At 47.9% G+C, this 142,034-nt stretch overlaps 4 protein-coding genes, 1 non-coding gene and 2 pseudogenes across 6 annotated transcripts; 5 read left to right on the top strand and 2 right to left on the bottom strand.

Annotated features, from left to right (window-relative positions):
* Positions 1–2,365: 2,365 nt before the first annotated feature.
* Positions 2,366–2,438, top strand: TRNAG-CCC (transfer RNA glycine (anticodon CCC)). The gene has a single exon. It is a non-coding gene; the product is annotated as a tRNA-Gly (tRNA).
* Positions 2,439–9,186: 6,748 nt separating this feature from the next.
* Positions 9,187–11,987, top strand: LOC136118444 (N-terminal kinase-like protein; annotated as a pseudogene).
* A 5,831-nt stretch (positions 11,988–17,818) lies between these two features.
* LOC136119025 (large ribosomal subunit protein uL1 pseudogene) lies at positions 17,819–18,474 on the top strand (annotated as a pseudogene).
* A 55,296-nt stretch (positions 18,475–73,770) lies between these two features.
* Positions 73,771–91,755, bottom strand: TYRO3 (TYRO3 protein tyrosine kinase). 2 transcript variants are annotated; one of them, XM_065870984.1, is made up of 20 exons: positions 91,731–91,755; positions 91,472–91,699; positions 89,550–89,733; positions 89,225–89,325; positions 88,280–88,450; positions 86,769–86,855; positions 85,873–85,988; positions 82,955–83,132; positions 82,103–82,248; positions 81,435–81,579; positions 80,910–81,039; positions 80,728–80,828; positions 80,344–80,439; positions 79,927–80,007; positions 79,423–79,515; positions 78,874–78,995; positions 78,359–78,468; positions 78,013–78,172; positions 77,679–77,815; positions 73,771–75,268 (listed from the first exon to the last, which is right to left on the bottom strand). In XM_065870984.1, the coding sequence occupies exons 2-20, from the start codon at positions 91,614–91,616 to the stop codon at positions 74,878–74,880; spliced, it is 2,694 nt and encodes an 897-aa protein (XP_065727056.1). In that variant the 5' UTR covers positions 91,617–91,699; positions 91,731–91,755; the 3' UTR covers positions 73,771–74,877. The 2 variants fall into 2 exon arrangements, with proteins under 2 accessions (XP_065727056.1, XP_065727055.1); XM_065870983.1 differs by lacking the exon at positions 91,731–91,755 and having other exon boundaries at positions 91,472–91,616.
* A 7,183-nt stretch (positions 91,756–98,938) lies between these two features.
* Positions 98,939–115,336, top strand: RPAP1 (RNA polymerase II associated protein 1). The gene is made up of 25 exons (XM_065871245.1): positions 98,939–98,992; positions 99,997–100,250; positions 100,551–100,699; positions 100,982–101,071; positions 101,528–101,648; positions 102,258–102,479; positions 103,734–103,913; positions 104,932–105,047; positions 105,334–105,432; positions 106,532–106,633; positions 106,851–107,018; positions 107,273–107,455; positions 107,582–107,716; positions 107,813–107,983; positions 108,472–108,629; positions 109,066–109,224; positions 109,377–109,578; positions 110,006–110,115; positions 110,397–110,592; positions 110,788–110,940; positions 111,169–111,311; positions 111,899–112,652; positions 114,344–114,520; positions 114,657–114,716; positions 114,824–115,336. Exons 2-25 carry the CDS (start codon positions 100,070–100,072, stop codon positions 114,971–114,973), a joined length of 4,179 nt encoding a protein of 1,392 aa, XP_065727317.1. The 5' UTR covers positions 98,939–98,992; positions 99,997–100,069; the 3' UTR covers positions 114,974–115,336.
* Positions 115,337–116,635: 1,299 nt separating this feature from the next.
* LTK (leukocyte receptor tyrosine kinase) lies at positions 116,636–125,059 on the top strand. Its single transcript, XM_065871708.1, is given in 27 exon segments — positions 116,636–116,639; positions 116,983–117,243; positions 117,794–117,891; positions 117,894–117,939; positions 118,037–118,135; positions 118,138–118,201; positions 118,805–118,968; positions 119,116–119,210; positions 119,446–119,608; positions 119,611–119,631; positions 119,708–119,863; positions 121,039–121,119; positions 121,417–121,584; positions 122,026–122,103; positions 122,357–122,527; positions 123,032–123,144; positions 123,281–123,375; positions 123,553–123,688; positions 123,741–123,820; positions 123,959–124,051; positions 124,154–124,255; positions 124,354–124,485; positions 124,561–124,628; positions 124,631–124,650; positions 124,752–124,810; positions 124,812–124,913; positions 124,915–125,059. Coding segments are annotated over 27 exon segments (2,814 nt in total).
* A 398-nt stretch (positions 125,060–125,457) lies between these two features.
* Positions 125,458–133,987, bottom strand: ITPKA (inositol-trisphosphate 3-kinase A). The gene is made up of 7 exons (XM_065872176.1): positions 133,494–133,987; positions 127,521–127,617; positions 127,225–127,438; positions 126,880–127,084; positions 126,539–126,640; positions 126,169–126,240; positions 125,458–126,061 (listed from the first exon to the last, which is right to left on the bottom strand). Exons 1-7 carry the CDS (start codon positions 133,980–133,982, stop codon positions 125,858–125,860), a joined length of 1,383 nt encoding a protein of 460 aa, XP_065728248.1. The 5' UTR covers positions 133,983–133,987; the 3' UTR covers positions 125,458–125,857.
* Positions 133,988–142,034: the final 8,047 nt, after the last annotated feature.

Genomic DNA, 142,034 nt, shown 5'->3' with positions numbered 1-142,034 from the left:
TAGTATGCAACATTCCTTATTCCTTTGGCCCACATAGTGTGGTGAGCCTGGTGTCAATGCACACATCTAGAGTTCCCATCTCTTCCATGGAAAATTTCTGGATCTCTCTGAGTGCCGGCAGGGCACTCTTCTTTTTTTTTTTTTTTTTTTTTTTTTGGTGTGCTGGGTGGCATGCAGAATCGAACCGGTGCCCCCTGCAGTAGAAGCAGAGTCTTAACCACTCCAGGGAATTCCCAGGGCACTCTTTTTGAAGCTCACTCCACAGATGCGCTTGTGAATGGCGATGACATATTTTATTCTCTGGACACCACCTCACTGTTGGCAGAATGGTCCTTCTTCTTCTTGCCACCCTTCTTTGCAGGAGTCATTCCGCCAGGTCCAGGTTAGAAAGGAAGAATGCAAGGTATTGCTGCATTTGCTTTTTAAATAACATTATAATATGTTCTTAACACTCAAAATCACCCCTACCACATTTCAGGCACTCTTCTAGATGCTAGAGGATACAGCAGTGAACAAAACAGATAAAAATCAATGTCTCCCTGAAGCTTATATAGGATTCTAGTCTGGGGGGAGGGAGAAGAGAAAAATTAAATAAGTAAAACATATAACATGTTATATGATGACTAAGTGCTATGGAAATAATGCAGGAAAGAGACTAGTAGAGAAGGGTTACAAGTTTTAATAGTGTGGTTAAGGCCTCACTGAAAAGGTGGCATTTACGTAAGACTTAAAAGAGTTGAGGGAATAAGTCATATCTGGGAGAAGAATATTACAGGAAAAGGCCCTCAGATGGGAGCTTTCCCAGGGTGTTTGAGGGATAGAGGGAGAGCAAGAAGATATTAGGACTAAAGAGAAGTGATAGAGAGGAACAATAATAGAAAATATATCAGAAAGGTAATGGGGGAGGAGGAAGAAGATCACTTAATATCCACCATGGGCCCTAAGTATCTCCACACACCTCTACTGAGTATGTCAAAACACAAGGCCTTAACTGTACTGATTCTGAGCCACTTCTGTAGCTACTCACACAAGCAATTAAGTAAGCCAAAGCAAGGCAACCACAACATGACCACTATACCACTGCTCACTCCCAGGGGCTGGGTGAGAAGTTGGAGGTTAGGGGCAGTAGGAGATCACAGCTCAGTTTTGGACAGGTCAAATTTGAAATCCTATTAGATATCCAACTGGAGATATTGTGTAGATAACCAAATATGAGTCCAGATTTCAGAGAAAAGGCCAAAGCTAGAGGTATAAATTTGGAAGTCAACAGTGTACGAGACTAAATGAGCCAAGGAAATAAAAGTTTTTTTGTTGTTTTGGCCACACTGCACAGCTTGCAGGATCTTGGTTCCCCAATCAGGGATTGAACCCGGGCCACGATAGTAAAAGCCCTGAAAGCCCAGAATCCTAACTACTGGGCCACCAGGGAACTCCCACAAAGATTTATTTTTAAAAGGTAATGACCAAGGTGTGAGCCTGGAACATTCTACCACTGAGAGGAAGGGAGATTAGGAGACCATGATATAAAAGAATTAGGAGAATGTGATGTCCTGGAAGCAAATGGAAAAATGGTTTCAAGAACAAGGAGGTAATCAACTGTGGCAAAGTTGCTGACAGATTATGTGAAATGAGGAATGACCAATAGATTTAGCAATGTGGAGACAGACGGTCACAAGGTATAATTCTAGAGGGCTAGTGGGTTCAATATCGTAACTGAATTCAAGAAAAAAATGGAAGGAGGTTAATTGTAGGTATGGAGACAAGAGTTTCACTCTAAATTAATATTTATTTATTGAATGAATGATGAATGAATGCATCCCTAATCCTATCAAGTGTGCAATGAATTCACATACTTTGCCCATGGAAATATAAAACAGTACAATCTCTTTGGAAAGAGACCTAATACACATCCCAACTAGTTTTTAAAATGCATAAGATACACGGATAGATAGATATTGTACCTCTAGAAAGGAATTCACCAAGATGTTTAAGGACTGGTTATCACAGATTGTAAGATTATAGCTAACTTTAATTATCTTCTATATAATATTTCTATATTCTTTAAATGCTCTACAATGAACATGTATAACTTTTATAATCAATAGCTTTTAAATGTTCATAGCCTACATCAGAAGATATATCTAAGTATTGCTTCTAAGGAAATAACCTGAAATTTAGAAAAAGTTTCATGCACCAAAATTTTTATCATGGTTTATTTAAACAGTAATAGCAACATCCAAGTTTCCAACAACAGGGGTTACAAAAAGTTTAAGGTATGTTCTCTCAATGACATATCAAGCAGTCATTTAGAAGGATGTTGGTTAACTGGGGAAATGCTTATATTAAAATTAACTAAATAGGGACTTCCCTGGTGGCCCAGCGGTTAAGGCTCTGTGCTCCCAATGCAGGGGGCCTGGGTTCAATCCCCAGTCAGGGAACTAGATCCCACATGCCACAACTAAAGATCCTGCATGCAGCAGTGAAGATCCTGCATGCTGCAACTAAGACCTGGCTCAGCCAAATTAATAAATATTTTTTTTTTTTAAATTTTAATAAAATTAACTGAATAGGGACTTCCCTGGTGGCGCAGTGGTTAAGAATCGCCTGCCAATGCAGGGGACATGGGTTCGAGCCCTGGTCTGGGAAGATACCACATGCTGCAGAGCAACTAGGCCCGTGAGCCACAACTACTGAGCCTGCACTCTAGAGCCCAAGAGCTGCAACTACTGAAGACCACGCACCTAGACCTCGTGCTCCACAACAAGAGAAGCCACCGCAATGAGAAGCCCGCACACCGCAATGAAGAGTAGCCCCGGCTCGCCACAACTAGAGAAAGCCCGCACGCAGCAACGAAGACCCAACACAGCCTAAATAAAAAAATAAATAAAATAAGATTAACTGAATAAATGTGAATAGGTGGGTAGTGGACTAGTCATATGTGATTCTCTCCCTAACCAACTCTAAAACAACAGTAAAATCATTTTTTAAAAGAAAAAGATGACAATGAAGACTAAAGGAAGAACAGTGGCCGAGAGAGGAGAAAAAAAAAAAAAAAAGACTAAAGGAATTTAAAAAAGGACAAATAACAAAAGATGTCAACAAATTTTTGGAATTTAGAAAAATGTTTAAGTGAATTAGGAGAATAGAGTAAGTGACAAAGTAAATGCCTAGCAAAGGGGTTACAAAAATGAACAAGTCATTTCACTTTTTTGAGTAAATGTTTGAAAGCAATTGTCCACTCACATGTTTTCATTCCACAAATGCTTCCTAAGTGCCTACTAGAGCATACAAAAGTAAAAAAGACAAAGTCCTTTAAGGAGCTTACTTCCTTGTCATCTAGATTTCCATTTTGAAGTGTGTAAGCTAGGCTAACATAGATTCTACCTGTCACTTAAACCAATACTTTCAGGAAGCCAGCAGGAATGATACATTGAACATACAAACTCTTTCTAGCTAATTCCAAAGAGTGATACCAAATGTCACTGCATACTTCCTCAGGAGGCATATAATTACTCAGAGTAACAGACCTCTTTGGCAACGCTTAAGAAAACTCTGTCCTTAGGGGGTTTTTTGTGGGTTCTTTTGCGGTACGCAGGCCTCTCACTGTTGTGGCCTCTCCCGTTGCGGAGCACAGGCTCTGGACGCGCAGGCTCAGCGGCCATGGCTCACGGGCCCAGCTGCTCCGCAGCATGTGGGATCCTCCCGGACCGGGGCACGAACCCGTGTCCCCTGCATCTGCAGGCGGACTCTCAACCACTGCGCCACCAGGGAACCCCTGTCCTTAGATTTTAAAATTACCTCTTAACACAGTATTTAGTGTTTTCCTTGTAGTGTTCACTGCTTTGAGTTTTCACGTATCTAAAGATACCTGTGGTAGATTTCTTTTAGAGAAAAATTAAAACTTCAATATTCTATCTATGCAAAAGCATTACTGACTCTACTCATCTTTTTATTTTTTTGGCCGTGACACACAGCTTGCAGGATCTTAGTTCCTTGACCAGGGATTAAACCCAAGACCTGGCAGGGAAAGCGCCAAGTACTAACCACTGGACCACCAAGGAATTCCCATCTACTCATCTTTTTATCAGGTGAAGAACAATGGAAAATATTTGTTTGGCGTGACCATGAGGTTACAGGATTGCTGAAGTGAGCATAACATTAACATTAAAAAATTCATAGCATAACATTAAAATTCATTTGCAGCAATGAGCTAGAGAAACTGGATAGAGGCCAAAGGTTAAATGCAAGGTGACCATTATTAACAACACCCCTAGTCAAAACTAGAAATCAAAATAGGAATAGTTCCTAGCTGCAGAAAAACCAAGAAACAGAAGTACAATGATGACTTCCACCTTCCTAATGGAGATTATGCAACATGTGGATAATTTATATTGGTGGTCGTATCATAGGAAAAATGTATCTACGTGAACAATCTGAGCCAGTCATCCCCAACTAAGTGGTTTTTCACATTATAACTTAATAGTTAATATCAATCTCCTAATAACAAGACCCTTCCTATCACAATTTGCATCAAAATGTTATAAATTAAGTAAGTGGTAGCTTTGGATTATCAAGAGCCTTTGGTTCAAGCCAAAAGACAAATGAGAGACTTAACTAGATTTAAAAAGTGGTGGTACAAACAATCCAATTCAAAAAATAGAGGAAGGACTTGAAGAGACATTTCTCCAAAGAACATATACAGATTGCCAACAAGCACATGAAAACATTCTCCACGTCACTAGCCATTAGGATAATGCAAACTAAAACCACAATGAGATACCACGTCATGTCCATTAGGATGGGTATAATTAAAAAAAAGAAAAGAATAAGTGTTGGGAAGAAAGTGGAGAAATTAGAACCCCTGGGCATTGCTGGTAGGAATATAAATTGGTGCCCTGTGGAAAACAGGTGAATTCTCAAAAAGTTAAACACAGAATTATCAAATGATTGAGCAATTCCAATTCTAGGTATATACCTAAAAGAATTAAAAGCAGGGGCTCAAATAGAACTTCTACTCCAATGTTCATAACAGTCTTATTCACAACAGCCAAAAGGTGGAAACAACCCAAATGTCCATTGACAAACAGATAAACAAAATGTGGTATATACAAACAATGGAATGCTACTCAGCCCTAAAAAAGGAAATACAAACACATCACAATATGAATAAAACATAAAAACATCATGCTAAGTGAAACAACCCAGACACAAAAGAACAAATATTTTGTATGATTCCAGTTATATGAGGTACCTTGAGAAGTCAAATTCATAAATACAGAAAGCAGAATGGTGATTGCCAGGGACTAGAGGAGGAGGGAATGGGTGCTTAGAGTTTAATGGGTACAAGTTTCAATTTGGGCAGAAAAAGTTCTGGGGCTTCCCTGGTGGCACAGTGGTTAAGAATCCTGCCAACGCAGGAGACACAGGTTCAATCCCTGGTCTGGGAAGATCCCACATGCCATGGAGCAACTAAGCCCATGCGTCACAACTACTGAGCTTGCGCTCTAGAGCCCGTGAGCCACAACAACTGAGCCTGTGTGTCACAACTACTTAAGCCCGCGCACCTGGAACCCGTGCTCCGCAACAAGAGAAGCCACCTCAATGAAAAGCACGCGCACCACAACGAAAAGTAGCCCCCGCTTGCCACAATTAGAGAAGAACCATGCGCAGCAACAAAGACCCAACGCAGCCAAAAATAAATAAATTTTAAAAAGAAAGAAAGAAAAAGTTCTGGGGCTTCCCTGGTGGCGCAGTGGATAAGAATCCACCTGTCAATGCAGGGGACATGGGTTTGAGCCCTGCTCCGGGAAGATCCCACATGCCGCGGAGCAACTAAGCCCATGCGCCACAACTTCTGAAGCCCGGGTGCCACAACTACTGAAGCCCACGTGCGTAGAGCCTGTGCTCCGCAACAAGAGAAGCCACCGCAATGAGAAGCCGGCACACCGCAACAGAGCAGCCCCCGCTCGCTGCAACTTGAGAAAGCCCAAGTGCAGCAACAAAGACCCAATGCAGCCAAAAATAAATAAATAAAATAATTTATTAAAAAAAAAAGTTCTGGAAACAGACTGTAGTGATGCACAACAAAGTAAATGTACTTAATGCCACTGAGCTATACAATTAAAAATGGTTAAATTGGTAAATTTTATGTTATGTATATTTACCACAATAAAAAGTGATGGTAAAAAAAAAATAAAATTCAATAAAAAAAGTGATGGTAACATTTTCAAGGAAGCATCCCAGGTAAAATTTGAGTAGAATTGCTAAGATACAACTTTATTCCCTCCTTTGAAAAGAATCTGGTATAACGATCAGCTGATGCGAAATAACCTTTGTAAAGGATGGATAAATCACAGTGCTACCAGTTCACTCCTTCTTATCTCAAAGAATGATCCTTTCTGTATCTGAAATTCTGTTTTAATACAATGTTTGTACGATGAATGAATCCTTTCCATCCATCCTTGGGCCAATTAATTGCCCTGATTTTCAAAATAATCCACATTGTGGCCCCAAAGAATCCCTTAATCTTTTAGCTCCCATCATTGCCTGCCAAATATCTTGCCCTTCAATCACAATGGTTTACTACTACACCTGAACATAATTTATACTGATCTTCCTCTGTAAACTCTGCTTCTCCCTTTGGAATTCCTATCTCCCCATTTTTAGTAGCAAGATAGCTGAGATCTAGAACTTCAAAGCCAGATTATCTGGGTTCAAATTCCGCCTGCACCACTTGTTAGCCATGTGACTTTGAACAAAGCACTGGGAAAGCAAAACTGACACTGCCTTGCCACCATTATGAATAAATGTCACATCCCATAGATAGGGAGAAAGAAAATACTTTGTATCTTGAGATAAATTTAAAAATAAGGGCTTCCCTGGAGGCACAGTGGTTAAGAATCCGCCTGCCAATGCAGGGGACACAGGTTCGAGGCTTGGTCCGGGAAGATCCCACATGCCACGGAGCAACTGAGCCCGTGCGCCACAACTACTGAGCCCACATGCCACAACTACTGAAGCCCACGTGCCCAGAGCCCGTGCTCCACAACAAGACAAGCCACCGCAATGAGAAGTCCGCGCATCTCAAGGAAGAGTAGCCCCCACTCGCCGCAACTAGAGAAAGCCTGCACACAGCAATGAATACCCAACATAGCCAAACATAAATAAATAAATAAATAAAAATAAATTTTTAAAAAAATGAGTCACTCTCTATAATTCTGATCCCCAAAATAAATGAAATCTTGAGCACTTTCTGTAAGCTTGGACTCCCTAACTAAACTTTTTCCCTAACTTTTAAAATACTGGTATCCAAAAAAATGTTATGCAACAAAAAAACAACCCAATCAAAAAATGGACAGAAGGTAATAGACATTTCTCCAAAGAAGACATACAAATGGCCAGTAAGCACATGAAAAGCTGCTCAACATCATTAATTATTAGAGAAATGCAAATCACAACTACAATGAGGTACCACCTCACACCGGGTCAGAGTGGCCATCACTAAAAAGTCTACAAATAACAAATGCTGGAGAGGGTGTGGAGAAAAGGGAACCCTCCTACACTGTGGGTGGGAGTGTAAGTTGGTACAGCCACTATGGAAAACAGTATGGAGGTTCCTCAGAAAACTAAAAATAGAATTACCATATGATCCAGCAATCCCACTCCTGGGAATACACCCAGACAAAACTATAATTCAAAAAGATAGGGACTTCCCTGGTAGCACAGTGGTTAAGAATCAGCCTGCCAATGCAGGGGACGTGGGTTCAATCCCTGGTCTGGGAAGATCCCACATGCCAAGGAGCAACTAAGCCTGTGTACCACAACTACTGAGCCTGCGCTCTAGAGCCTGTGAGCCACAACTACTGAAGCCCGTGCACCTAGAGTCCGTGCTCTGCAACAAGAGAAGCCACCACAATGAGAAGTCCATGCACCGCAATGAAGAGTAGCTCCCGCTGGCTGCAACTAGAGAAAGCCTGCATACAGCAACAAAGACCCAACACAGCCAAAATTTAAATAAATAAATAAATAAATTTATTTTTAAAAAAGATACATGTAGCCTGATGTTCAAAGCAGTACTGTTCACAATAGCCAAGACATGGAAACAACCTAAATGTCCACTGAATGCATAAAGAAGATGTGGTAAATATATATACATTGGAATACTACTCAGCCATAAAAAAGAACAAAATAATGCCATTTGCAGCAACATGGATGCAACTAGAAATTATCATAGTAAGTGAAGTAAGTCAGAAAGAGAAAGACAAATACTATATGATATTACTTATATGTGGAATCTAAAATATGGCACAAATGAACCTATCTACAAAACAGAAACAGACTCATAGACACAGAGAACAGACTTGTGGTTGCCGAGGTTGGGGGGAGGGGTGGACTGGGAGTTTGGGGTTGGTAGATGCAAACTACTACATTTAGAATAAACAACAAGGTCCTAATGTATAACACAGGGAACTATATTCAATATCCTGTGATAAACCATAATGGAAAAAAATATTAAAAAGTATGTCTCTATGTGTATAACTGAGTCACTTTGCTGTACAGCAGGCATTGGCACAGTGTTGTAAATCAACTATGCTTCAATTAAAAAAAATTTTTTTTAAAGGCACCAAAAAGTGTTATGACCTTTGTGGATATAACAATCATGTTAAAAAACTGCTTTCCACCATGACAAACTAATGTAAACTCAATAACTTTGGTGATCAAGTGTTTTGTCCCAATAAATGCCTGTATTTTTTGATTCAGTGAGCCAGTCAAAATCTGACTCCCACTATTTTGCAAGTAGATCTCTATTCTTTTCTAAAAGCTTTAGTTCCTGAGATTTCCTTTCCTGTTACTTTAATTCCAAAATGTTTCTTATTTTTATTTTTAATACTTATTTCTTTTGTAATACATTTCCTTTAAATGACAACCCAAAATTCTAAAGCCTCCTTTTGACCTCCACCTCCAAAATCTCAATGCCCCTCCCCAGAGGTAACCAATATTTAAATTGGGTGTGTATCCTTCCAGACTTTTCTTTTTTAATGATTTTCATACATATACATGGAATCATTGAAAACATACACTCTAATCTCCAGTTTCTTCATTTCTGTAACTGGAATGGAAACTACACCTGTCTCACAGGGTTGCTGGAAAGACTAAATGGAAAAAAAAAAAATCACATAAAGTGCTATGTGCACTGTGCTTAGCACAAGGTCCAGCTCAGATCACAGCTTCTCCATCAAGTTTACCCAGACTATTCAACTGCTGGTAATTTCATTTTTTCTCCAGTGAAGTTTCCTCAATACTCACTGGACATATCATACAGTGCCTTGGGTCATGGCCCATCCTATAGCTAGTAAACACCTGGGGGGCAGAAATTCAGTCTCAGTATCCTTCAGAACAACTGACACAGGGTTCTATACAAAGTAGGTACTCAATAAATTAAAATACTGAAAATTTCTAAGAAGTAGAAGCCCATGTAAAGTTTCTTCCTGACACACCTAGTAAAATTCAAGTGTTTTCAGACTTTTAACTGTGTAAAAGGAGCTGCCTTAGGTTATCAAGTATATAATGAGGGCTTCCCTGGTGGCGCAGTGGTTGAGAATCTGCCTGCCAATGCAGGGGACACAGGTTCGAGCCCTGGTCTGGGAAGATCCCACATGCCACGGAGCAACTAGGCCCGTGAGCCACAACTACTGAGCCTGCGTATCTGGAGCTTGTGCTCCGTAACAAGAGAGGCTGCGACAGTGAGAGGCCCGCGCACCGCGATGAGGAGTGGCCCCCGCTCGCCGCAACTGGAGAAAGCCCTCGCACAGAAACAAAGTCCCAACGCAGCCAAAAATAACTAAATAAAATAAGTAAATAAATAAAATAAAATTAAAAAGTGCAGAACTGATGCAAGATTGTGACATTTAAAAAAAAAAAAAAGTATATAATGAAAGCCAATTTCTATTAAGTAGAGACCCAAAATCCCACTGATAAAGCATTCTATGTTTGTCTATTTTTTTTCTCCATTTAAAGTTTAAGTGCTTGGGAGGCAGGCAAATCTAGTAACTTTATTAATAAAATATATGTAATAATGCTATTATATAAACTCAACTAGGTTTATATAATGAATATATTCCTTAAAAGTCACATCTAAGTTATTTCACTTTAAATGCACTGGAGAGACCCAAAAAGGAAAAAATTAACAGATATACAAATATAACTACACAATATTGAACAAGAACAAGGACAGCACTTGGAAGTATGTAGAATTAAGTAATATAATGTTCATATTTCCTAAATCAACCCTTTCTGATGAAGACTTTTCTTTCTTTTTCTTTTTCTTTTTTTTTTTGCGGTACACGGGCCTCTCACTGTTGTGGCCTCTCCCGTTGCAGAGCACAGGCTCCGGACGCGCAGGCTCAGCGGCCATGGCTCACGGGCCCAGCTGCTCCGCAGCATGTGGGATCCTCCCGGACCAGGGCACAAACCCATGTCCCCTGCATCGGCAGAAGGACTCTCAACCACTGCGCCACCAGGGAAGCCCGAGACTTTTCTTTTTTTGGCCATGCCACACAGTTTGCAGGATCTCAGTTCCCTCACCAGGGATTCACTGCCAGGCCATGGCAGTGAAAGCGTGGAATCCTAACCACTAGGCCACCAGGGAACTCCCTGATGAAGACTTCTCAAAAAAAAGTGAATGTGAAAAATTTCATAAAAGTATAAAGGTTAAATTGCATTTAATTATACATTTGACAAATCACTTTTACTGTAAAGAACAACAGTCCTGAAATAAGACACCTAGCACATTTGCTGCTCCCTGGTTACAGTACTTATACACGGTGACCCTATAGGAGTAGGCTCTCCATGACCCCCAGGAGCAGATGGTCAAGTCCATGCTGCTCCTGGCCCCAAAGCTAAATGAGGCCAACCTCACCATGGAGCTGATGAAGCTCTTCACGCAGCTGCAGGCCAAGGGCGAACAGGGCCCCATTCGGTGCAATGCCACCATTTGCCTGGGCAAAATCAGCTTCTACTTCAGTACCAGCACCAGAAACAGGGTCCTCACCTCCGCCTTTAGCTGGGCCACTAAGGACCGTTTTGCACCATCCCAGGTCACGGGTGTTTTGGGCTTCACTGCCACCCACAACCTCTACTCGATGAACGATTAAGACCACAAGATCCTGCCTGACCTCTTACAGCCTCACTGTGGATTCTGAGACATCTGTGCAGGATGAAGCCTTCAAGGCCATTCGAAGCTGCCTGTCCAAACTGGAGTCTGTGTCAGAGGGCCCTACACAGCTGGCCAAAGTGGACTTCTCATGCAGCCAGCTGCACAGGCTGGGCCATGACACGGGGTCTCCTTCCTCACCTCTATGCTGATCCATGCACACCCCACAGCTGCTCCAGCCGAGACCAACGTCCCCCAGAGATCCATGCCCGAGGGACTTCCTTCCCCAGCCCTCACCCCTGTCCCTGCCATACCCATGACCTAAGGCCACTGGGAGACACAAGAGGGCAAGGACACAGAAGAGGACAGCAGTGCCGCCAACAGATGGGAGGACGAAGACTGGGGCAGCTTGGAGCAGGAGGCCAAATCTGTGTCGGCCCACCAGGACTTCTGGGGGCCAAGACAGCTGGGCTGGTCAGAGCGGCAACCCCGGCCACAAAGCCCCGAAGTCAGACTGGAGCAGCTGGGAAGCTGAGCGGCTCGTGGGAGCAGGGATGGCAGGAGCCAAATCTCCCAGAGCTGCCCCCTGAGGACACACAGCTGGCCAGCGAGTATAACTGGGATGGACCGGAGCTTAATGACAAAGGCGACCCCTTCGCTGGCCTATCAGCACATCAGAGGAGGCTGGTGCCCAGCCGAGACTGAGAGCCAACAGGCGAAGACCGAGCTAAGCTGGAAGAAGTGAGAGGAGCATCAGCGGGAGATGGAGGCCAACTGCGCTGAGAAAAAGGTGGCCAAGGACCCCATGAAGCTGAGAACTTGGAAGGTGGACTGAACTGCCAGTGTGGGCGTTTCCCAGCCACAGAGAGCAGGCCCCGCAGATGTATGTATTATACAAGCCAAGTGAGCCCGGCCCACCTGGCAAGAACATCTCACATGTACATAATCAGAGCCACAATAAATTCTATTTCAAGGAACGAAGGGAGGGAGGGAGGGAGGAAGGAGTATATGACAAGGTTCCCAACCTCAAGGAACTTTCTAATAGAGATATGAACTGAACACATGGAAAAAACTAAAAAAACACAGATAACATAGATGAAGTATTAAATCAAGTGTAGTAGACTGATGCTATAGGAGTTCAGAGACAAGGAAGACAGCAAAGACTGACTGGAATCAACAGAAAGTCCTGCAGAGCACAGTTCCTCACCCCGGGTTGACTATTAACGAAAGTAAGACTCCTCTGAGCAATCATCAACAAAAATCACCTTACTAGACTATTTTGATAAGTGAAATAGGTATGGTCCTTGTCTCAAAGTGTTTATAATCAAAGAGGATACAGAATAAATACCAATTAAAACATTATAGGGCTTCTCAGCTGGCCGCTGAGCCTGCGCGTCCAGAGCCTGTGCTCCACAACGGGAGAGGCCACAACAGTGAGAGGCCTGCGTACTGCAAAAACAAAACAAACAAACAAAAAATTATAGCTCATCACCAGGGAGCCTCAAGAGTGCTGCTAATAATTTTTTCTTGATTTAGGCACTACATCAAGGGTATGCTCATTTTGTAAAATTCAACAAGTTGAACATTTATGATATCTGCACTTTTCTATATGTATGTTACACTGTAGTTCATTTAAAAAAAAAAAAGGATTATAGCTCCAGTCCTAACCATTTTCGTAGGATGCAGTTATACATCTCCCACTGCCTACTGGACAACACCATCTGGATGTCGTGCCCCCACCTCAGACTCCATCTTGCCTTCAAAAACCAAAATCCCTCCAGATTTTTCTGTTTTGATCAATGGTAGATACTCAAGCTGAAAACCCTGGATTTACAGGACTCCTCCAGCCCAGGTGATTTATTAAGTCCTATTTCAAATCTAGTAAGGGCCAGGTACGTTTCCAGGTACAAGAATATAGCAGTGAAAATGACAAAGTCCCTTCTCTCATGAAATTGACATTCTAAGGGGCAGTGACAAATACATTTTTAAAGTCAGATAATGATTACATACTCTGATGATAGCAACAAAGAATGAAGCAATAAGGGACGGTGCTTTAAAACTGGTGGTCAGGGGCTTCCCTGGTGGCTCAGTGGTTGAGAGTCCACCTGCCGATGCAGGGGACACAGGTTCGTGCCCCGGTCTGGGAAGAGCCCACATGCCACGGAGCGGCTGGGCCCGTGAGCCATGGCCGCTGAGTCTGCGCGTCCGGAGCCTGTGCTCCGCAGCAGGAGAGGCCACAGCAGTGAGAGGCCCGCGTACTACAAAAAAAAAAAACAAAAAAAAAAAAACTGGTGGTCAGGAAAGACCTGAGAGGTGATTTTAACTGAGAAATGAATGAACCAGACTTGGAGAAAAACATTAGGGAAAGAGAAGGTAAGTGCAAAGACATTAGAGTCAAGACAAACAGTCCATTCAAAGCAAAGAAGTGCCAGTGTTGCTACAGCAGAGAATGAGAGGAAAGGTGGCAGGGGATAAGGCTGCAGAGGTAGGCAAAGGTCAGATCATGCAGCATGTTGTAGGCCACTGTAAGGAGTCTGGATTTTAAAAGTTATACTTTAAGTATCTCATCTCTGTGCTTTATTTCCACTATCACTTCTCAACTTCAGCCTTTATCGTCTCATGTAAGGCCTATGTCATTTTAATAATCTCCTAAACATTGTCCCTAATTTTAGTCTCTTCCCACTCCAAAGCATTCTCATCACCATAGCAAAATTAAGTATTTTTTAAAGTAGTGTTATACATTATCAATCTTCTGCTCAAAAACCTTCAAAGGGCAACAAGATAAAAACATCAGCTCCTTAACGTGAAGCTCAAAGCTCCCAGTAATAGGGGCGTAACTCTCTCCCTCTCTAACCTATCATACTCCTAAACAAAACCTCATTCTAGCTAAACTGCTCCCTGAACATATGTGCATGTCCCACCATGTGATCTCAGCTCACAATATTTATCCTTCCACCTCCCCAAACAACCTTCATACCCTTGACTCTTCTCTTTGACTCTTCTATTTGTACCATTTCTTCTGCAAATAAAGTTCTACCTCAGTAGGAGGCAGGAAAGGAGAATACTCCCACTGAGGAAACAACATGAGCACAAAAGCCTGAATACGTATGTGATATTCACACACACAAAAATAGTGTCCTATGATTTAGCACAGAATGCATGAGATATAACAGGAAATAAAGCCATTCAAGGGGATGGTTAAGAACTATGTGACCCTATGCAAATTATTTAACCTCTCTGGGCTTCAGTTTCTTCACCTGTTGAATGAAGGTAATAACAGTGGTCATGCCACAGTACTGTGGCAATTTAGTCATTCACTCAGCAAATGTTTCCTGAGCACTTATTCTGCGCACCAGCAACTGTCCTAAGTGATGCAGAGACAACAGTGAACAAGATAGACAAAATCTCTGCCCTATGGTAAGGGAAATATCAAACAAGCAAAATAAATAAATATATGATTTGACATGTTATCTAGTGATAGGTGCTACAGGAAAAACATAAATAAAGCAGAGAAGGACGATAGGGCAAAAAGCAAAATTCAAGTCAAGACATGAAAGAATTGAGGAAACAGCCATGCAGTGTTCCAGACAGAGGAAATCAGAAATGAAAAGGCATGATTAAGGAAAAGCAAGGAAGCTAAGGAGCTGGAGCAGAGAGTGGGGATAAGTGGTAAAAGATGAGGTCAGAGAACTAAGAGGGAATCAGATCATATAGAACCTTATAGGCCACTGTAAAGATTTTAGCTTTTATTTTGCCAGAAATAGGAAGCCATTGGAGGGTTCTAGCATGACATGACCTGACTTTAACCACATCTCTGATTTAACAGCATCTCTCTGGCTGCTATATTAAGAATATACTATTAGAGAACAAAGTCTAGAGGAAGAGACCACTTAGGAGATTAAATTAGATAATAGTGCTTAACACAATGTCTGGCATATAAATATCCCTTAAAGGAGGCTATTTTTCCCAGAGTAAGAATGATTTCCTATCTTGCTGGACCAAAGATTAGTAAAATAACCAGCTGAATTAAGGCTGAACTTTGGGGGCAAGGCAGTGTATCTCATGTAATTTTAGGCTCATCAAAAATAAAAATGTTGGGCTTCCCTGGTGGCGCAGTGGTTGAGAGCCCGTCTGCCGATGCAGGGGACATGGGTTCGTGCCCTGGTCCGGGAAGATCCCACATGTCGCGGAGCGGCAGGGCCCGTGAGCCATGGCCGCTGAGCCTGCGCGTCCAGAGCCTGTGCCCTGCAACGGGAGAGGCCGCAACAGTGAGAGGCCCGCGTACCGAAAAATAAATAAATAAATAAATAAAAATGTTTAAACAAATAGTAATTAATTTTTATAATGATTCCCTATTTTCCATAAAGATGACACAAGAATGTCTGTTCCTATCCACATCTTTACTAGCATGCCACTCAGAAGGCAGAGTATACTCAAGAAACAGAATTAAGGAGAACTTGAGAAAATAAAGTATGCTTCTACATGAAAATATTTCAATCTGGAAAAATCTGCTTTTTTCAAAGCTACTATTTCAAATGGCACTGTGGTTACCTCTATTGATCTAATTATCTTAAATTCTTACTGGCAATATAAAATGCTGGTTGCAAGAACTAGAACTATTTAAAATAAAAAGGCAGTTACAACACTTTAAAAAGAACTGGAAAGTAACCTGCAGTGCTGAAAAGCTTCCATTTTGAAAATATAAATACAGTTAACAGCTTGGAAAACAGTCTGATTGACACTAACATGCATAATCCTGGGAGGAGGAGAAGAAACGTACATGTGTACTCTGACCTCTCTTTCCAAATTTAGTGAGTGCAACTTGCAACAAAATTCTTATGATTTTCCAACCTCTATATTAGGCTCAGGGCTATGAACTATCCCATCCCAGTCCTTAATCCTAAAGCCCTAGAGCATCACTTCAAGCTATCCCACACTTTGTCTATGAAATCAAGACTCCCCAGTTCCAGGAAAAGTTCCAGGAGGTAGTTATGGGCTGTCAAAACACTGCAAAAGGCATTTCAGTTTGTAAAATATTGATGACGTTGATGATAATAGCAACAAATATTTACTAAGTGCTTACTATATGCCAAGCATTGTTTTCAGCACTTTACATTCTTATCAATTCTCACAGCAAGCCTAAAGTAGACATTATTATCTCCACTGTACTGAGGAGGAAAAGCGATGAGAAAGTGGTGGGAACAAGATGCCTTCACAGAGAGAGGGGGGAAAAAAATGACTGGTTTAAAAAAAGGAACACGAGAGCTTCCCTGGTGGCGCAGTGGTTGAGAGTCCGCCTGCCGAAGCAGGGGACGCAGGTTCGTGCCCTGGCCTGGGAAGATCCCACATGCCGCAGAGCGGCTGGGCCCGTGAGCCATGGCCGCTGAGCCTGCGCGTCCGGAGCCCGTGCTCCGCAAGGGGAGAGGCCACAACAGTGAGAGGCCCGCGTACCGCAAAAAAAAAAAAAAAAAAAAAAAAAAAAGGAACATGAAGTAAATAAATAAAATGTTAAAAGGATCACGAAATTAGAAGAGCAAGGGACTTTTCAAAAGGAACACTAGAAGCTAGAAGCAGGTCCTTCAAAAATTCTAAAAGAAAATGAGTTCCACCATAGAGTCCTCCTATTCTATCTTCTTAGATGGTAAAGGTGGTGGGTATATGATAGGGATCATCAAACTACTAGGTCTGATGCCTACTTTTGTAAATAGTTTTACTGGAACATGGTCACATCCATTCATTTATGTATTGTCTGTGGCTAGCTTTGAGATACAATAGCACAGATGAGTTGTTAAGGCAGAGACCCTCTGGCCCACAAAGCCTAAAATATTTATTATCTGGACCTTTACAGAAAAAATTTGCCAGCACCTGGTCTATGAATATAAGAAACAATGATGGCCATGAAAAATGGAGGGCTGGGATTCCCTGGTGGCACAGTGGTTGAGAGTCCGCCTGCCAATGCGGGGGACGTGGGTTCATGCCCCGGTCCGGGAGGATCCCACGTGCCGCGAAGCAGCTGGGGCCGTGAGCCATGGCCGCTGAGCCTGTGCGTCCAGTGCCTGCGCTCCGCGGCAAGAGAGGCCACAGCAGTGAGAGGCCCGCGTACCGCAAAAAAACAAAAAAAAAAAAAATGGAGAGCTGATGGCAGTTGATAAGCATTTGGAAAATAATGGTAAGACTGCAATGGCTCACTTTCCTGGAAAAAACAGGTTTTCAACACTATTTGAAGACAGAACCAAAGGATGAGTTTCTGATTTTTATCTAAGGTACTTAACTTCCTACCATTTCAGGAATTCTGAAGAAAGCACCTAGAAAATGTATAGTCATCATTAAAGTATTTGGAGATAATTATAAAATATGTAGACTTTCCAGAGGTTTTGCTTCTTTTATTCTCTGGCTGCCCAACTTTTGAATGTTCTACTACTTAGCACTTCCAATGAAGGTGGACAGTGAAAACAAAAATACATGAAAGGCAAGATGGCCAGTTCTGTTATATCAGCAGGTAAATACTTATTGGGAAAGACCTGGAAATAGTTATAATGTATTAGCAAAACTAAAGTTTTAAATACCAACAAACTAAGTTCAGTATAAGCCAACAGTGGGTCACATCTGCAAAAAACTCTAAAATGGAGGTGTGGCTCTTTTCCGCTTATCTCAGCACGAGGCACCATGAGCAGCAAAGTCTCCCGCGACACCCTCTACAAGGCAGTGCAGGAAGTCCTGCATGGGAACCAGTGAAAGTGCCATAAGTTTTTGGAGACGGTGCAGCTTCAGATCAGCCTGAAGAACTATAACCCTCAGAAGGACAAACGCTTCTAGGGCGCCATCAGGCTTAAGTCCACTCCCCGTCCCAAGTTCTCTATATGTGTTCTGGGGTACCAGCAGCACTGTGTGATGAGGCCAAGGCTGTGGATATCCCCCACACGGACACGAAGGCACTAAAGAAACTCAACAAGAATAAGAAACTGGTCAGGAAGCTGCCCAAGAAGTATGATGCTTTTTTGGCTTCAGAGCCTCTGATCAAGCAGATCCCACAAATTCTGGGCCCTGGCCTGAATAAGGCTGGCAAATTCCCTTCCTTGCTGACCCATAATGAGAACATGGTGGCCAAAGTTGATTAAGTGAAGTCCAAGATCAAGTTCCAGATGAAGAAGGTGTTGTGTCTGGCAGTGGCTGTTGGCCACGTGAAGATGACAAGTGATGAGCCTGTGTACAACATCCACTTAGCTGTCAACTTCCTGGTGTCATTGCTCAAGAAAAATTGGCAGAACGTCCGGACTTTGTACATTAAGAGCATCATGGGCAAGCCCCAGCGCCTATACTAAGGCACAGCTTAATAAACCATACTCCTACCACTAAAAAATAAATAAATAAAGTAAAATAGAGATGTGGTATCCAGATCCTGAGAAGAAAATATTCCTCTATATGCTGGACTGGCTTGCCAAAATCTGGACTAGTATATCCTGTCTGGGGCACCACCTTTTAAGAGGACCAGAAAAGGCCAACAAGGGTGTTGAGAATATGCAGAAACTATAATGTATTTTCAAAAGGTTGAAATCATTGGGAATTTCCTTTTTAATTTTTGTTTTTGTTTTAATTTAAACAAGCATTACTATAGCATTAAACATGAAAACCACCAAAAAGAAATCTCCACATTCAATTCATTAAATAATCAACAAAGATTTGTTGAAAAACTACTACAGGCCAGGCACTGTTCTAGGACAGACCAAAATCCCTGACTTCTTAGAGCTTGCATGCTAATGAAGAACACAGAAAATCACTGACCATGACTTTTTATTCCTCTGAATTTCTACACACATGTGTATATATTTTTATAGGCTTTGGGGTTTTTTTCATAATTTAAAGCAGGTCTTTGCAATTTGGGTTCTACTCTTCATTTAACATTATTTTGAAAACATATTTTACAAGTTGCTACATAGTATTTAATACGTGTTTCTCACTTTTAATGCCACAATTTACTTAATATTTCTCTACTCTTCAACACATGTTATGTCCAGCCTTTGCTATAAGTGCAACAAAGGACTAGGGTGGGAGTGATTTCCCTCTCAAGAGGAATTTGGGCAGGGTAGGCAGTGAACTGTTAGGTTTGCAGAAGGATTTTTTTTTTTTTTTTGCGGGCGGGGGGTGGGGGGGGGGCGGGGGGGGCGGGGGGCGGTGCTACACCACACAGCTTGCAGGATCTTAGTTCCCTGACCAGGGACTGAATCCGTGCCCTTGGCAGTGAGAGCATGGAGTCCTAACCACTGGACCACCAGGAAATTCCCTGCAGGAGGACTTTAAAACTGACAGTAGGAGCCCAGAACATTAGAACTAACATGCTTAAATAATAAGGAAACAGGCCATATCCAATCACTCCAGGCAAAATCTCAAGTAGAAAAGAGAATTCTTATTGAGGTGAGAGAGAGTAGAAGTACATGGGCTCTATTCAGGAACCCTGGCTGACTACTGGCAAGGAAGGAATCCTCTGGCACTATGTGATAGTGCACTACCAAGCCCGGAGAAACTTTTCTCAAATTCCTTGTAAGTCTTCTGTAAGAAATTAAAAGCATGAGGCTAACCTTTCGGAAACTTAATAGGAACTTTAGTGGTATCAGGAGAAGCAAACAGGACAATAAGGGCAGTTATAAGGTCAACACTGATAATCCCAAAGGCACCACTGAGGTCAGCTCTTGAGACGATCACACAGGAACACCGGCTGCACATTAAGGCCACCAGGCAGTAAAGGTTTGTGCAGCACAGCCAATTGCAGCAGAACCAAAAACTCAACATCTACAGGACAGTCACGAGCCAGTGAACCAGAATGTGGAAGGATTTGGTGATAATCAGTCTCAAAATCAAAGACGATTTTCATTATCATTGCCTAGAAAATTTAAGATGTAGGGGTAGGAACTTCCCTGCTGGCGCAGTGGTTAAGAATCCGCCTGCCACAGGAATAAAGACGCAGACACAGAGAATGGACTTGAGGACCCAGGGAGGGGGAAGGGTAAGCTGGGACGAAGTGAAAGAGTGGCATGGACATATATACACTACCAAATGTAAAACAGATAGCTAGTGGGAAGCAGCCGCATAGCACATGGAGATCAGCTTTGTGTCCACCTAGAGAGGCAGGATAGGGAGGGTGGGAGGGAGATGCAAGAGGGAGAAGATATGGGGATGTATGTATATGTATAACTGATTCACTTTGTTATACAGCAGAAACTAACACACCATCGTAAAACAATTATACTCCAATAAAGATGTTAAAAAGAAAAAAAAAAAGAATCCACCTGCCAATGCAAGGGACATGGGCTGAATCCCTGGTCCGGGAAGATCCCACATGCCGCAGAGCAAATAAGCCCGTGAGCCGCAATTACTGATGAGCCTGTGTTCTGGAGCCCGCGAGCCACAACTACTGAGCCCAAAGGCCGCCGCTACTGAAGCCCACGCACCCTAGAGCCTGTGCTCTGCAACAAGAGAAGCCACCACAATAAGAAGCACGCGCACCACAACAGAGAATAGCCCCCACTCGCGCAACTAGATAAGGCCCGCGCGCAGCAACGAAGACCCAACACAGCCAAAAATAAATAAATAAATAAATTTATTTTTTAAAAAATGATATGGGGTAGATTATGAAGATAATTTAAAGAATCACTTGAAGGTTGTCATGAAAGCAGATATAGACTATTCCATATATTCTAGAGGGTCCTGGAATGGAAGTTTCTATAGAAGGTTTCACATCAGCATAAGGAATAACCTTCTGACCTCTAAAACTACCCAACAATGAAACAAGTTGCCTCATGAAGTGGTAAAGCTCCCTGTTACCAGATTTATTTAGCAAAAACTGATCAACTTTGTGGCTTCTATAAAGGAGAATCTGAATTTGACTGGGGTTTTTTGTGGTTGTTCTTTACCAAATATCTTTAATTGAATTTTTGTTTTTATCAAAGTTATCCATGAACATAAAGAGTTGAATAAGTACAAAGGCTTATTACAAAAAACAATGGTCCTTGGGCTTCCCTGGTGGTGCAGTGGTTAAGAATCTGCCTGCCAATGCAGGGGACACGGGTTCGAGCCCTGGCCCAGGAAGATCCCACATGCCACGGAACAACAAGGCCCGTGCACCACAACTACTGAGCCTGCACTCTAGAGCCCGGGAGCCACAACTACTGAGGCCATGTGCCACAACTACTGAAGCTCATGCACCTAGAGCCCATGCTCCACAACAAGAGAAGCCACCGCAATGAGACGCCCGCACACCACAACGAAGAATAGCCCCTGCTCGCTGCAACTAGAGAAAGCCTGTGTGCAGCAACGAAGACCAACGCAGCCAAAAATAAAATAAATAAATAATAAAATAAAATAAATAAATTTATTTTTTTAAAAAAATGGTCCTCCACCCCAACAATTTCCCAACTCCAAGGGGCAAAATTTTTCAACTTTTGTGAATGAATCTTCTGCCATATACCTCCAAATCACAATATGCTTTTTCCATTTCTTTTCTCCAGTTTTAGGCACTATTAACTTCCCATTATAGATTAGATTTACCTCTCATTCCACTTCATATTTCCATACATGGGCACACTTCCCATCCCCCAGTCTTTCCAATATAATTATATAATTCTAATTAGATAAATACTCAACGTTCATATAGATCCTATTCAGAGCTGACCACGTAACACACTTATTAGAAAGGGTAGGGCAGGCTAACAAACTGATCTCAAAATATTAGCCTGGTGAGTGAATATTCAGGTCATTAGTTAAGCCAATTCTCTTCCAGAGTCATTCTAGGACTCAGGCTGACAGCAGTTCTGCCATCTTGAGTACAAGGCTTCCAAGGTTGTCCCTGATGTTGGATCCCAGATAGCCAGGAGAGGCGGACAAACAGGAACACATGAAGGACGTCAGGCCCATTTCCAGTCACATTCCACTAGAGAAAATTTAAGTCATGTGGTCTCATCAAACTGCAAAGGAGACTGGGGGATTCTGACTAGCAATGAGCACCAAGGAGAGAGCAGATGTGAATAGACAGCGGTCTTTGCCACATATACCATAATTACTTTTCCTCAAAAAAAATTAGTGAAAAAAAAATTGCAACAGACCTTAGAAACAGTCAAGGAATGAAAAGATATAAGGGTAAATAAATCAGTTAAGTAAATCTAAAGGAAAGTTAATGAACATTCCCCAAGAGAGAAAAATTAAAAGATGATTAATTCATTCAAGAAACACTGTGCTCTATTATGTACCATGCTCTGTGCTAAGTACTAGGGAAACAATAAAAAACATATAGACTAAAAATAAATAAATAAAACAAAACATCGACTAAATGCAATGTAGTATCCTCAAGTGCATCCAGAAACATAATAAGGACATTAATGGAAAAACTAATAAAATCCAAATAAAGTCTGCAGTTTACTTAATAGTACCAATGTTGGTTTCTCAGTTTTGACAAACATACCCTGGTAATGTAAGATGTTAACATTAAAGAAAACTGGGTGAGGAGTAGGGAGAAACTCTATATAATCCTTGCAACTTTTCTATAAATCTAAAATTATTCCCCAAAACAGTTTATTTTAAAAAACTCAGTCATGATGATGAAGGCATTGAACTTCCTCTAAAAACTAAATATAGAATTACCATATTCAATGTGAATTATATCATTTAGAGAAGAGCTAACACCTATCCTTCTTAAACTCTTCCAAAAAATTGCAGAGAGAGGAATACCCGCAAACTCGTTCTACAAGGCCACTATCACCCTGATACCAAAACTAGACAAAGATATCACAAAGAAAGAAAATTAGAGACCAATGTCACTCATGAACATAAACGCAAACATCCTCAACAAAATACTAGCAAACAGAATCCACAACACATTAAAAGGATCATACACCATGATCAAGTGGGATTTATCCCAGGAATGCAAGGATTCTTCAATATACACAAATCAATCAATGTGATACACCATATTAACAAATTAACGAATAAAAACCATATGATCATCTCAACAGATGCAGAAAAACCCTTGACAAAATTCAACACCCATTTATGATAAAAACTTTCCAGAAAATGGGCATAGAGGGAACCTACCTCAACATAATAAAGGTCATATATGACAAACCCACAGAAAACATCATTCTCCATGGTGAAAATCTAAAAGCATTTCCACTAAGATCAGGAACAAGACAAGGATGTCCACTCTCACCACTCTTATTAATCAACATAGTTTTGGAAGTCCTAGCCATGGCAATCAGAGAAGAAAAACAAATAAAAGGAATACAAATTGGAAAAGAAGTAAAACCGTCACTGTTTGCAGATGACATGATACTATACAGAGAAAATTCTAAAGACGGCACCAGAAAACTACTAGAACTAATCAATTAATTTGGTAAGGTTTCAGGATACAAAACTGATGCACAGAAATCTCTTGCATTCCTATACACTAACAACGAAAAGATCAGAAAGAGAAATTAAGGAAACAATCCCATTTACCATTGCAACAAAAAGAATAAAATATCTAGGAATAAACCCACCTAAGGAGGCAAAAGACCTATACTCAGAAAACTATCGAACACTGATGAAAGAAATCAAAGATGACACAAACAGATGGAGAAATATACCATGTTCTTGGATTGGAAGAATCAATATTGTGAAAATGACTGTACTACCCAAAGCAATCTACAGATACAGTGCAATCTCCACCAAATTACCAGTGGCATTCTCCACAGAATTAGAACAAAAAATTTTACAATTTGTATGGAAACACAAAAGACCCTGAATAGCCAAAGCAATCTTGAGAAAGAAAAACAGAGCTGGAGGAATCAGGCTCCCCAACTTCAAACTATACTACAAAGCTACAGTAATCAAGACAGTACGGTACTGGCACCAAAACAGAAATATAGATCAATGGTACAAGATAGAAAGCCCAGAGATAAACCCACGCACACATGGGCACCTAATTTATGACAAAGGAGGCAAGAACATACAATGAAAAAAAGACAGCCTCTTCAATAAGTGGTGCTGGGTGCTTCCCTGGTGGCGCAGTGGTTGAGAGTCCGCTTGCCAATGCAGGGGACGCGGGTTTGTGCCCCGGTCCGGGGGGATCCCACATGCCGCGGAGTGGCTGGACCCATGAGCCATGGCCGCTGGGCCTGCACGTCCGGAGCCTGTGCTCCACAGCAGGAGGGGCCACAACACTGAGAGGCCCGCATACCGCAAAAAAAAAAAAAAAAGTGGTGCTGGGAAAACTGGACAGCTACATGTAAAAGAATGAAATTAGAACACTCCCTAACACCATACATAAAAATAAACTCAAAATGGATTAAAGACCTAAATATAAGACCGGACACTATAAAACTCTTAGAGGAAAACATAGGAAGAACACTCTTTGACATAAATCACAGCAAGAGCTTTTTTGACCCACCTCCTAATGAAAATAAAAACAAAAATAAATAGATGGGACCTAATTAAACTTAAAAGCTCTTGCACAGCAAAGGAAACCATAAACAAGACAAAAAGACAACCCTCAGAATAGGAGAAAATATTTGCAAATGAAGTAACAGACAAAGGATTAATCTCCAAAATATACAAACGGCTCATGGAGCTCAACATCAAAAAAAAACAACCCAATTAAAAAATGAGCAGAAGACCTAAATAGACATTTCACCAAAGAAGACATACACATGACCAACAGGCACATGAAAAGATGCTCAACATCACTTATTATTAGGGAAATGCAAATCAAAACTACAATGAGGTATCACCTCACACCGGTCAGAACGGCCATCATCAAAAAAATATAGAGGGCTTCCCTGGTGGCACAGTGGTTGAGAGTCCGCCTGCCAATGCAGGGGACACGGATTCATGCCCCGGTCCGGGAAGATCCCACATGCCGCGGAGCGGCTGGGCCCGTGAGCCATGGCCGCTGAGCCTGCGCGTCCGGAGCCTGTGCTCCACCACGGGAGAGGCCACAACAGTGAGAGGCCCACGTACCGCAAAAAAAAAAAAATACAAACAGGGCTTCCCTGATGGCATAGTGGTTAAGAATCCACCTGTCAATGCAGGGGACACGTGTTTGGGCCCTAGTCCAGGAAGATCCCACATGCCGTGGAGCAACTCAGCCTGTGTACCACAACTACTGAGCCTGTGCTCTAGAGCCCACAAGCCACGACTACTGATCCCACGTGCCACAACTATTGAAGCCCGCGTGCCTAGAGCCCGTGCTCCGCAACAAGAGAAGCCACTGCGATGAGAAGCCGGCACATCACAGAGAGTAGCCCCCACTCGCCACAACTAGGGAAAGCCCACACGCAGCAACCAAGACCCAATGCAGCCAATAAATAAACTGAAAAAAAATATATATATACACAAACAGTAAATGCTGGAGAGGGTATGGAGAAAAGGGAACCCTCTTGCACTGTTGGCTGGAATGTAAATTGATACAGCCACTGTGGAAAACGGTATGGAGGTTCCTTAAAAACCTAAAAACAGAACTACCATATGACCCAGTAGTCCCACTACTGGTTATATACCCTGAAAAAAACATAATTCAAAAGGACACATGTACCCCAATGTTCACTGCAGCACTGTTTACAATAGCCAGGACATGGAAACAACCTAAATGTCCAATGACAGATGAATGGATAAAGAAGATGTGGTACATATATACAATGGAATATTACTCAGCCATAAAAATGAATGAAATTGGGTCATTTGTAGAGATATGGATGGACCTAGAGTGTGTCACACAGAGTGAAGTAAGCCAGAAAGAAAAAAACATATATCAAATTAATGCATATATGTGGAATCTAGAAAAATGGTACAGATGAACCTATTTGCAGGGCAGGAATAGAGACAAAGAAGTAGAGAACGGACATGTGGACACAGCGTGAGAAGGCAAGTGTGGGACGAATTGGGAGATTAGAATTGACATATATACACTACCATACGTAAAATATATAGCTAGTGGGAATATGCTATAAAGCACAGGAAGCTCAGCTCGTGCTCTGTGACGACCCAGATGGGTGGGATGGGGGTGGAGGGAGGTCCAAGAGGGAAGGGATATAGGTATACATATGGCTGATTCACTTCATTGTATAGCATAAACTAACACAACATTGTAAAGCAATTATACTCCAATTAAAAAAAAAAACAACAGAAAAAAATTAAAAACTTAGTCATAATGATGCAGCCATTGCAATTCCTCAAAAAATTGAATACAAAATTACCATATGATCCAGCAATTCTACTTCTAGATATATACTCAAAAAAAAAAAAAAAAGAAAATAGATATATACTCAAAAGAACTGAAAGCAGAGACTCGAAGAGATGTTTGTACATCCATGTTGATAGCAGCATTATTCACAATAGCCAAAAGCTAGAGACAACCCAAATGTCCATCAACAGATGAATGGATACACAAAAAATGTGGTATATACATATAATGGAATATTATTCAGCCTTAAAAAGAAAGGAAATTCTAAAACATGGTACAACAGAGATGAACCTTGAAGACATTAGGCTAAGTGAAATAAGCCAGTTCCACAAACACAAATGTTTTATATGATTTCACTTATGTGGGGTATCTGCAGTAGTCAAGTTAACAGAGACAGAAACAGAACGGTGTGCCAGGGACTAGGGCAAGAGGAGAATGATAAATTAGCATTTTATAGGTACAGAGTTTCAGCTTGGAGAGATGAAAACTCTGGAGATGGATGGTGGTGATGACTGCACAACAATGTGAAAATACTTAGTGCCAAAGAACTGTACACTTAAAAATGGTTAAAACAGTACATTTTATATTATACGTATTTTACTATAATTTTTTAAAATACAGTCAAATAAATACAGTGATAGAGGTTTGAATAGCACTTTTATCACCAGAAAAAGATGTAAAAAATTCTAACTTCCCTGAGACTATGACATCTAAAATGAGTTCTAAACAAGACAGTCATACTAGGGAAAGAAATGGAGGTGAGGGACAGTGAATAAAGGCAGAGGTACAGAAATCGTGGCAGTCTAGAAAAGGGGTCAGCAAACTACAACCCCATAGGCCATGTCCTGCCATCTTTTTTTATATAGCCCACAAACTAAGAATGCTTTTTACATTCTTTAACGGTTGAAATAAAATTTTATGACATGCAAAAATTACATGAAATTCAAATTTTAGTGTCCATAAAGTTTCCCTGCACACAGCCATGATCATTCATTTACATACTGTCGATAGCTGCCTTCATGTTACCACAGCACAGGTGAGTAGTTGTTGACAAAAACAGTAAGGCCCACAAAGCTTAAAATATTTATTATCTGGCCCTTTACAGAAAAAGTCTACCAACCCCTGGTCTAGAGGCCTGCAAGTAGTACATGTAGTATGGATAGAACAAAGATGTGTACGAGGGAGACACATGGTAAATGAGATAAGCTGTAAGATAAAGGGCTGTATGTACTAGGCTAAAGAATCTGAACTTGCCTCAACTTGATTCCATTTATTATGAGAAGCTACCAAAGAATTTTATTGAGAGTAATCTGATTAGATCCACCTTACGTAAAGACAATTATCTACTCATTTCTAAAGGTAGCTGAACTATTCATTTTATTTATTAAAAAAACAAAACTTGCTAATTAAAAAAAAAAGCCTAGAAGCATACCAATAAGGTTAACAGTGGGAGTTAGCATATTTTTATTTCTTCTTTGTGCTTATCTATGTTTTTCATATCTTCTCAAATGAAAAGAAAACTGCTTTTATAATCCAAATCCCAAAATAAGTGCTTTTAAACTCATATTCATACACACACACAATTTCTTCTCTAGGTTCTATACTCTTCTACCCTCCCCCCACCGCCCAACCCCCACAGCCTCAGGTAGGAGAAAATATGTCTAAGAAAACCTACACACAGCAAAACTATATCTATCACATTTGTAAAGACTAAATGGCATTCCACCTTTTCAAATTACCTATTTGCTTTACAGACGTGAAGGAATAAAATGTTGGAAAGCAATGTATGGCAGGGCACTCTTTTCCTATACAGGGCTTTCAACACATCAAAGAGTCAAATCAGGGATTCCCTGGTGGTCCAGTGGCTAAGATTCCATGTTCCCAATGCAGGGGGCCCAGGTTCCATCCCTGGTCGGGGAACACATGCCGCAATTAAAGATCCCGCGTGCCGCAACTAAGACACAGCAAAGCCCAATAAATAAATAAATTTAAAAAAAAAAGATTTACTAACTTAAAAAAATGTTTTTTAAGAGTCAAATCAATAGTATCTTTTTGAAACTAAAAATATTAAAGGACAAGTGAAAATGCAGAGCTTGCAAGTCAGGTCAAAATGTTGAAAACTGATGCAAGATAAGACTGCATATAGCTCTGAGAATATAATTATGGGCTTAAGAAATGCAAAGTCTTTGATTTATACCACAGTACTTTGCACTTACTGATATACTGCTTGTTAAGATTAAATTCCTTTTTAATGTTATGTTTCAGTTCCTTGACTAAATTGTCAGGGATTCGTGTGCAGGGAACCATGACTTTTACTTCTTTTGTGTGTCCCCCACAACACCTCATACAGTGCCCATATATGGTGGGTGCTCAATACATGCTTACAATTGAATGACAAAATAATTAACCCTACTTGAGTTCACAGACTGAAACCCTCACACCTACAATACACACCATTAAGCCTCTCTCTGTGCAACAATTAAAAGGACATTTCTGGGCTGAGTACTGCTAATTCTACTGGATTTATTACATTAGGTTTCTCCTCTAGCAAAGAGCTCAAAGAACATGTGTAATGTTAAAATAGAATTCCTGACTCCTGAGAAGGTGGGTGGGAAAGTGGGCAAAGTGGAGGAAAAATTTATTATATAATAGCTTGCCTCCAAAGAATAAGCATTATTCAACTCTAGAGATTAAACCATTCCTAAAATGTCTCTGAACTAAGACTCCTGACATCACTTCATTAAACTTTGTACTGGCTAAATTCCATCACAATAAATATCATTAAAACCAACAACTCATAACACCATAAAAAATATCTAAATATCTCAGCTAATGATCCATATGATTGTATATTATAACATCTAGTATTATAAGATCTAGTTTTAGTTATTTACTCTCTTTCGCCAAAACAAAACTTCTAAACTTCTTCAAAGCATTAGATTGGGCATACCAAGCACTGGGGAAATAAATGAATCAAAATCAACCGACTTGGGGCTTCCCTGGTGGCGCAGTGGTTAAGAATCCACGTGCCAATGCAGGGGACATGGGTTCAAGCTCTGGTCTGGGAAGATCCCACATACCATAGAGCAACTAAGCCTGTGCGCCACAACTACTGAGACTGAGCTCTAAAGCCCGCGAGCCACAACTACTGAGCCCACGAGCCACAACTACTGAAGCCCGTGCACCTAGAGCCCATGCTCCACAACAAGAGAAGCCACCTCAGTGAGAAGCCCGCGCACCGCAACGAAGAATAACCCCCGCTCGCCGCAACTAAAGAAAGCCCATGCACAGCAATGAAGACCCAACGCAGCCAAAAATAAATTAATTTTAAAAATAAATGTCTTTCAAAGTTTAAAAAAAAAATCAACCAACTTTATATTCTGCTATAAATTAAAGTACCAACAACAGAGCTGAGGAAGTACTGTGCATGGAAGAGCCAACTTCTATCTGTGGAAATCTGGGGAAATTATATAGCAAATTTAAGCTAGACATTGAAGACTGAGTAGGAGTTTGAGGCAACAAGCAGGAAGAGGGGTAGAAAAGAGGATTCTAGGCAAACAGGGCTATACACATGCAGAACATGTTGGGCATGACAGGAATGATAAAGAGAAAAGAGGATAAAGAGAGAAAGGTAGGGTAGAGTTCAACAATGATAGGTCTGGTATGCTTAACTATGAAATTTGGAGTTTATGCCCCCAGGTTACGTAGAGAAGGTAGAAATCTTCAAGTAGGGCAGACACAAAAACCTGAAGAATCAGTTTATGTAGCAGGAAGAGCCTAAGGTACATTACAACCATCTCAAAGGCTTTATTTAATATAACACCATATAGACACAGTAAATACTATGCTGATGCAGATACAAAAGAAATCTAAGTGTGACTTATTCCTCTGTCCATGCTTTCAGCTTAGTCTCAGGGCTCAGTCACTGGCCCTCTTCTCACCAGACCCAGGTTTTTAAACACCATCTATGTATTGATGACATCCCAAATGTATATTCACAGCCATGACTTTGACTCCGGGCTCTAGACTGAACAATCAACTATCTATTCCTGGATAACCAGTGAGCATCTCAAATTCAACATATCCAACTAAACTGTTCATTTTAAACCCCAAACTAGCTCCTTCCAGTTTTCCATCTCTCTACCTAGCACTAGTTGCTCTAGCTAAAAACCTTGCAATAATCTTTGATCCCTCTTTTTCTTTCACCTCTCACAACTAATCTATCAGCAAATTCTATTGGTTCTACCTTCCACATATACCCTGAATCCAACCCCTTCTCACTGTCCCCATCACTGCCTCCCTGACCCAAAGCCACCATACTTCATCATACCATTCCAATGGCTTCCTGAATGGTCTCCTGCTGCCCCTCTTTCCTCTACAGTAGTCAAAGTAATCTTTTTAAAACATAAATTATATTGTATAATTTTTCTTCCTAAAACTGTCCAATGGATCCCACCACACTTAGAATAAAATACAAAGCCCTTCTGGTCTACAAGGCTCTATACCATCTGAGACCCACCAGCTTCCCAGTGTCATTTCCTGCTACCCTACCCTACCACAGCCACCACCACCAATTAACACTGCAGCAGTCTCCAAACTCTAGCACACTAGCCTTCCTGCACTTCCTTGAAAAATCCCAAACTGATTCTTGACCCAGAATCTTTGCATTAGTATTCCCGCTGCTTGAAATGCTCCACATGTTAGCATGGCTTGCTCCTTATCATTCAGGTCTCTTTATCCTCAAATGTTACCTCAGAAAATCCTTACATCGTGACCTATGTAAAAGAACCACCAAGCCTACTACCACCACTCTCTATCCAATAGTATTATTTTATTCACAGCACTTTGACAATATCTGAAATCATATTATTTATTACTTTATTGTCTATCTACTAGACTATAAATTCCCATTATAAATAAGACATTGTCTTATTCACTGCTCAATCCCTACACCTGGTATGATATACAGTAGGGCTCATTAATTACTTGTTGTTGAATGAATGAATTTACCTAATAGGCCTCATCTATCTTATTTATATTTTCATCCTGTTATGCATAATTCATGGTTACCAGGCTGTTCTTCCTAAAACAGTTTAAAGACTATTAAAACAAGCTATACTGTACTAATGCCTTTAATTCCTTTCTTTAATTAGCCCTTCCAGCAATTTGGCCAGTTATTTTTTCTTTGACTGTAACTTCTATTATCGTCTTTCTATATTATTAGCTTATCAATGTACTGTTTACTATAAATGCTATTGATAAAGATGGACAGACATGCCCAGAGTATTATAACAAATACTTTTTGTTATACCACAAACAAGTAACAGGTTATTTTTAAAAATAGAAATTACAGAAAAGCAAACATTTAAAAACCAAATTCACAGGCAGGTGATCAAGGTCAACATCAAGAGTGACAAGTCATGTTGATAGTATGTACTCTAACCCCAGTCTAATAATGAAAAAAACATCAAATCCCAACTCAGGGACATCTGACCAGTACTCCTCAAAATTATCAAGGTCATCAAAAACAAAAGTCTAAGAAACTATCATAGCCAAGAGGATCCTAAGAGAGCTAAAAGTATTGTGATTGTGTAACGGAAGGTTCTGAGAGGCAAGAGCTTCATATGAACTCTCTGGAGATGCCTTGGAAGATCAAGCAGCCAGCTTTGTTTGCGAAGCTATGGCCATCTGGGTCACACATGCCTTATATTTGTTTTTACTTTTTCCCTACCTCACTTCCTTTTTCCCCTGACACCTTCTTCCCTGTAATATCACCCACCAACAAAGCATTAGTACATCTTTAAAAAAGTATTGTGGTATCCTAGATGGGATTCTGGAATAGAAAAAGGGTATTAGATAAAAACTAAAGAAATCCGATTAAATTATGTACTTTAGTTCATAATCATGTATCTTGCTTCATCAATTACAATGCATATACCATACTAACATAACATGTTAATAATACGGAAAACTAGGTGCTGGGTATTTGGAAACTCTCTATACTGTCTCTGCAATTTTTCTATAAACCTAAAACTGTTCCAAAAAATAACAAGTTTTTTTTTATTAAATTCATCCAAAAATCCTACCATTCAAGTAAAATCACCGTTAGCTTATGTTTGATATATACCATTTTAGATTTCTATGTAAACAGACACATAGAGGTATACTGCTATAAAAATGTGATCACACTGCACATCATTTTATAACCTGCTTTTTACACTTAACAATATATATAATGTGCTTTCCAAGTCATTACTAGAAATCGCTATCATGTCTACTAGCTACAAAGTATGACCCTCTATGAAGGCATCTTATTTATTTAACCAATCCCCCATTATTTAACACTTAAGTTTTTCCAGTTTTTTGCTACTATAAAAAAATACTACAGGGACTTCCCTGGTGGTCCAGTGGTTAAGACTCCACGCTCCCAATGCAGGGGGCATTGATCCATCCCTGGTCAGGGAACTAAGATCCCGTATCACACGGCACAGCCAAAAAAAAAGAAGACAACTCTTAATGAACATTTTTGCAAACTTACCAATTAGTGCCTTAATAAAGAAGAGGAGCAGCTGAGTGAAAGGACATATAGGTTATTAATGCTTTCAATAAATATAGTCAAAATGTTCTCCAGAAAGGATGTTCAAATGTAAATATCCACCAACAGCAGTGTATGAATGTGCCAATTTCCCCACTCCTATGCCAATACTAGATATTAATATTTTAACACATGTATGCTAATCTGCTGGGGGGGTGTTGTTTTGTGTTATTTGCTTATAAGTGGAAAAGAATGTATTTTTATCTTTATTAGTTATTTTTATTTCTCTATGCATGTGATCTACCTATTCAGGTCTTTTGACAATCTATTAGATACTCATGTCATTAACCTTCTGGGTCCAACACATGGCGCAAATTTTTTTTCCCACATTTTGCCTGGCTTTACTTATCATTGGATCCCCTACACCTGAAAAACTGCATGTCACATCGTACACACTCAATAAATATGTCAAATGAATACTAAATGAGTAAATTTGTCTTTTAACTTGATGGTGGTGTTGCCAACTACGGGTTGTTTTACGTAATAATTCTATCCATCTGCCTTTGCAATCATGCTTAGAACAGCTCATCCTATGCCAAGATTAGAAAACTGTTCACCCATTTTTGTTTTGAAAGCATAATTTTGACTTCATATTTTATATTTAATTCACCCAGATTTTAGTTTATTTACATTTTAAGGTAGGATTCCATTTTATTTTTTTCAAATGATTAGCCAATTATTCCAACACAATTTCAAAATTCTTTCTCAACATGAAATGCCACCTGTATAATACTAAATAGTCTTATATATTTCTAGATTTATTATTCTGTCCCACTGCTCCGTCAATTCCAGAGTTACCACTTATTGTATTATCATAGCTTTATTTGTATATTCACTAGTACAAGTCCCCCCCTTTAACTTTCATCTTTCAAAAATTTTTGTACTTTATAAGTTCATTCTTCCAAATAAAATTTAGAATCATTATGTCAAGTTTTCAAAAGGAATACTGGTTGGAATTATGTAAATTATCAGTCATATGACCTTGTACAAGTTACTTAATCTCTCTGTTGCTGTTTCCTTCATTGGTAAAATGGAGATAATAGTAATTAACACAGGTTTGTTACGAGAACTAAATCAATTAAGACATATAAAGTACTACGCTAGAAAGATGTTAACTATTATCATAATTGTTCAAAAGTGACAACTATTATTATGATTGCTCAATAAATGTTTTCCAGATTGTACTCCCACAAAATTCAAAGGCTCTTTAAGATACATCAAAGGGTACTATAAAGCATAAGCAATGATATGAAAAATACATAATTTATGCCTGCTTCATTTCACTAAGGACTTGACCCTTGGTAAAATGAAGAGGTGAAACTGGAAGCTGAGAACTATGAAAAACACCAAAGGCTGGTAGCAGGAAGCCTCAAAAAACTGGCCCGCCAAGTTCATAAGACTTCTTTCTAGTTAGCGTTATGGAGCGTGAGCATGTGCCCTCTAACTCCTTTTATTTCCCCATCTCCACAGTTATGACAATACTACTTATCTCTTGATTTCTTTCCAGGAAAACACATAGGGACTAGACGTCTAAAAGACAGAATACTTTTCAAATGAGATAGTGGGCAGGTACAGAGTATAAATCCTACTGCTAAATATGGACAGACATGCCCAGAATATTATAACAAGTTACCTAAATCAAGTTTCCTGTAATGATGGAGGAAGGGGGATTGTTGTGGGTTTTCTCCTGTGGGGAGACCGCCTTGTCTCATGATTATTAATGACCTGTTCGTTTTTAATTATTTTGCTATCAGCATGACATTGGGATGAGGTACAGGTCATACACCTTTTAAGGGCCTTAAAAAAAAAAAACCTCCTATACAGAGCTAAAATACGAGAAAATAGAGGCCAAGAGTGGCAACATGACTTGCTAACTGCAAAAGTAGCCAAAGGCCTACACCCGAGGTCTCCTCGTTCCCAGAACCCTACTCATTCCACCACACCACACAGCTTCTCACCAACAGTTGCCACGCTTCGAGGTGGGAGGAGTAAAAGCAGCCAGTCCGGCCAAAGCAAAGGCGCTCGAAAACGAAGGAACGGCGCAGCCGAGAGCACATGACTGGCCACGCCTCTCCCCTCCCACCCTCCACCCTCCACCCTCCCCCCTTCCACCCTCCCCCCTTCCCCGCGCCAGCAGCACGCGCTGCCAACCTCGTCATGTGACCTTCACGCGGCCCCAGCGCTCCCCCTGCTAGGCGACTCTTTCCAGCAGCCATTTTGCCGAGAACTTGTCGTCCGTGCTCACAGTGGAGCAGGACGCCACGAAAACCCGCGGCCAGACTTTACAGGCCGCACACGCGCTTCGAAAGAGTACTGGGACCTGCAGGGCAGAGCCGAACCTCACTGAACACGTCGCACCCCGGGGCGCCGGGGAAAGCTGTGGGTGCGCCTCGGAGTGCGATTGGCTGTGGCGTCCACGTGACGCCATCGCCCCCCACCCTCTCCTTCCCCCCCACCCACAAAAACAACCAGACAGACTGTTAACACCTCGCGCCAAGTACGCGCCGCTGGGCGCGTGGGGACAGACGGGGCGCGTGGCAACCAGGGCGCCTGCGCGTACCTGCCAGAGCCGACCGGAGCGAGCCCACGCGCCGCTCCGCTCACGGGTCCGGGAATCCTCGCGCTGCTGGACCACCCGGCTAGTCATTGGCGGCCAGGTTTGGTCATGTGATCGGCTCAGGCCCGCCCCTAACCACTAATCACCTGGCACTGTGCTCGAAGCGGCGCCGAAAGTCGTTCGCACGCGGAAAGGGAGGGTAGTTAAGAGGACCTCCTTTTCAGCCGTTATGGGATTACGTTCCTAAAGGGGAAACGAGGAAGCGGGGGTCTCAAAACTAAGTAAGCTCACACCTACCGCTTTAACTTCGCGTGCCCCTGTAGGAGCCGGGAACCATCGCCCTTGGGCGCTCCCCGATGCACGCCGGGATATTTCTGGCGCCCCTCAGTGTGTTGCAGAGCATGCCGGGAGAGGCACCTCTCCCGATTTCCTGGCTCTCACCTCCCTTGTGTTCCTTTCTTGTCCCGTTGAAAGCCCTGTCCTACGGCTGGGATGGAGGCGGTTCCGGTAATTATGGGAGTGTGACTGGGTGTAACAGGCACTTTTGAGTACCCCTTCCCCCACTCCTTTGATCTGTGTGGTTTTAGGGAAACCGCTTAACTTTTCTTCAAGAAGCATGCATTTAGTAAGTGCCTGCTGAGTGCCTTTTTGAATATTGCAAAAGAAAAAGGGGGGGGTCTTTGCCTACAAGCAAACTATCAGAAGTTCGTGGTGGGGAGGGGAAGAATGCTAATTTAAATACAACGTACTACAAACCCTACTCGCAAGTATAAATAATGCTTTAGAATTTGTTTGGGGATAGAAGACCAGACCTTTCTTGGTAAACATACTGCTATTGTTGGGGAAAGTGGAGGTGAGAAGAGGAGGAGGCTTTTTAAAGGGACAGGATTTGTAGCCCTACTACATTTCTGGTTCAACATAATCTAGCTATGATGTGTTGGAACCAAGAAAAACTACTAACGCTGAGAAAAGGTGGTATTGCATTAGAATGAGTTAATTTTGTAACGTATTCACAAAACCGACCTCCAGAACAAAAACCTGATATTCTACTCCCAATTAAAACTATGTGTTCTGCTCTAACTCCATTCGTCAGCTTTGCTGATTTCAAAACTTTGTTTTTTCTGTTAACAAAGGGATGATTAAACTGGGGGAATTTGACTAGCGCTGGTCAGACTCACAAGAATGCTGATTTATAAGCTAGAAATTAAATGTGTTAATTTATAATGTGGTTATCAAGACAAAATACATCGTTCTGGGCACCCTTTTCTGGTTTCAAGGCACTTGGTAAGCCTAATTACTTATCAGAAAATTATTTTCTGACCATAAAATCAAAAGAAAGGGAATTAGACAATCACGTATAATAAAATCATTAAATTAGAAGACTATGTTAAACTTGTAGTTTATCAAACAGTGCAATATACTTTATTACATTTAATCCTAACAACAACCCTGAGAGAAAAGTACTATACTAATATAACTATCTTCTGAGACAATCTTTAGTGGGAAACCAGAAAACGTGTTTTGATGTTCTCCAGGCAATTGTGATGCACAACTAGGTTGGGGTCTATTGGCTATAGTGGAAAGAGCCTTGGCCTTGAAATAAGACCCATACAGGTGAACCTGCAATTCTCCATTTTCTGTACTTTGACCTTGAACAGGTTTTTTAACATTTTAATCCTCAGTTCCTTTAACTTCAATTTGGGGCCAACAAACCTAGCTTTTGGATTTTCATAATGATTCCAAGATAAAAATACTTAGAACACCTGTCACAGTCCCTGGTGAATAGGAGGCACTATGTAGATGTGAGTACTAGTTAGTGGTAAAGGTTGTATTTTAACCAGCATCCTGTATTCTGTCCAATACAACACATTCTTGAATCCTTTTTTCTCCACTAGTCTGTTCCTCCCCTAGACAGTGCTAGAGGCACACTAACAGATTGTTACACTGCAGATCTTTTTTAGATTCCTTCGTTTCTGTTGCCCATCTCTTGGTACATATTGTTACATTATCTCTCACCTTCATTTCAAGGGGTTTTTTTCATCTTAACATGTCATGTTAAAATGCTGAACTGTAGACATTATTGAAGTAAAATAATGATAATACAGAGATGCTTGGAGGGTGGAGGGGGCATGTGTGCCTGCACTTGAAGAAGGTTAAAAATTGTTTACATTTAAATACCTCAGAGTTGGACTTCCCTGGTGGTGCAGTGGTTAAGAATCCGCCTGCCAATGCAGGGGACGTGGGTTCGATCCCTGTTCCAGGAAGATCCCACATGTCGCAGAGCAACTAAGCCCGTGTGCCACAACTACTGAGCCTGTGCTCTAGAGCCCGCGAGCCACAACTACTGAGCCCACACGCTGCAACTATTGAAGCCTGCGCACCTAGAGCCTCTGCTCCGTAGCAAGAGAACCCACTGCAATGAGAAGCCGGTACCACAACAAAGAGTAGCCCCTGCTCGCCACAACTAGAGAAAGCCCATGCACAGCAATGAAGACCTGTCACAGCCAAAAATAAATAAATAAATTTGAAAAAGAAGAAAAAAAAGATTTGGAAAAAAAAAAACCTCACTCTCCCTTCACTTACGTAACACAATGTTTTAGACTCTCCCTTCCCAGTCTCCTCTCCTGCCCTTATCCATTCCTAGCAAAGGGAGGTTTACCTAGAGCAGAGCTTCCGGTAGACATCTGAAATTCAGTATTTCAAAAGTCAAACTAATTGTCTCTTCACACCACACACCAGCTACTACTGTATTCCCTTAAATAGGCAATGACACCACCATTCCAATAAGCCTCCCAGTGTAGGAAACCTCCCTATCCTCCTTGGTCCTTCCCATCTATTTTCCACTTTTTTAGTCATAAAATTACATTGCTTCAAACACCTTAACATTTTTTTGAGGTCACCCCCTACTTTCCATTTCTTCAACCACTGCATTAGTTTGACCCTTATCTCTAAGAGATCCTACAAATACAAGCATATGAATATTTTATTATAATGATAATAGCCTGTTAAATTTGATTTCAGAATACAAAACTTGTCATCTATATTGTTTTACAATAGACTAGTAAAAGGTTTATAATGCCCTACACAGGGCTTCCCTGGTGGCACGGTGGTTAAGAATCCGCCTGCCAGTGCAGGGGACATGGGTTCGAGCCCTGGTCCGGGAAGATCCCAAATGCTGTAGAGCAACTAAGCCCATGCGCCACAACTACTGAGCCTGTGCTCTAGAGCCCGCAAGCCACAACTACTGAAGCCCGCACTCTAGAGCCCGCCAGCCACAACTACTGAGCCTGCGCTCTAGAGCCCGCCAGCCACAACTACTGAGCCTGTGCTCTAGAGCCTGCCAGCCACAACTACTGAAGCCCGCGCGCCTAGAGCCCGTGCTCCACAACAAGAGAAGCCACCACAATGAGAAGCCCGCACACCACAACGAAGAGTAGCCCCCACTCACCGCAACTAGAGAAAGCCCACGCACAGCAGTGAAGACCCAACACAGCCAAAAAAATAATAAATAATAAAATAAATCTATAATGTCCTACACAGTGAATGCTCTTAGTAAGGATGAGTGAAATATTTTTTAATATATCTATTTTCTAGAAGTTTTGAAGAGATATTTTACTGAGTGCCAAAAAGTATTAGTAGTGATCTTGGAAGTAGTTGTTCACACTTACACGCTATTCTCAAATATTTCTGGTTCTCCCAACTTCCAAGAACATGATATCAATATAATTGCCCTTCCTTGCTCCTATAAAGTTAGGAATGACTACATGACTTTCTTTGGCAATGAAATGTGAGTGGAAGTGACATGTATCACTTCTCAGAAGAAGCTTTAAATGCCAGCATGCAATTCAGCCATTTTCTCTTTCCTTCTGCCACAGCTACTAGCAATGTTCCAACTGGTGGTCACTCTGTCAGCCTTGATCCCATAATAGGGATGACGAGCAGAGACCCCTAACCAACTAGCAGTGAATATGTAGCATGAGCAAAAAATAACTTATGTAGTTTTCAGACACTGAGATTTGGGATCATCAGTTACCACACATAATATAGCCACACTGAATCATACAGAAATGGAGGAAATTACTACAGGTGACCAAATTCCATTTTGTTAAGGAAGACTTCAATTGCCAATGTCCACCATGTGATACAAATTTAGAAACAGAGTAGAAGACTCTAGCAGCATGAGGGGACAACTGCCTGAGGGTGATGTAAAAGAAGAGCCTGAAGAAAGAACACTCATTAGAACCTTGCTTTTCATCTCCCCTCACTATATGATCCATTCTTCATAGACCAGCCAAAGCGATCTTTTAAAAATATTAGTGAGATATTATGATCCTCTGCTTGGAACCAACCAATGTTTCATATTGTACTTAAGGTAAAATCCACATTCTTTACATCGGCCTATGAACCCTAATGGATCTGGCCCTTGCCTACTTATGATTTTGTGGTTTTATGATAATAATGATCTCTTGATCATTATTATCACACCCACTTTATGTCCTTCAAGATGATTGTGCCTTCAGCCTGGGATGAAATCCATGTGGATGGATCCTTCTGAATGGTTCTCATCAGCTCTAATGCCACGCTCTAAAAGAAAGGTCTTAACTGACTACCTTATCTAAAGTAGACTCCCTCCATCTACCAGTCACATGTATTTTATCACCCTGTTTTATTTTCTTTATGGGGCTTTCTCATTACCTTACTTATTTGATTTATTGTTTCCCTCCTGCCTCTACCCAAAAGAATGTAAACTTCATAAGAGTAGAGCCCTCCTCTCTATTCTCAATGTCTGGAACAGTATCTGGCACATAAAAGACAGGGAGAATGTATTTGCAAACTGTATATCTTTTAATATCCAGAATATATAAAGAACTCTTACAACTCAACAACAACAAAACAAAACAAAACAAAAAAAACCTCAATTTAAAAATAGGTAAAGGATTTGAATAAATACTTCTCCAAAAATGTACAGATGACCAATTAGCACATGAAAATATGCTCACCATCACTAATCTTTAGAGAACTGCAAGTTAAAACCACAATGAGAGGGACTTCCCTGGTGGTGCAGTGGTTGAGACTCTGCTCTCCCAATGCAGGGGGCCTGGGTTCAATCCCTGGCTGGGGAACTAGATCCCACATGCATGCCGCAAATAAGGAGCGTGCAAGCTGTAACTAGAAGGAGGCTGCCTGATGCAACTGAGACCCAGTGCAACCAAATAAATTAAATAAATAAATAAATAAAAACCCACAATGAGATACCACTTCACACCTCTTACAACAGCTACTACTTAAAAAAAGAAGAAGAAAATAACAAGTGTTGGCAAGGATGTGGAAAAATTGGAACTTGTGTGTTGTTGGTGGTTTTAAATGGTGCAGCCACTATAGAAATTAGTATGGCAGTTCCTAAAATAACTAAAAATATATTACCCTGTAATCCAGCAATTCAAAAGAATTGAAAGTAGGGTCTTGAAGAGATATTTGTACACCCATGTTCATAGCAGCACTATTTAGAATAGCCAAGAGGTCGAAACAACCCAAGTGCCCATGGACAGATGAATGGATAAGCAAAATGTGATATGTACATACAGTGGAATATTATTCAGCCTTAAAAAATGATGGAAAATCTGACACATGCTACAACAAAGATGAATGTTGAGGATATTATGCTACATGAAAAAAAGCCAGTCACAAAAAGACAGATACTTTATGTTTCCACTTATATGAGGTATCTAGAGTAGTCAAATTCATAGAGACAGAAAGTAGAATGGCGGTTTCCAGGGGTTGGAGGGAAGGGGGGATGAGAAATTGTTTAAAGGGTATAGTGTTACAGTTTTGCAAGATGAAAAGAATTCTGGAGCTTGCACAACAATATGAATGTGCTTAACACTACTGAACTGTAACTTAAAAATGGTTAAGATTGGGACTTCCCTGGTGGTGCAGTGGTTAAGAATCAACCTGGCAATGCAGGGAACACAGGTTCGAGCCCTGGTCCGGGAAGATCTCACGTGCCACGGATCAACTAAGCCCATGCACCACAACTACTGAGCCTGCACTCTAGAACCCACAAGCCACAACTACTGAGCCCACGTGAAGCCCTCACGTCTAGAGCGCATGCTCTGCAACAAGAGAAGCCACCACAATGAGAAGCCCACGCACCACAACGAAGAGTAGCCCCCACTCGCCACAACTAGAGAAAGCCCACACGCAGCAGCCAAGACCCAACGCAGCCAACAATTAAAAAAAAAAAAAGTTAAGATTGTAAATTTTATGTTATATATATATTACTACAATTTTTTAAAAAGACAGCAGATAACTGTTGACTGAATGAAATAATGAATGAATACATAAGTTAAGACTAACATTTCTGATACTTATTTACCATTTCAACTTTATTGGACTTGGCTACTTCTAACAGTTACTAGTATAGAGTATTTTTGTGAGAGAGAGAGAAACAGATAGACAGTTCTCCACACCGCTCTCACATTTATCCTTTCGGAAGCACAGATCTCATCATACAATGTTTCCACTTAAAAACTATTGATAAAGTCCAACTTATCAAACTTTTTTTTATGGTTAACACTATTGTATCTTGTCCAAATGCCCTTGCCCACCCCAATTTATTAAGATTGTCTTCTGTGTTTTGGGAAGAAGTTTTATAGTTTTAGCTTTTACATTTTAGTCTAATCTCTACCTCAAATTAATACCAGCGTATGGGGACTTCCCTAGTGGTCCAGTGGCTAAGACACCACGCTCCCAATGCATGGGGCTGGGATTCAGTCCAGGCTTAGGACTTAGAATAGTCCTAAGGACTTACAATAGTCAAAACAATTTTGAAAAAGATATAGTTGAAGGACTTATGCTTATCAGGGAACTAGATCCCACATGCTGCAACTAAAAGTTCGCATGCCACAACTAAAGAATCCACGTGTGGCAACAAAGATCCCGCACGCAGCAACGAAGATCCTGCATGCCACAACTAAGACCCGGTGCAGCCAAATAAATAAATATATAAAAGTTAAAAAAAAAAAGTGTATGGTGTGAGGTAGGGGTTGAGGTTCACTTTTATCCATAAGGATATTAAATTTATCCAACACTATTGGTTAAAGACTATTTTTTCTCCTTCAAATTACCTTGGCATGTACATTAGTTATCTATCACTGTATAACAAATTACCCCCAAACTTCGCAACTTAGCTGTTTTTGTGGGGGTTTTTTTGGCTGTGCAGCTTTATTTTTTTTTTTAACATCTTTATTGGAGTATAATTGCTTTACAATGATGTGTTAGTTTCTGCTTTATAACAAAATGAATCAGCTACAAACATACATATATCCCCATATCTCCTCCCTCTTGCATCTTCCTCCCATCCTCCCTATCCCACCCCTCTAGGAGGTCACAAAGCACCAAGCTGATCTCCCTGTGCTATGCGGCTGCTTCCCACTAGCTATCTATTTTACATTTGGTAGCGTATATATGTCCATGCCACTTTCTCACTTCATCCCAGCTTCCCCTTCCCCTTCCCCATGTCCTCAAGTCCATTCTCTATGTCTGCATATTTATTCCTGTCCTGCCCCTAGGTTCTTCAGAAACTTTTTTTTTTTAGATTCCATACATATGTGTTAGCATATGGTATTTGTTTTTCTCTTTCTGACTTACTTCACTCTGTATGACAGTCTCTAGGTCCAACCACCCCACTACAAATAACTCAGTTTCATTTCTTTTTATGGCTGGGTAATATTCCATTGTATGTATATGCCACATCTTTTTTATCCATTCATCTGTCAATGGACACTCAGGCTGCTTCCATGTCCTGGCTATTGTAAATAGAGCTGCAATGAATACTCTGGTATATGTCTCTTTCTGAATTATGGTTTTCTCAGGGTATATGCCCAGTAGTGGGATTGCTGGGTCGCATGGTAGTTCTACTTTTAGTTTCTTAAGGAACCTCCATGCTGTTCTCCATAGTGGCTGTATCAGTTTACATTCCCACCAATAGTGCAAGAGGGTTCCCTTTTCTCCACACCCTCTCCAGCATGCTGCAGCTTTAAACTGCAATATTTATTACCTCATAGTTTCTGTGGTTAAGGAACTTGGGCACATTTTATATGGATGCCCTGGAATAAGGTTTCTCATGAATTTGCAGTCATGCTGTTGGCCAGGGCTTCAGTCTCATCCAAAGGCTTGATTTGAGGGGAGGGGAGTCTGCTTCCAAGCTCGCTCATGTGGTTCTTGGCTGACCTTGGTCCCTTGACACATGGGCCTCTCCACAGGGCTGCCTTACAACATGACAACTAGCTCTTTACCAATAGCAAGCCATCCAAGAATGAGTGCCCCCAAGATGTAAGCCATAGTATTTTTTTTTTTTTTGCAGTACACGGGCCTCTCACTGTTGTGGCCTCTCCCGTTGCGGAGCACAGGCTCCGGACGCACAGGCTCAGCGGCCATGTCTCACGGGCCTAGCCTCTCCGCGGCATGTGGGATCTTCCCAGAACGGGGCACGAGCCCGTGTCCCCTGCATTGGCAGGCGGACTCTCAACCACTGCGCCACCAAGGAAGCCCAAGCCATAGTATTTTTTAAGCCTCACCCCAGAAGTAACATACTATCATTTCTGTCAGTCCACATTCGAGAGGAGGAGAATACATAAGGGTGTGAATACCAGGAGAGAGGAATCATTGTGGGACATCTTAGAGGCTGCCTACTACAACATCCTTTTTCAAAAACCAATTTGCTGTATATGTTTGGGTCTATTTCTAGGCTCTGTTCTGTTCAACTGACCTATTTATTTGTCCATATACTAATGCCATGTTGCCTGGATTTCTGTAGCTCTATAGCAAGTCTTGAGGTCAGGTGGTATAAGTCCTTCAACTATATCTTTTTCAAAATTGTTTTGACTATTCTAAGCCCTTTGTATTTTCATATAAATTTTAGAATCAGCTTGTCAGTTTCTATGAAAAACCTGCTGGTATTTTAATTACACTCGTGTATTTTAATTACACTAACTATAAATTAATTTGTGAATAATTAATATCTTAATAATATTGTCTTCCAATCTATTAACATGTAGTAATAATGTGTGTATCTGACAAAGGACAAATATCTGGAATATAAAAAGAACTCCTATAATTCAATAATAATGAGACAGCAACCCCAAAATTTTTAAATGGGCAAAAGACTTGAACTGACACTTAACAAAGAACAGCTACAAATGGCTAATAAGCATATGAAAAGATGCACAATACTTAATTATTAGGGAAATACAAATTAAAACCACAATGAGATAACACTTCATGCCTTCCAGAATATCTAAAATTAAAAACACTGACAATAAAAAATGTTGGCTAGATGTAGGGCAAGTAGGACTCTCATACATTTCTGCTGGAAGTGAAAAATGGTACAATCCTTCAGAAGTAGTTTGACAATTTCTTATAAATTGTAACATATATCTATCTTATGACCCAGAAATTCAAATTTCTAGGCATTTACTCAAGAGAAATGCAAACATATAGCTACAAAAAAAGTGTTGTATAAGAATTTTTATAACAACTTTATTCATAATCATCAATAACTGGAAACAACACAAATGTCCATCAACAGATAAATGGATTAGAAAATTGATTATCATTGGACTATTACTCAACAATAAAAAGGAATGAACCACTGATATATGTAAAAACATAGATGAATCTCAAAACACACGTTGTGCAAAAGAAGCCAGACATATAATTATACACACTATATGATTCCATTTATATGACATTCTAGAACTAACAAAACTAATGTACAACGTGGTAGAATAAAGATGGCCCAAACTCTTTGTCACTATCCACACTGAATGGTGAGATTTATTTCTCCTTTGAATTTGGGCTGGCCTTGTGATTGCTTTGACATATAGAATAGAGCATAAGTGATGCTGTGCCAGTTTAGAGTTTAGTCTTTAAAAGGACTGGCAGCTTACACTTCCTCCTTCTTGGAACCCATGCTGTGAGGAAGCCCAAACAGCCATGTGGAGGAAAAACGAGATCCATAACTGGCAGTCCTAGCTGAGATCCCAGCCAAAAGCCAATCCCAAATTGCCAGCCATGCAAGTGAGTCATCTTGGAAGTGGATTCTCCAGTTTCAGTCAAGCTGTCTCAGCTGGCTGATGCCACAGAGAACAGAGACAAAATGATTCCACTAAACCCTGACCAATTGCAATACCATGATAAAATAAATGATTTTTGTTGTTTTAAGTCACTAGGTTTGGGCGTGGTTATTTATTGAAATAACCAAAACATGTGGTAATAAAAATCATATCAGTAGTTGCCTCAAGGAAGAGAGATCAATTGCAAAGGGCACAAGAGGGATTTCAGGGGTGGTGGAAATGTTCTGTATCTTAAAAAATGGGACCTAATTAAACTTAAATGCTTTTGCACAGCACAGGATACCATCAGCAAAATGAAAAGACAACCTATGGAATGACAGAAAATATTTACAAATGATATGACCAACAAGTGGCAATATCCAAAATATATAAACAGCTCGTACAACTCAATATCAAAAAACCAAACAACACAATCAAAAATGGGCAGAAGAGGGACTTCCCTGGTGGTGCAGTGGTTAAGAATCCGCCTACCAATGCAAGGGACACAGGTTTGATCCCTGGCCTGGGAAGATCCCACATGCCACGGAGCAACTAAGCCACAACTATTGAGCCTGCGCTCTAGAGCCCTCGAGCCACAACTACTGAGCCCATGTGCCACAGCTACTGAAGCCCACATGCCACAACTACTGAAGCCCATGCTGTGCAACAAAGAGAAGCCACTGCAATGAAAAGCCCATGCACCTCAACGAAGAGTAGCCCCTGCTTGCTGCAACTAGAGAAAGCCCATGCGCAGCAACAAAGACCCAATGCAGCCATAAATAAATACATTTATTTAAAAAAAAAAAAAAAGAATCGGCTAGCCAGTGCATGTGGCATGGTTTCAATCCCTGGTCCGGGAAGATCCCACATGCTGGGGAGCAACTAAGCCCATGCGCCACAACTACTGAAGCCCACGTGCCCTAGAGCCCGCAAGCCGCAACTACTGAGCCCACGCACTGCAACTACTGAAGCCCGTGGGCTCTAGGACCCACGTGCCGCAACTACTGAGCCCACGCACCTAGAGCCCGTGCTCCGCAACAAGAGAAGCCACCACGATGAGAAGCCTGCACGCCTCAACAAAGAGTAGACCCCACTTGACACAACTAGAGAAAGCCTGCACACAGCAACAAAGACCCAACACAGCCAAAAATAAAAAATAAAAATAAATAAATAAAACTCTTTGAACCATAGACTTAAAATCTATATATTAGAATGTAAGTAAACTATACGAAATGAAGTTATTTTTTTAAAAAAAAAGAAAGAAAGGGACTTCCCTGGTGGCACAGTGGTTAAGAATCTGCCTGCCAATGCAGGGGATGCAGGTTCGATCCTGGTCCAGGAAGATCCCACATGCCATGGAGCAACTAAGCCTGTGTACCACAACTACTGAGCCTGCATGCTGCAACTACTGAAGCCCGCAAGCCTAGGGCTCGTGCTCCGCAACAAAGAGTAGCTCCCTCTCACCACAACTAGAGAAAGCCTGCGTGCAACAATGAAGACGCAACACAGCCAAAAATAAAAATAAATAAATAACTGTATTAAAAAGAATAAAAACTTCGGGGAATTCCCTGGAGGTCTGCACTTTCACTGCTGAGGGCACGGGTTCAATCCCTGGTCAGAGCACTAAGATCCCATAAGTCTCACGTAGTGCGGCCAAAAAAGAAAAGGGGGAAAAAAAACTTTGAAGACTCTCTATTAACTAGAAAATAAAATTCTCGGCTTCCTGAGAGACTCCTCACAAAGTAGCCTCAGGCTGAATTCCCAGGATATTCCCTTCCCACCCTTTACACTAAAGCTAAACAACATGACTCGCAGTTCCACATGAGCCCAGGCCTCCTGAAGTCCTTCTGTTTTCCTGGCATGTCACTCTTTCTGATTTCAGGCTGCTGAAGTCCCAGTCATCCTGTGACGCCCACCCACCTTTACCCACTACCCACCCCTGTGCTGAGACAGTCTTAGTCACCACCTCCTCTTGCTTGCAGAACACTTTGTGAATAGTCTTATTATAAAACTTATCACATTATATTGTAAATTTTTGTTTACATAAATGCTTCTTTCCTGTACCAGAACCTGACTTCCTTCAGGAAAGAGACAACTTCTGATTCATCTTTGTATCACCATAATCTAAGTGCCAGGCAGGTAACAGATACTCAGAAATGGTGAATGGATTATGGGCCATTAGCCAGGGTCTCCTTTTGCTTCTCTTATTACCTTACTGCTTTTCACCAGCCCTGTATAGGAGAGTTTCCATCCACTGCTTCCTCCACTATCTGCTTTCATCTCCCTCTCTCCTCCTTCTCCTCTCTCTCTCTCCTCTTTGGCAGTCTCTAAAGGCTCACCCAACATCAGGACTGCAACCATTTCCTTCACTACAGATAGCTCCAAATGTTCTTCATTATCAGGAAATGTTTACTGAGCGTTAAGGACAATGTACTAAAGGCTGGACTGCAAGGACTTTCAAAGGAATCCACTGGACTTGAGGATCTGAAGAGCACTGAATGTTGAAGACAAGAGACAGAAAGGAATCAAATATCTTCAAGAAACTGAGCTTGTGTACCCAAGAGAATGAGGAAGCATCATCAAATGGGGAAGTATGAAGGAGCATTTGGTTTGGGGAGAAAAATACGCATTTTGTCTTAGTTGGGTGTCATACTATTACATTCAAGTGAAACTGCTATAAATGGAGATGTAGAATTTTGTGCATTTATAAATGCTTCCCCACAAAAATATATATATATATAATTTTTACATATATAGTATATATATACTATACATGTAAATATATATATGTGTGTATGTGTATATATATATGTGTGTGTAAAAAAATATATATTTTTTGCCCTCATAAGACTTATTGAGGTGACAACATAAATCAAAGAATTCCATAAATAAATATAAAATTGCAATTTATCATAAATGCTGCCAAAGAGGTACACATTCTTATGAAAGCATGTAATAGGAGGAATTGACCAGCTCAAGGATATTGGCACTGATAGCTGAGGAAGAATAGAAGCTGACTAGGGGATGAGGTGGGGGAAAGGTTCTAGGCAAAAGGACCAGCATGTGCAAAAGCCTACAACATAGAGACAGAAAGTAGATTAGTGGTTGCCAGGGGCCAATGGGGTTAAGCGGGGAAAGGGGGTGCCTGCTAATGGGTATAGAGTTTCTTTTTGAGGTGATGAAAATGTTCTGGAATGAGATAGTGGTAATTGTTGCACAGCTTTGTGAATATACTAAAGCCCATTGAATTGTATACTTTAAAAGGATGAATTTTGTGGTATCTGAGTTATACCTCAATTTTTTTTTTTTGGCTGCATTGGGTCTTTGTTGCTGTGTGCAGGGTTTCTCTAGTTGCGGCGAGCGGGGGCTACTCTTCATTGTGGTGCTCTGGCTTCTCATTGTGGTGGCTTCTTTTGTTGCGGAGCTCAGGCTCTAGGCATGCGGGCTTCAGTAGTTGTGGCACACGGGCTCAGTAGTTGTGGCTCGCGGGCTCCAGAGCGCAGGCTCAGTAGTTGTGGCACACAGGCTTAGTCGCTCCGCGGCATGCGGGATCTTCCCCGACCAGGGCTTGAACCCGTGACCCCTGCACTGGTATGTAGATTCTTAGCCACTGTGCCACCAGGGAAGCCCTCTCAATTTTTATTTTTAAATAAATTTGTTTATTTACTTTTGGCTGCTTTGGTTCTTTGTTGCTGCATGTGGCTTTCTGTAGTTGCGGTGAGCGGGGGCCACTCTTCATTGCGCTGTGTGGGCTTCTCATTGTGATGGCTCCTCTTGTTGTGGAGCACAGGCTCCAGGCGCGTGGGCTTCCGTAGTTGTGGCACATGGGCTCAGTAGTTGTGGCTCGCAGACTCTAGAGCGCAGGCTCAGTAGTTGTGGCGCACGGGCTTAGTTGCTCCGCGGCATGTGGGATCTTCCCGGACCAGGGCTCGAACCCATGTCCCCTGCATTGGCAGGCGGACTTGTAATCACTGTGCCACCAGGGGAGTCCCCTCTCAATTTTTAAAATAGAAAAAATTATGATGAGGATTTTAAAAAAGGATGAAGATGAATGCAAGTTAAACAACACTAGTAACAAAAAGCCTATGTCAGACAGGCCATCGCACCTTCAAGAAACTAAAAGAAGGCCAGCCAAAACACAGAATGAGAGCAAGCATGATGCATGAGTGAGGATGAAGAGGTGAGTACAAAGAACGATGCAGGAGCCATACTTAGAGAAATAATGGTACGGTCCGAGACCCAAAGGAGATCAAAGAGTAAGAGCAGAGAGACAGATCAAGAGCTTGCACAGTGAACCTCCCTCCATGCCCATAACCGAGGAGTAGAAAGAAAGACATGGAACCTGTACAGGTGTTGGGCAAAGAAGCCACAGGGAAGGAGAAGCAGCAGTACAACAGACTTGCACTCAGGCCAAGACAAGGGAAGATTCCACAGAGCAGATGACAGTCAGCAATACTGACCATTGCAAAGAGGCTAAAAAGGACAGAAATCAAGAAAAGTCCTTTGAATTTGGAGCTGGATGACCACAGAAACAGCCATGTGAGAGTGGGGGTGGGGGAGAGAGCCAGATGGCAGAGGAATAATGAGAGAGTGAGTCACAAAGACATGGAAGTACACAGTATTTGGCAGTGAAAGGAGGAGGAAAATGGGACAGAAGCTTAAAGAGACGGGGGTCATATGGAGGCCTTTTTCAAAATAGGAGAGACCTGAGTGTGTTTGAGAATGAGAAATGGGAGCCCGGAAAAAGGAATCAATTTAAACTATGAGGGAGAAAAGAATTCATTCAACAAGTTCCCTTGAGGAGATGGGAGAGGACGGAATCAAGACACAGGTGGAGAGCACAGACATAGAAAATAAAACAGGGGCTTCCCTGGTGGCTCAGTGGTTGAGAATCCTCCTGCCAATGCAGGGGACACCGGTTCGAACCCTGGTCTGGGAAGATCCCGCATGCCGTGGAGCAGCTAATCCCATGCACCACAACTACTGAGCCTGCGCTCTAGTGCCCATGAGCCACAACCACTAAAGCCCGTGCACCTAGAGCCCATGCTCTGCAACGAGAGAAGCCACCGCAATGAGAAGCCCTCACACCACAAGGAAGAGTAGCCCCTGCTCACCACAGTTAGAGAAAAGCCCGTGCGCAGCAAGGAAGACCCAACGCAGCCAAAAATTAATTAATTAATTAATTGGGAAAAAAAAAAGAAAAGAAGACAGTCTTTTACTCTGAGGAAGGCAGTGATGGATAGTGACAGAGATTTTTTTTTAGGTGAAGAGGAGTTTGGATAATGGAGTTCATGTCACTGGCCTCTGTGTTCTCAGTAATATTAAGAGCTAATATTTACTAAGCATTCACCATGGTAGTGGCCTAAACAACTCTTATATATTAATTCATTTAATCCTCACAACCACTTCATAAGATAGGTACTGTGGTTATTCCCATTTTGCAGTGAAGGAAGCAGAGTCACTGAGGAGTGAAATAACTTCAGTAAGTTCCCGCAGGTAATACATGATAGAACTTATATTTCTACCTGTGACATAGGAAGGGAGTGAGGTGATTTGCCAAGATTAAAGGAGGAAGTGGTAGAAAAGGAAGGAAAAAGGGAAACTGGGGACTTGAAGTACATTAGGAAAGTTTAAAAGAGTCAAAGTGAAAAGTATGCTACTGAGAATGAGATTCAAGTTGGACTTCTTTGGGGACTTCCCTGGTGGTGCAGTGGTTAAGAATCTGCCTGCCAATGCAGGGGACACGGGTTCCATCCCTGGTCCGGGAAGATCCCACATGCCGCGGAGCAACTAAGCCCGTGCACCACAACTACTGAGCCTGTGCTCTAGCGCCTGAGAACCATGACTACTGAGCCCATGTGCCACAACTACTGAAGCCCGTGCACCTACAGCCTGTGCTCTGCAACAAGAGAAACCACCGCAGTGAGAAGCCCATGCACCACAACAAAGAGTAGTCCCCGCTCACCACAACTAGAGAAAGCCCGTGCACAGCAACGAAGACCCAATGCAGCCAAAAATAAATAAATTAAATAAAATTTAAAAAGAAAAATATTCTTCAAAAAAAAAAAAGACCTCTTCCAGAGCAGCAGTACCATCTCTCCCCCACAGAGACAACCTCTCCACTTGAAGACTCCACAACTGAGATATGATTAATTCTTCACTCAGTTTTAGGTGATTCAGCCCCTCCTTTCAAGTTCCTGGGCTCTGGGTCTGCCCATTGCACAGGATTCTCCTGGTAAAGCCGAAGATGGCAGAGAATTATTCTGACTGTCAGAGACCTGGCCCGAAGCCACCCACACACCTGGGCAGCTTTACTGAACATATAAAGTGCATACTTTATATTAGCATTAAGTTGGCATCTCAGTAGGCCCTGTGATTCAAGGAAGATTTTCTAACTTAAAGTGAGTTAAAAAGGAAGAGAAAATTTCTTGCTGAGATTGTTCCTGTAGCCCTTACCACAGGTAACAAACCTGCTTTTTCAAAACCACATTTGAACTTGATAAAGACTTTTTATATGTTCCATAATTATTTACGTCACCAAGGAAACAGAAGAATTCACAAGAAGCCAAATTGTCTCTATTCTCTTCCTCAAATGTCAGTGGTATGTTGGCAAAGATTCTTAGAGGAGTGAGAACAGAAAAGCAGCAGCACTAAAAAGCCAAAAACCTCCGCGGTATAGAGACATCAGTCAAAAATGTCACAGAAAGGCAAATTGGATTTAGAATAGTTTCCAGGCAAATTTGCATCACTGATATTATTTCCTCCAGCAATATGTGTTAGTATTTTTTCACATTGTGAAGAACACCCAACTTCCTAACTATAATTCTCTTGAAGTATCGACATTCATACAATCCAATATTCCAGCTCCCATGCACAAGTAGAGCTGGACTGATGAGGTTTCATGACTCAAAAGGATAAATACTGGCACAAATGCATATAAGCAAGGCAGCCTGGATATTTAGCTAGACAACCAATTGGGAATCAAACTCAGATACAAAGATGGAGAGATCCATTGTTCCTGAGATGTGAACAAGCAGCAAACACAGCACAAAATGGAACTGGGTTTAAGAATGTGTCATGTGAATCCGCCTACAGACAACTCTGGGAACTGTTCCTGATATGGGAGGAGGCTGTCATCACCTCTCCCTCGGTAGCACCATGTGCCACAGAAGTGATTTTCGTTTTGGAAGTGCATTTTGATGTGCTGTCTCCCTTCCCTCATTTCCCTCCTCCCCACTCTGGGAAACAAACTTGATGCTGACTAACCTCTGCCTTTGTTGTCTGAGGAAGGAAGTGGGGGGAGTTTTACAATCCCCTGTGAAGCCAAGGCTGCCCCTGCCATCACCCAGGCGGGTATGCTCTCTGCTTCCTCCTGGTGGATGTGGAGGGAAGACTGATTCCTTGTAGTGAGAGGTGTAATGAGAGCTAAATTGTGGCAATTGAGAGACCTCCACTGGAGGTCAGTTCAGAAGGAGTGATGGCTATAAGCTCTGACCTGCTTCTTCATTCTTTGTGGACAGACATAAGCGGAGTGATGAATGGCAACATCTAGTCCTTTCCTGGAAGAGAAGGCTACAGGTTTTCTAACTGCACTGTTTAAAGGCTCAGGAAAGATCAGCTGCACCTGTACTACAGCAGACTTGAGTTTAGGCTGTCAAAGCCATTGCATTAATAGCTAACAATTGTTATCCAGCCACAGTCCCTGGGGCTCCTCACACATAAGCAAGTAGTGTCTTATAACAGAAGATTGTCTTCTAATTACCCTTTTGAATCAGAGCTAGATGTTATGCATCCACACGTGCAAGTAAGTCACAGATTGAGGATAATTTGTGATCATGCCACCTGACCTTAAGCTATCTGCAAATCTTTTCGAGAAGATTTTATATAGTCCTGAAGCCCCACCAAGATCCTGCCTCTCCTAGCAGAACAAGAAGATACCCGCAGATTCTAAAAGTCTGTCTTTCCCCCATTCCTTTTGCTCCTTGGACAGGCTAAAACCCCCTCTTGAGTTTTATGTTGTATTTCATACCCTCTTAGTCACTGCTTAGCTACATAGATTCTGATCCTTATGTCTCTACCAGAGATCGGCTCTTATTTTCTCTTAGTCATCTCTCCCGTTCCCCTCTCCTATTGGTTTAGAGTTATCTCACCATAATCACACAGAAGGCCCTCCTTGCTACTCCATTATTTTTTGTAAAAAAAGATTTTTTTGATGTGGACCACTTTTAAAGTCTTTATTAAATTTGTTACAATATTGCTTCGGTTTTATGTTTTGGTTTTTTGGCTGTGAGGCATATGGGATCTTAGCTCCCTGACCAGGATAGAACCTGCAACCGCTACACTGGAAGGTGAAGTCTTAACCACTGGATGGCTAGGGAAGTCCCATCCATTATTTATTCCTATAGCATTTTCAAGTTTATCCCCCTACCAGTGCACGGGCGCGTGCGCGCGCGCACGCACGCACACACGCACACACTCAGTATTTACATGGGGTCCAGGTGTTCTGGGCCCAAGTAGACTTATTCTAAATGGACATGCAGAGCCTGCATCCATAGCTCTTAGGGAACTTGGTCCTAGAATACTGGCATAACTGAATGAAGGGAGAGCAAAACTGTGAGTTGTGAATACTGGAGGTGGATCACTGTCCATAGAGCAGAAAACAAGACCCACTGAAAAGACAGACTTCATGTTGATCCCAGTGATCCAGCAGCTGTTTTCCAAGTTCTCATTAACATTTCCTGTTGGCCTAGGGTATAGGGAAATTCTGAAATCGTACTAATAGCACCCTTTCTAACAGTCATACTGAGGGATGGAAAGCTTGTGTGTTGGGGAAAGCAATTTCATCCTAGGTTACAGCCATCACAATTAACACTTGTGTTGTCATTTGCAATATACAAAGCCCTTTTATAAATGAGAGCTGATCTCCACAGCATTCTAGTGAAAAGGCCAGAGAAAGTGTTCTTATCTCCATTTTATAGATGCAGAAGATTCCGAAGGGTTTAGTGACTCATCCAGGGTCAAGCAGGACAAAAAAGAAAACAAAGCAGAATAAGAGGAGGGAAAACTCAAGAATGAAAGAAAGAGGTAAAGTGAACTGCCTTCAAATATCTTCTGTCATCTCAGCCCCTACGATGTAGGGGACCCGCTGACAGTTTAGGGGCAGGGGAGTGCAGCTCTACTAGTCCCCAAACTGTGAACTCCCAGACGATGCTGCAGAGGAAACCTGGGAAGTTAGCCCACAGCTCTTCCCTGGGATGGGGCCTGTGGAAACACTGGCTTTATCTTTAATTAAAACTGCAAGCTTCCTTCTTTACTTTCTTATGCATATTTAATGAGGCACTAAAAACTGTTAACCAGGAGTTCGGGTTAATATTATCTTGCACAGAGCCCTGCCTTTCTTTTCCCTCCCACCCTCACACTCGCAATTTTTTCTGCTCCTGCTGCTGCTGCTGCTGTTGCTGTTTGCCTTTTTCTCCTTCCTCAGAATCACTCACTTCCTCTCCCTATTTCGCATGAGTCTTTCCCTCCCCACTCCTCCTCCTCACTGTTTCCCTCCTGTGCTCCTGGAGAAACCAAACAGCTCCACTGTAAGGACTCTGTGAAACACAAGGAACAGGCTACAGTTGACTGACCTGGTGAGTGGAAGACATCACAGGAAACCAAGCTGATATCCTAGGGCCAGTCAGCCAGGGCTGGTCTAGAGTTTCCCTGCTGTCCTATTGGCAGCAACTCCAGGGAGTCCAGATGGTCCTAGAAAAATCTCTGGCCCAACGATAAAATGGCAGAATTGATTTTAAGCCCCTAGAAATGTTGAATTGCTGTTTATGGACTCTGGAATCAGGTTGAATCTGGGACCTCTGATAGCTGGAATGTGACCTAAATCTACAGGGAGTCCCATGTGGTCTCACCCAAGGGTCCTGAAACCCTGGGCATAGTCAGGAGCTGCCTCAGATGGTGCTGATGGAAGGAACATCAGGGCGGGCCTGAAGACTGGGAGAGACATAAGCCACTCCTTGCAGTGGGGAAGGGGACAGACCAGAAGCTTCCTGCCGGAAAGACATAAGTTTCAGGAGAAGCTCCTCTACACCCCAGGACCTCAGGGAGGGATAGCATTGGGCTGAACACATCATCCACACATTTGTAATGCTGCATGGCACCAAAATGCTGTCCTGAGTCTAGCACAAGGGACATGAGCACATGCAGACATCCTCTCCTTGTGGAGAAATGTGCTCCTTCTGGTGCTGGGAGCCAGTTATATTCTGCTTTAACTTTTGTTTTAAAATAGTATTATAGGGGCTTCCCTGGTGGTCCAGTGGCTAAGACTCTGCACTCTCAATGCAGGGGGCTGGGATTTGATCCTTGGTCAGGGAACTAGATCCCGCATGCTGCAACTAAAGATCCTGTGTGCCACAACTAAGACCCGACGCCGCCAAATAAATAAATAAATAGCATTATAAAAGGGAACAATGTGTCCTTTATGGAGCCCATTTTCCCCTTCCTCACTGCAATCTGCGTGGACATTTGCAGCTAAGAAAAGGGGTTGCAGCAGTGAACGAGCAGGAGTCATAAGCCAGCCCTGAGTCTCCAGCCTTAGGGTTGGAGCAGAAGAAGTGCCAGAGCAGCTGAGAGAAAGAGAATCTAAAAGACAAACGGGGAGAAGAGTTTTCTTACCCAACTGATACTGAGAGTAGAAGAATCTGGGATCCCTAAAGGCAGATGACATAGGGCATGGGAAAAACGGCAGCCATCCTGACAGCAGGACTTTCTGGAGAAAATAAGCTGCAGACTGGGTTAGAACAATCCAGTAGAGAAATGACTTCTTCATCCACGAAATTAGGAATTTGGCTGGAGAACATGGTGGAGGCAGCACAAACCCAAAATCACAGAGCTGAGAAGAAACCTAAAGATCATCTAGAGGTTTGGGGGTTGTTTGGTTTCTGTTTTTGTTTTTGTTTTTGTTTTAACAGAACTAGGATCTACTGGAGAGGCTGTAGACAGAATATTTCAAGCCAGAGGAGTTACATACAGGGTCCAGGAAAGGAAGGCCTGATCCTGGCAACCCCAGTAGTAGAACCTGGCCTTCAATCAACCTCAAAATCACTTTAGCGCCACCCAGGGAATTTCATGTTAAGATGTAAGAACCTTACAGGGAGATAACATGATCCAAACTAAAGTAGAACCCCAGTAGTAGAACCCAGGAGGTGACACAGAAAAAACAGAAGGGAAGAAACTCAGTCTTTCTGGGACTTCTGCATGCTCTGGGAAAGTTCTATCCATGGAAAAAGGTCAACAGCTTGAACATAGTCAAAGGATAAGAGTTAGAACAAGCTCTAAGTGGGAATGAGATCTCTTTTAATTCAGAAGAATCCCCTTTGTGTATCCCCCATGTGTATACTTCTCCCTTCTGCTCACATAGCATTTGCTTTAAGACAATGATTCTCAAGGGGCTGGAGGGTGGGAAAAAGCATACCAGATTCCCCTGGGTAGGCAAGAAAGGAAGGTGTTGTGGGCGTTTATAGTTTGTAAAGTTTCCCAACTGACTCTGGTATGCTCCTCTCTCTGCCTCGCTGAGAACCACTGCTCTAGAAGTCAACTGGAGGGAAAAGAAAGAAAGGCTGATGATTTGTGGGGGTCAGCGTGCCTTCTGCTGGTCCACCTAGAGTGGTAGCAAAAGGAATATAGTTTCTAAAATTACCGTATCAATGGTGCATCCAATCTGGTATGATCTCAAGCTCTTTGTCTTAATCCACTCGGGCTGCTCTAACTGAGTATCATAGACTGGGTGGCTTATACACAACAGAAATTTAATTCTTGCAATTCTGGAGGCTGGGAGACCAAGATCAAAGCACCAGCAGATTTGGTATCTGGTGAGGGCTCACTTCTTGGTTCACAGACAGCTGTCTTCTTGCTGCATCCTCACACGGAAGAAGGATCAAGGGAGCTCTCTAGGGTCTCTTTTATAAGGGCACTAATCTCATTCACAAGGGTTCCACTCTCATGACCAAATCACTTCCCAAAGGACACACCTTCCAGTACCTCACATTGGGGATTTCAATGTATGAACTTTGGGGGGATACGAACCTTCAGTCTATGGCACTCTTCAATCATCCTCAAAATCACTTTAGCGCCACCCAGGGAATTTCATGTTAAGATGTAAGAACCTTACAGGGAGATAACATGATCCAAACTAAATCTTCTCTCTTCCAAAATTAGAAGGATTATTATATGAAAGAGGTAATAGAATTGTTCTTGATTTATTAATTCAGTTAGTCAACAAGTATTTATTCAAGACTGTATTAGTTCTCTATTTCTGCTGTAACAAATTAGAGCAAATTTAGTGGTTTAAAAAAACAAACATTTGTTATCTTATGGTTCTGGATGTCAGAAGTTCAAAGTAGGTCTCACTGGGCTAAAATCAAGGTGTTGGCCGGGCTGTTCACCTGGAGGCTCCAGGAGGGAATCCAATTTCTGTTTTTTCCAGTTTCTAGAGGCTGCCCAAATTCCTTGGCTCATGGCCCCTTTCATCTTCAAAGCCATGTCCAGCAATGGACAAGGAGTCCTTCTCATACCATCTCTCATTTTCCCCCTTCTGCCTCCCTCTTCCACTCATAAGGACTCTCTTGATCCCACTGAGCCTGACAGATAATCCAGGATAATAACCCCATCTCCAGGTCAGTTGATTAGCAACCTTAATCCCATCTGCAACCTGAATTCCCCTTTGCCATGCAAGCTAGCATATTCACAGGTTCTTGGGATTAAGAAATAGACATTTTTGAGGAGCCACTACTCTGCCTACCACAGAGGCTAGCGCAGTCTGAGTAATATTCCAGAGGCTGCTCCAGAGAGCAGAAGCAGGACCAGTGAGTGGCAGTCAAAATGCTCAGTTTGTGGGCTTCCCTGGTGGCGCAGTGGTTGAGAGTCCGCCTGCCGATGCAGGGGACACGGGTTCGTGCCCCGTTCTGGGAAGATCCCACATGCCGCGTAGCAGCTAGGCCTGTGAGCCATGGCCGCTGAGCCTGCAAGTCTGGAGCCTGTGCTCCGCAATGGGAGAGGCCACAACAGTGAGAGGCCCGTGTACCGCAAAAAAAAAAAAAAAAAAATCTCAGTTTGTTATTGTAAATCATACCTCAACAAAGCTTTTAAAAAGTTAAAGCTTGACATTCAAGGCCCCCCATAACCTAATAGTTATGGCTACCGCTTTTTGAGAGTTTACTATGACTTTATATATTACCACCAATTATCCTCACAACAGCCCTGTGAGGCAGGGGACACTCTATTCCCTTTCTATAGCTAGAGAGATAAAGTGAATGGCCCAGGCTCATGCCTCTAGGCAACAGCAAAACCGTGATTGGAGCTGAGTCCGTGTCAACTCCATGGCCTGTGCACTAACCTCCAGGATCTTCTTTCAGCACATCCGCCACACTCCACCAAGGCACCCTGTGCCCCAGTTCTAAGGATGAGGTCACCGAACCAACATGTACACTCCCATTACAACATCCCTAAAGGATCCATTTCAAAGCTACTTCCTCTGAGAAGCCTTCCTTGTCCCCTTCACTCACAAGTCCTTGCCTCTTCTTGTGGATGACATAGCTCTACTGACCACTTCCAACAGAGTGGTTTTCAGTCTTTCTTATGGTGGTATGTTACAGATCACCTTCTTTCACTAGATTCTAATCTCTCTGAGAGTGGGAGCCCTTCTTACTCATTTTTGTAACCTCGTAGTGCCTTGTCAATTCATTGTGCATTGTGCATTCAAAACTGTTTTTTGAGATACTTTGAGTCAAGATGGCTCTGTGAGTTCACTCTTTAGGCACTCCCTCTGCTCAAAATACACAGCAGGGATAGATAAAACATTAAAAGAAAACACCAAAATGATAGCGGTGAGCTCAAAAATAAGATTATCATCTCTGTGGCTCTGAACTAAATAGAAACACAAAGTCATGCGCAGGACTGAAGCCTCAAGGCTACAAGAATCCTAGTAGAAATCAGGGGTGGCAGCCAGGCACTTGGGGGAAAAAATGATCCAGTCTGGGTCGGGGGCTAGAGTCAGGCTTAGTGCTTGAAGCCAGGGCTTGGGACAGTTTCTCCACTAGAGGAATGAGACTGACAAACATAGTCCCTGACAGCTGCCAGAGAGATAGCTTACTTGGATTATAAAGGACATTTTATATAAATAATAAAAGATTTAGGGTTGGATGATAATGAAAACAATATATGGCAAAATTAGTGGAGTGGAGGAAGACTACAAAAGCAGCAAAGTGCCACTGGGGTAGTAAAGCAAAGATCCATGGATAACATCTCCACAAACCTAGGTGGCAAAGCATTGCTCTGAACCCACAAATTCAGGCAGGCAAGAATAAATCCTGTCAGCTATAAGACTTGTGTGGGATCAGGCAAAAAAAGACCAAGAGAAAAAAATTGTATTGTTATATCGTTTTGCTTTATCCAGAAAGCAATGGAGTAACATTTAAGACAGTCAAAGACAGAAAATGTGAACACAGATTCTGTATCCAGCCAAACTGATCTTCAAGTATAAAGGCTGTAGAGAAACTGTTAGGAATATTGCGAACACTCAGAGACTACTGTTCATCCTGAGAGTTCTATGAGTTATTTCTGAGAAATCAACCAAAAGAAAGAGTTTCGGATAACTAAAAAAAAGAGAGACACAGACATAAAGATTGGCAGCTAGAATGTAGTGTGTGAGTAACTCAGCTTTGACTCTACATAAGAGGACAACCCCTTAGGAAAATGTGGGACAACAAGATGGAAGGAACCAGGATCACTAAATATGCTTCTGGAAAAGAGCTACCTACTAGTCTTAGACTTTTCACCTCTAGACAGTTGGATGAGAGCAAAAGAAACTATTTTGTTTGAGCCATTGTATTTTGTATTCTCTTTGTTATATCAATTTACCCTGTATTCTAATACTATAAAAATTGCTACATGGAAGTGGAGTTGCTACCATAAAAAGAACCTAAAATACAGGGTTTTGGCTTACTGGTAAGGCAGCCTATGACAAAGAAACAGATTTTGTGGGCTGGATATTTGGTGACATGTCAGAATTTCTGGAAAAACTCTTCCCTGTGAAAACTTGGAAGACAGTCCTATGGAGCTATCAGCTCTAGGGAGAATGGTTGGAAAAAGCCATAATGTTAGTATTGCTCTTAGACATGCCAAGGCAGCTCCCTGCCCCAGGCCCTGCACCTGCCAGGGAGTCCCATGCTGTGATGTGCCCTCCTCCGGTGGCTGGGATTGGCAAGGGCCAGAAATGCCATAGTGGTGGGAAACTCCAGTCTGATTCTTCTAAATGTCCCTCTGATGCCTGGGATTGGTCACAGCCAGCAGCACCATCTAGGCAGAGTACTTGAGCCCAGACTGGACCTGAGTGGGCCCTGGGAACCACTTCTCCTCTTCTGGGCTCTCTCCAACTCTCTTTACCGACCCATCCCCAGGCTATAGTTATGGTTTGTCCTTTTTTTTTTTTTTTAATTGAACTGTCCTTGTCTGGTCAATAAATGGTGCCTAGATAATTAGATATGCATAGGAGGAAAAAATAAATTACCTTATACCATATACAAATATAATTCCAGATAAAGACTTTGATTTAAAAAGAAAATCTTTAAAACTTTACAAAGAATATGTAGGAGAATATCTACACAACTTTGGGGGTAGAAAATAATTTCTTAAACAAGTCACAAACAGATGTAAAGTTGGGACTTCCCTGGTGGTCCAGTGGTTAAGAATCCTCCTTCTGGGGCTTCCCTGGTGGCGCAGTGGTTGAGAAGCTGCCTGCCAATGTAGGGGACACGGGTTCGATCCCTGGTCTGGGAAGATCCCACATGCCCCGGAGCAACTGGGCCCGAGAGCCACAGCTACTGAGCCTGTGTGTCTGGAGGCTGTGCTCCGCAACAAGAGAGGCCACGACAGTGAGAGGCTCGCGCACAGCAATGAAGAGTGGCCCCCGCTCGCCGCAAGTAGAGAAAGCCCTTGCACAGAAACGAAGACCCAACATAGCCAAAAATAAAAATTAATTAATTAATTAATTTAAAAAAAAAAAAAGAATTCTCCTTCCAAAGCAGGGGATACAGGTTTGATTCCTGGTTGGGGAACTAAGATCCCACATACTGCAGAGCAACTAAGCCAGCACACCGTAACTACTGAGCCCATGTGCCCCAACTAGAGAGCCCACACACCACAACTACTGAGTCCACGCACTCTGGAGCCCGTGCGCCACAACTATAGAGAAGCCCACACGCAGCAACTAGAGAAGCCCACGTACCACAATGAAGAGCCCGCACGCTGCAACAGAAGATCTCGCATGCCACAACGAAGATCCCACGTGCCACAACTGAGACCCGACCAGCCAAATAATAAAATAAAAAAATTTTAAATCCTCTTAGAAAAAAGCTATAAAGTAAAATATTAATACATTTGACTAGATTAAAAATTTAAACTTCTGTGCAAAAACAGACAAACTTCTGTACAAAAGACAAGTTGCAACCAGGAAAAGACAGTTTGCTGTAGACAATTAAAGAAAAACACAGTGTCCCGTAAATATTTGAAATTATGCTCACTAGTAATTGATGAAATATAAATAAAAACAAAAATGAGATATTGGGCTTCCCTGGTGGCACGGTGATTAAGAATCCACCTGCCATTGCAGGGGACACCGGTTCGAGCCCTGGTCCGGGAAGATCCCTGGTCTGGGAAGATGCTGTGGAGCAACTAAGCCTGTGTACCACAACTACTGAGCCTGCGCTCTAGAGCCCATGAGCCACAACTACTGAGCCCGTGTCCCCCAACTACTGAAGCCCGCGCACCTAGAGCCTGTGCCCTGCAACAAGAGAAGCCACCGCAATGAGAAGCCCACACACTGCAACAAAGAGTAGCTCCCGCTCAACACAACTAGAGAAAGCCCATGCACAGCAACAAAGACCCAACACAGCCAAAAATAAAATAAATAAATTAAATAAATAAATTTATTTTTAAAAAATGAGATATCATATTACAGCCATCAGATTGTTAAAAAAAAGTTTTTTAAGTACTATTGGGAATGTGGAGCAATGGGAACTCTCAGTCAGTGCTGGGGAAAATGTTAGTTTTACAGCCACTTTGAGAGAGAGCTTGGCAATATCTAGCAGAGTTGGAGATTCCTAAGACCCAGCTTGAAATTTTGCTGTGCATGTAAGAGACAGACCTAAGCAAGAATGTTCATTGAAGAGAAAACCATAATTCAGAAAGATACTGGACTTCCCTGGTAGTCACGTGGGTAAGACTCCACACTCCCAATGCAGGGTGCCCAGGTTCAATCCCTGGTCAGGGAACTAGAGCCCGCATGCCACAACTAAAGATTCCACATGCCACAACAAAGATTCTGCGCGCTGCAACGAAGACCTGGCGCAGCCAAAATAAATAAATAAATATTTTAAAAATGATACATACACCCCGACGTTCATCACAGCACTATTTACAATAGCCAGGACATGGAAGCAACCTAAATGTCCATCAACAGAGGAATGGATAAAGAAGATGTGGTACATATATACAATGGAATATTACTCAGCCATAAAAGGAACGAAATAGTGCCATTTGAAGAGACGTGGATAGACCTAGAGACTGTCATACAGAGTGAAGTAATTCAGAAAGAGGAAAACAAATATCATATAACATCGTTTATATGTGGAATCTAGAAAAATGGTACAGATGAACTTATTCGCAAAACAGAAATACAGACACAGATGTAGAGAACAAACTTATGGATACCAAGGGGGGAAGGTGGGGGATGAATTGGGACATTAGGATTGACACATATACACTACTATGTATAAAACAGATAACTAATGAGGACCTACTGTATAGTACAGGGAACTCTACTCAATGCTCTGTGGTGACCTAAATGGGAAGGAAGTCTAAAAAAGAGGGGAAATACATATATGTATAACTGACTCACTTTGCTGTACAGCAGAAAGTAACACAACGCTGTAAAGCAAGCATACTCCAATAAAAATTAATTTTAAAAAATTAAAAATTAAAAAAAAAATTTTTGAAAAGAATGTTCATCGCAACGTTGTTCAAATTATTGATACAAAAAAGTAGAAACTAATTGTCCATCAATAGAGAACAGAAAAATTGTGTTGTGTTCATACAATGGAAAAACGTACAGCAGTTTACATGAATGAACTAGACATACACATCAAAATGGATGTCTTAAAAAAATAAATCATATGTACTTATATTTTGTTAATGGATATGTAAATGTAATGAAAGTACAAAACATGCAGGGGGGAGGATAAATACAGTATCAATTTCAAATAACGGATATCGGGGGGAGAGGAAGGAGAAAGGGGAATGGGATCAGGAAGTAGTACATGGGGGTGGGGATAGGGCTTCAAGTGTATCTGTAATGTTTTATTTCTTTTTAAAAAAAAGCCAAATATGGAAAAAGTTTGAGATTTTTTTTTTAGAGCTGGGTGATGGACACACACCCAGCTTTATATTTGTCTCAATACCTTTCTGAGTGTTAGAAATATTTTCTAATTTTAAAAATATTCAGGGATTATTTTCGCCCTCATTTTCCTCATAGATAGTATGGGGATAATACTCAACAGCATAGATTTGTGGTTAAGGACATGTGAAAGTTACTTAACTTTTCTGTGCCTCCTTGGGGAAAATGGGGATGAGTCTCCAGCCCAAACCATTGTTAAGAATATTAAATACATTGATAATGTAAAGCTCTTTAAAAAACAAAGTAAACTGTTGTGTTTATTAAATAAGCTAGGACATATTATAGTTTGTGGATTAAAAATAATAAAGTTTACAAAGGTATAAGAAGAATGCCTAGCCTGGAGTAAATGCCTGAACAGAGTGTTAGAAACAATAATTATAGTTTGAAATAGTTCCCAGCTATCAAAAAAGGACCCATGATCTGATTAAAAGAAATAATGGAATTAGAAGAAGGCAGCACAGTTCCAAAAATATTCAATGTATTTCTAGAAGACACTACTGATGCATTGAAAACCTCAATTTCCATAAGGTTTAACACTTTTCTCATCCCAAGTTTTCAACTGAGAGTAATGAGAGATAGTGCTGGTAGAAATACATGCTGTAATTTACCATAAAAGTCTGAGCAAGTAACAAATGATTCTGGCTCTCCTTTTTTTCTCATTTGTAAATTTCAGTAGTTGGACCAAGGTACCTCTAGGTCACAAACAAGAAAGTATTTCCTAACAAATGAAGATTTAAATGTTTTGAGGACCACATTTATTATTTTCATCCATTTTACATGTTATGTTTATGTTTTACATAACATTTCATTTCAATAAAAGACTGCTACTAATCTTTAAAAATATATTGAAAAATTGTTTGTTGAATTGGGTTATGGTTTGGAGCTTGTCGAAAGAAAAAAAACACACAACCTAAGAGTTGCGAGTTATGTTGTATTCGGGGATTTTACTGTGGACTATAGCCTGGGAGACGGCCTCTCCTCTCATACAGCTCTGAGGAACTTACCAAAGACGTAAGGGAGCAGTCACGATATATAGGAGTCTTTGCTGAAAAACTACAAGTAGCCGAACATCGAAATCACTGCTAATCACAAAAAAACAGACCTCTAAAGTTAATGATTTTACCACTTTTCTAGGTCCAGGAAGATGCAAGCATCTGGGCTCATTGAAATTATTCCTTTGATATGCACCTTAACTATCTAGGGCCAGCATCCTGTTTTTCTCCCTCCCGAATTCCCCTCCAGGTGCACCCTGGGGGTTAGGAGCAGAGGCCCAGTGGCTAATGGCTTGATAGTGAGCAACCTTTGTAGTTTACTTAAGTGGCAGCCAGTATTTCTTGTCCACAGGCTCTAGCAATCTCCTGGGAGTCTCTAGTTACATTCTGCCCAGTAAGCATTTGCAGACCTTGTTTCCGTGTGGCATCCCCACACCTCCAGACACCCGATTAGGACGCCCTGGGCCTCCACGCGGCTGGGATGGCTCCGCCCACCTAGCGCTCTCCTCCTCTGCCCTGCCTTAGCGTCCCCCCACTCCTTAGCTCGTCCTCGACCGACTTAGTAGCACTTTCCTTGTCTCCCAAAGCACAAGCTCCTTGGGCGAAAATAATTGTGCTCACAGTTCTCTTATATTCTTTGCGGCCAAGTCAATCCTTGTTGAGTTAAATTTTACCGCCGGAGAGGACAAACTTAAGACAGCTTTAACAAAAAATGTTATTCCCAGACGCAGGCCTTCAGAGACGGTGGAAATGGGAGAACCCAATCGTTGACCTCCGGGCGGGGGAGCGCTCACTCCGGCCACCGCAGCCGCGCTCGGCTCCCGGGCCTGCAGCTGGGGCCCCTCCACGCCGCCCGGGACAAAGGGGCTTGTGTCCCGCCGCCCTGCGGGAGCCTTTCTCTGCCGGCCGCCGAGAGGCCTCTGCCGAAGCATGGGCGGAGCGAATTGCGTGCTACCCCGCGCGTGGCCCGGCTCCCGGCTCGCCGGTTAGGCCGCTCTAGCCCCGGCCCCGCGTGCTGGAGCCTCTTCGGGCACAGCCGCCCGGTCCCGGCCCCTACTCCTCCCGACGCTCACCTTGTCGGAGCCGGTGCGCAGAAAGGCGCCTGCGGCAATAGCGTGAACTTTGCCCAAAGTTCAGACACAGCCCTCCGACTGGGGTCCTTTTGGGTTCTCAAGGGTAGAAATGTAAAATTCCTACTTCCCTTTTAATGATCTGGGAGCCTCCTCCACCTCTGTGTCTTAGGCAGAGCCCAAACAGCTTCTCTCCTTTGCTTTATCCCAGGGAAAAACTGAAGGATTGTGGGGGAAAAGAGAGAAGTCGTGCCTAACAGTAACTGAACTTGAGCCAATTGCCAGGTACTTTTCTAGGCACTTAGATACTGTTTTAGTTAATCCTCAAAAGGGCTTGTGAAATAAATATTGTTTTCACATTCTGTCTTTACATTCTTAGAAAACTGAGGTTAGGACTTAACTGGTGGTCCAGTGATTAAGGCTCCACGTTTCCCGGGACTTCCCTAGTGGCGCAGTGGTTAAGAATCCGCCTGCCAATGCAGGGGTCACAGGTTTGAGCCCTGGCCCAGGAAGATCCCACATGCTGCAGAGCAACTAAGCCCCAGCGCCACAACTACTGAAGCCTGCGCTCTAGAGCCCGTGCTCCACCACAAGAGAAGCCACAGCAAAGAGTAGCCCTGCTCGCCGCAACTAGAGAAAGCCCGCGCTCGGCAACAAAGACCCAACGCAGCTAAAAATAAATAAATAAATAAAATAAATTTAAAAGAAAAAAAGTCTCCACACTTCCAATGCAGGGGGCGCAGGTTTGGTCCCTGGCAGGGGAACTAAGATCCCACAAACAGTTTGGCGTGGCCCAAAAAAAAAGAAAGAAAGAAAAAGAAAACCTGAGGTTAGAATTTCCCCCTCTGTGTCTGCCCTAGGCAGGCACTGGTTAATAACCTTATCATCCACCAAATCCTCCTCCAGTTACATATACATTTCCCTTTCCCCTTATCCCCACATCATTTAATGAATATTTATTGAGTGCCTACTGTGTACAAATGTGTGTGTGGTGTTGGGGGGGAGGTTCTGTAATGAATAAAGCAGACAAGGTCCCTGTGGTCACAAAACTGGGGGTGGGTGGGGGGAATCACAACTAATTATTATAATACAAAAGGGGAATGAGAGTCCTGAAGACGAATTCCCCAGGTGCTGGAGGAGGAGGCTTTATAATCTGGTCAGGGTTGGGAGAGGTCAGGGAGCTTTCAGAGCTGTTGTATTAGTCTGGGGGACAGAGGAGGTCTGAGGATGCTGATGGCAGGAAGGACCCATTATAAAGAAACTAGGAGGGGATTTCCCTGGCGGTCCACAGGTTAGGACTCCGCGTTTCCACTGCAGGGGGCACAGGTTTGATCCCTGGTTGGGGAACTAAGATCCCACGTGCCTCCCAGCCTGGCCATAAATAAAAGAAACTAGGAGGTCTTCCCTGGTGGCACAGTGGTTGAGAGTCTGCCTGCCGATGCAGGGGACACGGGTTCGTGCCCCGTTCTGGGAAGATCCCACATGCCGCGGAGCAGCTGGGCCCGTGAGCCATGGCCACTGAGCCTGCGCGTCCGGAGCCTGTGCTCCGCAATGGGAGAGGCCACAACAGTGAGAGGCCCGCGTACCGCAAAAAAAAGAGAAAAGAAACTAGGAAACTAGGAGATTGAAATCAACAGGACTTAAAAACTTGTTAGTTGTGGAAGGGGACTGAAAAGTTGACCCAGCCTCTCTGCCACCTCTCCCCTCCCACAGTGGGGCACTGGAGAGAAGGAAAAGCTAGGTAGATCCCTGGGTTCTGATCCTGATTGAGTTCTTCCTTGCTTGGTGACATCATGGACAAATCACTGTTCTGTAAAGCCTTGGGAGACCTGCATTCCTTCCTTAGACTGCAGGCATGCCATGCCCTATGATGGTGTTCCTTAAACTGTGGGGGGACATTGCAAAAAATATAAGAAGGTGTAGGAAAACTACATTCCTCACTTACAGTAATTCAAATACTGTAGTGGTGGTACTGGAAAATGGGATAAAAAGTCTAGAAATAAACCCAAATACATTTGTGAATGTAGTATATGACCAAGGAAGTAATACACAGAAATACAGAGAAGATTATTCAAGAAATGTTCAGAAAACATAGATTGTTCAATATGTGATTTTGGGACAATGAATAGCCATCTGGAAGAAAATTAATTTGGATCTATATCTCACATCCTATTCCAAAATATATTTTAGATGACTCAAAATGAAACAATGAAAAATAAACTTTAGAAGAAAACATACGTTTTTAAAAATAATCTTGGAGTAGGAAAGTCCTTTCTAAGTAGTATAACACAAAAGCCAGAAGCCACACACATACACATGCATACACATTCAAACGACAACAATAAAAAACACCAGATACGCTACGTATCACAGACAAAAGAATAATTTTCTTTTAAAATTTATTTATTTTATTTATTTATTTTTGGCTTCGTTGGGTCTTCGTTGCTGTGCACGGGCTTTCTCTAGTTGCGGCGAGTGGGGCTACTCTTCATTGCAGTGCGCGGGCTTCTCATTGCAGTGGCTTCTCATTGCGGAGCACGGGCTCTAGACGCGCGGGCTTCAGTAGTTGCGGCACGCAGGCTCAGTAGTTGTGGCACACAGGCTTAGTTGCTCCACGGCATGTGGGATCTTCCTGGACCAGGGATCGAACCTGTGTCCCCTGCATTGGCAGGCGGATTCTCAACCATTGCGCCACCAGGGAAGCCCCAAAAGAATAATATATATTTTAATATAAAATGAGCAGGGACTTCCCTGGTGGCACAGTGGTTAAGAATCCTCCTGCCAATGCAGAGGACACGGGTTCGATCCCTGGTCCGGGAAGATCCCACATGCCGTGGAGCAACTAAGCCTGTGTGCCACAACTACTGAGCCCGCGTGCCGCAACTACTGAAGCCCGCGCGCCTAGAGCCCATGCTCTGCAACAAGACAAGCCACTGCAATGAGAAGCCTGCTCACCACAACTAGAGAGAGCCCGCGTGCAGCAATGAAGACCCAACACAGCCAAAAATAAATAAATAAAATGTAAATAAATTTACAATTAAAAAAAAGACCAATTATGGGGAATTCCCTGGCAGTCCAGTGGTTAGGACTCCATGCTCTCATTGCGGAGGGCCCGGGTTCAATCCCTGGTCAGGGAACTAAGAAACCACAAGCTGTACGGTGCAGCCAAAAAAAAAAGAAAAAAGAACACTTACGAATTAGTAACAAGAGACCAACAACTTGGTAAAAAAGTACATGACGGGGGAGGGATAAATTGGGAGATTTGTATTGACATATACACACTACTGTATATAAAATAGATAACTAATAAGAACCTAATGTATAGCACAGGGAACTCAATTCCATACTTTGTAATGACCTATATGGGAACAGAATCTAAAAAAGAGTGGATATATGTATATGTATAACTGACTCACTTTGCTGTACAGCAGAAACTAACACAACATTGTAAATGAACTATACTCCAGTTAAAAAAAATTAATTAAAAAAAATTATATGACAAACAGTTCACAGTAAAGAAAATCAAAATGTCTCTTAAAGCTATGAAAAGATACCTCACTCATAATAAGAGAAATACAAACCAAAGTTACAATGAAATACCTTTCTCACTTATCAGATATGCAAAACCCGCCTATGGAAGGCAATTTGGCAATATTGACCAAAATTTTAAACGCACATTCCTTTGACTCAGCAATTTCTCTTTTAGGAATTTTCCTATAGCTATATTCATAAGTATGAAGCGATATGCCCCCAAAATTCATTGCAGCACTCTTTGTAATAGCAAAGTATGGGAAACAGATGCATATGTACAGCTCGGGAAAAACCTTCAAATGTAGAGGCTTGTAGGGTATATTAGATTTGAATTACATCTATAAAATTGAAACAATAATTGTACCTACTGCACAGGGTTGTTGTGACATTTAAATGAATTAAAATACCGAAAGAACTTAGAAAAATATCCGGAATATATACCATTAGCTGTTTACTTACACACATACTGTTAATAAAAAGAACAAGAGGCATAATGGCATGTACAGTTACCTACTATTTGTGTAAAAGAAAAATAAGTATTTGGGAAAAATATCCCTTGAAAATTTCACAATTAATCAGTAACTCTGGTTACCTCTGGAGAGAGGAACTGAGGGGCCAGCAGCAAGGCAACTTATTTTCACTGTCTACTTTTGTATACCTGTTAAATTTTTTAACCATGTATATTTGATATCTATTTGAAAAGATAAATTAAATTTTTTAAAGTAGAAAAGTATCAATCAGAAACATATAAAGAAAAAGAAATCAAATTTTATAAGACAAATTATGTTCCAATCTTTTCCATTAATGTTATTATGCTGAAATTATATATTGCAGTCATTGAATGATTTTTCAAGCACACTTTCAAATTATTGATGCACTGTAGTGCTTGCACCTCAAAGTGTGGTCCTCAGGCCAGCAACATCAGCATCACCTTGGAATTTGTTAGAAATGCAGAATCTCAGGTCCCACCCCACACCGACCAAATCAGAATCTTTATTTTCAACAAGATTCTCAGGTAATTTGACTGTAGCATCCTGTTTGAGGAACAAGGAGCACTGAGCCAGAGGACATAATAAAAAACAAAGATATACAAAACAAAACAAAAACACTGTTCTACTCGTCTCTTCTCTTTGACCCCCACCTCTGCAAATTGTTGTGGCTCTGAAACCGAGCAGGACCCTGTGGGGGCACTCCTGTGTACAAAAGCCTTTTTGTGTCCCCCCATTTCTGGTTTGCAGGAAAAAGGCTTCAGCTTCCTAGGCCTTCCCTGAACTCCAAAGGGCAGATTCAAGCAGTTACTAATTAGGGGAATGAGGGAATGCAGAAACAAAGCAAGGCAGTCAAAAACAATGGGGCAGGTACCTGGTTCCTTCTCAAGGGATATACATAACTGATACAAATCTCCAAGCCCTTCTACAGGAACTAAGGCCTCCACCCATGTGGAGGAGGTAACTTCAGGCAGAGCACGTGGACCCAGACTGGTTAGAATCAGAACACCACCCTGTTACCTCACCACCAACCAAAGGAAGGTCACACACCCTGCAGCCCTCCCCCACAAATTCTATAAAAACTCTTCCCTTGGGAATTCCCTGGCAATCCAGTGGTTAGGACTCCACGCCTCCGCTGCAGGGGGCACGGGTTTGATCCCTGGTTGGGGAACTAAGATCCCACAAGCCTTGCGGGCACAGCCAAACAAACAGAAACAAACAAACAAACTTATTCCCCCAAAACTATTGGGGAGTTCGGCCTTTTTGGGCAAGAGCTGCCTGTTCTCCTTGGTGAGTCCTTGCAGTAAACCTTTCTATGCTCCGAACTTCACCATTTTGGTTTGCTTGGCCTCACTGTGCATCAGGCACATGAACTTGTGTCCGACAGCAGCTTGACGATTCTGGAAAACACTGCTGAGTGAAAGAAGGCAAACACAAAATAATCCAACCTACATGATTCTATTTACATGAACTTCAAAACAAACTACACCGATCCATGGTGTTTGAAGTCAGGATAGAGGTTACCTCTGGAGAGGAGAGACGGGGCAGACATGGGGCAGGGCCCAAGACTTGCTTCTGGAGTGCTGGTAATATTCTGTTTCTTGACCTGGTTACTGGTTATTTGGATCTGTTTGTGAAAATTCTTAAGAACTGTACACTTCTGATGGGTATACTTTTTTGTATGTGTTTTATACTTCCATAAGAAAGTTTTTAAAAATTCCACTATTATCACCTACCTCAAGCCCCTTGACTGTTGGAGGTGCCAAAGTCCAATGTGCTTGGGGAAAAGAGACTGAGCTGAAAAATTACTTAAACCAAGTTAATTACTGATAGGTATCTCCGATTTAAATAGATTACTTTGTCACACACACACACTTATTGGAACTCCTGTGCATTTTTAAAGGTGCCTACTATCGACAAGCATTCACCCAAAAGATGACATGTTTGCAATGAAACTTCAAGGTGCTCTCTAGAGTGGTAGGAGAGTTGCACAGGCTGTGCTCTCTTACTTAGTGGGTTTCAAGCCTGGATCAACAATTCATTAGTTACATAACCTTAGACAAGTTACTTACTCTGCATTTCTGTCCTTTTGGAGGATAATTATATTCCCACTTTATAGGAATATTCCCTGTATTAAATGAGATAACATACTTGAAGCACTAGGCACCGTGCCTGGCACATAATAGCAGGAGCCCATTAAGAGCAGACAATTAGGGACTTCCCTAGTGGTCCACTGGTTAAGACTCTGCGTTCCCAAAGCAGGGGGCATGGGTTCAATCCCTGGTCAGGGAACTAGACCCCACATGCCGCGACTAAAAGATCCCACGTGCCTCAACAAAGATCCTGAAGATCCTGCAGATCCCGCACGTGGCAACAAAGATCCCTCATGCCACAACCAAGACCCGGTGCAGCCAAATAAATAAATAAATATTTTAAAAATAGCAGACAATTATTTAAGAGTACAGGCCTTCCAAGTCAATAATTCCCAAACATTACCTCACAGATAATGATTACCTGCAGTTAAAGCTAATCACAAGAAGGAAAGATTCTGAAAGCCACTTCCCTGGAAGTTACTTCAGGTCTCGTGATCCACATGGGAACAAGAATCTGGAGTGCCAGCAACAGGTTTCTCAGGATATTTGCTTTCAGAAGAACCCACCCCATTCCACTGCCCTCAGCCAACAGGGCAATACCTGTGTCCCTCACAGTCTTCCCACACTCCTCGACACAGAGAGTGGCTGTTTCTCATGCCTCCTGCATCTTGTTCCCATAAGCTTGCTCTAAAAGCTTCTAAAGTTTTCAGATGGAAATACTTGAAAGCAAACTTCATGCTCTTATTTCAAATCCTCAAGAGGCTCAACATTCTCCTTGCCCACTTATTCCCAGTTTCCTGGCTCCAGGTAACATTGTGAAGGTGAGAGCTGTCTCCACCACACCCAATAGAGGCTGATAGAGGGTTAGGTGGCAGCCAAAGTAGTCTCTTTGTCTTTGTTCCAAGATAAAGAACTTTTTCAAAACACGTGCATTTTCAAAAGGTCAATGGTGGTAGGATTACAGGTATTTGGCATTTTTAAAATGACTTTCTGCGTTTTCCTAATCATCTATGACTACGTATTATTTTTACTATAAGATTCTTTGGGACCTTGTGTAATTACAAAAGCACTTTGTGCTCAATGAAGAAAACTTAGAAAACACAAAGGAAAAAAAGTTCCCTTAATCACATCAGGTAAAGATAACAGCTGTGGGGCTTCCCTGGTGGTGCAGTGGTTGAGAGTCGGCCTGCCGATGCAGGCGACGAAGGTTCGTGCCCCGGTCCGGGAGGATCCCGCATGCCACGGAGTGGCTGGGCCCATGAGCCATGACCGCTGAGCCTGCGCATCCGGAGCCTGTGTTCCACGACGGGAGTGGCCACAGCAGTGAGAGGCCCGCGTAAGGCAAAAAAAAAAAAAAAAGATAACAGCTGTGAACATTCTGGCATATGTCTTTCCAAACTTTTCTCTATGCAGAGATGCTTCATTTTAGTGATCTGGGAAAAAAGTAAACATTTAAGAGACAAAGTCTTGGGTCTTTAGTCTTCAATTTATTTCTGTTTTTAAACAGCATCTAATGGCTTGGAAAAGTCCCTAACAGCAAGGGCCTGCCCCATGCACTCCCAGAGGCTCCCCCAACCATGGCTGGGGTCCAGGATCCAGTAACTCCCCCTCAGCCACACCAGCCATCAAGCCTACTTTCTCTCCATCTCTGGAGACTTGGGACAGAAGAGGGTCTCCAGTTAGAGGGAAAGATGGCACTAAAGGACACTGCGTGGAAGGATTGGGCTCAGACACAGCTGCCTTTGTTAGTCTTAGGATATTTGGGGATTTGGTAGCATGCTCAGACAGACTGCGGGAGGGCTCAAAGAGGGGCTCCTGGGCTCCTCTCTGGCCTCACTCATTCCTGGGCAAGCCTTACAGCACCCCTTCCTCTTGCCGGGCTCAGTGCATTGCCTTTAGAAGCTGGGCAAATGGTAGCTTGTGTAATTCAGCATGCCTTGCTGTGACCTGGTCAGCTGCACTTTACTCCTGGCCTAGACAGGGTGGGTAACCAGGAAGGTGACGAAGATTCAGCCCTGAGGGTCCCACCGCCTCCCGCTACAGGGTTTGGGACCTGACTGTACCAACCCCTTACCAATTCTCACCTAAAGGGGAATAATACAAGGGCATCTCTTTGGGAGGAGGGGCAAACCTGGGCATTTAAACCCCAAGCACAGGCACAGATGGGCCCCCAGGCCAGAGACGCCTCAATGCATGCACTAAAGCAGCAGGGGCAGCTCAGCTGGGAGGGTAGGGGCCCACAAGGTTGGATCTACCCTCGCCCAACTCTCCGCACCCATGGTAACCATGGAAACATAACCACCCCCTCTGCCAGCTGCCTGGGTTTAGACAACAAGGCCTGGCCCACCTCCACCCAGCCAAGGCATGAACTGATGCCAGGCCGGCCACAGAGTGGTTGCAGGAAGCACTGGGATTGGGTGATTTGGTCAGTCCAGCCTTCCAGCACAGCTTGGGAGGACTACCACAGGAGCCTCCACGCCTTGCTGCCTGGGCTGGGGTCAGGCAGGGCTTAGTCAGCCAGCACAGTGGCCAGCAGAGCCAGCCGCATGGCCCCAGATGCCCTCTGCCTGTGGGCTAACAGCTACTGTGGGGTAGTAGCCCTTGCTGCAGCAGCAGCAGCCTCTGGGACTCATTGACGGGGCTGTCTGGCTGCTGCTCCTCCTGCCCAGGCCGCTCAGCCAGCCCCCGGGGGCTGAGGATGTACCGACAGTCACTGGGGGTGCCCCCCACGGCCCCCAGGCCACTGCCATCCCCAGCCCCGCTGCTGGCCGGGTCCCCGCCAGGCAGCTCCAGGTTGCCTCCCTCGGCAGACTCCTGGGCTCCCTCAAGGTTGATATACAAGGGGTCCTGGCTGGCGGATAGCACAGACAGGCGGCCCAGGACATTCTCCAGCTCCATTCGCAGACATGTGAAGCTCGGGCGCTGCTTGGGGTCGGCGCTCCAGCACTGGTACATGAGCTCATACCTGGGGCAGAGAGAAGGGTGAGGGGACGTAGTGAGGAGCCAGAGAAAGGGGAAGGAGGGTCCTTCTCTCAAAAGCAGAGGTCCTTTAATCATATGAAATGAGGATTTAGAAAAATGTGATTGAGGGAGTTCTCTGGTGGCCTAGTGGTTAAGATTCTGGGCTTTCACTGCTGTGGCCCCGGTTCAATCCCTGGTCAGGGAATTGAGATCCCACAATCTGAGCAGTGCAGCCAAAAATTTAAAAAAAAATTAAAAAAGAAAGAAAAAGAAAATAAAATGTAATTGAACACTCTAATGTATAGGGCTTACTATGTATCTGGCACTCTTCTAAGCATTTTACATTTATTATTAATTCTCCCAATACTGTGAAATAAGTGATCCCTATTTTACCAACGTTCAAACTGAGGCACAGAGAGGTTAAGAACCTTGACTAAGGTCACACAGGTAGAAAGTGATGAAGCTAGGTGGGTCGGGTCCAGAGTCCCTCTTACGCTATTTTGGGAAGGGGTAGTAGGAGTGTTTTTGTCTTGTGGAACACAGCCTGGAGTCAGGGTTATTTTACGGGGGTGATTTGGGAATCCACCCTTTGTCCTAAATCCTCACCTGTTCAGGGGGTCTTAAATCCTCATTGTTCATGAGGATTCTCACCTTCGAGAATCTGAGAAAAGCTTCCAGCCCTTTTCCCCTAGTAGGGACACTTTTTACGTACAATTTCAGGAGCTTTGCAGATTCCCTGAGGTCATATCCCTGTTCCCAGGGAATGCCTCATGCTGAGAAAAAATAAGTAAGTAAATAAATAACAGGAAAGGGTTGAGACCAGATCTAGTCATAGCAAATGCCTGACTTTCTTGCCTGTGCCCACGATAAAAGCCCCAAACACTCCTCCGACTCCAGCCCTCCTAACAGAGGCCTCCAACGATGGGGGGAATCATGCCAGACACTGAATAGGTCGTGGGAATGGTCCAGGCCACGGGTATGTGGCCAGGCTGGAATACACTGTCAAGGCCATGCCAGGAGCCAACTGGCGCCTGTCCACCAGGCTGCCTGGTGGGAGGCCAGCGCCTGCCCACCCTCTATTGACAACACTAACTCCAGCCCCAGATGACACTAAGCCAGGGCCTGGTCCCCACTGCCCAGCAGAACCTCTGTGGCTCCAGAGGCCCAGGCAGGCTACAGCCACCGGGAGACCTGACCTTTCTGCCCCTGACATGCCCGAGCTCTGCTGAGACGTAGGGCCTGGTTCATGTACTCAAACTGCCCTCTCTCCCACAGTCCAACCTCAGGGCACTTCAAACCCACCGTCCTAGAGAAAGAGGACCCTACCATTCAGGCTGAGCCTTCCTCTGCCTGTCTCCATTCTTGAACCTCTGGAGGTCCAACCCCAGAGCAGGAAATAGGTTTGTGGACTCCTTCCCTCACTAGGACTTGTACTAGTGAAAAGGTCCTCCGGAGGCCCAGGGAAACTCTGGCTTGCATGGGGTGGTAGAATAATACTAGAATAGACAAATCATAGTTGGGTTCATGGTTAATAGGCACATTCTAAAATCACACAGATCTAGATTCAAGTCCCAACTCATTCACTTAATCGCTGTGTGACCTGGGTCATGTTACTTAACCTCTTTAATCCTAGTTCCTCATCTACAAAATGGGAATAATAATAGTCTTCTCCTCATACGGTTAGAGGAGGATTACCTGAAAGAATGCCTGTAAAGAACCCAGCTAATGTTAGTGATACTGTCTTCTAGTCACAAGGGGCCCATGACTCTCCCCCGTGCAGTGAGTGTATCACCACCCTGCCCCACTCCCAAGGGCTCCGGGCTTCCAGAAAGGAGAGGAGGCAGTACCCTTCTCCCAGGATCTCAGTTTGTTATCTTAGGTCTCTCCACTCCCTCAGAGAGGAGGCCAAGACAAGAAAGGAACCCAACCTCCCGCCCCCAGCGCCCCCTCCCTGTCAAGCAAGGAATGTGATGGAGCAGCAGTTTTTTTCCTGCCCCTGTGCAGCACTCCCTGAGGGGGAGGGAGAGCTCAGCCTTAGGGAAGGAGTGGGGGTGGGGAAGAGGTGACAGGGAAACCTGCTCTGTTGCTCAACCCTGCACCTTCTGCCCTTAGGTGGGATTCCTGGTTCTCCCTGGAAACTGGAGAAAACAGTGATAGGAAAAGGCTGGAGCAAGAAACATGGGATGGTAAAGGGAGAGAGAAAGAAAACAGGAGCAGTAGATGAAGAGGGAGTTTGGGGTAGAGGTCAGACTTCCCTCTAATGACGAGGACATGTCCACAAAAAAAAAAAAGAAAAAAAATTAAAGTTTAGTTGCGGATCGGAGCTCCCAGTGGGCCAGCAGCTGTTGCGGCGGCCATGAGCTGAAACCCCAAATACCTGTTTCCTCCCAGAATCCCCTTCCTGGGGCACTCACACGTCCTCCATACACTCCGGAGGCTGTTTCAGGCGGTTCCCGCCGATGAGGTAGTTGTAAATCTCAGCGTTCTCAATGCCAGCATACGGCGTCTGCCCACGAGTCATGATCTCCCACATGGTCACCCCGAAGGCCCACTGGGACAGAATCGAGGTTGGAGGGGAGATGTCACTAGGCTTCCTGAGCCAGGCAGAGTCCCGAGGCAAGCATATCTTGGGGCTCCGGGGCCTCATAATGGGGCAGCCAAAGCCCAGAGAGCAGTGCTAAAGGTCCACCCACGCACTAGTCCGCACTACTGTGTTACCGTCAAGTCTCACTCTGCCGCCCTGCTCACCACGTCACTGTGCACAGTATACAAGTTGTCAGCCAGGCTCTCCAGGGCCAGCCACTTGACGGGCAGTTTGGAGGCACAGCCCTGACGATAATAGTCCCCACTATAGATCTTCCGGGAGAGTCCAAAGTCGGCCACGCACACCGTCATGTCTTCCGCCAGCCTGTGAGGAGTGTCGGAGGATGGGGTCAGCCTTCTGCCAGGCTGGCAGCCTAAATCCAGAGCATCTTTGTTCTCAAGCCGTCCCCTCACGTAGCAGATACTGTCCCAGGTGGGAGCTGACCATTAGCTAGCTCTTCCTGGCACTGCTTCCTGCCTCCCAACCCCGAGCCCTCCAGAATTCACATACATGCAGTTCCGAGCAGCCAGGTCTCGGTGGATAAAGTTCCGGGAGCTCAGGTACTCCATGCCACAGGCAATGTCCACCATGAACCGAACCAGGGTCTGCAGGGGCAGGTTCTGGTGGGCAGACAGGGTGAGCTCAGGCTAGACCCAGCCAGGGCAGTATGAATGGGATTCCCTGGCCAGAAAGCCTAAAGACTGTCCTCAGAATCACTGAAAGGAAGGGGATGAAGGGGCTTCCCAGTGCAAGGAAGCCTTGGCAAATCTGAGGGAGAGCACCCAAAAGTCAAGACTCCCCCAGTCTGGGGCTCCACGGGACTCTTCTCTCAGGAAGGGGCCTTGCCCAGCCTAAATTCCCAGCAGGGATTTGTGAAGGAGAAGGAAGCCTGTTAACAAAAATGTCAAACTTGGAGCCCACCTTCTCCCAACCAACTCAGTTGGCCCTACCTCCACCAAGCCAACCTCTCTCCCAGGGTCTTTGTCCCTTTCCAACTCCTGGCTGCTCCCACCCCAGGCACTCACAAAGGGGTTCTCCCCAATCCGGGAGGCGAGCAGGAAGGCGTGCAGGTCCCCGTGCTTCATGAAAGGCAGGATGACCATGGGGGTGGGGAGACGGCCTTTGGCCCTGCTCCGGAGGCTCACCCCTGGGGACAAGGGAGAGTCAGTGGGGCACATAAAGGTCAAGGGACAGTTCAGGCATCTGTATGAGACCCCACCTGCTGGGTTCTACCTCTAGCCCTGGTTCTGCTACCTCTTTCCTCATTAAGTTCCACACTGGCCTGGTGACTACCCAGGAGGGACTCTGGCTGCCCCCCCAGTCTCTGGAGCATCTTCTCTGTCCCCTCTTCCTCCTCCTCTGTTTATATGAGCAGCCTTCATGGAACAGGGTCTGCAAACTGAACTCCTTACCTAGAGCCTGATCAGATTTCAGCCAGGCCGCTCCTTGCTCTTTTGGTGTCTGCTTACTCACCAGGCGAAGTCCGAACTTCTCTCCCACAGACTGCCCTCGCACCTCGGGGGAGCGTAGTTTTAGCCCTATTTTACATTTACCTCCCCCAAGAAGGGGCTCACCAACAAGCTTGGCCACGTGTGGGTGGTCAAACTCCTTCATGCAAGCCGCTTCCCTGAGGAACTCTTCAATGTCGCTTGAGGCAATTATGTCAGCTGGGAGGAAAGGAGGGAGGGAGTGAGGGAAATGTGCCCCCAGTGGGCCCAGGAAACAGTCCGGCCATGAGCAGGAGAAACTCCCACGGGCTGGTGCTATCCAACAATTTCTCCACTCGCTCATGCCTTCCCTTTGGTTTGGAGAGTCAAACGGCTCAACCAACCACAGCTTTAATCACCCCGAGTGAAACCAGAGGACAGTCACTGCTGACAGCAGGGGACAAAGGCTGGGGCACCAATGAGTGTGGGTTTATGCCTGTGAATTATTGACATGGTACAGACAGCATCCCACTTAGTGCTAACTTGTCTTGCAAAGTCTAGGGGCCTAGCAGAGCCTGCTTCAGGATCAGCCACCCCTTTCACCCTCCCAAGTGACGCCCTCACTCCACTCTAGTACTATTCTCCACTCACCTTTCAGCATCTTTACAGCCACTTTCACAAAGGAGCCATCCTCCTGCTTCAACTGGGCCTCCCTCACTGAACCAAACTCTCCTAGGAACCGATCCAAATGATGGTAAGTCCCCTTGGCCTCCTGTCCCCAACCCAGAGCCCTCCCAGGGGACCCCTCATAGGGACACAAAATCATTAGACTCTGGAGCCACTGAAAGAGGCTCCCTCGTTCATAGCAAAGTATGCTGGGCTGGGTGTGATGACACCTCATCCCTCCTCGTTCACAGCCTCCATTCCCCCAAACATCCCAAACCCAGGAGTCTACAAGCATATGCTGTTCATAGGAGCTGACCTAAATCCACACCCTCAGAGTGACGGGAGCAACCAAACACACCGGGACATGGCAACTCATGCCAATCCCTGCACAGCCTCACACACCTTTGCCCAACATCCGGCCCAGGGTGAACTGCTGCTCTGGGATGAGTACATCCTCCAGTTTGTCCTTCAGCTCATCACTGATGCCCAAGCTGTCCACTGTGGGGAGGCGGGTGGTGAGAAAGGGGAGGGACCTCTCTGGTTCCAGATCCAAAACCCAAGCCTGCCTCCTGTACCCCAGACTCCACCCTCAAAGCAGAGATGAGCTTAGGTGAGCTCTCCCACAGCTGGGCCGGCGATTTCCATGAGGATGGGTCTGTGTCTTTTCCACGGTGTGCTTAGGACTCATCAAGGTTCAGACCTATTGGTCAAATTAATAAGAGGAATGCAGATAGGGGTCCAAGATAACCCACTTTTTCCTCCTATGGCTCCCCACCACTCACTCACGTGTGGCCTCGATGCGCTCGGGCCTTTCCCGATTGAAGGATCGTGCTGCCCGGAAATGAACTGCCGGCTCCCCCTGGGCCATGACACTGTCAAAGGCTTGCCTAAAGGGAAACCCAGGACTTGGAGTCAGCTCCAAGGTCTTCAGTTACCACCTGCCTCTCCCTCTGTGCCCCCCCCCTTACCCAAACCGTGTCTCCTTCCGTGTCTTTCGAAGCAGGATGAGGGCCAGGGCAGCAGCCGTCACCAGGGCTGTCAGCACACCCAGGACCACAGGCACCCAGGATGTGCGGCTGTGGGGAGCACCCTGCCGGCCTGTGGGAGACAGGGGCAGGAAGCAGCACGAGCTAGCCTGATTCCAAGGAGGCCCTTTAGAATTTTCCAGTGATGGCCATCTGGCCTGGTCAAGAGGCTCCTCTCACTCGTTAAGGGTCCAGAGTGGAAAGAGGCTCCAAAGGAAGAGCCAAGGGTTCCTACTCTGTCAGTGACAGACGCTGACTGTTGGGACCTACAGCACGACCAGGGATTTCTATGCTAGCTGGAGGGCAGGGGGAGGGGAATGAGATACAACCCTGGCCTCAAGTGCTTGACTCTGAGTCTTTGGGCCTCTTAAGAGGGGAGGCACTGCCAGCCTCCTCCCATCAGTGTAGGTTGCCCTTGAAAGCCTCCATCCCCTGCCCCCTTCCCCTTACAGGTCTTGCAGGTCTTACCTGCATGGTCATGAGAAGAGACCACCAGCGGCTGACTCCAGGGCCCACAGCCAACTGCACTGGAGACACACACACGCACAATCAGGTCCTTCTGGGGATCCCAGCCTGTCAGGTTGGCCCTGGTCCCCTCCACTATCAGCTCACCCTGCAGCCAGGAAAAACCCCCATCGTACACTGAGCCTGAGTAAAAGGCCTCCAGCTGGGGCCTGAAGTCAGAAAAAGGTCTCGCTAGGAACGTGGGAGGTTAGGGACACTGTGGGTTCGGGGGCTGCAGGCACACAACCTGCTGGGAGTCATCACATTCCTGCCGCAGGCTGCAGAGGCCTCTCCTGAACACAAACAAGGCTCAGTCCGAGAATGCAGATGTGGGGGATGGGTGGGAACTGGGGGGTGGGGGAGGATAAGAAGGCTTTATCTGTGTCCTCCCCCAGTTTGTGCAGGAATGCGCTTCCTGCTTTCTTTTCAAAGTGGACACTGGAGGCAATCTTAACAGGAGACATAATCCAATGAAGAGTGCAGCTTGCAGGGGAGGGCGGGAGGGGTAGACTCCCCCGGATGGTAACAGGCCCACCAAGGCCCCCAGGCTCACCAAGGACAGCCATTCTGAAGCTCAGAAGGCCTCAGAGCCCTGAGGGCCGACTCTAGTAGTAAGCAGAAGCTTTCCTTACCTGGGTTCCGTTGTCTTGAACCCAGGACAGTTTATAGGGTCCCAGAGGGCCTTCTAAAGGACCTTCAGGGATCACTTCTTCCCACTCCAGGATGAGGCCTGAGTCTGTGCGGATGGCATGGAGGTTCTGGGGAGCAGTGGCTGGGGCTGTTCCCAAAAAAAGAAGGTTGCTAAGAGCCCTGCCCTACCCACCACCGCTATCCCATGCAGGTCCTTGGAACCAACTCCAAAGAACCAAATAGCTCAGAGAACGACACGTGGGGCAAGAGTCTGCTTCCCAGGTCTGACTGCTCTCACCCATCGTTCTGGGGAGTACGGGTGGGTAATGGCAGGACCCGTACCATCCCAGTTAGGCAGGGTATTGCTCTTCATCACCTTGGTTACTGCCTCAGCAACATCCTTCACTCTCCTCTCACAACCCTGCCAGCCTCCTTGCAATTGCTAGGAACTCCAAGCAAGTTTGTGCCATAGGGTCATTGTACTTTGTGCCCTCTTCCTGCAGTGATTTCCCCCAAATATGGCTCTTTCCTTATCATTCAGACCTCAGATCTCTGTATGGGGGTACTCCTGGAGCACCCTGGGGCACTCTTCACCACCATATTACCTGATCTTTCCCACTTTGCTTGTCTGCCCCACCCACTAGAACTAGAGCTGAATGGGAGGGGGACTGGATTTATCTCCAGGTAGCAACAGGCCCTCAGTAAAGTGTTTGCTGACTGATGCATGATACTCCCTCTCAGGTAGCCCTCTCTCAATCAACGCCATTCAGAACTGGAGCCAACACTACCCCTACTACCCCAGCCCCCAGCCCCATTCATCCATGCCCAGGTACTCTGCTCTGTAAGTCCCTTACCTAGACCCTTTGTCCGAAAGGGCACCCAGTCAGCATATGGAGAAGGCCCCAAGGCATTGGCACAGCGAACCCTGAGGCTATAGTTGGTGGCAGGTGCCAGGTCCCGGAGCAGACAGGTAAAAGGTGGCACAGGGACCACAACAGCCAGGACCTCCCAGCCTCCTGGGGCCTGAGTCACCTACAGAAAAACAGAAAATTAATTATGTGGAACTTCTCTGGTGGCGCAGTGGTTAAGAATCTGCCTGCCAATGCAGGGGACGTGGGTTCGATCCCTGGTCCCGGAAGATCTCACATGTCACAGAGCAACTAAGCCCATGAGCCACAACTACTGAGCCCACGTGCCACAACTACTGAGCCCACATGCCCTAGAGACCATGCTCCACAACAAGAGAAGCCACCACAATAAGAAGCCTGCGCACCGCAACGAACAGTAGCCCCCGCTCACCACAACTGGAGAAAGCCCGCATGCAGCAACGAAGACCCAACGCCGTCAAAAATAAATAAATAAAATTTATTTTCAAAAAAGAAAATTAGGGCTTCCCTGGTGGCACAGTGGTTAAGAATCCGCCTGCCAATGCAGGGGACATGGGTTCAAGTCCTGCTCCGGGAAGATCCCACGCGCCACGGAGCAGCTAAGCCCATGAGCCACAACTACTGAGCCTGTGCTCTAGGGCCTGCGTGCCACACTACTGAGCCCGTGTGCCACAACTACTGAAGCCCACGCACCTAGAGCCCATGCTCCGCAACAAGACAAGCCACCGCAATGAGAAGCCCGTGCACCACAACAAAGAGTAGCCCCCGCTCGCCACAACTAGAGAAAACCCCCGCACAGCAACGAAGACCCAATGCAGCCAAAAATAAATAAATAATTTTTTAAAAAAATAAAGGAAATTAATGATGTAAGGCAGGGAGGTTTCTTAGGCATGTGAGATGAGATGGAAGATGGGACAGGTAGGGGGATGGTTGGGGGACTTGAGTTAATGCCTCTTCAAGTCTATCAGCAGAATAGCCAAGACTTGGAAACAACCTAAATGTCCACTGACAGATGAATGGATAAAAAAGATGTGGTACATATATACACAATGGAGTATTACTCAGCCATAAAAAAGAATGAGATAATGCCATTTGCAGCAACATGGATGGACCTAGAGATTATCATACTAAACGAAGTAAGTCAGGAAGAGAAAGACAAATACCATATGATATCATTTATATATGGAATCTAAAATATGACACAAATGAACGTACCTACGAAACAGAAACAGATTCACAGACAGAGAACAGACTTGTGGTTGCCAAGGGGGAGAGCGGAGGAGGAGGGAACGATTGGGAGTTTGGGATTAGCAGATGCAAACTTGTATTATATAGGATGGATAAACAGCAAAATCCTACTGTATAGCACAGAGAACTATATTCAGCATCCTGTGATAAATCATAATGGAAAAGAATATGAAAAAATATATATAACTGAGTCACTTTGCTATACAGCAGAAATTAACACAACATTGTAAATCAACTATACTTCAATTAAAAAAGTCTATCAGCAGACACTTGCAACCCACCCCTTCCCACCCGCCACCACACCAGGTTCCATGTCTCCATGTCTTGGCAAACGCTGTTCCCTTTGCTGAGAATAACCTTCCTAGCAAAGTCCAACTCATCCTTTAAGATTCAAGGCAAATACCACTCCCTCTGTGAAAGCCTTTCTCAAATACTCGAGAAAATCCATGCCCCTTTCTGTTAGAGTGGATACCACTCTTTGTAACTGTTTACATGCCAATGCAAACTCTCAGAGCAAAGTAATTGGGAGCCTATGGGCACCATGAACCAGGCCTGCTCCTTACATTTTGGGGACCCAGGGCAAGAGTACAAATGGAGATCCAGTGTACCATATGACTAAATATTTAAACGTTAAAAATCAGCGAAAAGACTATTAAGTAAAATATTTTCTATCTTAATGTATTGACAAACAAAGCTACAAAACAACCTGGAAGATCGGGTTTACATTTATAATTCTCCAAATCCTTGGAGTCCCAAGCCAGAATGTGGTGGCACAAGAAGAGCCAGTCTCCAGCCAAAGGTCTGCAACATGAGGGACATCACGTGCATGGCTGTGGACAGTGCTGCCTGCATACCCACTCCCCCTCAAATGGCTGCCCTTTGAGCTTAGAGGTGCACATACCTTAGCATGATCCATCCTTGGGAGGATGGACCAGGGAGAGGCCCATATAGGCCCCAGAAGCAGACTCAAATTAAGGGGAGAGGGGTGTGTCCTGGTGAGCTGGATGGGAGTGTTCCCTTGGCCCTATGGATTTCCCTGCCCAGGGGCAAGGGGTGCAACCAAAGGAGGGCCAGAGTGGGATCCTCTAAAGGGTGGAGCCGAGAGCAGGGACCTTTGTTGCCCAAGAGAACTGCCTAGAACCATGTCAAAGGTGCTCATTAAATACCTTTTGAGTGAACAGACAGAAATGAACAAGCCTGAACTGCCTCATTTTTAGTATCATCTTACCCAGCTTTCCCACTGTCTGGGGCCTAGGACCTCTTCTGGTCCCCCTGTTCTCTTTGGCATGGGTCAGAGGTTGGGGCACAAGAATGCAGGTATCAGATAAGTCAAAGGTTTGGGTTTTCACCCACATAAGAAAAACTCTTCCAGGTATCCCCAATCTGCTCTAGTCATCTGTTTTCCAGCCTGAAGAATGCACAGGTTGAGCCGATCTGCCGTCACTTGATTGCTAGAGCACCCTATGATAAGGGGCAGTGGCCAGGGCTCTTCCTGGTAAGGGAATGTCACCTGAATAGAGCTGGAGACCAAGCCCCATGGGCAAGACTAGGTAAATGTGATACCACTGTCAACAAAGTGCCACCGAGGCAGCCAGAAGGAGCACAGCCAGGAGAGCCTGTCTGCCCTCTCAGCCTACCTGGACCGTACAGGATTGGAGCAGGGCTTGGCCATCGGCACCTGGCGTCCAGGCCACACTAGCATTGCTGCTGGAGAGCTTCGTCACTGTGATGTTGAAGGGGGCTGCAGGCAGTGCTGTGGATGGGGACTTAGAGTCAGTGCTCAGGGAGGATAGAAAAAGAGGGAGAAAGCATGGGAGTTGAGCCTTGAGTTCCTCCCTAGGGTTCCCCCCAAAAAAAACTTAAGATGGCTACTCAGCACTCCCAGGACCACAGTAATACACAAGTCAAGCAACTGGCAGCGAACAGCTGCTCATAACCTGAGAGAGTGCCTAGGCTGTGGAGAGAGGTTACTGCTCCCTGAATCGGGGGCCCTGTCTGACCAAGAAATAGGGTAAGATAATGTGTGTCTGGCGGCGGGGGGCGGGGGGGAGCATGGCACCTCGGCCTTGGGAGATACCAGGGAGAGGCAGCTGACCCTGCGGCCACAGCCCATTCCTGCACACACCGGCTCTCTTCCCCTTTCCACTCTGCCTGCTGTGCACAGCAGCCCTTTGGGTCTCCTCTATCATCCTGCTAAGCTGTTATCCCCACCCCCATTCCCTCGACAGGGGCTGGCAGAAGCAAGATTGGGCCTGAGCCTTGACCATCTCCTGCTGGCTCCCTCCCTCCTTCCCTCCCAAGGACTCTGCTTCGTGATGGGAAATCTACTGTGACGTCAGGTTTCTATTCTCATCTCAGCCATGGCAGGGTCTCAGGTGCTCCCACTAGGAATGGAGCCATGCCAATTAACCCCTCATCCATCAGATCCCAGCAGGACCCAGGCGAGCTGGAACAGCAAACAATTCTAACTTCACCCACAGCCTGCTGAGAACGTCCCTGCCTTACCACCCCTCACCTCCCAGGGGCCTCCTACCTTGAAGACGAACAGTGGCTGGTCGAGAAGAGGCCAGGCCTTTTACGTTGTGAGCTTCACAGGAGAACACAGTGCTCTGGGTCACCCCTGGGGCCAGAAAACCTCAGTAAGCACCGCCCCCCAGCATCAAGTCCCACTCAGTCTGGGATTGGGGATAGTCAGGCTCTGGGTCTGAATATCCTACAATATCCAGCCAAAGGAAAGGTTCCACAGTGTGGGCCTGGATATAAATCCCAGGGCTGGGGCTCTGTTTTCTCATCTCCCAAATGGGAGAATTGTGAGAACCAACTGATGCAACATATATAAAGTGCACGGCACACAGTAAAGCACTTGAGAAATGTTATACTGCCCCTCCCACCACAATCCCATCTCCCGCGGACAGTACAAAGCTGCCTCCCTTTTCTGGTCACTCCTTTATTGCACATTCCAGGGCCCTTCTCTATTTGCTCTGTGCCATATCATTGTTCTCTTTGCAGAGTCGCTGCCTTTCAATAGTTCTCTGCTCCTTATGCGTGTGTCTTGTCTCCCCAGTTATACTAATTCCTGGGGGGCTGGACCGATGGCTTCTATTTCCTTTGTACTCCCTTGATCTCCCGTGGTGCCTAGCACCATGTGCTGTGTGGAGTGGGAGTTCAGTGAGTGCTTATTCTCAAGCTGCCTACCTGACGGTCCCAACCACGCACATCTGGAGAGAACTGAATCCAACCTCCCTTCTCATCTGCTCCAACCCAGCGCCTCCTGAACAGGATCAGATCCTGCAGTCCACCTCCTTTGAAGATGCGTATTCCTAAGGGACTTGGTAGATCAGAGTCTGTCCTTCCCACCTTACAGTACATGAGACTAAGTTCAGACTCCCATCCTTTTCGGCCAGTTCAAGCCTTGACCAGAAACATTAACTTTGTTTCACAGGTTAGCAAGTCTCACAAGTGTGTAAGGTATGTGCCTGAGGATCCTGGGGTCCAGGTGGGTGGGCAGGCGTGGCTGCTTCTGGTGTAACTGTGTGGAGGTGTGGACAGATACAGTTGTTTGGGAAAGGTTTGGAGATTTCTGGAAAAGGCCATTAGAAGAGGAGGCCCCCGTATCTTTGTGCTGGCTTCCCCCTCCCCCTTTTCCTTCCCCCTGCCATTCCCCACTCTGCAGCCTGAGACTCTTTACTTCTAGGCAAGTCTGCCAGACACTCCTCTTAGCTCTGCATGGGCTGGTTCCTGGCTTCTTCCCTTGGGAGGGGTGGGGGGGGATGGGTGCCCCTGGTCCCACACATTAACCTTCCAGGGCCAGCTGTGCACGGCCTAGACTGCTGTGAACGCAGGAAAGAGGCTCCAGCATCTCCTTAGGCACACGCAGCAGGATCACCACCAATCAGCCCACCAGGCCAGCCTAGCACACCTGACTAATGAGCTCACGTACCCAGGCACTCTGGACACTCACGACCGCAGGCTCAGTGATTTAAGCAGATTTGAACTCTGCCAGCCTCACCACCCCTGCTCAAAGCCCCTCCTGAGGCTGCTCACCTGTTACATTTAAAACGGAAGGAGAGGGAGCAGGTCCCCCAACCTTCGTGCCTCCTCTCCACCAGACAATGGTAACAGGTTCTGGGGGACCCACGGCCTCACAAAACAGTTGGAAAGGGGCATTGGGTGGCACTGCCAGATCTTTTGGCTCCACAGTGAAAAATGGCACACCTGGGGGGAAAAAGGCGGGTGGGGAGTGAGCCTTGCCACCTCTCAGCTTCCGACTGCCCAAGCCACAAGTCTGCTACCATCTGAAGCCCTCTATGCGGAAGGTCCCACGGGCCCTTATGATTGGGTCAACTGCAGAACAGGCATCTAGCTTGAGGGGAGAAGCTTCTCTTCTTTGGCCTCCTCAGGGATATCCTTTATGCTGTACCCTTGGGCCTGACAGATTCTCCCTTTTCAGACCTGCTCTAACAGCCCTTCTCAAAGCAAGGGAAGAGGCAGAGGGTGGGGAGCTGGGGGAGGGGCAGTAAGGGAGGGGGAGTGGGCGGGAGCTTTAGCAGAGTTCTGCTGGCAGGCCCCAGATCCCGTTCAGAGCCCTTTGTTACTTTCTTAGTCACTTTGTTTTCCGGGGTTGCACAGCTTTGAGCTCCTGCAGCTGTGGATCCTTCCTCCCCTCCCCCATCCCTCCCCCTCCTGGCCTGGCCACTTGGCAGAACAGGGTCCAGCCCCAGATGGGTGCTTGAGGCTTGTTTGTCAGACAACTGAAACTTGACCGCACCCCATTGATTATGGGTCTTAGTTGCCCCTTTGGCTCTCAAATACCCAGACTCCAGTGGGTATGGTCTTCCATGGCTGCACCAGGCCTGGAGTCTGGTGCAGTCAGGTCCCAGAGGGCAGTGGGGCAGCCCAGCTTCCACTCAGATTTCTTGGGCATAGGGTGGTCACTAGCAGACAGCATCTGCTCCAGGCCAACACGCCCACGTGGCTCTGCCTCCTCACCTTCTACCGTGAGCCACACTGGCTGGGAGGTCTCGGTTTCGCCCCCATCCTCCACCTGGCACCAGTACCGGCCCGCATCAGAGCGCTCCACTGACTTCAGGCTGTGGAAACAGGACACCAGGTCTCCCAGGGTCAAGGAGGGCAGCTCTGCTGGGCAGATTCAATGGGTTCAGCCTGCCCCCACTTCTGGAAGTCTCCGCAGGTTGCCGAATAAAAAAACCACAGACCTCTGGGCATCAGCATTGCCCCCAGCTCCCAAACCCCATGGAAAGAGCACAACGTGTCCCCAGGCTGGCATCCCACACCTTCCCCCACAGTCCTGCACCTGAGGAAGCCAATCCAGTGCTGCTCACTGACTGGGATGTACACCTGATCCACGCTCTGGACCACAGCCCCGTCCTTCACCCACTGTATCTCAGGCTCCTCCATCCCCTCCACGCTGCAGTTGAGCTTCACCGGCTGCCCCTGAGACACTGTCAGCTTCACTGGGGCTCCCAAGAGCTTCAGGCCTGAGAGGTGGGAAGGAGAATGTGTCATTCTGCTTGAGAGGGACCCTGTCTCTAGAAATATCCCCCATCCTATTCCAAAACCTAGGTTCTGTGTCAGGGGGCTCACTCTCAGACAATGGCCAAGGAAGCAGAGGCAGGACAGTGTGGGAGGGAAGGTAGCCTGGACCCGGGCTGGGGGAAGGAGCATGACAAGCTCTCCAGGCACCATTTCTGCCACTGCCAAGTTCCTCCCAGCTGTAAGGAAGTGACTTCTTCCCCGTACCTCCCTGCTGGGCAATGTTAAGTCAGGCCCAACCACCAAAAGGAAAGCAAGCCAGGCTGCAACAGTGGGGCGCTTTCATACACCTGGGGTAGGTACTGCCCTGGGAATCACTGCTGCACCCAGTCAGTGCAACAGGCAGCCAGCTCTCCACCCAAGGTGTCAGCCTAGGCTCTGCACTGCTGCTGGCATCCCCCTGCACCCTACCCTAGCAAATGTAAGGAGACTGAGGAAGGGAAGGAGGGGGTGCTCCCCTGAAGTGGAGAACATATGGCTGCAAAACCACGTCAGAAAACACATGGCAGCCTTCCTGGCAGCCAGCCGCTCTATTAATACCTGAATGGGTGCAGGGGCAGGCGCTAGGAAGGTAGGAGGTAGAAGGGAGGGGAGGGGCCCTGAACAGGTGCCCGAAACCCCTGAGCTACTCTCACACCAACAGGGGCACTACCCTCTGAACACATACACACACACACACACACACCCTCAGAGAGCGGCAGGTGAACTATCAACATAGCTGAAATCCAGTTCTGCTTCTTCCTGCCCTTTGCTGTGTGACGCAAGGCAAATCCTGAGCGCTCTGATCCTAAGATACATACACCCTTCTGCTTGTAAATACTTGTCACTCTTTCCCTTCCCTTTCCTTCCCTGAGATGCTGATAAGGAAGGGAGTGCTGTCTGAAAAGAAGGTGCCTGCTGGGTGGCTGCTGCTCTGCCCTGTGTCTCTTCCTACTCCCTTCACCCTCTCAGGACCAGCCACAGCGCAAGGAGGGGTAGCCTAACACCCCATACATGCCCAGCAGTCCCAGGGGTGTGTAGTGTGAACTTGGGGATCCCGGTGCTGCAAGAAGCACTCCTGCCATTGGCAAATGCCTCATGGCTATGTGGGAACACAAGGCTGAGCAAAGACCAGCAACCCTGCCCCAGACCATCCTCTCCAACACGCCCAGTTTCAGGAAGCTCGGAGAAGGCACCGCGAATAGAGTACGCCCAGGTGTTTTCTGTGACTGGGCACTCTCGAAGCCCCTGTACCTACATGATGTAGGGGTGCCGGTGGGTGCTCAGTCCCAGCCCCTGTGGCTTCAGGGTGGGACCTTCGTTTGTGTGGGGCGGGTAGATGTGGTCCCCAGGACTGGGAGGGGAGAGCAAACAGCTAGGAGCGTCGAGGCGGGAAACGCCAATCCCAAACACCCCCCGCTGACCACTCGGCCCGAAGCCCCGCTCCTTTCCTTACAACCCCGCCAGATGAGCCCGGACGCGAGAAAGTTGGGGGGTGGGGGCCGCGACCCGAGATCCCGCGGCGAACGCACCGCTGAGCCCCCTCCCCCCTCCCGAGCCTCGGCCTTCCAGCTTGGAGCCCCCTGCCCAATTCTCCGGCCCGCCCAGGCCCGGGGCTCGCTCGGCTGCCGTCCCCGGGCTCCGACCCCGACCGCGCCCTTCCGCAGCCCCCCGCTTTCCGCCGCCCCCCGGGCCAGCCCCTACCTGCGGCCGCGGGCTCGGGGAGCAGCAGAGCGGTTAGACCCGCCAGCAGCAGCAGCAGCGGCGACGGTGGCGGCGGCGGCGGCGGCGGCAGCGGCAGCGGCAGCGGCGGGAGCCCCGACCGCCCCATGCTCCGCCTCAGCGCCATCGGCAGCGACCCCGCACCATGCCGGGCCCGGCCCGCGAGCGACCAGGGAGGAGGGAGTGGAGGAGGAGGAGGGAGTGGAGGAGAAGGAGGGAGAAGGAGAAGGAGGAGGAGGAGGAGGGAGGAGGGCCGAGGGAGGGGCGGGGGCCGGCCCGAGGGGCGGCGCTGCGGCCCGCACTCCGAGACCCGCACCCGCCGCGAGTCGCCGCGGCGGCCGTCAGCCGCGCGGGGTCCCGGGGCCGCTTTTGGGCCACCGCGCTCCTTCCACAGCCGTCGCCGCCGTCGCCGCCGCCGCTGATTCATGTTCTTATCGGAGCCGCCGCCTCCTCCCCGGCCCGCCCGCCGGCAGCCGGAGCTCGTACCGCCCCCCCGCGGAGCCCCGGGCGGCTCGCTCCGAGCTCCAACCCGGCCGCTGACTGCCCGGCCTCCGGCCGACCTCCCCCCGCAGACCTCCGCAGCCCCGGCCGGCACCCCCTGCCCCAGCTGCCCCAAGGCCGGATCCACGGATCTGGCTCAGTCCCCTGCACGGGCACCCCAGCCGCACCCCTCCTTTCCCTAAGGACTCCAGCATCTTTTCAAACCCAACACTCCAGATCCTTCCCTCCAAACCTTGCTAGAAGCCTCTACCACACCCCAACTTTTGTCCAGGCTGATCACAGAACCCAGTACCCTCCTCTCAACACAGAAAGTATCCCCTAGATACTCCCAACCATGAGGCCCCCTGAAATTGTCGTGACTCAGTGCTCCCGCCACAGGATATACTAGCACACCTTCCTGCCTCTTTCATGAGCCTTTCGCCCAAATTCCCCATCTTCGTACTCCATTTCCCACCCCTTTATCTCCAAGACCTTGGGCCTTGGGTCTTGAGTTTTCTGAGATCTTGGTAATACTCAGGTTTTATCTGCTATCCCCACTGCTACACTACATAGGTCAAAGCCCAATGGCCCATATCTTTTGGGGCTGTCATTCTCCCCAATTGCTTCCTCTGCTTTTTGCCTCCATGCCCCAGGATGTGGTGTGAAAGTTGGCTGTCTTCACAATATCCAATAAAACATTAGCTATTATTAGTAGACCACCTTGCACACAGTAGGCACGCCATAAGTAAGTAGACAGACGCCTGTTAAATGAATGAATAATTGCCTCAGAACTTGGCCTGCCCCACAACCAGTAATCAAGGGGATGGCCGTGCCCACAGACATCCTTTCAGGCAGAGAAAGAGCTAGTTCCAAATCCAATCTACCAAATGTTCCCCTCCTCTTTTCCTTGCCTTTACTGTCCCCAGGAGCCTACACTCCAAAGGGCCCTTCCCAGAAGTCCTGGTTGGGGAGGAGGGACAAGCCGCTCAGTGCCCCCTCCAACCCGCCTTCCACTTCCCTGCAGCCTCATTGGATCTTTTCAGGGATTCTCCTGAGCAGCAGGGGCCTGCCTCTTCTTCCTCTTGGCCCCATCAGTGCTTGTTTATTAATTATACTTATGATAACAACAGTAGCAGTGCAGGGCGGCAGCCTCAGACCCAGCTGGGGGTGCCCCCAGGCGGCATCACAGGGAGAAGCGCTGTTAGAGTTGGATGGCAGGGGCCTGAGCCTCCGTTTCACTGAGAGCTCAGGCAATTTTCTGGGGCGTTGTGGGTCAGCTTCAGGACTCTATCCTAAAGGAAAATCCTTGCTCCATTCCAGAATCCACAGTGTCTGAGCTCAGGCTGAGTCGGATCAGGGCAGGCAGACGACAGTCTGGGGCTGAAGCCAGATTCACCGGGGCCACGGCTACTGCGGCAGTGCGGTTGCTGCAGCCCTGAACTTGAGCACTTATCATTTCTCAAGGTCCTCTCCCCCACCTCTCCTCTCTGGAGGGGACTTCAAGTTTCCAGTGAAAGGAAATTGTTGACTCTGGCTGACACTGGGAAGACCCTTCCTAGAAGGTGTTGAACCCAGAGTCCAAACCCAGCCTTTCACTTCCTTTTCACCCCTTATCCCAACCCTCCCCCTGAAACCCATTTCCTGAACTCTGATGAGAATCCCAGCCCAAGGACCATCCTTTGCTACCAGGCAAAATGGGCTTCTGGAACATATCATGAATACCTCTGCATTCTCCACTCACAGCCTTGACAAACTTTCTACCTCAGCTGCAGGGCTGAGGCACATCACTCTCACTCTGGGGCAGCATATTGTCCATGTGGGACCTGGCACCCTGAGTGCCTGCCTCCTCTACCCCTGCTTCTGAACCCCTCTCGATTCCTAGTATTTCTACTTGCAGGGTAAAGAGGACTGTGGGGTCCTGGTCTTCTGACTTTCCAGCTCCTACACAGCATGCTTGCCTTCCTGAGCCCTCACAACCCACTCTTCTTACCCATCTCCCCCATCTTTCTCTCTCTCTCTGGGCACAGTAAAGGAACATACTTTAAGGGTATGAGAGCAGGTGTGATTTTGTGGAAGAGGTGTGTAGGTGGGTGAGAGGGTGTGCATTGTGATGTATGAGGGAGAGTGTGCATTTGTGCAAACTCTAAATGTGACTGATGCTCTGTGGGTGGATGGGGAGAAGATGTGTGTGTGTGACTGGAGGAGGTTGGCTGCCTTTGCAAATACATGCCTGCAAAAATCTCCCTTCCTTTTGTAAATGCATTGCTTGGAAGGAAACTAATCGAATCAACAGGAAATGTATTTGACCTAATGTATGAGCAGATGTCCTAGGAGTTCCTGTCCTCAGAACAGAAGCAGAGCCAGTTATGATCTATCCCAGGAGAGAGGAAGGGCCAGCAGCAGCCCCCTACTATGGGTGGAGCTAGGTTGGGCCTTGGCATCACCCTACTCGTGTGAAATAAGTATTTGCCCACTCTCTGCCTTTTATAATCCACGACTGTCCAAGGAGGCCAAGGAGCCAGAGAAGACAAAGACAAAACTGGAAATGAGAACCACCTGCCCATAGCAGCAGAACATCTTGATGGCAACTTCCAGCAGTCTCAGGAAGTAGCTGCTTCAGCTTTCTCAGAGTTAGGACTCCACCTCCTGTCCCCACCTCAGGGAGTGGCGGGGAACCAGCGTGAGTTATGGGGTCATGGCAGTCTCACTGGCCCTGTGACCAAGGCTATATTCTTTCCCAACTACTGGTTAAAGAGGTAAGAGTTGGGAAGTTCCCTTTAAGGAATGGGGCAGACCACAGACTGTCTGTGTTCCTCATCACCTTAGAGAATGCAGGGAATCTTTGACTTTGGGACTTGGAGCAAAACTGCGTTACAGGTGTGATGTCAGGGGTGCTGGGGGACTATTGCTGTACCTGCCAAACACCCCTTGCCTGAAATCCCTAAGCCATAAACAATGTCACTCCTTGCCCAGTTGATGATGAAGCAGAAAGTAAGTTCCTAGAAAAGACCACACTCTGAAAGGGGCATTTTCAAATGATCAGGTTTTTCCCCAAAAGCAGGTTTAGGAAGTAGGAAGAGAGCAATAAGCTTGGGGTTTCTGAAACAGCAGATGGGTCCAAACGTGTGGAAGAAAAACAGTTGTCCTCTTCAAAATTTCACCTAGGGATGGCCCTGAGAGAAAAAATGTATCTGCGTGTGAATGCCACATATCTGGCTGTCTGTAGTGCTCTTTTTGACCCACTTTAATAGCAACATGGCAATTTAGGCTATTTTCTAAAACCTTTTTTATTATGGAGTATTTTAAACATACACACAAGTAGACAGAAGAGTATAATGACTCCCAAATGTACCCATCATTCTGCTTCAATGATTATCTTAGCCAGTTGTGTTGTATTATCCCCAATTTTTTTTTGTTCTTTTGCTGGAGTTTTTAAAAGCAAATCTTAGCCATATAATTAATTTCAGCTGTAAATATTACACTGTGTATCTGTAACAGACTTAAAAAAAACTCATCCATATATAGATTCAGATGGTTACATACAGAAATAATTATAGATATGTGTATATATAACAGTATACACATATATTTTCTTTGTCAGCTGAGGAGGGCCAAAAAGCCAGACACCCCAGTAGCAATGAGTATACCTTGCACCCAAATCTTGGTTTCTAATACCATTTTCCAATAAAAAGAACCAAGGGTCCTTGGAGAAATGGCTGATTCTAGGACCGGAGGTCCAGTGGTTAGGACTCCTCACTCTCACTGCCAAGGCCCTGGGTTCAGTCTCTGGTGGGGGAACCAAAATCCCACAAGCCATGTGGTGTGGCCAAAAAAACCACACACACACACAGAAAATGATGGGGTTTATCAAAGGGTCAAATATAAATATATATAAGTGAATAAGTTATAATTTATTAATAATTTAAAAGTATATTATAAATTAATAAGTTAATTCATGGGGAGCATAGACAAATCTCCCATGCAGAATTACAAATAATTTATGTAGATACTCCAGCCTCAAGGAGGGGGAGGACCTGGAACTTCCCTGGTGGTCCAGTGGTTAAGACTCCACACTCCCAATGCAGGGGGCCCGGGTTCAATCCCTGGTCAGGTCACTAGATCCCGCATGCTGCAACTAAGACTCGGTGCAGCCAAATAAATAAATATTTTTTTTAAAAAAAGGAGGGGGAGGACCTAAAACCCATAACCTCAGTCTAATCATGAGAAACTCATCAGACAAATCCCAATGGAGGGACATTCTACAAAATACCCTACCAGTACTACTCTAAACTGTCCAAGCCAACAAAATAAAAAAAGTCTACGAAGCTATCACAGCCAAAGGAGCCTAAGGAGTCATGATAACTAAATATAATGTGGTATGCTGGATGGAACAGGAAAAGGACCTTAGGGAAAATTTGAGGAAATCTGAATAAAGTATGGAGCTTAGTAGTAATAGTATGTCAATATTGGTTTTTCAATTCCAACAAATGTACCATATTAGTGTTAGATGCTAATAACAGGGGAAACTGTGTTTGGAGTAAATGGAAGCTTTCTTTTTTTGCAATTCTTCTGTAAATCTAAAGCTATTCTAAAATAAAGTTTATTTGGCACTTCCCTGGTGATGCAGTGGTTAAGAATCCTCCTGCCAATGCAGGGCACATGGGTTCAAGCCCTGGTCCGGGAAGATCCCACATGCTGCGGAGCAAGTAAGCCCATGCACCACAACTACTGAGCCTGCACTCTAGAGCCCATGAGCCACGACTACTGAAGCCTGCGTGCCTAGAGCCTGTGCTCTGCAACAAGAGAAGCCACCGCAATGAGAAGCCTGAGCACCCCAACGAAGAGTAGCCCCACTCACCGCAACAAGAGAAAACCCACATGCAGCAACGAAGACCCAATGCAGCCAAAAATAAATAAATTTAAAAAATAAAATTTATTTTTCAAAAAGAACCACATCCACACCCAATACTTTTTTTTGGCTGCGTTGGGTCTTCGTTGCTGCGCCTGGGCTTTTCTCTAGTTGGGGCGAGAGGGGGCTACTCTTCGTTGCGGTGCGTGGGCTTCTCATTGTGGTGGCTTCTCGTTGCAGAGCATGGACTCTAGGCACGTGGGCTTCAGTAGTCGCGGCTCATGGGCTCCAGAGCACAGGCTCAGTAGTTGTGGCGCACGGGCTTTGTTGCTCCGCGGCATGTGGGATCTTCCCAGACCAGGGCTCGAACCCCTGTCCCCTGCATTGGCAGGCGGATTCTTAACCACTGCGCCACCAGGGAAGCCCCACTTTTTTTTTTAAACACATTTTACTTATTTATTTATTTATTTGGCCATACCACTTGGCTTGCGGGATCTCAGTTCCCCAACCAGGGATTAAACCTGGGCCGTGACAGTAAAAGCACCGAATTCTAACCACTAGACCACCAGGGAACTCCCCATACACAATAAAATCTTTTAAAAATACTTAATATCATATAAAACTCAGTTTGTGTTCAGTTTTCCCAAACAGTCTCAAAAGACGTCATTTTATAAGTTTGTTTGAATCAGGATACAAACAAGGATGACATGTTTAATTGATAATCTCTTAATGTAGTTAGAGGTGATAGTTAGATCTAGATGCCTGACTAGATTCAGCTTCAATTTTTTGGCATGAAGGCTTCCTAGGACATGGTTTGTACTTTCAGTGGCATCATATCAGGGGGCACATTATGTCCAGTGGCCTCACTTTTAGTGATGTTAAGATTCATCAGTAGGTTGAAAAGTTGACCACCTGATCCACCCATACTAAGTTCTCATCAACCTTTTACCTAATAGCTTTATCAGTTATTGATGATTATTGTCTGGAGCGATTGTTTGATTAGTGGTTGCAAACAGTGATTTTCTACATTCATTCTTCCTGCATTTTTGGATCCAATTTCCCTCCCTCATTCACCATAACTTCTGAACAGCCAGTACAATTTGGACCCCAAAGGTTGGCTAAATCCTAGTGGCTGAAATTTACTGCTGCACTTGAAACCAAGAGAACTAAAGAAGGATTCTGTAGAATACTTAGAAAGTTGTTAGAAATGCAAATTCTTGGGTCCTATTGGAGACCTACTGAATCAGAAACTCAGGTGAGGCCCAGAAATCTGGTTTAACAAGCTCTCCAGGTGTTTCTGATGCCTGCTAAAGTTTGAGAACTCCTGGACTAACACTGGCTGCCCTAAGACAGCCTTCAATCAAGCAATGATTTACTAAGGTCCTATGTTCATGGCAGTATGTTGGGTGCTAAGCATTACGGATGCAAAAAAGAAGGCCTGATGCCCCCAAGGAACTCACAGTCTATACAAGGTAACTGGAGACAGTTGATAGTGGGCAGTATGTTCCCAACATGGCACACAAGTGGTGCAGATGGAAGATTCCAAGGAAAGTTCAGTGAGTAGGCCCAGTTGGCAAAAGTTTAGAGCTGATTCCAACCAGGCCTTAAAGGAAGAAAAAGACTGGGGTGGGATGGAAGGAAAAAGAGACATTGGCACGAACAAAGGCAGGATGCTCAAGAAGTGAATCACCCTGCAGGCAATGAGGCTGTTTTCTCCTCTCCTCACTATCACCATTCCTGCAGTGTTTCTTTCCTTGGGCTCACCTTTCCTTTTTCCTGGTTATCTTCTTGCTCGCCCATAATCACACTGGGGAGGTCACAGTCGAGTCTATGCAGGTTTCTATGTGCTGTCCCTGAGCTTGGGAGTGTAGGATGTGGTAATCCGGGCTGGTGAGTGCGGAAGGGCGTCTGCGGAACCCTTTGCCTCTGTCACGGGTGTTGTATATGTACAGAGTGTCCGTCCAGCGTTTCCGCGCTGCGGCGGGACGCGGCAAGCGTAATACCTTCAGGCTCACGACTCCTGAACACCAAGAGGGCAAACCCCTCCCGAGAGTGGGCGGAGACAGGACCTGAAGAGGCGGGGCCGGGCTGCGGGGCGGAAGCTCAGAACTGGTGGCGGCGGAAGCCCGGCCCCAGCTGGGCAAGATGGCGGCGTCCAGGTGGTCCAAGGCCAAGTAGGTGGCTGGGCTAGCGGGACGGACTATAGGAGATCCCGGCGGAGGGCTCTGGTACAGGGTATCCAGTTCTTTGTCGGAGTCTGCCCCAGTGTCTTTGATCTGGCCAGGAGCGGCCGCGGCCTCGTCGGTGCGGAGATCCTGGGCACGGCCCTCCATCCGCGGGCAGCATAGGCTAAGACTCTGTGATTTCTCTTTGTTGACGCGGGTGGCCCAGGAGCGCCCGCGACCGTAAGAGCCCTAGGGGCCCTTGTGGGGCCCGACAGAATATGTCTTGAACTGCTTTGGTGAAATTTATTCCTAAGTATTTTATTCTTTTCGATGCTATTGTAAATAGAATTGTTTTCTTAATTTCGTTTTCTGATTGTTCTTTAATAGTGTATAGAAATACAAATGATTTTTATATATTGATCTTTTATAGCCCAAGGTTTTTAATAATTTGAATACTTTTCGGCCAGGCGTGTTCCCACCAGTATGATACCGAATCACCACTCCCTGGTATGACACATTTATCCGCCTGGCTCCTAATGACATTTTCCTTAGGTCCCGTATGGTTGTTCTTGAAAGTTTTTATCATCCACAGATTGTAAACAATCTAAGGTGGCAGTAAATATTGTTGCTGGGCTATTGACATCAGGGAGAGCTAAGTAAGGAGGGAATGGCAATAAGGTATGAATGGGGAGGAATGAGTCCACCGAACCCAGGGAAAAGGAGTCTTTTCTGATGCACAAAAAAGAGAATCAGAGGGCTTCCCTGGTGGCGCAGTGGTTGAGAGTCCGCCTGCCGATGCAGGGGACACGGGTTCGTGCCCCGGTCCGGGAGGATCCCACATGCCGCGGAGCGGCTGGGCCCGTGAGCCATGGCCACTGAGCCTGTGCGTCCGGAGCCTGTGCTCCGCAACGGGAGAGGCCACAACAGTGAGAGGCCCGCGTACTGAAAAAAAAAAAAAAAAAAAGAGAATCAGGGTTCAGTTGCAGAGGGCCCATCATCTTTACTGCTTCTAGGAGTGAATGAGAGTGAATTCCCTACACTGAAGCAGTGCTGGAATCCCACAAGGGAGGCAGCTGGAGTGTCAAGATGCTGTCGAGACCAAAGCCAGGGGAGTCCGAGGTGGACCTGCTGCGCTTCCAGAGTCAGTTTCTTGCAGCTGGTGCAGCCCCAGCAGTACAACTGGTGAAGAAAGGAAGTAGGAGTGGTGGTGATGCTAACCCGGACAGGCCTCCACTGCAGGATCATCGGGATGTGGTGATGCTGGACAGTGAGTGGCTGTGGGTATGAGGTTGAAAAGGAGAGCGGTACAACTTCAGGGTCTCTCCCTCTTCCTGATGTGGCTGGATTCCCCATCATTATTTCAAAACTGTGTAACCCCTGTTGCTGCAGCCCCATTTTACATATGAAGAAACGGAGGCTCAAAGAGGTTAAATACCTTGCCCAAGGTGACACAGCTTGAGCCAGCGCTGCACAGCAGCTGCCTTTCTTTCTTTGGCTTTCTCCTAGCCCTCAGTCTCTTCCTGGGAAGATATGAGTAACCTCACATCTGGGTTTTTTTCTTTCTCAGATCTCCCAGATTTGCCCCCAGCTTTGGTTCCTGGTCCCCCAAAGAGAGCCAGGCCCAGCCCCGGCCATCCCCTGCCTGAACATGAGGACCCTGAAGAGAGGCTGAACAGGCATGATAAGCACATCACTGCTGTCTTGACTAAGATTATTGTGCGTCTCACCCTGGTTGAGTGGGGCAAGGCATCCAAGGGCAGAAAGGATGTTGCGTGTGGGTGGTGAGCCTTACTGAGCAGAGAGTGATTCAGAAAGATGGGACTTTATCCCCGTGCAGTCAGGTTGGGGGCTGGTTTAGAATCACTATGGCTTAAGAAGCAAGATGGGTTCATGACTCCCTAGGGTGAGGTTCTAGTCATGTAGAACTGAGGCTAGGAGGATAGGGTCCAGCCTGGGGAAATCTCTGTATCTTCACTGCTTTGTACTTTGTTGCTGCAGGAACGAGATACAAGTTCAGTGGCTGTGAATCTGCCTGTGCCCTGTGGCATTGCTTTCCCTCCTGTATTCCATCGCTCACAGGGGAGACAGGTAGGCAGCGGTGACCTCACATGGTGTTTAGGGGAGGACAGTCTTGTGAGCATCATAGTGCATATTCCCCAGGTAGATAATCTTAATAATGATAAGCAATTCCATTGTTAAAACAGCATCACACTAAGCACTTTACATGCATTACTTCATTTGATCCTTATAACAGCCATGTAATATAGGTATCATTATCTCTATTTTTCAGATAAGGAAACTGATAACTTTTGCAACACCACACATCTAATAGATAGAAGAGCCAGAAATCCAACCCAAGTCTGTCAGACTTCAAAACCTATGCTTCTATAGAGCCCTGCTTTCTCTGAGGACTAGGGTTGTGACCCTTGGAGATTAAGCAAGTCTCTTATATCTCTCTTTGTTCCAGCGACCTTGGTATAAAGAGGTTGAGAAGAGAATGGGGTAATGAGCATCAGTCACCTGGGTTTTCTTTTTGCCCCATAGGGGAAGCCAGCAACATCTGGTAAGAGAAGTATCTTTGCCCAGGAAATTGCAGCAAGGAGAGCATCTGAAGCCAAGGTCCCACCAGTTGGAGAAGTTGCATCTACCTTGCACCCACCAGAGGGTGAGCAGGGTTTGAAGAGGTTTGGGCTCAGTCTTTTTGTAATACACATTTGTAGAGTCATCTTTGGATATACATCTTCCCTGCCTCAAATCTGAAGTGCATTTGAGCCATCTAAAGAGGAGCCATCCAATATCTCCACTTAGACTATTGAGTATGGGCAGCTTGGGTCCACATCTGGGTCTCAGGTGCAGGGAGAAGGCAGGGCATTACTTGACTGTAGGAGAAAGGAAGGGGATAGAAGTGTCTGGTAGAGACTGTAAAATAAAGACGTAGGCCAAGATTCTTTTAATGGTGCAAATTACTAGCAGAAGAGCTGGGGGCAGGCCCCTGGAGGCAGACGGCTGCCTAGACATCCAAGAGAAGAGTCAGAAAGTGGGATGTTTCTGAGAGAAACTTCTAAGTCCAAGGGGAAAAATGAGTAGAGAGGTCATCACCCCAACCCAGCCCCAGGATGCCCTGGAGTCTTGTGCCAAACCCAGGGGGGTCTCCACTCTGTGCCTGGGAAAACTCTGGGGCTTCCATCTGTCTCCAGAGCTAATGGGATTAGAGAAGAGGGACAGAAGGCCCAGTTGGGGTGAGGCAATGAAACTGATCGTATCCTTCTTCCAGGTGCTGCAACCTGTGAGGCACTCACACCTAGGGAGCAGGGCAGCCAGCTTCCATGGAACAGCTACAGCTTCCAGGGACCCCATCTGGTTACAGGGAAGGGGCTCAAAAGCCAGGAGGCTGAGCAGGAAGCCCAGACCATCCATGAAGAGAATGTAGCAAGACTGCAAGCCATGGCTCCGGAGGAGATCCTGCAGGAACAGCAGCGGTTACTGGCTCAGCTTGGTACGGGTACCAGCCTTTCCTGCCAAGACCGGGCTAGGAAGTTACTATCATTTATTGAGGAAGGCTCACTGTGAGTGCCAGGCAGAGGACTTTAACACATTTCATTTTATCCTCAAACTGTTCCTGTGAGGTCGGTGGTACTAACCTCATTTATGTATGAAAAGATAAAAACAAAAAAAACTGAGGCTCAAAACTAAGAAATTCTCCCTCAGGTCACACAGCCTGGTGCCACATCCTGTTAATGAACACCAATGAGATATAAACCCAGTTCTACCTGGTCTCATGGGCTGTGTTCTTAACCATTATACCATGTATACTGTACTACTGTAGTGTAGTATACACTATTTTGGCTGTACTCTAGTACAACTACAGGGTACTCTATTATGTGATGCTGTGCTATACTACACCTCCCTCCTAGTTTCTGTTCACCAAAACAATAGTGCCAAGTCAATCTGTTCCAAACTATGTATCTAGCACTTATATAGAGCATACCATATATTAGTTTTGTTTTCTTTTTTTTTTTTTGCTGCTCTGGGTCCTCATTGTTGCACACAGGCTTCCTCTAGTTGCAGCAAGTCGGGGCACCACTCTTTGTTGTGGTGCGCGGGCTTCTTATTGCAGCGGCTTCTCTTGTTGCAGAGCATGGGCTCTAGGTGCGCAGGCTTCAGTAGTTGTGGCACACGGGCTCAGTAGTTGTGGCTTGTGGGCTCTAGAGCGCAGGCTCAGTAGTTGTGGCACACGGGCTTAGTTGCTCCGAGGCATGTGGGATCTTCCCAGACCAGGGCTTGAAACTGTGTCCCCTGCATTGGCAGGTAGAGTTTTAACCACTGCGCCACCAGGGAAGTCCCCATATATTAGGTTTTTAGTGAATATTTGTGCATAAATAAATAAATAAAATAGTTGAAAGTGAGAAACTATTCCCCTAAATGCCTTCTTTTTGGCCCTCGTCAACATTGATTCATTTATTCCACAGCCACTTACTTTGGGCCTCTGACCTGAGGCCAAGCACAGGGATGGGCAGACTGGCCTGGACCAGGGGACTGTGAAGAGTGGAGGAATAGGTGGGCAGGCAGGTCCCAGTGACAGATATGGGTCATCGAGGCTGCAAGAGAGCCCCGGGGCTTAGGCCAGGGCTGGGAAGTGGCTTGTCTTGGCCTTGGCGCCCACAGACAGGCAGTATTAAGCAGATTTCAGGTGTATAGAGGCTGGGGAGGATCTGCCCCCACCCATTCTCCCCTCTATGCTCTCTTCTAGATCCCAGCTTGGTTGCCTTCTTGAGATCTCACAGCCGCACCTGTGAGCAGGTAGAAGAGAAGGTCATGGAGGAGCAGAGGCCAGGAGGTCGCTCTGCTGAGGTCACTGGAGAGGAGCCCATCATGCCAACTTCTGCCAGTGAGCCCAGGCAGGAAGATAAGCTGGAGCCAGGAGCCCCAGGTTTGGAGGAGGAGGGGACTTCTGGGGAATAAAAGTAGAGGAAAATATTCCTTCTCCTAGGCCTGGCAGATGGGAAGAGAGAGAATCTTCTCTGTCCTTGAACATCTAACGTTAATCTTTATTATTGGCTTGAAATCAGTCTTCATTTGCTGATGCATATATTCTTCCTGCATGTGCTTCCTGTTTTCCTGTCCTGTTACTGCTCCTTCTCCCCCTTCCCTGGTAAGAGACAGCACAATGTGATGGCTGAATGGCCCCCTCCCTCTCCAGACCATCTGCCCCCTGCCTTTGCAGTAGCTGCCCCAGCTCTGGCTCCATCCATCCCACAGTTCTTTCTGCCTCTGCTCTCAGTGTTGGGAGGATAATGGCAGGGTGGTGGGAGAGGGAGGGTCTGACGCAGGTCTTGTGAACATGCCAGACCTGAAGCAGAGAGGCCAGTGGGAGCACTCATCTTCCAGGAACTGGATGATTTTATTAGTGATTAACAAAAGAAGAATTGAATTAGGAGAGCCGGGAACCTACTGCCCCTGGATGAACTCTAGGCCAGTTGAGCAGGTTGGATGGGGGTGGGGGGGTGGTGAGGAAGGAGGAGGATATTGCAGGTGTGTGTTTCTGTATCTTGCTCTGCTGAAGTATAGCTGCCCCCTCCTCATTGTCTCCACTCCCCTGCTCCTTTAGAAGGTCGGTACTAGAGAGTGGAGAACTGTGGTTTCCCTGCTGTATGTGGTCCTGCCTTCCTCCTCTGCTTCCTCTCTCTTCTCTTCCTTATCTCCTCCGCTTCCTCTTTCCTCTCCCAACAAACCTTTGGGGGCAGAAAGGGGCTAGAGCCCAGGACGGGGTGTGTTCTGCCATATCAGGCATTCCAGCCCCTGGGCTGTGCCATTAGTCATAGCTCTAGGCAGAGGCTGCCAGACCCTTGGGCAGAGGTGGATGTGGCAGCTTCTGGATGATGGCTGGGACCCCAGTGGATCAGTGAGCTGAGCCCCTTAGGGAATACTACCTGCTTCCATCTCCCCAGCTCTGGCACTGCCCGTGACTCCCCAGAAAGAATGGCTGCACATGGACACTGTTGAGCTGGAGAAGCTCCATTGGACCCGAGACCTGCCTCCACTCCGACGGCAGCAGACTCAGGAGGTGAGGAGAGCCAGCTGGCCTACAAGGGCAAGGTGGGGTGGCAGTGAGTGGGGCTGCTGTCTTGCACCCAGAACTTAGGCTTTTCTTTTCCCCCAAGCTGGAGAAACATCTCTCCTAGTGCTCACCCCCCTCTTCCTGCCTGGTCTCTAAGGCCAGAGGAGCCCCACTTCTGGTCAGAGGTAGAGTCAGGTCCTACATCCTGAGAGGCCTGGGATTACAGGTGAGGAATGGGTGTGGGGAAGTTGCTGGTGCCCCCAGCCCATAGTTCTCTTTCTGTACCCATTAGAGGATGCAGGCCCGATTCAGTCTTCAGGGAGAGCTGCTGGCCCCCAGCGTGGACCTTCCCACCCATCTGGGCCTACATCACCATGGAGAGGAGGCGGAGGTGAGGCGTGGGGTCCAGGGAGTACTGGGCAGCTCTCAGCAAGTGCTTTTAACAACCATGTGGAGAAGGACTGCTGTTCAGCTGCCTTGGCCCTTCTGTGCACCCTATTCCAGTTCACGGCCTTACTGTCTTTTCAGGTTTTTTTTTTTTAATATTTATTTATTAGTTTGTTTGGCTACACTGGTCTTCCTTGTGGCATGTGGGATCTTCATTGCCACATGGGGGATCTAGTTCCCTGACCAGGGATCGAACCCGGGCCCCCTGCATTGGGAGCGCAGAGTCTTAACCATCGGACCACCAGGGAAGTCCCTGTCCTTTCAGTTCTTAGGCTTGAAATCTTTCTCCTTGTTCCCTCACATTCCAGTCAGTCGCCAGAACTTGCCAGTTCTGTTTGTCACCTCCCTACAGTGCTTCCTCGATCAGAGCCTTGATCCCTCTGGTCTGTTCAGTCGCCATGTTCCACTCACTCCGTCTTGCTGTTCGCTTGCTCCCCAACGGGTCTGCTGTAGTGATTTCCCCTGGCCCAGCTCAGGCTGTCCCTTGCCTCAGAAAGTTTCCTCGCTCAGGGAATTCTCCCAGAATAAGGTCTTGGCTCCTCAGCACGACAGAACAGCCTTCCACCATCTGTCCCTGCTGACCCCACCGCTCTGCATCCCTCACTTCTGCTGCACATTCTGTTGCCTGCTCCCCACATGCCCGCTGTGCTCAAGGACCTCCAGGGCTCAGTTCCTGAAGCCCACTCCAGGGAACGCCTTTCCCCTCTGCTCCATGCCAGGCCATCAGAGCTCTACCCACCCACTGAGACCACAGCACTTTTCCAGGTGCCCCTTCTCTCTGTCTCCTGTTCTCTGGTTGCAAATTAAACACCGATTACTACATTCCTCCCAAACTGCCTTATGCTATGGTTACTTGTACGCCAGTCTTATTTTCTTTACCAGTTTGAGGGTCCACGGAGAGCAGAGGCAAGAGACATCACTTACTTTTCTTTGTCTTCACCGTGGCATCTGACTCAGTGCATGGCAGATAGGGGTTGCCACGTATTTGTTGGTGGGTGCTGCCCTGTGTCTTGGCTCCTTCTGACTTCTTGTCCCTGTTCCAGAGAGCAGGGTACTCCCTTCAGGAGCTGTTCCACCTGACGCGCAGCCAGGTGTCCCAGCAGAGAGCACTAGCGCTGCATGTGTTGGCCCAGGTCATCGGCAGGGTGAGTGGACTGTTGGCCTCATCCTGCCCGCCCCCCTCCCCTTAGACTTTCCCACCTCCTGCCTGTTTCACTCTGACTCACTGGCCCATACACCAGCTGTGTGTGGGTCACACTGAGAACAGGATAAACCCAGGGTCCTAGCTGGACAAGTAAAGGGTTTAGGACAGAGACTGTAACTTCAGCGTATTCAGCAAGGTTTTATCCTCCTGCCCTCAAGGCCCAGGCTGGCGAGTTCGGGGACCGGCTAGTGGGCAGTGTCTTGCGCCTCCTTTTGGATGCTGGTTTCCTCTTCCTGCTGCGCTTCTCTCTGGATGACAGAGTGGATGGGGTCATCGCAGCTGCTGTCCGGGCTCTTCGGGCTCTGCTGGTGGCTCCTGGAGATGAGGTACAACAGGCATAGGAATGAGGCTTCAAGGCATTAGGGTCCCTACGCCTTCTGCTGGGGCTGCCCTCGTTGATGAGGCTTTGCCAGGCAGAGCACAGAATGGGGTGGCTGTGTCACTACCTTCTAAAGGCCCCAAAGCCTAGGAGCCTTGCCTCTCTGTCCTTTGTGCGTGGCTTTTGCCCTCTACTTCTGGACCCGCTTTCTGGCCTGATGCCTTCTTCCTCTTCCCACCTTCACACTCTTTCCTCTGGCAGGAGCTCCTCGATAGCACCTTCTCTTGGTACCATGGAGCTTTGGTGTTCCCTCTGATGCCCAGCCAGGAGGACAAGGAGGACGAGGATGAGGATGAAGAGCCCCCAGCAGAAAAGGCAAAAAAGAAGAGCCCGGAGGAAGGAAACCGGCCTCCACCTGACCTGGCCCGACATGATGTCATCAAGGTAAAAGTGCTGGGGCAGCTGCACTTGTCCCATGACCTCCGGGGCCAGCACATGTTGGGCAGGAGGGGTCATCAAGGCCTAGGGTCCAGTTGCATTTGGTAGTGGGTTTGTGTCTCTGATCCTCAGGGGCTCCTGGCCACCAACCTGCTGCCTCGGCTACGCTACTTGCTGGAGGTGACCTGCCCAGGACCTTCTGCGGTCCTTGACATCCTGGCTGTGCTCATCCGCGTGGCCCGGCATTCCCTGGAGTCAGCCACAAGGGTGAGAAAGAGGAGGCAGGGACTGGGCAAAGAGCCTAGCTAGGCCTGGTCTTGACCCTCAGCCTCCTTACCTCCTTTTTCGTCCTGGCCTGCACAGGTCCTGGAGTGCCCTCGGCTGATAGAGACTGTGATTCAAGAGTTCCTGCCCACCAGCTGGTCCCCTATGGGGGTGAGGCCTACCCTCAGTCTACACAGAGTGCCCTGTGCTCCTGCCATGAAACTTCTTCGTGTCCTGGCCTCGGCTGGTAGGAATATTGCTGCCCGGCTGGTAAGCAGAACACAGGGCAAGGGATGGCGGCTTGAGACAGGGCTGGGCTGGGGGCTAAGCATAGCCCTTGCACTCTGGGTGGCCCAGTCATGCCATCTTTCTCTTCGTATCTGTTCCAGTTGCCTAGAAATGGAACAGAAACCCCCAGGCAGGAACCTAGTCACCTGGAGCCTAGTGTATCCTGTAGGCCTGCTCTGCTCTCATGGGAAGGGAAGGTTCCCTGTTCCCTGGACCCAGGCCAGAAGGGCCACATACAAATAGGCATAGCCAAGGTGCCCAGCAAGTGCTTGCTAAAAAGAAGGATGGAAGGAGAGAGGAAGGGAGGGATGGATGAGATAGTTTCACCCTAGCCTAGAACCATGACCCTCTGGCACCAGAGGGGCCTCAACAGGGATGAGTTGAGCCAGTCTCTGTAGTGAGAGAACCTGAGGCCTGGAACTTTGGGCTCCCAGCTGATCCTGATCCCCAGACTCTCTGCCCAACCCCAGCTGAGTGGCTTTGATCTCCGGAGTCGCCTGTGCCGCTTTATAGCTGAGGCTCCCCAGGATCTGGCCTTGCCCCCAGAGGAAGCCGAGACACTGAGCACTGAGGCCTTCCGTCTGTGGGCCGTGGCAGCCTCCTACGGCCAGGGCGGTGACCTTTACAGGTGAGGAGAGACAAGGGTAGGCTCCCTCACAGACCCCTCCAGCTCTGCACTCTGGCCTTGATCAAGGTTCAAGCTCGGAGGGAGGCTGAGTATGAGAAAGAGGTGATTCTGGGAGAAAGGAAGAAAATTTGGGAGTCAGGACTAGCCGGGGGAGAGTGGAACAAAGCTGGGTTAACCCCATTCTGTGCACCCCAGCTTGGTATCTTGGTGAAATCAGATTTAAATTCCCTCTTGTGGTGGAAGCCTTGAGGGGCTACCTCCTTCCCTTCAGCCCCCAGCCTTCCTTCTTGAAACCTTCCCAGAGTCCGCAGCCCTGGGCCTCCCTCCTGCTCCTCCTCAGCCAGACTGCAGATGCCCGGGGCCGGGCCTTGCTTTGTGTCTTCTGTTTCCATCTCCCTTCTCACACTGAAGGGCGGTCCTTCTCCCCACTCACCAGGGAGCTGTACCCTGTGCTGATTCGAGCCCTGCAGGCTGTGCCGAAGGAGCTCAGCAGCCCCTCTCCTCAGCCCCTGGCTCTGCAGAGGGCAGCCTCACTGCTCACCGTCCTCACCCAGCTGACCCTAGCCGCCGGTAGCACCACCCCTGAGCCCAGAAGGTAGGCTCTAGCCCTGAGTCGCTGGCGGTGACATCCTGTCGGGAGCTCTGGGACCGGTGGGAGTGCTCCTCCACAGGGAGAGGGCGGCCAGAGCTTCGAGGGGAGTCCAGGCAGCCAGATCCTCACAGTGGCCCCTTGTGGCTCTCCTGTAGTGACTCTGCTGAGGCCAGTGTGTCGTCCACTCCTTCCTCAATCACTTGGACGCAGGTGTCTGGGCTCCAGCCTCTCGTGGAGCCTTGTCTAAGACAGACCTTGAAGTTGCTGCCCACACCTGAGACGTGGAGTGCCCTTGGCCCAGTGCCCACTGCCTGCCTGCTCTTCCTGGACGCTTACTACCAGGCCTGGAGCCAGCAGGTGAGTGTTGCCTGCCTGCCTTCCACGCTGCCCTGGGTGCCCTGCCTTCATCTTAGCATTCCACCCTCGTTCTCCCTCTGTCTCCACCTCTCCATACCTGCCTCCCCATTTCCACCTTTTCCCTCCTACCTTTCTTCCTCTTTCCACCTCCATGTCCAGTGGAGCTTCCAAGGAGTCGTGTTGGTAGGGACCGTAGAACCGCAAACAGCAGCTTGGCCTCCCTGGAGCCTTTATGCTCTCTCAAGACCCTAGACAGTGGGTGCCAGGGAAACCTCAGGGTCTCCTCTGCCTCTAGAAGGGGCAGAAGGCAGAAGCCTCTAAACACTGACTCTTGGCCACTCGGAATCATGGGCTTGGCCTGGGTACATGGGGTCCAGGAGAATGGGGGTCCTGGACCATCAGCTCAGTGAGTGTCTTGGTCTTCCAGCCAGGCTTGTGCCCAGGGGATTGGCTTCAGGACATGGAGCGCCTGTCGGAGGAGCTGCTGCTGCCCCTGCTGAGCCAGCCTGCTCTGGGCAGACTGTGGGATTCGCTGGGGTGTGTACTGTGTGCGGTTGTGGAGCTGGGGGTGGGGCGGGGAGGCGGCAGTTTCGCTCCTTGTGGGTTCCTACGCCTGGCTCCCTGGTCCATCCCAGGTGGAACCCCCCAGCCTGAGGGAAACCTGAATCCCTAGCAGGCAGCGACTGGGGGCTCCAGGGAACGTGGGCTCTGTCTGCACGGCCACGTTTCCGCTAGCCTTGGTCGCAGACCAAGCAGCTGTTTCCAGCCCGGCACATATCAGGCCAGAGCCCCCCTCAGTGTCTCCATTCTGCTTCCAGGTGCTGCTCCCCTCTCTGCAACCCACAGTCCTGTGCTCCGGCCCCTGAAGCTCTCCCCAGCCTCGTGTCACTGGGCTGTGCAGGAGGCCACCCTCCTCTTAGTCTGGCTGGCTCAGCCTCCCCCTTCCCATTCCTCACGGCCCTCCTCTCTCTTTTCAACACCCTGGGCTGGATCCACAAGGGCCTGTGTGGCCAGGTGAGCGCTGGGCGCCTGGTTAGGGGGGCAGGGGACCAAGATGGCAGGAGTCAGAAAGGGGAAGGGCACCCCTTGGGGAAGAGAGGCCTCTTCTGCCAGCACCCATTTCTCTGAGTTTAGCTGGGGAAGGGGCAGCTAGGGAGCCCTAGAGGGCATCAAAGTCACCTTGTGAATCTGAAGCTTGCTTTTCCTCAGCTGGCTGCCGTATTGGCTGCCCCAGGACTGCAGAACTACTTCCTCCAGTGTGTGGCTCCTGTGGCTGCTCCACACCTCACACCCTTCTCCGCGTGGGCCCTGCGCCATGAGTACCACCTGCAGCACCTGGCACTCGCCCTGGCCCAGAGAGCGGTGGGTGCCCCCAACCCCCATCCCTCTGTCCACCCCACCCCCCCATTATCCCCATCCTGCTTCTCTGGAGCTTGTGCTGCTTCTGGCAAGCCGTGCAGTTCTACTTGCCTGCAGACATGCCCAGGCCCTATGCCCATCAGCATATATTCTCTTCCTCACTTCTCTTTGCTTTGTCCCCCCTCACCGCCTCTGCCTACTCCTCCCCCTTCCCCCCTTTTCTGTCCACAGGCAACACTCCAGCCAGTGTCAGCCACCAGTGCTGCCCTCTATCACAGCATGGCCTTGGCCCTGCTGAGCCGGCTGCTGCCCGGAAGCGAGCACCTCGCCCATGAGCTACTGCTGAGCTGTGTGTTCCGGCTGGAGTTCCTCCCGTAAGTCCGGGGTTGGTGGCATCAACTGAGCCCTTTGAGAGGCTGCTGTGGTGGTTGACAGAGCAGCCCTGAATTTGGGGCCAGGAGACCTGGGTTTCTTTCTCCTTCTTCCATGGATTACGCTTAACCTGTCTGAGTTTCTATTTCCTCATTAGTAAAGTGAGGATGAGGATAATATGCTAGAGTATTATTATGAGACTTCTGTGACTGTATGGCTGAAAAATGGTTCTAAACTAGCTGTACGCTTATAATAGCTAAGTGTTACCCAGTGCTTACTCCTTGTCCGGTACTCCTTTAACCGTTTGTCTCTATTTTAATTGTTTTACCTGTACCATGAGAGTGTATTATTATCATTATTATCCCCACTTTACTCTGAGGAAACTGAGGCACAGAGAAGTTCTGTAAACTTGCACCTGGGTAACTGGCTCTAGTGCCCATCCTCTTAACTGCTATACACACTACATGGAAGGTTATTAGGGGAACAGGGAGGAGCGGGATTGGACCTAGGAGCCTCTGGGAAACCCTGGAGAGCTGGCATGGCCTTGTGGGTTCTAGCCCTCATTTTTGGCTTTTGGGTTCTGTTACAGGGAAAGAGCATCAGGGGGTCCGGAGGCAGCCGACTTCTCTGACCGGCTGTCCTTAGGGAGCTGCGGGGACCTTGGGTGTGGGCGAGGGACTCTACTAGCTCAGGCCTGCCAGGACCTCCCCAGCATCCGCAGCTGCTACCTGACCCACTGCTCACTGGCCCGAGCCAGCCTGCTAGCCTCTCAAGCCTTGCACCGAGGGGAGCTCCAGCGAGTCCCAGCCCTGCTGCTCCCTGTGGCTAAGGAGCCTCTGCTGCCCACTGACTGGCCTTTCCTGCCATTGATTCAACTCTACCACCGGGCCTCAGACAGCCCCTCGGGGCTTCCTCCTGACACTGTGGGCACAGCCATGCGCGCCCTGCAGTGGGTGCTAGTCCTGGAGAGCTGGCGCCCCCAGGCCCTCCGGGCTGTGCCTCCTGCTGCCCGCCTGGCACGGCTCATGTGTGTGTTCTTGGTGGACAGTGAATTGTTCCGGGAGACCCCAATACAACGTCTGGTGGCAGCCCTCCTGGCCCGGCTCTGCCAGCCTGAAGTCCTACCAAACCTCAACCTGGATTGCCCACTTCCTGGCCTGACGTCTTTCCCGGATCTCTATGCCAACTTCCTGGAGCATTTTGAGGCTGTGTCTTTTGGGGACCACCTCTTTGGGGCCCTGGTTCTCTTCCCCCTGCAGCGTCGGTTCAGCGTCACCTTGCGCCTTGCCCTCTTTGGGGAACACGTGGGAGCCTTGCGAGCTCTGGGCCTGCCTCTGACCCAGGTACTTTCTCAGCCCAGCAGGGCCCACCATGGGCATCCTGTCCTGGGCCTTGCAGGCAGTCCTGAGCCGCGGGGAGCCTTGGTGGACCTCAGGTTCCTTATCTTACCTCTTGGAGGCTTTGAGGAGATTAAGAGAATACATGAAAAGGGTTTACTGTGGTGTCTGGCATACAGTAGGTGTTCGTTATTATTAAAAAGGCACGGCTCCTTGCTTATGAGGTGCTACAGTCTAGATAAGAGATGTACTAAAACCAACATAGTTCTCAGTATTCAGATTCTAGGTGTTAAGTCAGGATTCAGAGAAGGGAAAGATCAAAGTGGGCTTCCCACAAGGAGAAGCCTTTGTGGAAGAAGTGGGGATTGATCTGGACATGGAAAATTGGGTAGAATTTGGATTATTAAGGAGAAAGATAGAATGTACCTAGTGGAACAGCATAAGCAAAAGCTCAGAGGCAGGAAGGAATATGACAGGATGGGAAGAGGAAGGAGTCTATGACAGATACCAGCTTGGGAACTTGTTGGAAACAAAGCTAATAAAGTCTTAGAGGGCCTCAGATATCAGGTTAAGGAGTTAAACTTGTAAGCTGTAAAGAGTTACTAATTTTTTTTAAGATTTGTTTTTTTATTTTCATTATAACTTATTTTGGTAAGCTTGAAATACAAACATTTTAATATACATATGTAAGATATAAATGTATATTTTGTATAAAAAACTAAAAAGAAAATATAGTTTTAAGAATTAAAAAGAACATTACAGGGAATTCCCTGGGGGTCCAGTGGTTAGGACTCCATGCTCTCACTGCCAAGGGCCCGGGTTCAGTCCCTGGTCAGGGAACTAAGATCCCACATGCCGCATGGTGTGGCCAGAAAAAGAATAGATTAAGGGAAAAAAAGAACTTTACAGTTATCCATAATCCCACTGCCCAGTAGTAATTATTTTGATTTACCTTTTTTCAGTCTTTTTTTTTTTTTGGCGGCACCTCGCAGCATGTGGGATCTTAGTTCCCTGACCAGAGATCAAACCCGTGCCCACTGAATTGGGAGTGCAAGTCCTAACCACTGGATCACCAGGGAAGTCCCTGTGCATATATATTTTTATAAAATTAGGATCACTGCATAATGTTTTCTTCATTGAATGTTAGGTAGTAAGCATTTCTCACATCATTAAATAAGAAATCAACGTTTTTATTATTATATCATAATCCATCGTGCAAGTGCGTCCCAGTTTATTTTATCAGAACCCCTTAGTGGGCATGAAAGTTGTTCTGACTTTTTGCTATTTTAAGTAACACCGTGATAAACACCATTGGACATAAACTCCTAATCATTTCTGCGTAGAATTAAGAATAATTTTTTTAGAAACAGAATTACTATTCCAAAGAACATTAACTTTTGAAAGGTTTGCTAATAGAATTGAGCAGCTGAACATGACATTTTGAAAGTTTTAAGTAGATTAATCAAGTAGTAGTTGCAGTAGAAATTCACAGCTCCTTCTCAGTTTCCCAGTTTCCGCTGCTTTTGAGCTCTTTAGTCTTTAACCTTGATCCTTGTGATACAGAGGGATGGATGTCTGTCTAGGACCGGATCTCTGCCCTCGTGATTTGTTTCATGTGACCATCAACCATCCACCCTGTTGTCCAGTGATACACATTCCACCCTGACCCTCAGCTTGTCTCATTTCCCCTGTCACAGTTGCCTGTGTCCCTGGAGAGCTACACAGCGCCTCCTGAAGACAACCTGGCCCTCCTTCAGCTTTACTTCCGGGCTCTGGTTACTGGTGCGCTCCAATCACACTGGTGCCCTGTGCTCTATGCTGTGGCTGTGGCTCATGTCAACAGCTTCATCTTCTGCCAGGACCCAAAGAGCTTGGTAAGTTACGTCCCCATCTCCAGAGGGAGGGAAGGAACCTGCAGTTGAACTGAGCCAGCTGGGGAGGAGGTGAGGTCCAGGCCAGGCGAGTGATAGGCCTGTGGCCTGGTGCCACCACTCCCTCTTCTGCCTCTAGGATGAGGTAAAGGCTGCCCGCAGGAGCATGTTGCAGAAAACTTGGCTGCTGGCAGATGAGGTAGGGCGGGGCACATCTTGGAGGGTGGGAGAATGGAGGGTCTTGGGGAACAGAGATCTCAACAGGATCTCACTACCCACTTCATAAAGTTTCTTCCTTCTCTGCAGGGTCTTCGGCAGCACCTTCTCCACTATAAGCTTCCTAATTCTGCCCTTCCAGAGGGTTTTGAGCTGTATCCCCAGTTGCCCCCTCTGCGTCAGCAGTACCTCCAGAAACTGATCTCAGGGGTGCTCCAAAATGGGGTTTCAGAGACCTAGTATAGCTGCTGCAGAGGAAGAGATGGATACATTCTCCTGGGGTTCACCAACAGATGCCTGGACAGAGAGAAGGGCTTTGTGTCCTAAGAGTGTGCAGGAAACAATAGAGCAGAAGGCTTGCCTTTCTAGGAGCAAGCTCTTTGAGCTTTTTTGGAGATTGGTGAGCCTACCCTTATGTCCTGATATCTGGAGCTCAGGATCTGGGGCTTCTGAGGGTCTGTGCTGGGAGTGAGGGTGACTTAGCTATATACCCCTTCTTGGGGACAAGACCTACTAACTACACCTCTTCCTCTCCCCACTTCAGGCCAGGGTATATGAATACTGGAGCTGAGCATTGAAATAAAGAATTTTTTTATCTTCTGGGAATTTGATTTGGACTGATTTCAGATGTACTAGTTCAGGATTGGTATTGAGGAATGGGTTATCTCTGGGGGAATCAGGGCCACTGTGAGAGACATGGGGGAGGAATCATGAATGGGAGGTGAAAACTGAGTCAACATCTGGGACAACAAAAATGTGGGTCCCAGTTCTGGAGTGAAGCCAGGCCAGGGCGGTGCTCTTGGGAATGGGGGGCACTTCTAGAAGGACTCTCATCAGTCCACTTGGAGTGTAGGTGTGCTAAATGAGGTTAGCATCTTGTCTCCTTATGGTCCCCTATTTCCATCAACTGCGATCATGAGACAAGGAGAAGCCAGAAATCAGACTGGTGCAGTAGCTGTCTATCTTAAATCTGTTTGGGCTGCTATCACAGAATACCACAGGCTGGGTGGCTTTTGAACAACACACACTTATTTCTCACAGTTCTAGAGACTGGGAAGTCCAAGATCAAGGTGCTGGCAGATTTGGTATCTGGTGAAGGCCTGCTTCCTGGTTCATAGGCAGCTCTCCCATGGCAGAAGAGGCAAGGGAGTTCTCTGGGGCCTCTTTTTATATGGGCACTAATCCCATTTCACCCATGAAGGTGGAACCGTCATGACTTACTTCCCAAAGGCCCCACCTCCAAATACCCTCAATTTGGGGATTCCATTTCAATGTATGAATTTGATGGTGGGACTGTGGCAGGGGCTGGGAGGGGAGGTGGAGTGAAAACATTGTCTATAGTGCTGTTCTACAACACCTCTTCCACTGTGGACTTTATTGGTGATAGGCAAAGGCTGGGGAGGAGTGGATCAAAGCGTAAACTCTTGATTCATTGGTTTCTTTCTTTCTTGTGGTAGTTTCTAGGTTCTTTTGCCTGAATTCCAACACCAAGCTTTCTTACAGTGTCATTTGCTGTGAGGAATTACTTGCCATCATTGTGTTTATAGGTCAGGGTGAGTGCAGTGTGCTGTCAGTAGGTAGAGAAACCACCCGCCATAAACGGAGCTGCCGAACACAGAATCATACGATACGCTTCACTCAGCAACTCCGGTATCTGCAAAACAGCAATAGCTCTCAAACTTACGTGAAAAAAAATCCCCTGGACAGTGAATTAAAACAGATCACCGGGCCCTACCACCAGTGTTTCTGATTCAGTAGGTCTAGGGTGAAACCCAAGAATTTGCATTTAACAAGTCCCCAGGTACTGCTGCTGTCCAGAACCAACCGCACTTGGGGAACTATTGATTTACAGGGACCTTGCAAAGTAAATTCTGTGACCTCATAGTGAGAGTTAAATAAGGCATGGGTACCAAACTTAAAAAAATCACTGTTGTGTCTACACCTGGCACTCTACACTCAGAGACTTTACCAAGTAGCTAACTACTATAACTTCTTTTTTTCAGTGTTTTATATTAAGCAGGCCTCAGCCACTAAAATTGGTATTTTGAGCAAAAGAATGAGGAAGACACAAAACCACCTGACGGCTGTGTGGCCCCCTCAGTTGTCGGGTGCTTTGTGGTTTACAGAGAAACTTCCCTTCCTATGGTTTTGCAGGTGGTAGAGAAACTGTCTCAGAGCTGTTGTGATTTCTTCACCAAAACCAATTGACTAGGGATGCTAATACTAGCACTCTGGTCCTCTAACATCAGATCACCAAAATCACAGTAAGAAGTTGTGCGCAGAGTTGACGCAGGCAACGGAATTGTACGAGGTGAACCCTGAGATCCTTCGCATCCTGGGGTCTGAGGTGGGAGTGGCCAGGCCGGCTTTAGGACCCAGCGGTCTCCAGTGCGCGACTGGACACTCCTATAAGCGGCTGTCTGGGCTGAAGTCGCAAGGTCTGACTCTCCAGGTCTGGCTGCAGTGGGCCAGTCCGCTCAGCCGGCTGCTGCTGTGGCTCAGAGCTGTGGGTAAGTGCCTTTTGGCAGTCAGGGAACCATCGTGTTAGAGGCAGCTTCCTAGGCTTGGGGACCACAGTCGAGACAGAAGGGGTCCCAAGTGGCTCCTGCAGAGGCCTCGAACTCTTGCAGCCAAAGCTCCTGGGTCAGTGTGTGGGGAGTGCAGGCAGAGAATTGCAGGGGTGCCTGAATCTGAGGATCCAGGTATCGGCTGGGGAAGGAGGGACAGGCCCTAGAGCCTCAGCACCGCCTGGGGGCAGAACCACCAAGGTAAGTCGAGAAAAGACGGGGGACCTGAAGGACCGAGTTCAGCTTGGTGCTCTAGGCATCCACTGGGAAGGGCTCTCCAGGGGAAAAACTTGCAGAGACAAAAGCAGGCACCACGACCCTTTCCACCCCCCTCCCCCAGCCCTGCCTTCGGCGGCTTCCAGGTGCTGGTGTGCCGTGACTGGGTGGGGGTAGGGGTGTGGCTGTGAGAGGCTAGGGCAGCCTTCTCTTCATCTCCCATCCCGTTAACCTCTGTGCCCTCTCCCAACCCTGCTGTTGCCCTGTCACCTTTCAGGTGCCATTCTCTGCTCCAGCTTGGGATCCCAGACCCCTTTTCCCCCCTCCTCACCCTTGCCCCTGCCGGTTCCAAGCCCCTGGGACCTGGACATCACCACACACCGCCTAGCTGCTTTGAGCCAGCCTCTCCCCTAATTCCCCCAGGTGAGCTCCTAGCTCCTTCCTCCCTTCTCCACTCACCACGGCAGACCCTCAGGCTGGGGCAGGTGCTCTTGACCCTTTCCTCCCTCCCTGCTCCCAGGCCCAGAGGGGCGTTGGCTGTTCTCCACCAGCAGGGCCAACAGCTGACGCGGGCCCACACAGTGTGGCCGGGACTACACCGGCAGCAGTGTGGTGGTGACAGTGGGGCCGCTGAGCCTCTGAAAGGCGTGCAATTGTGGTGGGCACCGGGCACCGGCCAGCCTCTGTAAGTGCGGAGCAGGAATAGACGAGGTTGGTGACCTGCGAATCTGAGGTTCTGTGGTCAGGGGAACCAAGGCTACGTACGCACCACATTGTGTCTTGGAGTATTCCGCAGTGACAAGCGGCCAGGGCGGCTTTATCCCTTCTTCCAGCGGAACCCTGGTAAAGGTGGCAATAGTCGCCACCAAATTAGCCGTACCCAGGAGCCTGTTTCTGCCAAGTGGAGTGTCCCTAACCAGCCACCAAGGGTGGCTTGAGCTTCCCTCCGTCTCCATTAAGCCTCGCGAAATAAGTGTAAAATCTAGGGAATTTCCTGCCGGTCCAGTGGTTAGGACTCTGTGCTTCCATTGCTGGGGGCCCGGGTTCAATCCCAGGTCGAGGAACTAAGATCCCGCAAGCCGCGCGAAGCGGCAAAAAAAAAAAAAAAGTAACATCTAATTTTATGGTGTGCATACCTAAGTCTCCCCATTCCTTCAAAATCGACTACGTCCTCCAAGTCCTTCAGATAAGAACTTCTGAAGCTGCCTCTGTCAGCAATCTCTGCCCTAGGCGGGCGGCCCGAAGGCCGAGGGTCAAGGGCCGGGGACTCAGCGCCTGCTTTCCGCAGGATCTCAGCCTATGGAGCCGCGGGCGGCAAAGGTGCCAAGAACCACCTGTCACTGGCGCATGGAGTCTTCCTCTCCGCCGTTTTCCCCCTTGGTCGCGGGGAGCTGCCTTACATCCTCGTAGGGCAGCAGGAAGAGGACGCCTGTCCGAGAGTAAGTGGAGCCAGTGAGAGGGGGACGGCTCAAGCGCCCCAGGGCGAGGACTGGGTGGAAGGAGAGGGCGCTCCTGGGGTTAAGACCTCAGCACTGAGAGCGGAGGGTCCCGGACCCCCGCTGATTCCGGTCCCGGACGCCCGCCGGAGAGCCAGGAGAGCCAGCTCGTTCTGCCTCGGAGAGTCTCCGGCCGCTGAGGAGCACGCGGCGACGGAGGGGATCGGAGGGGTTCCGGGGTCGCGGAGCTGGGCAGGAGTCGGAGCGGATGGGGGTTGCAACCGCCGTCTTTCGGGTACTTGCTTGCCTCGGCGCGGGCTGCTCCCGCCTGCAGCGCTTAGCGTTGAGGTCGCAAACCTTCCCGCGGGCGCGCACGCACACGAGCTCCTTGGCGTCCCCAGAGCCTTGGGCCTGGCTGGGAGCCCCTTCGTTTACTCCAGTCCCCGGGGTGGGGCCCTCACCCAGCGCCCGGGTCGTCGCTCGACTGCTAGAGGGCGCGCCCCTGAACGCCGCTGCCGCGTATCTGCGCGCACGCGAGCTGGAGCCGCTGCTGGTGGCGGCCGGAGGAGGCGGTCGGGCGTACCTGAGGCGGGAGGACCGAGGCCGGACTCAGGCCACCCCCGAAAAACTGCAGAACCGCTCGGCGGCGCCGGGAAGCGCGGGAGAGGCGGGGCTGCGGGTGAGGGCGCGGGCTGCGGCGGGGAGGAGGCCGTGCTCCCCTCCCCGCGGCCGGCCATCCCGCGGTCTCTCTGCAGGTGGAGGAGACGGCTGGACGTCGCGGGTCCCCTCTCCGCCGGCCGGCCGCTCACCGCGGAAGGGAGCGGAGGGTGGCCAGGGCTGCAGGGAGGCCTGGGCTACGCTTGGCTGGGCCTCAGCCGGCGGCTTCACTGGAGACGGCGGCGGCCACCCGGGTAAGTGAACTTTTGGGGAGGGCACCTGGGCAGCCCCGAGGGTGAAGTGAGGTTAGAGCCTTAGAACAGACCTAGTCCCTCTGGAGATCGTTGAGTTAGGAAAGGTGTTGAGCTAGCTCCAGGTCAGAGTAGGTAGAGTAACAGCTGTTAGAAAAGGAGGTCAGATAAGTTGCAAGTTACACGTGCAGGTAGGACTCCCTCGATTTTCTTTTACATCCAGGACCTTTGTCATCACAAGTCCCATCCTCGATCTGCAGCAGTTCCAGGAACTTACAGCTGGCTGAGTTAGCAGGCTGAGCAGGGAGGCAGAAAGGCAGGGATAGTTTAAGTCAGCAGTTCTCAAAGTGTGGTCCCTGAGCCAGTAGCATCAGCACCACCTAAGAAGTTGTTAGAAATGCAAATTCTCAGCCCACTTCAACCTACTGAATCAGAGACTTTAGGGGAGGGTCCCACTACCTGTGTTTTATTCAGTCCTCTAGGTGATTCTAATCTTTTTTTTTTTCCTTTCTTTCTTTCTTTTTTTTTTTTTGCGGTACGCGGGCCTCTCACTGTTGTGGCCTCTCCCGTTGTGGAGCACACGCTCCGGACATGCAGGCTCAGTGGCCATGGCTCACGGGCCCAGCTACTCCACGGCATGTGGGATCTTCCCGGACCGGGGCACGAACCCGTGTCCCCTGCATCAGCAGGCGGACTCTCAACCACTGCGCCACCAGGGAAGCCCCTCTAGGTGATTCTAATACACTCCAGAGTTTGGAAACCACTGCTATAAAGAAACAGAGCCTTTGTGTCTGTCTGGGCTGTACTGTTCATAAGTACTTCATACGCATCATCTCCATTATCACAGAAGTGGAATATGTGGGTTGGGCCTCTTCCATTTGATAGGTGAGGACATGAGATTAGAGAGGTTCAGACAGACAAGGAGCCATCCCAGCCGACGTGAACCCGGCCTTCAGATTCCAGCTGACTACTCCTTTCCCACTCCTCTGGCCCCTCAGCTCCCACATGCAAGCTGGCAGCACCTGTACTGTAACGTGAGTGTAGAGAAGGCCACACTGGGGTTCCCACCGGGAGACCCCAGCTTCCCCACTGTTCATAAGCCAGCTTCCCAGCTGTGAGGCAGCTGTGTGCCCCTTAATCCCCCACTTTGTAGCCAAAACCTCTCTTTCAATTTCCAGGGGGCGATGCCTCAGAGGCTGACATCCTCTGGGCTGATGGGGAAGATGGGGTATCCTTCATACACCCCAATAGAGAGCACTGTGAACTACCTGTTCTTGCACAGCACAGGAATACTTGGGAACTGGGCTGTCAGTTGTAATGCCAGTATGGGGCATTCTGATCTGCTTGTCAAATATCTCTTGCTATGAATTCTCTTCAACTACCTGCAAACTCAAGGATCCCAGAAGAGGAAGCATACGGGCTTGACAGAAGTCCCCCAAGATCTCCCACCCACCCTAGATGCCTGGCACTGCTCCTTGTTCCAAAGTCCAGGGCTAAAATTAACCATGAGGCTGGAAAAAGTAGGTATGCCCCCCATGCTCACCCCGCAATATGAGTTCTTTTACTCATAGTCATGGAGAGCCATGGAGAGGTGGAGATTCGATTATACCTCAATCGCGGTCATTGCCTTTTGAAAATCTGCCAATGGCAGGCAGAGCTCCAGTTGGCCAGATGCATGTGCCCAGAGGGCATGGAGCTGGCTGCAGATTACATCACCTGCATGGGTATGTCCTGTCTGTGTCCGAGGTCTGGACTCCTGGGACCATGGGCTGGGGGGAGTAGTAGGGCACGGGAAGGATGCCTGCTGTGTGCCAGGCACCATGTTGGGTGTTGCGCAGGGGATTGGAGGTGCATCTCTGCCTTCAAGGAGCACATCGTCTAATGGTCTAGTGTGTGAAGGGAGATATCTATCACTATCTCTAGATATACATCTACATTTATATCTAGATATATATCATAGTGACAATTGGCATGGGAGGTGTAAAGTATTTTAGGGGTTCTCAGGAGGGAGAGGCTGCATTCATTTAGGATAAGTGGGGAAAGCATCATGGAAAAGTTAACAATTGAGCTGAGTCTTGAGGCACGGGTAAAACTTGGGGTAGAGGGACAGAGAGGCGTTTCCCACTGGAGATGTGTCTTTCTCTCTAGACCTGCCCACCTCTGAGACCCTTTGATTCTGATGGTGGCTGTGATGTTGATCTTGACACTGAGACTCCCTATGGTGTGTGGGGTCCAGATTCTGGGTATGGAGCATCCAGCAAGCATGGCTGATTTCTCCACTGAACTGATAGGCTTCTGTGGGGTCCCAGGGGCAGACATGGCTGATTTCAAGACCTCTACACGCAGCAGAGCTGTGGTGGACTCCTCTGGGGTTCTAAGAATAGAAGGACAACATTTATCTTAATGGGCATCTGGAGAGGTATCCTGGGAAGGGGGCAAGTCAGGGCGGGCCTGATGGCCAGGTAGAGAGTGTGCCGTTTTTCCTCCCACCCTCAGTGAACCATAAGAAGTGGCAGGGCCTGTGGTGGATGAGGCTGCCAGGCCCTGAGCTCCAGCTGAGCAAGCTCACCTCCACCATCAGGACAACCCCCAACCCCTACTACTTCCAGGTGGGGCTTGGCCCAGCCCAGTCCTGACCTCTGCCCCCAGGGCTTACGGAGGTTTCCCAGTAAATATCACTCTGCTCAGCTGTGTCCTCCCCCTCCTTCTGAGAACCTGTGCACTCTGAATCCCCACCCTCCATCCTGCTCCCTGTTGTGGTAAATTATGGATCCCAGAGAACGTCTCGTCTAAACCCCTTGTGTAGAGAAGATGAAGGTCAGAGAAGCTCCTAAAGGGAAAGTAACCTGTCCAAAGTCAGCTGTCATCCCCAGTTCTGGGATGGTAGGGACCTTAGGATATGATTCCTTTGGAGCAGGGGTTGCCTCCGCCCCAGGATGTCTGCAAGGACCTAAGGGAAGACTTAGCACAGACTCCCACCCCACCCCCTTACCCCACACCTGCCCCCTCTTCTGCCCTGGCTCTGGCCTAGTCACCGTCACCCTTGCATAGTTTGTACTTGGGGACATGCCGTGATGCGGAGAGCTCAGACCCTCAGAGAGGGACAGCTGGGCATATGGAGGGCAATCAGGGGGACAAGGGGGACCCTCCCCAAACCCAGTCACCCACTCACTTCCAACCTGTCTTCCTGCAGAGCCCTGGGCCGTGGTGCCTTTGGAGAGGTCTATGCGGGACTGGTGATTGGCCTTCCTGGGGACCCCAGCCCCCTGCAGGTGACTATCAAGGTGAGAGGGGGTGGGGCTTCCAGCTGACAGTAGGAAAGAAGAGTCCAGGGAGGAAAGAACAGTGGCTGGAGCTAGGGTCAACCTGCCTTCCTGAAGTGTCCAGGGCGCTCAGGAGCTCTGCCCTCTTCCTCCCGAGACTCTGCCAGAACTCTGCTCTCAACAGGACCAGCTGGATTTCCTCATGGAGACACTATCATCAGGCACACCTGGGGCCAGGGGCAGGCGTGGAAGGTGGGAGGAAGGCACCAAGAACTGCCTGCACAAATAGCCTGTCTTCACCCTGGGGCTGAGAGGTAGCAATTCTAGAGACACAGAGGTTCACTCCAGTCTGTGGAGCCTAGAGCATGGTTTCTCTCCCTGCTGGTGATGGGATATGTGCACCACTGGCTCAACAAGGTCAGCCATCAGGACACTGCGCTGCGTGGGGCTCAGCATCCAGGCTGCCCCTGGCCCATTTCTGCTGGAGTTGATGTCTGGAGGGGACATAGGTGGCCACGGCTGATGAGACCCTTCTCCCAGCCTGCCAGGCCCCTCTGAAGACCCTGTTCATGTGTCCCCAAACCTGCATGGTCTGATGCGCCTTCTGCCTGACCCAGGGCCAGCCATCACCTTTAGCCATGCAAGACCTTCTCCAGCTGGCTTGGGACATAGCCCAGGGTTGCCACTTCATCCACAGGTTGGAAGTGATCCTGGTTCTGGGGACCCCGAGCCCAACTCCTTCCCCAAGGAATAGCCCTTCCACATAACTTTTAAAGAAAAGATCAAGGCTGGAGTTTCTCAGTTCTGGCAGTGAATTTTTTACCTGACTCTGCAGGGACACTGCTGCCAGGAACTGCCTGCCGAGCTCCACCAGACCCAGCCAAATGGCCAAGACTGGGGACTTCGGGATGGCAAGCACTATCTACAGGTGTAGGACCTGGGGATGTGGAGAAGGCTGACGCTCCAAGGGAGTTTACCAGCACCTTTGGGCCATTTAAACAATTCATCACTCCTCTCCTCCCTCATGTAGGGCCAGTTATTAATGCAAGGGGAGCCAGGCTCTGCTGCCTGTCAAGTAGATGCCCTCGGAGGCCTTCCTGGAGGGCATCTTCACACCCAAGACAGACTCCTGGTGATAACACGCCCTCCCCTGCCTTGGGCCACCTCTGGTGAGGGAAAGGGAAGCTGTGCCTGCTGGGCCTCACTTAGTTCCTCCCACTTGTGATGCAGGTCTTTTGGAGTGCTGCTCTGGGAGATCTCACTGGACTACGTGCCCTACTCTTGGCACACCGATCAGGAGGCGCTGGGCTTTGTCATCTGAGGGGGATCGATGGACCCTCTCAGGGGCTCTCCAAGGCCTGTGTGAGTATGGAGTGTTGGCTCAGGAGGGAGGTCTTTTACAGCCATGGGTTGGCATGAACTCCTGCCTCTCCCCAGGTACCATTTCATGACCCAGTGCTGGCAGCATGAGCTTGAACTTCACCCTAGTTTTGCCAGCATCTTGGAGGTCTTCAGTACCGCACTCAGGTGTGCCCCCTGACCTGTCCCGACCACCCTGGACTTGGGGGTCAGGAGGGAAGCCATAAAACAACACTGTGGCCCCCTGCTCCCCTACCCTCCCATTACAGAACCCTGATGTGCTGAATTCACCCCTTCCAGTGGAACTGGGACCCATCCTGGAGGAGGAAGGGGCTGGGGAGCCTATCTTTGGGGGAACTAAGATGCCCACAGACCCAAGAACCAAGTTTGGGGAGATTGAAGAGCTGGGGAGTGAACCTCCTTGGTCCCTGGCCTCAAGCCCTCCAAATCCAGGGGTCTCCAACCTCAGAACCTTTGGAATCCCACCTATGGTTCCTGGGTCCCAAAGGGCCCTGAGGGTGAGGACTCTGGCACTGAGGGTAGCAGTTCCTCCCTGTACTCCTCCCCAGGCTTCTAGGTGGCTTATGTTCCAAGTAGCCTCTGTCTCCCACAGTCTGTGCTGTATGTCTGGGCCTGTATATCTGCTGGCCTGGCACCATGGACCCTCCATCCTGGAAACCAGTCTCAGGCCTCCTGGGCAAGAGTCTGGCCACTCCCAGCCTTTGATATTTGGGACCAGGGATACTCCCCCAACTCCCAGGTGTAGGTGGGGAATTGAAATTGCCTCCTGCAGGAAGTCTTCTCTAGATTGCCTTTACCCCACTAGCGTCCTCCATCTGGGCAGCCCCCAACACTACAGATACCTCTAAAAAAGAGCTCTTCTCATATCCTCCAGTGATCTGAGTGGATGTGAGGGATGCCAGGGAACTGAGAAAGAAGGGACCAGAGGAGGGAGGGGATGAGGCCTGAGTCAAAGCTGGTGTCTTTGAGTTTTATTGGGAAGGGGAGTCCATTGTAGTGTGGGAGGCCAGACCAATAGATCTAGTACCTGTGAAATAAAGTTCATTATCTGGCTTCTCTGGAGAGGTATGGGGCCCCCTCAGAAGAGCTGGGCTGAAGAAGAAGCCACTCATCCCACTTCTACTCCTCCCTTGCCCGGTAAATTAGTGTCATCAGCTCTGGGAACACTGGGGCTTTTATGGGGGCCAGGCCCTGCGCGTGCAGTGTGTCCTGTAGTGGTCGGCACCTGGCCCTATAGGACCGTATGAACCGCCCCGCACCGCGGGGTTTCAGTCTCTCGCCTGCATGCATGGCGGGGATGCAGGCGCATGTCCTTCTGTCAGACCCTCCGGTCCGTGGGGACAGGGGCCCAGCCTCATCTCTCAGCTAGGCTGGCCAGGATGCCAATGAGATTGTCCAGCCCCAGCAAGTAGCCGTCCTCTCGGTTGCCCTCCTCCCAGGGCCGTCGGTGGTCCAGGGTCTGGCCGTCGGGGAGGGGCGTGGTCTTGCCGAAGTCGATGAGCCATACGCCAGCGCGGTGGCAGTGATCATGCACGAAGAGGAGCGAGCTGCCGATCACCTGCCGAGTCCCACACCGTCAGGCTACGGCTCTAATCCGGAGAAGCCCTCCACCCTATTCCCTCACAGACCGCAGACAGACCCGGTACCTGAGCCTACCCCTCTTACCTCGTGCTTCCTAAAGAACTCAGAGACCTCCAGTGTGTCCCGGATCTGCTGCAGGCGGTTCAGATACCTCCTCTGGAGAGGGTAGAGTAGGAGAGGAGAACAAATTAACTGAATACCAGCTGAACCTCTGCGAATATGAGGAGCGCCATGATGCATGTTTGGCTTGGCAAATACCGTGGTGAGGAAGGCACAGGCCCCCACGTGGCGCGCAGCCCAGAAGGGAAGGAATGTAAAGCAATTACAACACAATGCGATAAATGCTATGATGGGGGTCACATAGGGTAGGGTGCTACATAAATTGACCTGACCTGGGGACACCCCTAGGTATCAGGCTCCCCAGCACCTCAGGGTTCTGGGATCCCGCGCTCACCAGCACTTCGGCATCCCCTTGCACAAACTCCTCGAAGACGCGAATCACCTGCTCCCGGCTTCGCGTGGTCTTGAAGTCTGTGCTGCAGGAGCCGTCGGCTTTCTGTAGGAGGTGGGCAGAAATTGTCAGGGGCCCCGTGCCCGCCCGAGGGGAGAGGATCAGGCCAGAGCAGCGGTACCTCCTCGGACGTTGAATGCCAGGGACAGCGAGACGGCCGCCAGAGGCTTGCCTCTTCCGGGGACTGTCAGGGTGGGAGGTCAACATGGAGGACAGACACCGCACAGTGGGGCTGCGGCGGGGGAAGGGCCCGGGAGGTGCAAGGCGAAGCGGGCCTGGCTCACCTTAATGCCCTCGATGCGGAAGCCGAGCGTGGTACTGGAGCTGATGCCTTCTCGCCACTGCATGTAGCGCGGCTTAGTGACCGCGCGCTGCGCGTGCTCCTCCTCGGTGGGTGCCGCAGGGTCTATGGCCAGCATCTTCTTGTACATGTCCTTCCGCAGCTTGGGCCGCTCGCGGGCTTTGGTCAGCTCCTCTTCCAGGTAAGTCCTACGGAGGCGCAGACAGCGGCGGGGCTTGAGCAGGCGCACACCCGGACCCTGTAAAGCACGGCCTTGGGCACGCGTAGAGCGCTCGTTCCCGCCCCGGGCCTTTTACAGGTTCCCACCTGCCCGGTAGGGCCCGCGTACCTGACGCCCATCTTGCAGTCAAGTACGCAGGGCCCATCGAAGCCGTCGAGCAGGTCCTGCAACTGCAGGTAGCTCTCGCCGTCGCGCTCCACCACACCGTGGAAGGCGGGCACGCAGCCGCGCAGCGCGTCCGCCATGAGCCGTGCCAGGCAGTAGCGCTCGGGCTCTGAGCTACGCTTCAGAATCATCCCGCTGCTGCCCGCCTTGAAACTCCCTGCGGGCAGGCGCTAGTTAGTGCTGCCTAGTCCCTTCCTCCCCGCCTCCACCCACCTCCCCCGTGCCTGCTCCGTGCTCACCCGTGTGCCCTGCCAGCTGCACCCAGGAGTAGCGCTTCTTGAAAGGGCTCATGACGGGCAGATTCACCATGGTCCGGATCTTCTGCCAGTGGCTTTTCTGAAAGCGACACGGTCCCGGTCTGTAAGTTAGCGTCTGCATAAGCCCTCCTTCCTCTGGAACACGGTCTCGCCCAGCCCAACCTTACAATAAGCAGCTAGGGCCTGATGAGTCAATCATTCATTCGCTCAGGGCAAGTTTACTGTGAGCCTGTGTGGCGGACCCTGAGACAAGCACATGCAGTTGACAGACATCCAGCTCTTCAGTGTGCTGAAAAGAGCCCTGGGCTCAGTGTCAGAAAGCTCACGTTTGCACCCCAGTTCTGCTGCTCCAAAGCTGCATGTGGACAGGTTACTAAACTGCTCTGTCAAGGTTTTAGGACTTTTGTGAGCATGAGAATCACATGATGGTCACTCTTGTTTAAAAAAATGCAGATTTTCAGGTCCACCACAGGGAAATTCTGAGCAGTCTGGGGTGGGACCAAAAATTTGCATTTCTACCAATGCCTCCGGATATTCTGCGGCCTGAGAAGCCCCTGAGCTCAGTTTCTTCATCTGTAAAATAGGGAAATAACCACTCTCGCTGGGTTGTTGTGAGTAGTAAATGAGGCTTGAGTGTGACAGATGCCCCCACCCCCACCCCATTCCTTGGCATGAAGCAGTAGCTGGACAAATCTGGATTATTGTTTCATTTACTTGGGACCATTGGTTCCTCTCATTTAAGAAGAAAGACAAACATGGAAACAAACCATTACATAGGCCCAGGGCAGGGAGGCCAGCCTGGTAGGGCCTGGAGAAAGAGTGGCTTGGGGCTCCCCAAGGCCCTCTTGCTATCCCTGGATGCCGTCTCACTCCTAGCCAGTTGACAAGGCCCAGGGCACCCTTAGTCCTGATCTGGACCCAGAAACCTGGGCTTTGAAAATGGGATACAGAGCTGAGGGTCTGTCATCTTAGATGAAATTGGGAGGGATATGTAGATTTTGGTGTACCTTTTGCCTCTTGACCATTGTGTCTAGCCTTCAGCCAGTCCTGAGAGTATCTCATACTCTGGACCTTTCCTCTTCCCACCCCAAACTCATCAGTCCTGTGTCTACCCACTGAAGTGCAGAGGTTTGTTCATGCAAACATTGTGTCTGCTGCCTTCTCCCAGGGTGCCTGCCTTTTAGAGGAGTTACACATGTGTGCCTCCACAAGCGTGGAACCCAGGAATCCAGCTTCCCTGACCAGAGGGTGTTCTAACAGGGAGAGGGAGAACTGGCATGCTGGCCTAAGCAGGGGAGGCTGATGCCCATAAAACCCCTTTCCGTGGGGAGGAGATGGAAGTTAGCGACAGAGCACTGGATGGGGAGTCCGGAGTTGGTTCCAGTCCTGGCTCTGTCACTTTCTATCTGAGTGAACCCAAGGGAGAATCTCATCTGTGTGAGCCTGTTTCCTCTGGACCTAGCTGTTGCCATAACACGAGCCACCATTTACTGACCGCCTACTGCATGCCAGGCACTTCTCATCTCCATCAGACAGCATTGCTCCTGTTTTCCTACTGAAGTCCCTACATGGCACACTAGGGTGTGATCACTTGTCCAATCCCTGGGGATCTGGGGGTGTAGCCAGAAGCAGCCCACTAGAAGCATGACATCTCTTTCAAAACTCCCTTTTTCACTCTTTAAATACATACAAGGTCTGCATTATGCTGCATGATAAATCCAAGTTTTATTATAAAACTCTCCCACCTCCGAATCCTCAAATAAAATTCCAGGAAGATGTATGTGCTGTGTGTATTGAGTGGCACCATCCTATACCCTCTGCCCCCACACTCAGTTTGAGATTCGTAATGCTGCTGCACAGGCACAGCAAGTGCATGAGGTGGTAATTATTGCCATTTTACAGAAGGCAATCGAAGTTCGGAGAGTTAACATCCCCTCCATCCCTGCTCCCAGCCCCCAGTCTCTGCCTTAAGCTCCAGTTCAACCCCCTCCTCATGCTTCAATTGCCCCAGCAGGTTCCGAAATCCATGCTACCACCCAGACTTCCTTTAGGGGTCAAAGGGGACCCTGCAGGAGAAAGAGTTTTGTACAAGATGAAGCAATTTGCAGCCACAAGGTGGTATGTTTTAATCACTGAGGAAACACTGAGATCTGTCTGGGGACCCCTCTCTGTTGGCTGGACACTTTTGCTTCATCCAAAGGGATGGGTTTAATGGTGGGGCTTCGGGCAGCTTTAGGGACTTACTGGCAGAATTTGGGGGACAGTGGGACGAGAATGGACTTCATCAGAGGGTACATCTAGTTCTGCAGCCACCCTAGTAGAAGAAGGAACCAGCCTTGGGTTAGGTGAGATGGGAGAACGGCATCATCCTTTCTTCTGGGATCATGTGGGAGCGGTGAGTGAGGCTGGAAGGTGGAAGCTGTGCCTGGTAGAAGAGGATTTAGTACCTGCAGTCCTGGGCTACTGACACTTGATTAATGTGTGATAACATAGCACTGACTTGCTCCCAAGCTGAGGTAACGTGGGGTCATCTCTCCACTCTCCCCACCACAGTTTTGTGAGGATCGTATCAGCCAAGAGCATCAAAGACTAAGGTTGGTTCCAGCCATGTGGGTTACAAAGGGCTTTCACACCCATAATGCCATCTCAGCCCTCTCAGTCACCTCTTGAGGTTGGTTGGTAGTGACAGGATTTAGTTCTTCTGCCAGTAATGCATATGGTCAAACATGGAAGGAGTTGACGCAAGTATCATGGAACTCTGTCGTCTTCCATCTTAGGGAGCTACCTCCCCCAGGGAACATAATGCATATAAAGATGCATGTATCCAAAAAGGTTCTGGGAGAATCATTCTTTGGTGGGTGGGTGGGGATTTGGGCACACGAACAACAGCAGGGAATATATTTTTGAGCAGGTAAGGCTTTTATTGTATGAATATCAGAAAGCAGATTTATTATGTTACAGAGTGAAATCTAGCTGAAAAGAGGGCTAAAACTCCATCCTCTGGCACAGTCTATTCCGCCACAGAAGTCTGGGAAAGCCGCTCACAGCCAAGAGGCTACCCAGACATCTTGGGACAAAAAGCTCAGGAGAGCTGACCATGTGAAAGAGTCTTTGATGAAATCACAGGAGGACCCTCCGATACTTCCTCACTCATGGAGCTGGACAGGGAGCATCTCTCTCTGGGCAGGGCTTAGCTGGATAGTAGCCTCAGACCCTCCTTTGTCTGAGCTCTATTTGGAAGCCCTGAGGACTCTCCTCCTTCTCATATCACACCAGATATTCAGTGTATCTTCTGCCAGAACGGATCCTTTGCTTGTCTTTGGTATTCATCCCCATCCTTCCTGACTTCTACTCCCTACCTCCAGCTGTCCAGACTCTGGCGAAAGCTCTCTACCACCCAACCCCCTCACCATGTTCCCAATACTCTATCAAATAAGCACTCCTGGTGGCAGTGGTGATGAGAACAATCCGTTTAAATTTATAAGATGATTTGCACTAAGGTATAAGTGACCCATGACTTCACCCTCCCAGGGGCATCTGCTTTTTAAAAAGGAAGGCTGTTAACCTAAATTCTGCTCTATAATTAGTGAGAAGTGAAGTGTGGGAATTCTGGGTCCAGGACAGGATCGAATCCAGGTCTCCTTACCCATCCTGGAGCACTGAGAGAAGAGAACCAAATGAACAAGAGTCAAACACCCTCTCTTCTGCTAGAGCAACATCCCCAAATTGTTTTAATAGGCAGACAGGGCCTAAGAATACAGTCATGCCAGCCACCCTTGGGGATAGGGCCCCAACTCCTCTCCTGGACTGTATGGTTTTCCTTGCCCATGACTCTTCCCTCTACCGTAGGAAAGGACCCAGCAGGGAGGCAGGCTGCCCAGTCCCAACTACCTTGCGGGGAGCCCAGCTCCAGGCTCTGGGAAGACTGTGCGTAGCTCCTAGGAAGAGAAGTGAAGGATGTACAAGCTGGGCAGAGCCTCCCTTCTCTTCCCGTTGTCCACCCAGGCCTGAGTTGTAAGGGGCTGGTGAGCTGGGAGCTGCCGAGCACTGCCTCAGCACCCTTCTCCCAGGTGCATCCTTCACGGTCAGCCAGCCGATGGGCTCTGCTTCCAACCTGGGCAAGCCCTAAAGGCAGCCTGGGCGGGCGCACTGTGGCGCTCCCGGCCTGGCCGCGAGGCAAAGTCCGAGCCGGGCCCTCCACGCAGACGCAGGCGGCCTCTGTCAACAGCCCCCGGCTTATCTGCCGCTGCCTCGGCTGTTTGCCTTCGGGGAGGCCCCGGCGTGCTGGGGGTTGGGAAGGCCTGGGACTCGCCGCCTCGGAGCTGGAAGGGCTCTCAACGGCCATCTGCTCCAGCTCCTGCCGCCCCGGGTGACAGCGAGGCCCAGAGTGGGAGAGGCCGGCCAAAGACGCCCAGGCAGAGCTGCGACTGGTCCCCGGAGTCTTGACCCAGGCTGGCCTGTCTACGTTGTACACGGTCCTGGGCCGCGGGACCTACTCCGCCTTTGGGAGGAAGAGCGAAGCTGGGGGCTTCCCTCCTGGCTCCCTTCCTCCAGCGCCCGCCTCTCAGCTGTCAGAGATTTGAGCGGGGGAGCGGTGGGCCCACAGCTACTGCTCCGGGTTTTTGGAGGTGGGGAGGGAGGAGTCCTCTCACTGCCCCACATCACCGCCTTAGAAACCACTGGGCGGCACCCGCCTCCCTTCAGGCGCCAGGGTTGCACCAAGAATGATCGGGGATCAGGCGTACCCTTACGCCGGGGGAGGAGAGAGGGACTCCCCGCACCCTACACCTGGTGGCGGAGTGTGTTCCTGCTCTATGAGACTCTTCCCTTCTTTCTCTTGTGTCACTTACAAACCACGCCGCCCTCTGGGTAATGTAAGTCTCCGGGGTAACTGAGTCACGGAGCCACAGCAAGTCATTACAGTGACTCCCGCGCCTCGTCCAATCCGAGCGCGGGGGGAGCCCAGGTTCAGCAGGCCCCGGCAACCCCGGCGCGCGTCCGCCGCTCTCACCGCCCTTCTGGGCAGGCCCCGAGCCACCAGAGCCTGCGGGGAGCCCTTCGCCTCTCCCTCCACTACAGGGACACTTGCATAACGTGGATCTAGAGCAACTCCTTCGCGTTGACCGCGGATAGTTATGTGAAGTATTTGGCCTTGGTTAAAACCAGGGGGACAAGACGTCTATCCTGGGCGCGGCACATGCGGGAGGGGCAGGCACCGGGAATGACTTCACCGCACCCTAGCCTGGGTTATCCGAGGGTCAAACCTGGCGCCGGAACATCCAGGCTACCAGAGGCGGAGGTCAGCAGGCTGGTCCCACCCTTTCCGCCTCAGTTTACCTTCTCCCGGGCCAGAATTAGGAGGAGTAAAGCGGAGGAGGGCTGCGTTCCGCCCCCTGCCAGAGCTCCCAGTCCCGCGCCCCTCCCTTCCCTGCGTCCACGCCTGGTGCGGGCGCCGGGAGCAGACGGCGGCGGCTAGCGAGCAGAGCCTGGAGCGCGGCTCCACTCCCACTCAGGAGAGGGAAACCGTGGCAACGGCGGGGGTGGGGCCGCGGCGCGGGAGAGGGGGAGGCAGAGAGGGAGACTCGTTGACCCCACTCTCCGAGAGTTCGTGGGGCAACGCTAAGGCCCTCCGATCCCTCCAACCATCTCTCAGCCAGCAAGTCACGCTCCCCCCGCCGCCCCCTCCCCGCTCCCCGTGGCGGGTCGCAGACTCCTCCTTACTCTCTTAGACGCCCCAGGGCCCGGACCGCGACTCGCCTGTGGAACCGGGGTGACCACTGTAAAGGTGAGGGGTCGGCCCGGCGCCTCCCTTTGGCCCCAATGCCCTCCTAAAGAGTGAGACTCGGACCCGCCGGGGAGGGAGCTTAGGGCAGGAGTCGGTCCGCAGAGAGCTCAACGCAGGTCCCCGCACGCAGCCCCCGCGCCCCGCGCTGGCCCCGCCCCCGCGGCCAGTACCTGACCCACGTCCTCGCTCGTTTCCAGCTGCACGTTGCCGCGGCTCCGGCTCTCGCTGTCGCTCAGAAGATCGTCCTCCGAGTCCTCGGGCAGCGACGAGGAGCCAGTGGAGGAGAGCGACGAGGTGGAGAGGCGGCGCGGCTGCTGCAGGTGCGACGAGCCCACGGCCGGGAGCCAGCCACCCTCCGGCTTGGGCGGCCCGGGGCTGGCCGGGGTCACGTCCGGCTCCTCGGCCGTCACAGTCAGCTGCGGGATCACCGGGGCAGGGGGAGCCCGCGGAAGCCCGTTGGGGATCTGTCCCCCCCGCCGCTTGGCCCCGCGGTACCGGGGCTCCCCTGCGGCGGCGGCGGCAGCGACCGCGGCGCAGCGCGCCTCGAAAAGCAGGCGCAGCTCCCCGACACTCCGGCGCGGGGCCCGCTCCAGCCCGGGGCTGCAGGGCCCCGCGCCTCCCGGTCGCGCCATGCCCGTCGGGCCCCCGGGCAGGGTCATTTCCCAGCAAGAGAGCCGCCGGGGAGCCCACCAGCCCGCGGCGCGGCGGGTACTGGAGCCGCTCGGCGCCCCAGGCTTGAGACTGCCCCGAGGCGGAGCCTGCGCGGCCGCTCGCCTGGGCCCCGCCTCGGCCGCGCCCCCCGCCCACTCCTTTCACTTTCAGAGAAAGCGCGGGCCTCCTTGGGTTCCTGCCCAGAAGGGAAGGCTCCCTGTTGCTCCTCCGGGTGGCCGGGAAGCCCAGACCTCCTGGAAACACACAAAACCCGGGCCTGGCCCTCGCGGCCTCTCAGTGCCCACTCTCGAGAAGACCGGAGGGGCTGCTCCGTCCCACGCCGTGCCGCGTCCCCGGGAGATTCCTCCTGGCAACTCCAAGGGCCCCGACCCCGCAGGAGAGGAGCTGGTCCAGCTCTTGCTCTCGCACCCAGTCCCTGGGGCTCCTTTCCGCGTTCCACTCATCCTGGGCTAAGGCTTCCAGGTCTCCGGGGCTTTTCTCGCCCGGGGCCCCTTCGGCACAGAATTCAAGGCCTTCGGCTTCCCAAAGAAGCCTCACCCCAGGGCATGTGCCCAAGTGGGGACTCTGTCTTGGGAACAAGCTGAGGCTTCTCCCCCTCCCTACCCCTCCAGCTCCCCACTTCCCGGCTGGCAGAGTAAAAGGTCAGGGGGCAGGACCCGGATCTCTCCAGGTTTTCCTGGCAGAGACCTGGGCAGCATCCCTGGCTGCTGGCTGGCGAGGGCTGAGCCCTTCTTCCTCCTTTCCTTTTGGAGTTCGGGGCTTGGAGTCTGCTGTGGGGCTGTAAGCAAGTCATTTCACCTCCTTTGAACTGCTGATTCTCCTTGGCAGGGTTGTTGTCCACCTCACAGGATTGATGTGAGAATGAAATGAAAGATGTGCTATCTCTGAAACGTTGGAATAATTTTAGTGTGAGTGGTAGAAAGAGCCTGCCTCAGGTTCACCACACCCCAGATGTGATTTTAGGCAGTCTCTTCACCTTTCTAAGTTCCATTTTCTTACTTGTAAACGTAGGAAAACCTCACCTGACCCACAGAGTTGTGGCTGTGAAACTGGGAAGAGGGTGCTAATGGCGGTGAAGGATCTCATACACTGCAACGTTCTCAGCAGTGGCATCATAGTGGCGGATCTTCCGTCACTTTGCATGTTAGCGGTCAGCTGAGCTGCAAAGGCTGCTTTGTGTAGAAATCAGCATTTCACAGCATTTCCTGTTTTCCCCCAAACGCCATGAGTGAGAATCCCTCATCAGGTGCCCGGTGCCTAGGAGTTATTGGGGGACCTCTGGGGAGACTGCCCTCAGAAGGACGGCCTCTGAGCTGATGAAGGCCAAAAGGAGGAGCTTTCCTTTCGTTATCTCCCTTCAGCCAGAACTCAAGGATGGCCCAGGAGGAGAGAAAAGGAGGGTTCAGAGAGACAGTGGGAGCCTTCAGCAAAGAAGAAAGGAGAAGATCCCTGAGGGGGAATTGATGAAGAAGGTAAAAGTGTGGAAGAAAGAGTGGGAGGGGGAGGAAAGAGGAGAAACTGAAGGAATGAAGGAGTGAGAGAAAGAAGGAAATACAGGAGTCTGAATACTTAAGTCTTCTGTGGAGAACCTGGGAAGACACATGGCTATTTCTCTGGGACACAGAGGTCTGCAGGAACCTGGGTGTTTGGGTGACGGGTGTGTACTCAAGGGCTTGAAGGCCCAGAAACACCCATGTCTCTTGCTCTCACTTCTCTCCCTCCTTCAGAGCTACCCTGCTTAATGGTGGGAGCTGGGAAGGTACTGCCCTCAGAGAGGAGACTGGGGGCAAATCCAGGGTGGAGAGAGTCAGCAAGGACCTGTCAGAACTGGAAAGGTGGGAAGAGAAGCGAGAGGAGGGAACATGTCCTCCACACCTGTGTGCCCGTCAATGGATGGGCAATGTTGGAGGCATGAGCAGGCTGGGAGCTCGTGTCAATTTGGCCGCCACAAGAAAACTCAGGGCAATTCCTTTTTCTTCTTGTATTAGGCACTTGTCCAAGGCCAGCGACCAAAGAAGAGGTCTTTGCCGCACCTGCCCAGGTGTTCCTCACTGGGAAGGTAAGGGCAAACCTAGGAATTGCATATTGAAACGAGAGTTAATTTCATAGATTTTAGAGTGGAAGTACTTTTAGATGCCTCTATCATCCTCACAGTACAGCAGAAGTAACAAAGGGGTTAAGTGACTCAACCAAGGAGGTTAAGGCACTTGTGCAAGGCCACACAGCTAGTTGGTGGAAAAGCTGGAGTGTATCCTAACTTCTATTCCTGTGCTATGCTCAGTTTCTTAAATTAACAACTTGTAGTTCAGTCCCTAGTTCCTTATCCAGTGAAGGCAGAGTCTGCCTCCACCTACCACAGGCAGAAAGCATAAGGGGGCAGGGTTTACCCCTAAACCCAATAGAGCTGTGGGACAAGGTCAAGGGGTTCTCACGTCCTCTTAGGTGAGCCAGGAATGACCTTTCAAATCCTGGAATCCTGTTTTTGTGCCTCAGTTTTCCCAGTCCTTGAAGCTGAGTAGATGGATGTGAGTAGAGGGGGGTGGAAAAATCAGACTGACTACTACCTAGGTGGAGGAACGGCCTCTTGTGTGCTGCAAAAAAATGGAGGTATGAGAGCAAAGAAGAATGTTTCACAGTTTGGATGGTCATTAGGTGGCTGATCTGAGATGGGCCATGGGAGTCCCTTATCCACAAGGTCTTATCCACAAGGTCAGCTATGTGTCTGAGAAGAGAACTGATCTTTCTTCTTCTTGTGGCCTCTCAGTTCAGCGATCCTCCTGAACCCTAGAGGCCTGCATCCTGGGGTGTCGGAGTCTTCACCTCTCTCCATGTCCTTCAGGACTTATCAGGCATGAGGGCTACATCCCTCCTGGAGGTAACAACCCTGGGGCACAAAAGCTGGAGAAAGGAGCGCCTAAAGAATGGGGTGTGTGAGGTGAGGTGCTTCTGGTTTTATTCCCTAGCCTGCCTCATTTAGCTTTGTTCCTCCTCTACGCAACCCACAGGGCAGCACCAGTGGCCTCAGGGGCAGGAGCAAGGTCACCACTCACCATCTCTATGCCAGTTTCTGCTTCCCAAGACCCAGAGGCAGGGCCTCTCACCTGTGGGAGAGAAGATGAATGGGCCACCTGTTTTTTGTTGGTTTTTTTTTTTTTAATATTTATTTATTTATTTATTTTGCCTGTGCCAGGTCTTAGTTGCGGCATGCAGTATCTAGTTCCCTGACCAGGGATTGAGCCCGGGGATTGAGCATTGGGAACGTGGAGTCTTACCCACTGGACCACCAGGGAAGTTCCCCACCTGCTGTTTTGAGGGGATTGGAAAGCCTCTCCAGAGAGAGCCTAGCTTCTATGTTGTGTGTGTGTGTGTGTGTGTGTGTGTGTGTGTGTGTGTGTGTGTATATGTGTGTTGGGGAGGCAGAGGGGCGGCATATGCTCCTTTAGACCAGGTGGTACAGGGTCTCATTCTAGTCAACAACTCCCAAACATGCTCTGTGGTGCTTAGTTTAGTGTCCTCCAAGGGACTTTCTGACCCCAGGACTCCAATATTCTGTGACAATACCTATGACTCATTCATCATTTACAGAGCAAACAAACTTCCACTGAGCAGCTGCTATGAACCAGGCATTGTGCTAAGGTGAAAGGGATACAGGAATGAGTAGCTCCTTACCAGGAGCGGTGGTACATCATTTTACATTGTCTTCTGATGGAGGGAAGCGAGAAAGGACCCAACAGAAAACAGCTCCCAGGATGATAAATGGCTGTATTTACTGTTTCCACGGGATTTTCAGTGAGACCTTGGTCTTTCAGCTGCTTCATGCAAACAATTCCCCAACCCTGGTCAATCTGTTGCCCTTCTCTGCCCAGGGCACGGTAGAGAGAGTGCTGGAGGGCTTCCCAGAGCCAGGGCCCAATGAAAACTTGCAGACGGGGAAGAACTGGAGGTCTCTTTCCTCCTGGAAAGAAAAGTGAACAGGGCTTCCCTGGTGGCGCAGTGGTTGAGAGTGTGCCTGCCGATGCAGGGAACACAGGTTCGTGCCCCGGTCCGGGAAGATCCCACATGCCGTGGAGCAGCTGGCTCCGTGAGCCATGGCCTCTGAACCTGCGTGTCCGGAGCCTGTGCCTCACAACTGGAGAGGCCGCAGCAGTGAGAGGCCCGCGTACTGCAAAAAAAAAAAAAAAAAAAAAAGTGAACAGCTGTCTTCATTTGACAACCCAAGACCCTTTTCCTTGCCTCCGGGTTTCTGCTCCTCCCCACGCAGTCTCTGACCCCATAATTGATAGAATTTGTGGGAATATCTTCTGACAGTTTAGCAGGACTTGGGATCTAATAGTGTTCACTGACCTGCCACCATCTGAATCACTCTCCTCTAAAACGAACAAAATGTGTCACCACGCCTGTGTATGTTCAATAAGAACATTTTCTCTCCTGACACACTTCAGAAACAAGGTTTCCCATCCCTCCCAGGAGCCTGTGTTCCTGTGGTTCTCCCTCCTCCCTCTCTCCAAAACTCAGAACCCGCAGAATCTCTCCCAGTGGCCAAGCGGAGGCAGAGGGGATTGGTAGCGTCTGAGGTCAGGGACGCGGGACGCGGCCCCCAGTGTCGAGGCGATTGCTCTAAGAACGTTCGGGGTGCAGTCGTCCTCCGTCCCCCACGTCCCTACCAGGGCACCTCTGGAATCTTGTAACCGCGGGAGGTGGGCGCATCCCTTAATTCCATTTGTGATCTCCGCCTGCCAGAGTGACCTCCACCCCAGGTGCGCGGAGACCGAGCCCACAAAGCCTCCGGTGGCTGGGTGGAACCAGGAGGCACCGGGAAGCTACGCGCACGCCCCGGGTCCGTGGAGCAGATGCCCACTCCACCTCGGCGTTGGCTGCAGGGGCGCCCCACGCCACGCGCCAGGAGCGCGCCCGCGAGCTGAGGCCCCTACTCCCAACTGTGGGAAGCCGCTAGGACGCGCGCCCGGCAGGGGTCCCCACACCTAGAGCCGCGAGCGCGCGCACATGCAGGCTGCGGGGTCGGCCCCGCGCGGCACTCGGACCCGGACTCCAAGGTCGCTGGGACTCCAGTGGGCGAACGGAGGCCGAGGCTGTTGGGTGGTCGGGGCCGTGACACACCGGCCCCGGGTGAGGGGATAGCTCCCATCTGCCACAGCTGCTTTTCTCGCGGTCTTGGGTCGAACCCATAGGACGGACAGTTTGGGCTTCTACTGCAAGCAGCGTCCGCACCGCCGGGTCTCCTTCCCGCTTGCGCTGCAGTCTGGGGACACGATGGAGGGGAGAGGTGGCATCAGAAGCCCCAGAAAGCAGGGGCTCGGGAAGGACGTCGGCTTGCCCCGCCCCCCTTCCCTCCACCACGTTTATTGGGCGTTAACTAAGCGCTAGGCGGAGGAGGACACTAGTAGCTTCCAGGATGGTGGGGGGCGGGGAGGCTCACAAATAACAACAGTACACCGTGGTGGGTGCCGCCCTAGGGGAAGCCTAGGTGCTCCCAAACCCGAGTGGGAAGGGACAATCAGGGAAGGCTTCCTGGAGGAGGTGGCCTTTGAGCGCTGAAGGGTGAAGAGGAGTTCTCCAGGGAAAATCGGTGGAGATACACCAGTGCATTCCGGGAGAGGTGAATGTGTTTATGGCTGAGCAAGATGTGGTCTCCACATGAACTTAGTGAAGCAGGGTCATCAACAGCTAAAAGAGAGAGAGAGAGAAAAAAAGTGATATTCTGAAGACGGTTATCAAGGTAGTCATCATGAAACAGATCAGAACTTGGTTGGACTTCTTTACACTTATTTTCCGGTTTGGTACTGTTTTTAATGTTTTAATTACTCTCCGTGGTGGTGGGGAGATCAGGCCTCACAATCTTTCTGAGCCCGCTGGGGCAGTGGCGAGGTGGAGGCCTCAGAGCCACTGAGGGCTGGGAGTGGGAGGATGCTTTCAGACTGACCATCAGTAAAGAGGGAGTGTGTTGGGGGGTGGAGAGAATAGCAGCAGCAAGTTTGGACCAAAAGGCAGCTGTCTTTCTCTGGACGGTTCTCCAGGCCAGCCCCAGCACCCACTGGAACCTCTATGTGGAGACTGAGTTTCTTGACCCCCAAGGTGGAGGCTGCCAGGAGTCTCTGGGCCAAGTCATGCCCTCTGTCAGCACTCGGGCTGTTCTCCTGTGACTTCCCACCCCTATTTCACCACACTGGCCCTTGCATCCCAACCCCTGCCACTCTGCCCCAACAGTCTCTCCTGCGAGGCCTAGTGGCCTCTACTCTCACTGACAACAGCATTTATCAAACCGTTATCGAGGAAAGGAACACTTTAACAGGCTCCTGACAGATCTTATAGTAAAGATGGGGAACTTGGGCTCAGAAGAGTTAACCAGCTCAGCCCTAGGTAGTTAAGTGGTGGAGCTGGGATATGAACCCTGCACTGAGCCCGCTTGCCTTGTGGCTTTTAGGTCCTCCCTCCGGTCCAGGGCACAGTCTGGAAGCCCTAGACGTGCCTGTGCTCCACTGGCTAAGCCCCTATTCAGGGCCAAGAAACTCTGGCACTGAAGCTGGCCTGGGGAAACTTATAGAGAAGGCAGGCTGCCCCTCTGCCCCCCACCCCACCGCCTTAGTGCTGCTGTTCCCTCCAAGCCTCTGACACTCTCCTCCCCAAGGCAGTTCAGCTGCCCCTTTGGTCAGGGAAGTCACGCAAAAAAAATCTGAGCTGGAGGTCCATGGCTTCCCCATTCCTGGACACCACTACCCAGGACACCCAAGGAAAGTCAGCTCCTTCGCTCCCTCAACTCCAGAAAAAGTCGATGGACCCTGCACCCCTCTCGCCTTTGCATCCCTCCACCTGAGACAGTCACAGCAAGTGGCTGCCTCACAGCAGGGAACCCTGGGAGATAACTGGACTAGGCTGTCCTCTGCTCAGAATCTCTGCTCTCTAGGCTCCCAGGGAGCCCACTGCTTCCAAAAATCAGGCAGCTGGGGACTTCCCTGGTGGTGCAGTGGTTAAGAATCTGCCTGCCAATGCAGGGGACATGGGTTCAACCCCTGGTCCGGGAAGATCCCACATGCTGCGGAGCAGCTAAGCCCGTGCACCACAACTACCGAGCCTGCGCTCTAGAGCCCATGAGCCACAACCATTGAAGACCTCACGCCTAGAGCCCGTGCTCTGCGACAAGAGAAGGCACCGCAGTGAGAAGCCCACGCACAGCAATGAAGACCCAACGCAGCCAAAAATTAATAAATAAGTAAAAGAAATAAATAAACAAAAATCAGGCGGCTGGAGTGATAGGGAGCTTAAGAAAACCTCATGAGATGCAGTTGCTGGGTGAGCCCCAGGGACCCACCTCTCCCAACACCAAAGGCAGGCTTGGACTGGCCTTGTACCATTGTGATTGTCACCTCCACCTTCCCATCTCTAAAGGAGAGTTGATCCAGGATCTTGCTTCCTAGCTAACACATGGTCAGAAAGGTTTGAGACACAGCCTCATGCAGTGTTGGTGGTGAGCCTTATAGATCTCCCCAGCTTGGGCCGTGAGGGAAGGGTATCAGTATTTCCTCCATAGGCACACTCACAGCCCCTGGGCTCCCCCTTCACACTCGTGACAGGCTGAAAACAGGTTAACAAAGGAATTGTGGCTTAGCCAACTGAAAGCTGGAAGGACCAGACTCTCCCCAGTGTTAGGCAGTGTATCTGGGGCCCACCTAGTTCTGTTAAAGCTTGGTGATATATCTTCCAAAGTAGGAAGTAAACCAGGCCAGTTGGAGGTTGCCTTGGCTCTAGACAACTACTGTCTCAGAGAGGCTTCTGGGGAACCAGGTGGCTGAAGACTTGACAACAGCCACTTTCACTTCGGGGGTGCAGGGCTAAGAGTAGGGGAAGGAGAGAAACCAAGTGAAAGAGAGACTCTCTCGGACTTTTAAAGCATGACTTTGAGAGCTGCCACTCAGGATGCAGTCCTTTGACTAAATCTGATTCCCTTGTTAAAACAGGGCATAAAGTTTATTTACAAGTATCTGTACAGTTTGAGTGACAGGTCAGGACTTCACAGAAACAGA

This window comes from Phocoena phocoena, chromosome 2 (assembly GCF_963924675.1).
Source record: "Phocoena phocoena chromosome 2, mPhoPho1.1, whole genome shotgun sequence".
Lineage (NCBI taxonomy): Eukaryota > Metazoa > Chordata > Mammalia > Artiodactyla > Phocoenidae > Phocoena > Phocoena phocoena.
Note: the sequence above shows the minus strand (reverse complement) of the source record. Positions and strands in the feature narration are given on the sequence as shown.

Excerpts from the sequence above, each read along its gene's own strand:
- TYRO3 (XM_065870984.1), bottom strand. The coding sequence starts at position 91,616 with ATGGCGCTGAGGCGGAGCATGGGGCGGTCGGGGCTCCCGCCGCTGCCG. Across the intron at positions 81,580-82,102 it reads TTCAAGACAACGGAACCCAG|GGTGAGCTGATAGTGGAGGG; the intron begins GTAAGGAAAGCT and ends TCCTGGCTGCAG. Across the intron at positions 81,040-81,434 it reads CTCTTCTCATGACCATGCAG|GCCGGCAGGGTGCTCCCCAC; the intron begins GTAAGACCTGCA and ends TGTCTCCCACAG.
- RPAP1 (XM_065871245.1), top strand. The coding sequence starts at position 100,070 with ATGCTGTCGAGACCAAAGCCAGGGGAGTCCGAGGTGGACCTGCTGCGC. Across the intron at positions 105,433-106,531 it reads ACCATGGAGAGGAGGCGGAG|AGAGCAGGGTACTCCCTTCA; the intron begins GTGAGGCGTGGG and ends TCCCTGTTCCAG. Across the intron at positions 109,225-109,376 it reads ACCACCCCTGAGCCCAGAAG|TGACTCTGCTGAGGCCAGTG; the intron begins GTAGGCTCTAGC and ends GCTCTCCTGTAG.
- ITPKA (XM_065872176.1), bottom strand. The coding sequence starts at position 133,982 with ATGACCCTGCCCGGGGGCCCGACGGGCATGGCGCGACCGGGAGGCGCG. Across the intron at positions 127,618-133,493 it reads CGAGCGAGGACGTGGGTCAG|AAAAGCCACTGGCAGAAGAT; the intron begins GTACTGGCCGCG and ends TGTCGCTTTCAG. Across the intron at positions 126,062-126,168 it reads AGTTCTTTAGGAAGCACGAG|GTGATCGGCAGCTCGCTCCT; the intron begins GTAAGAGGGGTA and ends GGGACTCGGCAG.